Source organism: Pseudophryne corroboree, chromosome 2 (genome assembly GCF_028390025.1).
Source record: "Pseudophryne corroboree isolate aPseCor3 chromosome 2, aPseCor3.hap2, whole genome shotgun sequence".
Taxonomy (NCBI): Eukaryota; Metazoa; Chordata; class Amphibia; order Anura; family Myobatrachidae; genus Pseudophryne; species Pseudophryne corroboree.
The window spans coordinates 543,181,408-543,325,586 of NC_086445.1; positions in this window are offsets into that span (position 1 = coordinate 543,181,408).

Genomic DNA, 144,179 nt, shown 5'->3' on the forward strand with positions numbered 1-144,179 from the left:
CAGGCACTGTAATTATTACTGCTATCATGTCCTCTTGTCTCAGGTGGTATCAAGTGTGGGAAATCAGTGAGGTTTATAGCAAAGATAATGATCTTTTACAAACTTTGATGCCAGTGGTATTCCCAAGGGTTAAACATTTTATATTCTATTACAGTGTACTGTTCAATGTGGCCCCCTCCCATTCCCACCCTTCCCTCCGTCTCTTTTATTTTCCCACCCTTGTGCATACACGCCCCTCCATGTCTATTCCTTTCATTTTCCCTCTCTTACTGTAACTATCCCTCCAATTCTTTTACCACCCCCTCACGTCTCTCTGGCTGGCTTCCCTCTCCTTGCTTCTAGTCACTTCATTATCCCACTATACATTCACATACTTGTCTGGCAGGTACATTGGGTGTCATTCCGAGTTGTTCGCTCGCAAGCTGCTTTTAGCAGCTTTGCACACGCTAAGCCGCCGCCTACTGGGAGTGAATCTTAGCTTATCAAAATTGCGAACGAAAGATTAGCAGAATTGCGAATAGACACTTCTTAGCAGTTTCTGAGTAGCTCCACACTTACTCGACATCTGCGATCAGTTCAGTGCTTGTCGTTCCTGGTTTGACGTCACAAACACACCCAGCGTTCGCCCAGACACTCCTCCGTTTCTCCAGCCACTCCCGCGTTTTTCCCAGAAACTGTAGCGTTTTTTCGCACACACCCATAAAACGGCCTGTTTCCGCCCAGAAACACCCACTTCCTGTCAATCACATTATGATCACCAGAACGAAGAAAAAACCTCGTAATGCCGTGAGTAAAATACCTAACTGCATAGCAAATTTACTTGGCGCAGTCGCACTGCGGACATTGCGCATGCGCATTAGCGACTAATCACGCTGTTGCGAGAAAAAAGTAACGAGCGAACAACTCGGAATGACCCCCATTGCCCTCTGCTAAGCAGTTCTGTCTGGTGAAATGAAAAAGTATTACTTAGCCTAGCTGGTGGCTACAAGCAGAACATATTCTAGGTACCAAAGTATAAATAGCTGAGTTTTGGGACATACTTGTGGCACATTGCCCGCTGCTCTGTTTGCCAGAATGTGAATGCAGCGCCAAAAACCTTCAGATTGATGAGCAATAGATCACAATGAGAGCTGCAATTGAGAGTATACCCAAAGGCATTCATTTGTTTGTATGTTTGCATGAAGAATTATAGAACTTGTTTACAGCCACTGAGAATCCCATCTACTACAGTCACGCACACATTTAAAAGTTATTAGTAATAACATGCAAAAGCTTGTACCCTCTGTGATAACGCATTATGGGGCAGATGTATTAACCTGGAGAAGGCATAAGGAAGTGATAGACCAGTGATAAATTCAAGGTGATAAACGCCCCAGCCAATCAGCTCTAATATGTAAATTAACAGTTAGGAACTGATTGGCTGGTGCATTTATCACCTTGCACTAATCACTGCTTTATCCTGATGCCGTCTCCAGGCTTAATACATCTGCCCCATACTATGTACTGTATACTATGCACTAGGTGGACATATAGACATGTTTATTTATAACCTCTGTAGCCTGATATATTATGGTTATTTTATTACATGACCTCTACTATGTGCTGTACAAAATACAAATGAGGCTACCATACTTCCCAACCATCCCGATTTCAGCGCTTTTCAGGTACTGTCTTGATGGCCCATCCGTGGGCTGCAGTGTCCTGCAGGTGGCAGAGGGAGGTTGGAGGATACTCACTGCCCATCCACACTATGCCAGGAGAGGCTGAGGGCTGCAGCTGCTGAAGTGATGGGCAAGCACCCTGCTTGATGAGACCTGGGGCGAAACATGCCGTTACACCCTCAAAATGTCATGACCCCCTCTCAGTCTGCTAATGTTAGGCGGTATGGACTATAACAAAATGAGTACTAAGAGTCGAACATTATTTAGTGCTCAGAAAATATATTCAGTACTTTCAATAATAACATATCCACGTTTTACCTTTACATATGTTATAGAATTAATTGTGCCATATGAATATGTCAACAAAACACATTTAATGATTTTACTACCAAATAAGTTTTTCTTTTCATAGTTAAAATAGATGAAGACTCTAATGAGAGCAGCCCTAGTTCCTTCCAGTTTATCTGTACCTCGATCACTGGACACCATTTTACATTGTTTACTGTGTTAATGTTATAATCCACAACAATCCTGCCTCTCATTTGGACTGCTTGGGAACAGTACTAGCTGGAAAGTTCTCACCCATGGAGACTACAAGATCTTCCGTCACATAAACACAAACATACACTTTCCCTATTGTCATTGAAATTGATAGATTACAACTGCTAACTGTGCTACGGCTTTGAAGGGATTTGGCCCTTAAGCATATGTGATAAGCACAAGTGACACTGTGATCCAGAGTTTCATGTCCTTCAAACAGTATGTCCAGTCTGGTGAAATGAGAAATAATATTATTCACATACTCTAAGGAGTACATTTACTAAGCAGTGATAAGAGTGGAGAAGTGAGCCAGTGGAGATATTTCCCCATCAACCAATCAGCAGCTCTGTATCATTTTATAGTAAGCAAATTATAAATGTTACTTCAGTGATGATTTGTTGCCATGGTCACTTCTCCACTGACTCACTTCTCCGCTCTTATCACTGCTTAGTAAATGTACCCCTAAGTTACAACTAGAGAAAGGCGGGATATGTCCGACAAAGATAGATAACCAGATAACCAGTAGTTAGAGAAAGATAATTTAAATAGATATGAAAGCGCTTGCTGGTTATGTTATACTAAATGTGAATGAATCAGAAATTACTGTGCATGCCATTCAGAAAGGATTAAATATAACTGAGTAAAAAAAGTTAGTCTGAATGCAAAAAGAATATAAAAACTGTATTGTAGCAGAGCTTTTTGTTGCACAAAGGAGCTCATTTCTAAGTGACAATGTCACAATACCTTATTGTGTACATACAGGCTGGCAAATGGATCCGGAAATTGCCAGAGTTTTCTACCCACAACAAAACTGGTGGAAAACATAAAAAAAAAAAGTTGAAATTAAGAAACAGACAAAAAATCATAATATTATAAGAAGAGACTGCAATATTTTTTTTTGCAAACTAGTTTAAATTTTAGTTTGCTTGTTAATATTTATCTATCTATCTATCTATCTATCTATCTATCTATCTATCTATCTATCTATCTATCTATCTATCTATCTATCTATCTATCTAGCGATGGGCACAGAGGCTGCCAGTGCTGGGACCAGGGAAAGATTCACCAGCATTGGACAAGAAGGAAGAAAGAAGGCACTGGATAAAGCAAGGAGACCCAGTGATAACCAGGAGATGGCCACTGTGAGTAAAGAAGCAGACAGGGTCAAGCCAACACAAAGAGGGGTATTCAATTGTTTGAAAAGTCAGTTGGGGGGGGTCTGTTTTTCCTATATAATAGACAGGAAAAAACAGACACCCAACCAATTTTTCAAACAATTGAATATCCCCCTTTGAGTCATAACAAAAAAGTCAAGAGGATTCGGTGCTTGGAAAGGGGCTCCTTTCTACTTTACTTATACCCATAGACCAGAAGCGTGTTTTCCCCTCATTGTCTGGGTGCTAGGCCCATGAGCATTGTTAGTTTCAACATTAGACTTGGGGTACTATAAGTGAGGCACTAAGTGCCACAACTTACAGTGCACTAGGCCTGTGGGCACTGTAAGTTTGAGCACTAGGATTCCCTGTGAAGTGTGCACACGCACAGAAGACGGCATCTCACGTATGCGAACGCGTCTGCTTGATTGACAGGCAGAGACGTTCATGGGGTGGGGAGGGGGTTGTCGACGCAGCGTTTAAGGGGCATCGTGGCGGCATTCGGGGGGGGGGGGGGGTGCGCAGTCCGGACAACGCAGGTGTGTCTGGACTGTTTGCGGGGTGGGCCCTGGTGGCTGCATGACATCACACGCAGCCATTGCAATCCAAAACATGGCAGGTAGCCACCTGCCTTCGTAGCTAGGCTGCATAAGCAGAGGGCTACCCTATACATGCGAAAGCATCGTCGCCGTGCGATGCTTTCACATGTGTTCGGCGGGGAAGGGGGTGGGGCTGGATCCGGCATGCGGGGCGGAATTGCCCTGTGCAGGGCGTCCCCCCAAATGTCAGAGCACTGGATTGTAGATGTGCGATTTTTCACACATCTACGATCCATGCCTGCTGAATTAGGCCCACTGTAAGTTCATACACTAAGCCTGTGGGACCTGTGGACTTGGCAATAGCTATCAGCCTCTGACATCAGACGTCCCTCCACATACACAGGTTGGTGTGGCTCTGACTACTCACAGTCCCTATGTGCTCCGTTTTCTTATACTTTAGTGCAGGCATTCACAACTTTTTATGTGGAAAATTTGCTATATTATGTATATTACCACCAGTCATTTTCCTACCAAATTTATCAACCATGTCAGAAATCCTATTCAGATATTGGCCCTCATTCTGAGTTGATCGCAGCAGCAAGAAAGTTAGCAATTGGGCAAAACCATGCAGTGCAGCAGGAGGGGTAGATATAACATGTGTAGAGAGAGTTAGATTTGGGTGGGGTGTGTTCAATCTGCAATCTAATTTGCAGTGTAAAAATAAAGCAGCCAGTATTTACCCTGCACAGAAACAAAATAACTCACCCAAATCTAACTCTCTCTGCACATGATATATCTGCTTCCCCTGCAGTGCACATGGTTTTGCCCAATTGCTAACTTTCTTGCTGCTGCGATCAACTCAGAATGAGGGCCATTGTGCTGAACCAGTAACCAGCGCGTAAGTTCCACACATTACAATTTGTACTCAGTAAGGTCTAAAACAACCTAATTATTCACCAAAATTGTAGCATATATGTATACTTTAAATAAGTCTCACTCATTGTAACAGATAGGTGAGATCACTCTGCTGCTTTTTACTACAAGTTCCATCTAGCTAGACAATTTCTGCTACTCATTCTTATAACTTAAATATTTAGGCCGGAAGTTGAAACTGGGAGGTAGCCTCAGTCTTTAACACCTGAGGCTTTTCAATTGGACTTCACCATATAGCCTTGTTAATGTCCATTAAAGTAACGTGTTAATGGGCGTTAACACAGGTTAACGGGCATTAACGCACAGAATCTGTAAAAACGTTACATATTCATGCATTAACAGGGTCGGGGTACCCATTAACCCCAGAGTTATCGGGGATTTCTTCGAATCACTGAGGCAACTGAAAAATAAAATCTCCAATAACTCCTGGCTTTGAAGCTAATTGGATTGCCCCGGGGTATCAATTAACCCACGGTAATCTATCACTGCTAATTGAATCCTGGCCTTAATGTGTTATTTTATATACAGAAAGACATATATACGCCATAGTAATTAAACTGAAGGAATAAAAGCAGACCATTAACACAAATAAAATGACAATGATAAGCAGATAACAAAAACTTGGATTTGATTTTCAAAGGATGGTTACATTTATAACAACCAGTTCACCCTCAACAAAATACAAGGGTTATAGAAAATCAGTGGGTGCATTGTAGAGATCTAGTTTCACTGAGCCCTACCCTGAAACTAATATACATAATGATACTTTTAAGGGTTTGTTTACACTTTCCATTAACCAATGAATGAAAACAGCATTCAAAATTTGTTGGTTTATTATGGACTTCATTGCATTCTAAGGGGGCGATGAATCAAACCTTCTGAATAGAACAAGTTAAGAAGTTGCCCATAGCAACCAATCTATCAGCTTCTTGCTATCATTTATCAAGTGCATTGTATTAAATGATAGCTAGAAGCTGTTTGGCTGATATAAGCAATTTATCCACCTGTCATATGTAGAAGGTTTGACACTGTACATCTCCCCCTAAATGTAAATACTAATTGTAAAATGTTAAATTGTGACACCCACTGCTTCTCATGCATTAACTAGCACTACAATAGATTGAATTTGGATCAGCACAAAGGGTTTAAATCAAATTGACTGAGGTGCTAATTAAGTCATCTAATTAAGTAATCTATGACCGAGCATCGATAAACTTATAACCTGGCCCGTTGTAGTACCCTGAGGAACGTGTTTGAGAACCTCTGCTCTAAGGAGTGCAGATACTGGAGAATGAAGAGCTTTTTAAAAATTAGCTATATGTCCTTGTGGTTGCTATACATCTCCCTAACCTCCAGCATACTGTGTATAAAGACAAAGCTATGTACTGTAAATAAGGGCCTCTATTCTGTAGGAAATTATTATGCCATTAATTAAAACAATTGGTAACATTGGTACAATAATCTTGGCTGTTATGTATTACTTTGCTGAACCGGCTATTTAATAGTATCAAGGTTTAATCATGAAATGTAAAGCTAGAAGTAAACAAACTACTGGGAATTGAAATCAAAAGCTTTGAAGAGTAGAAGGGAGTCTAAAGTGGGGTACACACGGAGACTAGATTTCTTAGAAATTAAGCACAGATCTGTCCGTGTTTATGCCCATAGCGATAGCGATGCGCGGGCCAGCATGTTACTATTGCCGGTTCTAGATTGCATGCAGGCACAATCTAGTCAGGTCGCTCGTGCCCGCCCCCTCCTTGCTCAGCACACATCGTGCTGAGTGCTAAGCAAGGGGAGAGATGTGTGCTGAGCTCTCTGTGATAGATCGCTCAGCAGACATCTCTAGATGTGTACCCCCCATAATATGCAGTGGATTGTAACAAAACGTCCATGACACAAGCAAGGGCAGATTTAGGGGTCAGGGCGCTCCTTGGCACAACAGTAACAGCTGTCCCTCTGCCCAATTTTATTACTTTCATTGTTATTTTTTATCCCTCATTTGATAATTGGCAATTTAATAGAATAATAAAATAAATCCATGAACTACTGTATAACATTTCATTTTATTTTTAATTATGTATACATATTTACTGAGTAGGACAGCTTATAGGGGCAGTATGTTCATGTCCTACGACTTTACACTCAACTCATAATGCCATATAGTACAGTAGAGTAGAAATAATTGGAAGTTACTAGTAAATTTCAGACTGACAGTAACAACACAAGCTTCCAAGTAGCGCCCTCAAACAAGTGCCACCCCTAGGAACTTGCCTAACGTGCCTAATGGGAAATTCCTCACTGGCTCTGGCTCCAGAATTATTAAGTGTATATTTCCAGTTCTACACGTTTGCAGTAATAATAGGAACCAGGGCCGCAGAGCACTGGTCCGGACGTGGGTACTGTTTTGGAGAAAGAACACAGCCTTATCATGGAAGGCTTGGCCATGCCACCTTAGAAAAGAAATATCAAATATTTTTAGTGCCACTGTGCGATGAACAGGGAGGTTCAGTAGATATTGGTCACCAAACCCCACAAAAGGGTTGATGGAGTGCTCCAAAACCAGGAAACAGAGGAGGAAGAGTCAACCTGGAGAGACGCTCTGGGGTGGATGTAAAAAACGGTGAAGAATGGGGGTATATTTACTAAGGTGCAGGTTTTTACAATTGGAGATGTTGTCCATAGCAACCAGTCAGATTCTACTTATCATTTATCTAGCACCTTCTAGAAGATAATGGGGTAGATGTTTTAAGCCTGGAGAAATGATAAAGCAGTGATGAAGTGATAAGTGGAAAGTGATAATGCAACAGCCAATCATTACGGGCTTGAAAAAGACAGTTAGGAGCTGATTGGCTGGTGCGTTATCACTTTCCACTTATCACTTTTTTATCAGTGCTTTATCACTTCTCCAAGCTTAATACATCTGCCTCATAGCTAGAATTTCATTGGTTTAGTATTCGTATTTGTAATCATGACAGATCTGCTATCTAATCTATGTTGTTGGCCAAATCCTCCAAACCGTATAATTTGACCATTTAATCAATGTGTCCCACTTTCCCCCTCCTGGCAGAGTCTTGTGTAATAAAAACCACACTTTAGTTATATACCTCTAGCCTAGTCTGTATCTAGGGGGAAGATCCATGCCTCTGTTGTAAAAGGTTGAAAAAGCAACAGTGTAGCCAATGGGAAGGACTGGAGCAAGACCTTTTTCTGCTGATGCACTACAAGGAGGTAACATCTGGTCTTTGATACTTCCAATACCATACCATCATAAACTAATACAATAATTTGGGGGTACCGGACATGTGGTCATGTAGACAAGATGGCCTCCGTTAATAAATGTATAAATTATTAGTCATAATGTTACTCCTTGAAATCGGTGAGTTTTGATGTCATCACTTCACTAGAAAAGTTATGGTATTGAGAATAATTATTATTTATTATTATTATCCTTTATTTATATGGCGCCACAAGGGTTCCGCAGCGCCCAATTACAGAGTACATAGAGAAATAATCAAACAGGAAAACAGCAACTTACAGTTGATGACAGTATAGGACAAGTACAGGGTAAATAAACATAGTTACATCAGCAGATGACACTGGAATAAGTATCAGGTGGCAGAAGACTGATGGAATTGGTGCAGTTGAAGATTATTAAAGTAAGAAAGGATAAGCACATGAGGGAAGAGGGCCCTGCTCGTGAGAGCTTACATTCGAAAGGGGAGGGGTAGACAGACAGGGGTGACACAGATGGGGTACATAGAGGGCATAGAACAGAGGGTTAGGATGAGATTTGGCTGGGTTTGGTGAATAAGTGGGTCTTGAGAGCCCATTTGAAGTTTTGTGGAGAGGTGGAGAGTCTGAGGGGGAGAGGTAGGGAATTCCAGAGAAGTGGTGCAGCACGTGAAAAATCTTGGAGGTAGGAGTGGGAGGAAGTAATCCGTAGGCAGGAGAGTCAGCGTGCATTAGCAGAGCGAAGAGGATGGGTGGGAGTGTAAAGGGAGACAAACGTCAGAGATGTAGATGGGAGAGGAGTCGGTGAGGGCTTTGTAAGCGAGTGTGAGAAGCTTGAAATGGATTCTGAAAGGGAAGGAGAGCCAGTGAAGGTCTAGTAAGAGAGGAGAGGTGGACGTAGTGGGTTTGGTGAGGAAGATGAGCCGGGCAGCAGCATTGAGGATAGATTGGAGTGGAGAGAGGTATTTGTCAGGAATGCCAGTCAGTAGAAGATTACAGTAGTCCAGTCTGGAGATGACCAGTGAGTGGATAAGAGTCTTAGTAGCATCCTGGGTCAGAAAGGGTCTGATCCTGGAAATATCTTTTAGATGAAAACAGCAGGTTTGTGAGAGGTGCTGAATGTGTATTTTGAAGGAGAGGGAGGAGTTAAGGATTACTCCAAGACAGCGCACTTGGGGGCTAGAGGAGATAGTAGTGCCATCAATAGATAATGAGATTGTAGGAGGTGAGGTTATGCGGGAGGGAGGGAAGATGATCAGCTAGGTCTTAGACATGTTAAGTTTAAGAAAGCGCTGGGACATCCAGGAAGAGGTAGCAGAGAGACAGTTGGAGATACGAGTGAGGAGAGCAGGGGAGAGGTCAGGAGAGGAAAGATAGATTTGGGTGTCATCAGCATAGAGATGATATTGGAAACCAAAAGAACTAATGAGCTTACATAGTGAGGACGTATAGAGAGAGAAGAGAAGAGGACCAAGGACAGAACCTTGGGGTACTCCTACAGTTAGTGGAAGTGAGGGGGAGGTGGAGTCATGAGAGAAGACAGAGAATGAACGGTCAGAAAGGTAGGAGGACAGCCAAGAGAGGGCAGTGTCACGCAGACCAATGGAGTGAAGGATTTGCAGTAGGAGAGGATGGTCCACAGTGTCAAAAGCAGCAGAGAGATCAAGTAGAATAAGTAGAGAGTAGTGTTCCTTAGATTTAGCAGCATGGAGGTCATTGCAAACTTTTGTAAGGGCAGTTTCAGTGGAGTGGAGAGGATGGAAGCCAGACTGGAGTGGGTCAAGCAGTGAGTGTGAGGAAAGAAAGGAAGTAAGGCGATTGTAAACAATACACTCAAGGAGTTTGGAGGCAAAAGGGAGGAGAGAGATGGGTCGGTAGTTGGAGAGTGTTGGATCAAGGGTAGGTTTTTTAAGAATAGGAGAGATGAGTGCATGCTTGAAGGCAGAGGGGACAGTGCCTGATGAAAGGGAGAGATTGAGAAGGTGGGCAAGATGGGAACAAGCAGAAAGAGAGAGGTAGCGGAGGAGGCGGGAGGGGATAGGGTCAAGTGGGGAGGTGGTGAGGGGACAGGAATGAATGAGGGCCATGACTTCCTCTCCAGATGCATGGGAGAAAGATGTCAGAGTAGGTGTGAGGGATGGGGAGGGTTGGTAAGGGATGGGAGAAGGCTAGTTACTGATGGTCTGATGTGATGTGATGTGATGTCCTGACGTATGGAGTCAATTTTGGATGTGAAGTAAGTGGCAAAGTCAAGAGCAGAGAGTGAGGAAGGGAGACGAGGTGGAGGTGGGCAGAGGAGTGAGTTGAGAGTGGCAAAGAGGCGCCGGGGGTTGGAAGACTGGGAGGAGATGAGGTTCTTGAAGTATGACTGTTTAGCAAGAGAAATGGCAGCACTGAAGGATGAGAGCATAAGTTTGAAATGGAGGAAGTCTGCCTTAGAGCGTGATTTCCTCCAGTGTCGCTCAGCAGTACGTGAGCATTTTTGCAGATATCTAGTGCACTTGGTGTGCCAGGGTTGAGGTGTTAATTTGCGAGGGTGAATAGTGGTTGGTGGAGCAACAGAGTCAAGAGCAGAAGTAAGGGATGCATTGTATGTGGAAGTGGCTTGTTCAGGGCATAAGAGAGAGAGAATAGGAGAGAGAAGTGAGTCAAACAGGGAGGAAAGGAAAGTGGTGTCAATAGCTTCAATGTTACGCTTAGTGATGGTAGCCTTAGGAGGGGTAGCATCCCCAATATAATTATAGGCGTGATCAGAACTTGCCCGCAATTGCGCTGTCTTGGAATTATCCTTGACTATTCCCTTTCCTTCAAACCACACATTCAGTACCTTTCACAATCCTGCCATTTCCATCTCAAAACTATCTCCAGGATCAGACCCTTTCTCACCCTGGAGGCATCTAAGACCTCATCCACTCACTGGTCATCTCCTGACTGAACTACTGTAACCTCCTCTTATCTGGTCTCCCTGTCTCCCACCTCTCTTCACTCCAATCTGTCTTTCTTCCCACTGCCTACAATGGCACCTAACCCTTGGGTTCTGCTGCCTGACTGCTTATTTCACTATTATGACCGCTGATGCAGCAATGTTTATAAACCATGTCCATCTCCTGCAATGTTTTGTACACTAAGTCACTCTTTTCTTGTTTTGTTCATGTTGTGGTGCCATATGAAAAAAAGATAATAGCAATAATAATAATTTGGGGCGGCATAAACTCAATTGTCTGTGGTCCTGTGCCTTTGAATAATCATGAAAAACTTCAGTACTACTGGATTTCTTAGACATTATACCCTATATACTGTTCATTAAGCAGTCCAAAAATTAGCATTTACAAAAGTAAATTCAAAATAATTACTTTGTTAATATAAAAGAATATTGCCCAGTCTAATATCTTAAACATTTTTAATTTGTACCTCATTAGGAAAGAAAAATGTGGGGTGTGGAGCCCTTAAATGCCCTGTGCTGGAATCTATTCTGAGAGCCTGTTATTGAGACCACATGGTAATAACACTATGTCTACCTCTTAATCTCTGACAGCTCCCATAATCTCTTTGTGAACAGCCTACCTTAAAGCAGTTACATTCTTTGAGATTTGTTCTTAAATCTCCATCCAGACCCTGTGGGCATCTCTACAGCACCCTTTACTTTTAAAAACCGGAATTATAGCTTGAAGGCTTGATCTTCTTGTACTCTAAACCCACAACCATCCTGTCCGTGACATGTACTATTTCATGCATAGAATCTTAACACTGTCATTGAAAATAGTTTTCTCAGCTGTTGGCAAGATATCTATTTATTTAGTGGTCTACATATTCACTGTCTAATATATGGGAGTGCTAAGGTTTGTGCAGTAGATTTGGGAGGATGGAGGGTCTACAATAGAATATATTAACATGTTAAGAGCATGTGCACCTTCTTCTAACTGCAGCCTGAGGGAACAGACAGGAACCCCAGACTAATTTCACGTATGGGCGGGAGTCATTTATGGCCTTTGCAATTCGCAGACCCCCTGGATACATGCACACTCAGTGGAGCCATGCCTCATTTCAGTTGCACCTCCTGCCACCAATATAGTTTCACACTGACCCTGTATACTGTTTATACATTTACTTATTTTAACTCCTATAGCATGTATTAGCGTCGGTAAAACAATTCCTATTTTACAAAACTAGGACGCGGTACACTTTTCATCAGCCACGATATACATTTCTTTTAATATTCAACAGTATATATTTCTTTTTTTTGCAAGGAAAGTTCATTGAATCCAATGCAAAAAATATATTGGGCTAAATGTAATAGGGTGCGAGAAGCCGGCGGTATGGGAGTTTGTGTAAGAATGCCCATATTTTTAAAGCAGCAATAATTTCCAAGGCAAAACCAAGTTGGTTTTACCTTGTAAATGATTGCCGGTTTAAAATACCGGCATTCTCGCACAAACTCTCGCACCACCGGCTTCTTGCACCCTATTACATTTACCCCATTACTGTATGTCAGTTTCTAGTGGTGTGAAATTACACTTAAAATGGCGCCTCCTAGTTTAGGGTAAACAACCATTTTCAGTGGAGCTTGTTTTGCTTTCTATTTCCCTGTGATTTCTCTGATTACCCTCATCCATAGGGGGTCATTCCGAGTTGATCGTATCTGTGCTAAATTTAGTACAGCTACGATCATTCACACTGACATGTGGGGGGACGCCCAGCACAGGGCTATCCCGCCCCACATGTCAGTGCTGCCCCCCCCCCCCGCAGAAGTGCAAAGGCATCGCACAGCGGCGATGCCTTTGCACTTCAAGAGTAGCTCCCGACCTGCGCAGCTTTAGCGTGCTGGCCGGGGGCTACTCATCACTCCCCGGCCCGCAGCGGCTGTGTGTGATGTCACGCAGCCGCTGCGGACCGCCCCCCCCCCCCCCCCCCTCCCCAACGGTCCGGCCACGCCTGCATTGGCCGGACCGGTCCCCCTAAACGGCGGCTTAATGCCGCCGTCCAGCCCCCTCCCGCCCAGCGACCGCCTCTGCCTCAGAGCCGATCACTAGGCAACGACGGCTGCCATGCACCGGCGCACTGTGGCACCGGCGCATGTGCAGTTCTGACCCGATCGCTGCATCGGGTCGGACCCCCATAGAGAATATAGATTGAGTTAACCCAAAAATTTGAGGCATCATCTGAGTGCTGCAATCCCTGTTTCTGGATTTCTGTGATCAAGGTGATCTCCCTACAGACGGCAAAAAAACACTTTTAACTGTTTTTTTTAACCATTTTGTTACCCCACACTACATCACCAGAAGTGTTGGATGAACCCTAGTGCTTTAGAGGACTTTATTTTTTCTAAGGGTTGCATTTTGTTTAGATTCTATTTCCATTAGGCAATTCAGCCCTGTGATCAGGATGGGGGCCCGTTTACATTTTGGCAGGGGGACCCCACACTGCGGGTTCCCCTGCTACGGACTACTGCTGGCAGGGAATCTTTCGGTAGAGTGTTTTGTCCCAATAGCGGCAGATCTTTCAGTAGAGTGCCTTGTCCCAGTGGAGGAAACAGGTGGGGGTCGATCGTCTCCACCGTAACACTTCCCTAGTGCCCAATAACGCTGTGTCTCGGCTTCAGCAGCACAGCAGGGCAAATAGAGAGCAAAGACTGCTGCTCACCTGCAGTAGTCTTCCTAGACCCTCCCCAGCCGAGCACACAGCAGTTGCTTTGTCCCACAGTTCTTAAATGTATTTACTTATTACTTCTAACTGCAAAGATCTGTGGTGATGATATTCACTATGGATATTTGCGCTAGACCTCAGACACCTGCAAGTGATAAACCCAGAGCCGGCCCTAACCAATATGATGCCCTAGGCAAGATGTTGGCTGGTGCCCCCTAGCACCACCGCTGGTTCTGCATCTGACCTTGCACCTCTTTCCCAGCACCATTACCCCTCACCCATAGCAGTCCTTGTACCCCCTATATTTTAAATAGGAACAGTTCGCACATTTGACGCACAGCCCAAAAAGGGGCATCTTCTTGCTGGGAAGGGACATGGCCACACAATAGTAACCCCAATTCCAATTACGCCACACAGTACTGCAACTTTATTCACATTTTATCTTGCGATAGTGTCCATAATTCATATTACATCCCACAGTAGTATCACTTTACCTTATAAACGTTACTCCTCACAGTAGATCCCCTTATTCACATTACATCACACTGAATTGCTCCTTATTCACATTACACCACACCTTATTGCTCTTTATTCACATTAGACGACACAGTAGTGCCCTTTCTATTTGCAACGCCACATAGTAGAGCACCTTATACACATAATGCCACACATTAGTAAGGCATTTATACACAAATCCACACAGTAATGCCCCTTACACATATGAGACACATTAATGTCCTTATAAACATAATGCACCTTACACATTATGACAACCTTTATTAATGCCCTTTTACACATAATGTCCCTTACACATATACCGCACATTATTAATGCCCTTATACACATAATGACACACATAGTGCCCCCTACACATTTGCTGCACATTATTAGTGCCCCTATACACATAATGACACGCACTACGTCCACCTCTCCTCTCTTACTAGACCTTCACTGGCTCCCCTTCCCTTTCAGAATCCATTTCAAGCTTCTCACACTTGCTTACAAAGCCCTCACCCACTCCTCTCCCATCTACATCTCTGATCTTATCTCGCTTTACACTCCCACCCGTCCTCTTTGCTCTGCTAATGCTCGCCGACTCTCCTGCCTACGGATTACTTCCTCCCACTCCTACCTCCAAGATTTTTCACGTGCTGCACCACTTCTCTGGAATTCCCTACCTCTCCCCCTCAGACTCTCCACCTCTCTACAAAACTTCAAAAAGGCTCTCAAGACCCACTTCTTCACCAAACCCAGCCAAATCTCATCCTAAACCTCTGTTCCACGCTCTCTATGTACCCCATCTGTCTCACCCCTGTCTGTCTACCCCTCCCCTTTAGAATGTAAGCTCTCACGATCAGGGCCCTCTTCCCTCATGTGCTTACCCTTTTCTTACTTTAATAATCTTCAGCTGCACCAAATCCAGCAGTCTTCTGCCACCTGATACTTATTCCAGTGTCATCTGCTGATGTAGCTATGTTTATTTACCCTGTACTTGTCCTATATTGTCGTCAACTGTAAGTTGCTGTTTTCCTGTATGATTATTTGTTTATGTACTCTGTAATTGGGCGCTGCGGAACCCTTGTGGCGCCATATAAATAAAGGATAATAATAATAATAATAATAATAATAATAATAATAATAATAATACAGTAGTACCTTGTTACACATATGCTGCACATTATTAATGCCCTTATACACATAATGACACACATAGTGGCCCTTTACACATATGTTGCACATTATTAATGCATTTTTACATGACACACATAATGCTCCTTACACATATTCTGAACACTACTGCACAACCAACCCACTCACATGCACACAGCACTCACACTTCCATTAACACTGTGACCTCTGCCTCTGCTTGGATACAGATGTGTCCTCACAAATCTTGCATCAATGCTAATGTCGGGCACTTTTTTTTAATGAAAATGCATCTTATTTGCATTGCTATGTGGCTAGGATGCACAAGCAGCTTCTGCTGATTAAACTGATATGCAGCATGCCAAAATACTGTGTGAGACTGTGGCTGTATCTGCATATGAAATGCTACATACAGAATATAGGCATGTTGCATATCATTTTAATCAGCAGAAGCTGATGATGCCCTAGGCATATCAAATGCCCTAGGCAATTGCCTAGTTTGCCTATGCCTATGGCCGGCTCTGGATAAACCTACTAACAGGCATATTTGCAGCATGAACAAAAAAAACTAAAAAATATTGAGCGTGCGCAGTCAGTGTTAAACAGGTGTTGGAAGGCTGCTAACTGGGGGTTTATCCAGTTCCTTTTGTAGGCAAAAAGATGCCTAAGAGAATATAGAAGAAAATTTGGAGCGCCTCCTTCCAACCACTGAAAGAATGTACCAAGATCCAACACACATCTAAAATTAATAGATTTAAAAAGCCCAATAAAAAACCCCATAAAACATTCACAATACAAATCAGAAAATTGGATTATTCACAGCTTTGAATTGTGTCAAAAAGTCCCCTAAAGTTCAATAAAAGTACCCTAGTGATAGGGAAGTTAAAGTCAGCATGTATTTCTGAAAGCCCCAGTGGGTCCGCTGATGGCAATATGAATCTACAGCGCTGGGCCGCTAATTACTCACACTGTGGAGAGATCAGGGTTTTCCTGGTCATATATTCAGATGGTTAAAATCGTAGTTTAAATAGGAACAAATGATATTTGCAGCATGAGCTGCATTTGTGTAGATACGCCATCGCTGTAGGCCGGTTGCCACTCTACAGGTGTAAGGAGGTGTGTGTAAAAAAGAAATAGAACCAGGCGCTAATATATCACCACCACAACCTGGTGGTCGTGTACCAATACTTCAAGATAAATTCAATACGCTGCAGGAGAGTGTTTGACTTGGGGTCAACAAGTCAAAAAAACAAGCACTGGAAACACCAAGTGCCAATAACCAAGAAACTCTAACAGAAGAAACCGCTCCACACTGGAGCCTTACGTGTGGCTTCCACCCGTGTTGATACCGCTGGTGGAAGCCACACGTAAGGCTCCAGTGTGGAGCGGTTTCTTATAACAATATTCATCTTTGCTGAGCGGCAACCTATTGAGGAACTCTAATACAAAGTTTCATTGAATTGAATATATGGACTGAGTTTTACCTGTTTATAATATTACACTTATCTGTGCACAGAGTATGCTTTGATCCACCTCCTTAGGAAGCTTATAATATTATATATGAATATTTATTGTTAGTCATTGACCGGTCAAGTTTTTTATTTATGAAATATATTTCTTTTATATATTAAAATATATAAAATATATGGAATAAAAAATAATAATAAATATATATATATATATATATATATATACAGCAGCAGCCGGCACTCCTCAAGAAAATCAACTTGCTCAGGTGCCAGAACAGTAAATGTGTAGAAATTCAATGCAGAACGGCACTCAGAGACAACAGCAGGTCAAAAGCGTGTATTAGCAGTCTACGATCGTTTCGGAGCACAGAGCTCCGTCGTCAGGACAAATAGCCACAGTGTAATCGATCGTAGACTGCTAATACACGCTTTTGACCTGCTGCTGTCTCTGAGTGCCGTTCCTGCATTGAATTTCTATATATATATATATATATATATATATTGTATATAGGCACACACCAGTGGATGTCTCAAACACTATGAAAGGCCCAGTTATTCAATCACTCACTGTTACATGTACACTGGTGATGGGGCATAGCTTGAGCGTAGTAAGTTTTCATACAGCTCACCAGCCGGTGAGTATATACTGCTAATAGGTAGCCGTGTAGGGTTGCTGGAAGATCTTTAAAGCAGGTATTAATCAGGTCTCTCATAGGACCTAAGCAGGAGACTTCTGTCTCACACCAAGGACAATATGTAAAAGCCTGTGAGATGCGGGCAGTTCTGGTATTTCTTCGAGTCTGACCCTATTTTTAAAGTGGCAATCATTTACAAGTCAAAACCAGGTTGGCTTTGCCTTGTAAATGATTGCCGCTTTAAAAATACAGACAAACTCGCAGAAATTCCTGAACAGCCTGCGTCTCGGAGGCCATTACATATTGCCACATCTCACTGTACACACGGGGTAATTCAGACCTGATCACTAGGGTGCGATTTTGTATCCCTGCGATCAGGTAGTTGCCGCCTACAGGGGAGGGGCAATTTGCTGAGCAGGTGTACGATCGCATGCCCAGGACTGCGATGATCGGGGCTGAAGCTGACGTCATGAATACTCAAAACGCCAGGTCCCTCCTGCGTTTTTCCAGACACTCCCTAGAAACGGTCAGTTGCCACCCACAAACGCCCTCCTCCTGTCCGCTGTGCGAAAACGCACAGCAGCAATCAGGTCTGAATTACCCCCACAGTCTTACACAGTCTCAAAATGGATCCCGCACATGCTCAGTAGAAATATCTAAACAGCAATCTTGGCATAAGGCATGAAGCCTCCCTGAAGGCTTCCAGGTTCGGTGTAATTGTCTGATTGTAATGTATATGCACAGCTAGCACATGCGTCAGAGGGAGATGTTGGTAAGGATCTGGAGCTTGGTAAAATTGACAGCATGGCAGCCCCTATAGAAACCTGCATTGTGGTCCCTCCATCGTAAATCCCTGGGATTCTTGATATTTATGAGTATCCCCTGAAAATGGGTGTTTTGGGAGAAAACCCGCAAATTCTAAATTCTAACAGTCTAAAATAAATGGGGCCTGTATATTAACATTATTTTTACTATGTGAAAAAGGGTGTTTGCACTCCTTTTTCACATTATTTTAGTATCACTTAAATATATTAAAGGGCTTTTGGGGCAGTTTTCATGGGAAACTACTCGAAACCCTTTAATTCACTTTTTTTTTAGTAACCCAGATCGTATTTCCCATACTTATAATGGGAAATGCGATCTGGGCCGAATTTACTGTACTAAAAAAAGTGGGGGAAAAATTGCAGTGAGCCCTGTGATAATTTCACAAGCTCAGGCTGGCGAAATCATAGGGCAGCACTGCGATATGCAGCATTTTGCACAGCTTTCTCTGCCCCTGGCTGAGAAAGCTGTGCAGGGACCGGCAGTGTGATCAGCTCTGTGTGTCCGATTGACACACAAGCTGATCACTGGTAAAAACAAAAACTAAAAAGTAAAAAAAACTCCCAAAAAACATACTTACCTGTCCAGGAGCCAGTGAACAGTGCCTCTGTGCGGGCTGCCGGGCGCAGGGTCCTCCATATACTGCGCTGTGCGATGCAGTAAAGTGATGCTGCAAAACGGCAGCTCACTTTACAGCACAGGGGGGTTACAGCAGCGCACAGGATCCGGCACCCGGCAGCCCTGCAAGAGCAGCGATGACTGACTCCCTGGACTGGTGAGTATATTTACCGTGTGGGGGGTAATTCGCGATGGGGGGGGGGGTCAACCTTGTGAAGGCAGTAGCAGCGATGTCGGCGGTGGCTGCGAATGCGCAGCGGGACATCGGGGTATTTTTCCCAACCCACACACGTGTCTGTCCAGCCCAGCTGGAGAGACATGAGGAGGGATGAGGCTGTGTGGATTGGGGAGCACAGCACAATGGGGAAAGGGAGAACAGTACCACAAGGCTACGCACCTTTCAGAAGTCTTTGCCTATTTTTCATGTGCACATGTGCTGAATGTGCGAAAAAGATCCCACATTGTCACAAGACAAAATTTTGCCTATGGCACAAAATGGTCATGGGCGGCTCTGTTAGCATAGGACACATTATGTAAGAACATAATGCACTTAACCCATGCTTACACGCCCCCTCCAAACTCTGCATTCTTAGAGCAGGGAGCTGTAAAAAAATTGAATATTCAATTTCCTGGAGAAATAGTATATATATATATATATATAAGGTAAGGTGATGGGCGGCACTCCAAAGGATTTTCTATAAATAAAACAGCTCACCAGGCCGATTAGCATCACCTTACCTTGTCTGCTGGGCCTTGCAGTGCCACGGGAAGGCACCCAGGTATTCAATCCTTGCTGTAGGAGTGCCGGTCACAATTGTTTTTTGTTTTTTGTTTTTTATATATATATATATATATATATATATATATAGCCGGATAAACAATACATGATCCCCTAAGGGTCTATTTGCAAATAAAACACCTATAGTATCTGTGTTTTCTATAGTAGATTTGTCTTGCAGCTCTAGTCATCTTTGGGGAAAGAGAGCTCTGCTGAGACACTTGTCTGTAGCCAGACCTTTCTACTATGGGGGTGATTCCAAATTGATCGCAGCAGGAATTTTGGGGGTAATTCCAAGTTGATCGCAGCAGGAAATGTTTTAGCAGTTGGTCAAAACCATGTGCACTGCAGGGGAGGCAGATATAACATTTGCAGAGAGAGTTAGATTTGGGTGGGTTATTTTATTTCTGTGCAGGGTAAATACTGGCTGCTATATTTTTACACTGCAAATTAGATTTCAGATTGAACACACCACACCCAAATCTAACTCTCTCTGCACATGTTAAATCTGCCTTCCCTGCAGTGCACATAGGAGGTCATTCCGAGTCGTTCGCTCGGAAAATTTCTTCGCATCGCAGCGTTTTTCCGCTTAGTGCGCATGCGCAATGTCCGCACTGCGACTGCGCCAAGTAAATTTGCTATGAAGTTTGGATTTTTACTCACCGCTTTTTCTTCGCTCAGGCGATCGTAGTGTGATTGACAGGAAATGGGTGTTACTGGGCGGAAACAGGCCGTTTTATGGGCGTGTGGGAAAAAACGCTACCGTTTCCGGAAAAAACGCGGGAGTGGCTGGAGAAACGGAGGAGTGTCTGGGCGAACGCTGGGTGTGTTTGTGACGTCAAACCAGGAACGATAAGCACTGAACTGATCGCAGATGCCGAGTAAGTCTGAAGCTACTCTGAAACTGCTACGAGATGTGTAATCGCAATATTGTGAATCTTTCGTTCGCAATTTTAAGAAGCTAAGATTCACTCCCAGTAGGCGGCGGCTTAGCGTGTGCAATACTGCTAAAATCGCCTTGCGAGCGAACAACTCGGAATGAGGGCCCATATACACTAGATCCAAAGCTATTGGAACTACTGGAATCCAACGATTTCAGATGGTAATTCAGACCTGATCGCTCCTCTGCAAATTTGCAGAGGTTTGTGATCAGATAGTTGCCACCCAGAGAAAGGGGGTAATTCAGACCTGATTGCTGGGCAGCGATTTTTGTAGAGATGAGCGGGTTCGGTTCCTCGGAATCCGAACCCGCCCGAACTTCATTTTTTTTTACACGGGGCCGAGCGACTCGGATCTTCCCGCCTTGCTCGGTTAACCCGAGCGCGCCCGAACGTCATCATCCCGCTGTCGGATTCTCGCGAGGCTCGGATTCTATCGCGAGACTCGGATTCTATATAAGGATCCGCGCGTCGCCGCCATTTTCACACGTGCATTGAGATTCATAGGGAGAGGACGTGGCTGGCGTCCTCTCCGTTTATAGAGAAGAGAGCGAGACTAGAGTAGAGAGAGACACAGTAGTAATTTTGGGGAGCATTAGGAGGAGTACTACTACTTGCTGAAGTGATAGATAGATAGTGTGACTGTATAATGTATATCTGACTTGTGGGGGAGACACTGACAGTGGGGAGCAGTTAGAGTCTGAGAGCAGGACTCAGGAGTACATATAACGTACAGTGCACACTTTTGCTGCCAGAGTGCCACACTGCCATTGTGACCACACTGACCACCAGTATAATATATATTGTGATTGTCTGCTTAGGAGTACTACTTGCAAGTTGCTGATAGTGTGACCAGTGACCTGACCACCAGTTTAATAATCACCACCAGTTTAATATATATATATATATATATAATTGTATATAATATATATATAATATTGTATACCACCTACCCGTTTTTTTTTCTTTCTTCTTCTTTATACATACTACTATAGTAGCTTACTGTAGCAGTCTGCGGTGCTGCTGAGCTGACAGTGTCCAGCAGGTCCGTCATCAGTCATTACATAATAAATATATATACCTGTCCGGCTGCAGTACTAGTGATATTATATATATATATATTGATTTCATCTCATTATCATCCAGTCTATATTAGCAGCAGACACAGTACGGTAGTCCACGGCTGTAGCTACCTCTGTGTCGGCAGTCGCTCGTCCATCCATAATTGTATACCACCTACCCGTGGTTTTTTTTTTCTTTCTTCTTTATACATACTACTATAGTAGCTTACTGTAGCAGTCTGCGGTGCTGCTGAGCTGACAGTGTCCAGCAGGTCCGTCATCAGTCATTACATAATAAATATATCTACCTGTCCGGCTGCAGTACTAGTGTGATATTATATATATATATATATTGATTTCATCTCATTATCATCAAGTCTATATTAGCAGCAGACACAGTACGGTAGTCCACGGCTGTAGCTACCTCTGTGTCGGCAGTCGCTCGTCCATCCATAATTGTATACCACCTACAGTACCCGTGTTTTTTCTTTTCTTTCTTCTTTATACATACTACTATAGTAGCTTACTGTAGCAGTCTGCGGTGCTGCTGAGCTGACAGTGTCCAGCAGGTCCGTCATCAGTCATTACATAATAAATATATCTACCTGTCCGGCTGCAGTACTAGTGTGATATTATATATATATATATATTGATTTCATCTCATTATCATCCAGTCTATATTAGCAGCAGACACAGTACGGTAGTCCACGGCTGTAGCTACCTCTGTGTCGGCAGTCGCTCGTCCATCCATAATTGTATACCACCTACCCGTGGTTTTTTTTTTTCTTTCTTCTTTATACATACTACTATAGTAGCTTACTGTAGCAGTCTGCGGTGCTACTGAGCTGACAGTGTCCAGCAGGTCCGTCATCAGTCATTACATAATAAATATATATACCTGTCCGGCTGCAGTACTAGTGATATTATATATATATATATTGATTTCATCTCATTATCATCCAGTCTATATTAGCAGCAGACACAGTACGGTAGTCCACGGCTGTAGCTACCTCTGTGTCGGCAGTCGCTCGTCCATCCATAAGTATACTAGTATCCATCCATCTCCATTGTTTACCTGAGGTGCCTTTTAGTTGTGCCTATTAAAATATGGAGAACAAAAATGTTGAGGTTCCAAAATTAGGGAAAGATCAAGACCCACTTCCACCTCGTGCTGAAGCTGCTGCCACTAGTCATGGCCGAGACGATGAAATGCCAGCAACGTCGTCTGCCAAGGCCGATGCCCAATGTCATAGTACAGAGCATGTAAAATCCAAAACACCAAATATCAGTAAAAAAAGGACTCCAAAATCTAAAATAAAATTGTCGGAGGAGAAGCGTAAACTTGCCAATATGCCATTTACCACACGGAGTGGCAAGGAACGGCTGAGCCTGGCCTATGTTCATGGCTAGTGGTTCAGCTTCACATGAGGATGGAAGCACTCAGCCTCTCGCTAGAAAAATGAAAAGACTCAAGCTGGCAAAAGCACCGCAAAGAACTGTGCGTTCTTCGAAATCCCAAATCCACAAGGAGAGTCCAATTGTGTCGGTTGCGATGCCTGACCTTCCCAACACTGGACGTGAAGAGCATGCGCCTTCCACCATTTGCACGCCCCCTGCAAGTGCTGGAAGGAGCACCCGCAGTCCAGTTCCTGATAGTCAGATTGAAGATGTCAGTGTTGAAGTACACCAGGATGAGGAGGATATGGGTGTTGCTGGCGCTGGGGAGGAAATTGACAAGGAGGATTCTGATGGTGAGGTGGTTTGTTTAAGTCAGGCACCCGGGGAGACACCTGTTGTCCGTGGGAGGAATATGGCCGTTGACATGCCTGGTGAAAATACCAAAAAAATCAGCTCTTCGGTGTGGAAGTATTTCAACAGAAATGCGGACAACATTTGTCAAGCCGTGTGTTGCCTTTGTCAAGCTGTAATAAATAGGGGTAAGGACGTTAACCACCTCGGAACATCCTCCCTTATACGTCACCTGCAGCGCATTCATAATAAGTCAGTGACAAGTTCAAAAACTTTGGGCGACAGCGGAAGCAGTCCACTGACCAGTAAATCCCTTCCTCTTGTAACCAAGCTCACGCAAACCACCCCACCAACTCCCTCAGTGTCAATTTCCTCCTTCCCCAGGAATGCCAATAGTCCTGCAGGCCATGTCACTGGCAATTCTGACGATTCCTCTCCTGCCTGGGATTCCTCCGATGCATCCTTGCGTGTAACGCCTACTGCTGCTGGCGCTGCTGTTGTTGCTGCTGGGAGTCGATGGTCATCCCAGAGGGGAAATCGTAAGACCACTTTTACTACTTCCACCAAGCAATTGACTGTCCAACAGTCCTTTGCGAGGAAGATGAAATATCACAGCAGTCATCCTGCTGCAAAGCGGATAACTGAGGCCTTGGCATCCTGGGTGGTGAGAAACGTGGTTCCGGTATCCATCATTACTGCAGAGCCAACTAGAGACTTGTTGGAGGTACTGTGTCCCCGGTACCAAATACCATCTAGGTTCCATTTCTCTAGGCAGGCGATACCAAAAATGTACACAGACCTCAGAAAAAGAGTCACCAGTGTCCTAAAAAATGCAGCTGTACCCAATGTCCACTTAACCACGGACATGTGGACAAGTGGAGCAGGGCAGGGTCAGGACTATATGACTGTGACAGCCCACTGGGTAGATGTATGGACTCCCGCCGCAAGAACAGCAGCGGCGGCACCAGTAGCAGCATCTCGCAAACGCCAACTCTTTCCTAGGCAGGCTACGCTTTGTATCACCGGTTTCCAGAATACGCACACAGCTGAAAACCTCTTACGGCAACTGAGGAAGATCATCGCGGAATGGCTTACCCCAATTGGACTCTCCTGTGGATTTGTGGCATCGGACAACGCCAGCAATATTGTGTGTGCATTAAATCTGGGCAAATTCCAGCACGTCCCATGTTTTGCACATACCTTGAATTTGGTGGTGCAGAATTTTTTTAAAAACGACAGGGGCGTGCAAGAGATGCTGTCGGTGGCCAGAAGAATTGCGGGACACTTTCGGCGTACAGGCACCACGTACAGAAGACTGGAGCAACACCAAAAACGCCTGAACCTGCCCTGCCATCATCTGAAGCAAGAAGTGGTAACGAGGTGGAATTCAACCCTATATATGCTTCAGAGGTTGGAGGAGCAGCAAAAGGCCATTCAAGCCTATACAATTCAGCACGATATAGGAGGTGGAATGCACCTGTCTCAAGCGCAGTGGAGAATGATTTCAACGTTGTGCAAGGTTCTGCTGCCCTTTGAACTTGCCACACGTGAAGTCAGTTCAGACACTGCCAGCCTGAGTCAGGTCATTCCCCTCATCAGGCTTTTGCAGAAGAAGCTGGAGACATTGAAGGAGGAGCTAACACGGAGCGATTCCGCTAGGCATGTGGGACTTGTGGATGGAGCCCTTAATTCGCTTAACAAGGATTCACGGGTGGTCAATCTGTTGAAATCAGAGCACTACATTTTGGCCACCGTGCTCGATCCTAGATTTAAAACCTACCTTGGATCTCTCTTTCCGGCAGACACAAGTCTGCTGGGGTTCAAAGACCTGCTGGTGAGAAAATTGTCAAGTCAAGCGGAACGCGACCTGTCAACATCTCCTCCTTCACATTCTCCCGCAACTGGGGGTGCGAGGAAAAGGCTCAGAATTCCGAGCCCACCCGCTGGCGGTGATGCAGGGCAGTCTGGAGCGACTGCTGATGCTGACATCTGGTCCGGACTGAAGGACCTGTCAACGATTACGGACATGTCGTCTACTGTCACTGCATATGATTCTCTCCCCATTGAAAGAATGGTGGAGGATTATATGAGTGACCGCATCCAAGTAGGCACGTCACACAGTCCGTACTTATACTGGCAGGAAAAAGAGGCAATTTGGAGGCCCTTGCACAAACTGGCTTTATTCTACCTAAGTTGCCCTCCCACAAGTGTGTACTCCGAAAGAGTGTTTAGTGCCGCCGCTCACCTTGTCAGCAATCGGCGTACGAGGTTACTTCCAGAAAATGTGGAGAAGATGATGTTCATTAAAATGAATTATAATCAATTCCTCCGTGGAGACATTGACCAGCAGCAATTGCCTCCACAAAGTACACAGGGAGCTGAGATGGTGGATTCCAGTGGGGACGAATTGATAATCTGTAAAGAGGGGGATGTACACGGTGATATATCGGAGGATGATGATGAGGTGGATATCTTGCCTCTGTAGAGCCAGTTTGTGCAAGGAGAGATTAATTGCTTCTTTTTTGGTGGGGGTCCAAACCAACCCATCATTTCAGTCACAGTCGTGTGGCAGACCCTGTCACTGAAATGATGGGTTGGTTAAAGTGTGCATGTCCTGTTTATACAACATAAGGGTGGGTGGGAGGGCCCAAGGACAATTCCATCTTGCACCTCTTTTTTCTTTAATTTTTCTTTGCGTCATGTGCTGTTTGGGGAGTGTTTTTTGGAAGGGCCATCCTGCGTGACACTGCAGTGCCACTCCTAGATGTGCCAGGTGTTTGTGTCGGCCACTAGGGTCGCTTATCTTACTCACACAGCTACCTCATTGCGCCTCTTTTTTTCTTTGCGTCATGTGCTGTTTGGGGAGTGTTTTTTGGAAGGGCCATCCTGCGTGACACTGCAGTGCCACTCCTAGATGGGCCCGGTGTTTGTGTCGGCCACTAGGGTCGCTTATCTTACTCACACAGCTACCTCATTGCGCCTCTTTTTTTCTTTGCGTCATGTGCTGTTTGGGGAGTGTTTTTTGGAAGGGCCATCCTGCGTGACACTGCAGTGCCACTCCTAGATGGGCCCGGTGTTTGTGTCGGCCACTAGGGTCGCTTATCTTACTCACACAGCTACCTCATTGCGCCTCTTTTTTTCTTTGCGTCATGTGCTGTTTGGGGAGTGTTTTTTGGAAGGGCCATCCTGCGTGACACTACAGTGCCACTCCTAGATGGGCCCGGTGTTTGTGTCGGCCACTAGGGTCGCTTATCTTACTCACACAGCTACCTCATTGCGCCTCTTTTTTTCTTTGCGTCATGTGCTGTTTGGGGAGTGTTTTTTGGAAGGGCCATCCTGCGTGACACTGCAGTGCCACTCCTAGATGGGCCCGGTGTTTGTGTCGGCCACTAGGGTCGCTTATCTTACTCACACAGCTACCTCATTGCGCCTCTTTTTTTCTTTGCGTCATGTGCTGTTTGAGGAGTGTTTTTTGGAAGGGCCATCCTGCGTGACACTGCAGTGCCACTCCTAGATGGGCCAGGTGTTTGTGTCGGCCACTAGGGTCGCTTAGCTTACTCACACAGCTACCTCATTGCGCCTCTTTTTTTCTTTGCGTCATGTGCTGTTTGGGGAGTGTTTTTTGGAAGGGCCATCCTGCGTGACACTGCAGTGCCACTCCTAGATGGGCCCGGTGTTTGTGTCGGCCACTAGAGTCGCTTATCTTACTCACACAGCTACCTCATTGCGCCTCTTTTTTTCTTTGCATCATGTGCTGTTTGGGGAGTGTTTTTTGGAAGGGCCATCCTGCGTGACACTGCAGTGCCACTCCTAGATGGGCCAGGTGTTTGTGTCGGCCACTAGGGTCGCTTAGCTTACTCACACAGCTACCTCATTGCGCCTCTTTTTTTCTTTGCGTCATGTGCTGTTTGGGGAGTGTTTTTTGGAAGGGCCATCCTGCGTGACACTGCAGTGCCACTCCTAGATGGGCCCGGTGTTTGTGTCGGCCACTAGGGTCGCTTATCTTACTCAGACAGCTACCTCATTGCGCCTCTTTTTTTCTTTGCGTCATGTGCTGTTTGGGGAGTGTTTTTTGGATGGGCCATCCTGCGTGACACTGCAGTGCCACTCCTAGATGGGCCCGGTGTTTGTGTCGGCCACTAGGGTCGCTTAGCTTAGTCATCCAGCGACCTCGGTGCAAATTTTAGGACTAAAAATAATATTGTGAGGTGTGAGGTATTCAGAATAGACTGAAAATTAGAGATGAGCGGGTTCGGTTTCTCTGAATCCGAACCCGCCAGAACTTCATGTTTTTTTTCACGGGTCCGAGCGACTCGGATCTTCCCGCCTTGCTCGGTTAACCCGAGCGCGCCCGAACGTCATCATGACGCTGTCGGATTCTCGCGAGGCTCGGATTCTATCGCGAGACTCGGATTCTATATAAGGAGCCGCGCGTCGCCGCCATTTTCACACGTGCATTGAGATTGATAGGGAGAGGACGTGGCTGGCGTCCTCTCCGTTTAGAATAGATTAGAGAGACACTTGATTTACTAATTTTGGGGAGCATTAGGAGTACTCAGTACAGTGCAGAGTTTTGCTGATAGTGACCAGTGACCACCAGTTTTATTTATAATCCGTTCTCTGCCTGAAAAAAGCGATACACAGCACACAGTGACTCAGTCACATACCATATCTGTGTGCACTGCTCAGGCTCAGGCCAGTGTGCTGCATCATCTATTATCTATATATAATATTATATATATCTGTCTGACTGCTCAGCTCACACAGCTTATAATTGTGGGGGAGACTGGGGAGCACTACTGCAGTGCCAGTTATAGGTTATAGCAGGAGCCAGGAGTACATAATATATTATATAGTGAGTGACCACCAGACACACAGTGCAGTTTATTTAATATATCCGTTCTCTGCCTGAAAAAAGCGATACACACAGTGACTCAGTCAGTCACATACCATATCTGTGTGCACTGCTCAGGCTCAGGCCAGTGTGCTGCATCATCTATATATTATATATCTGTCTGACTGCTCAGCTCACACAGCTTATAATTGTGGGGGAGACTGGGGAGCACTACTGCAGTGCCAGTTATAGGTTATAGCAGGAGCCAGGAGTACATAATATTATATTAAAATTAAACAGTGCACACTTTTGCTGCAGGAGTGCCACTGCCAGTGTGACTAGTGACCAGTGACCTGACCACCAGTATATATAATATTAGTAGTATACTATCTCTTTATCAACCAGTCTATATATTAGCAGCAGACACAGTACAGTGCGGTAGTTCACGGCTGTGGCTACCTCTGTGTCGGCACTCGGCAGCCCGTCCATAATTGTATATACCACCTAACCGTGGTTTTTTTTTCTTTCTTTATACATACATACTAGTTACGAGTATACTATCTCTTTATCAACCAGTCTATATTAGCAGCAGACACAGTACAGTGCGGTAGTTCACGGCTGTGGCTACCTCTGTGTCGGCACTCGGCAGCCCGTCCATAATTGTATATACCACCTAACCGTGGTTTTTTTTTCTTTCTTTATACATACATACTAGTTACGAGTATACTATCTCTTTATCAACCAGTCTATATATTAGCAGCAGACACAGTACAGTGCGGTAGTTCACGGCTGTGGCTACCTCTGTGTCGGCACTCGGCAGCCCGTCCATAATTGTATATACCACCTAACCGTGGTTTTTTTTTCTTTCTTTATACATACATACTAGTTACGAGTATACTATCTCTTTATCAACCAGTCTATATTAGCAGCAGACACAGTACAGTGCGGTAGTTCACGGCTGTGGCTACCTCTGTGTCGGCACTCGGCAGCCCGTCCATAATTGTATATACCACCTAACCGTGGTTTTTTTTTCTTTCTTTATACATACATACTAGTTACGAGTATACTATCTCTTTATCAACCAGTCTATATTAGCAGCAGACACAGTACAGTGCGGTAGTTCACGGCTGTGGCTACCTCTGTGTCGGCACTCGGCAGCCCGTCCATAATTGTATATACCACCTAACCGTGGTTTTTTTTTCTTTCTTTATACATACATACTAGTTACGAGTATACTATCTCTTTATCAACCAGTCTATATATTAGCAGCAGACACAGTACAGTGCGGTAGTTCACGGCTGTGGCTACCTCTGTGTCGGCACTCGGCAGCCCGTCCATAATTGTATACTAGTATCCAATCCATCCATCTCCATTGTTTACCTGAGGTGCCTTTTAGTTGTGCCTATTAAAATATGGAGAACAAAAATGTTGAGGTTCCAAAATTAGGGAAAGATCAAGATCCACTTCCACCTCATGCTGAAGCTGCTGCCACTAGTCATGGCCGAGACGATGAAATGCCAGCAACGTCGTCTGCCAAGGCCGATGCCCAATGTCATAGTACAGAGCATGTCAAATCCAAAACACCAAATATCAGTAAAAAGCCTCTTTTTTTCTTTGCGTCATGTGCTGTTTGGGGAGGGTTTTTTGGAAGGGACATCCTGCGTGACACTGCAGTGCCACTCCTAGATGGGCCCGGTGTTTGTGTCGGCCACTAGGGTCACTAATCTTACTCACACAGCTACCTCATTGCGCCTCTTTTTTTCTTTGCGTCATGTGCTGTTTGGGGAGGGTTTTTTGGAAGGGCCATCCTGCGTGACACTGCAGTGCCACTCCTAGATGGGCCCGGTGTTTGTGTCGGCCACTAGGGTCGCTAATCTTACTCACACAGCTACCTCATTGCGCCTCTTTTTTTCTTTGCGTCATGTGCTGTTTGGGGAGGGTTTTTTGGAAGGGACATCCTGCGTGACACTGCAGTGCCACTCCTAGATGGGCCCGGTGTTTGTGTCGGCCACTAGGGTCGCTTATCTTACTCACACAGCGACCTCGGTGCAAATTTTAGGACTAAAAATAATATTGTGAGGTGTGAGGTATTCAGAATAGACTGAAAATGAGTGTAAATTATGGTTTTTGAGGTTAATAATACTTTGGGATCAAAATGACCCCCAAATTCTATGATTTAAGCTGTTTTTTAGTGTTTTTTGAAAAAAACACCCGAATCCAAAACACACCCGAATCCGACAAAAAAAATTCGGTGAGGTTTTGCCAAAACGCGGTCGAACCCAAAACACGGCCGCGGAACCGAACCCAAAACCAAAACACAAAACCCGAAAAATTTCAAGTGCACATCTCTAGATTTTTGTAGCCCTGCGATCGGATAGTCGCCACCTACAGGGGGAGTGTATTTTAGCTGTGCAAGTGTGCGATCACATGTATTGCAGAGCTGCACAAACTGATTTTGTGCAGTCTCTGCGCACATCAGGACTTACTCAGTCGCTGCGATCACTTCAGCCTGTCCGGTACCGGATTTGACGTCAGACACCCTCCCTTCCAACGCTTAGACATGCCTGCGTTTTTCCAGACACTCAGCCTCTTCCTGTCAGTGCGTTCGGAATTTTCGCACCCCGTCGCTGACCGGCGATCCCCGTTGCTGCGGTCCGTCATGACTGCGCATTGCGGTGCATACGCATGCGCTGTTCAGATCAGATCCCAGGCTGTGAGAAAATGCAGCCTTGCGATCAGGTCTGAATCAGCCCCAGAGTAAAAACCGCCCCGTGCAAGTCTGCATACACCTTGCGAAAATAAAATCAGGTCGCAACTCACTCACCATGGAAACATTTTTCCAGTCTGTGTGTAGCCCAGGACCTTCTCCTACAGTGCGATAGAATCAGGCTGATCGGGGCCGGAGCTGTAGTCACACAGACTCCCTGAAAACGATGGGGCATGCTTGTATTTTTCCTGACACTACCAGAAAACGGGCAGTTACCACCCCCAAACGTCGACTTCCTGTCTATCAATTTGCGTATGCCTAGCGATCAAAAAGTTGCTGGATTTTTTTCGCAGTTTGGCCTAGCACGCGAAAATCCATACGCATGCGCATTTGATCAATAATCACCCACCATGCAAATTTACACAACAGTGATCAGGTCTGAATTGGGTCCTCAGATGTGTGAGGCAGCCAGCATAGCTGTTATATTAGCAAAATAGCTAATACCCTTGGGTATATTTTGCACCATTAACACTAGAGATGAGCGGGTTCGGCTCTCCGAGATCCGATCCCCCCCAGACTTCAGGATTTGAGCCCGGATCCGAGTCTGGCTCGGGACTTCCCATCAGGCTCGGATCCTAGAACGAGGCAAAACGTCATCATCCCACTGTTGGATTCTCGCGGGTTTTGGATACCATATAAGTAGCAGCGCGTCACCGCCATTTCACTCCGGACTTGGAGAGTGAGGGAGACAGACCTCTGCCTCTCTGTGGATAGTGTTGTCAGGTGGAGTCAGTGTGTGCTCTTTAGGGGTGCTGTCCTGTGTGCTGTTAGGGGTGCTGTCCTGTCACTGTGGTGTCCTGTGCTGTTAGGGGTGCTGTCCTGTCACTGTGTTGTCCTGTGCTGTTAGGGGTGCTGCAGCTGTACATCGGTGTTGCTGTCCTGTCACTGTGCTGTACAGGGGCACTGTCTTATATGTTGTAAAAATTACAGGGGTGTTGTAAAGGTACACTGGCCCTGTCTTGTATGCTTTAAAATTACAGTGGTGTTGTTAAAATACAGGGGTGCTGGACCTGTCCTGTGTGCTATAAAAATACAGGTGTGAACATAAAGGTACACTGGCGCTGTCTTGTATGCTGTAAAATTACAGGGGTGCTGTGAAAATAAAGGTACACTGGCACTGTCCTGTATGCTGTAAAAATACAGGACTGTTGCTATTAAAATAAAGATACACTGGCCCTGTCCTGTATGCTGTAAAAATACAGGGGTGTTGCTGTTAAAATAAAGGTACACTTTCTTTCTCCTGTATGCTGTAAAAATACAGGGGTGGTGTTGTTAAAATAAAGGTACACTGGCCCTATCCTGTATGCTGTAAAAATACAGGGGTGTTGTTCAAATAAAGGTACACTGGCCCTGTCCTGTATGCTGTTAAAATACATGGGTGCTGGTCCTGTCCTGTATGCTGTAAAAAATACAGGGGTGTTGTCAAAATAAAGATACACTGGCCCTGTCCTGTATGCTGTAATAATAAAGGGGTGCTGTGAAATGGAGAACAAAACTTTTGAGGAAAAAATAATGAAAGATCTGGCAAAACTGCGCATGTGTATGCACTGCAATGCGCAGGCGCATCATACGGGTACAAAGAGGATCGGTGCTGGGCGATGGATTTAGCGAAGATTCCATTCGCACAGCCGAACCCAAGGTGATTGACAGAAAGGGCATTTATGTGTGTCAACTGACCGTTTTCTGGGAGTGTTTGGGACACTTGCAAAGCGAAAATACACTCCCCCGTGGGCAGCGACTATGCGTTTGCATGGCTGCTAAAAGTAGCTAGCGAGCGATCAACTCGGAATGACCCCCCCAGTTCTTAGTGTTGGTGCTGAAGCTGCTGCTGTCACCAGCCATGACATTGACTATGCAATTCCATCAACGTCGTCTGCTAAGGCCGATGCCCAATATCATAGAGGGCATGTAAAATCCAAGAAGCAAAAATTAATAAAAAAAAAAAAAAAAAAGAAATTATCTGAGGAGAAACGTAAAATTGACAATATGCCATACACGACACAAAGTGGCAAGGAAAGGCTAAGGCCTTGCCTATGTTCATGACTGGTGGTTCAGCTTCTCATGAAGATGGAAGCCATCCTCCTTCTCGAAAAATAAAAAAATTAAGCTTGTTAAAGCACAGGAAAAAACAACTGTGCGTTCAGAGAGATCACAAATCCCCAAGGAGACTCCAAGTGTGTCTTAGAGATGTGCACCGGACATTTTTCGGGTTTTGTGTTTTGGTTTTGGATTTGGTTCCGCGGCCGTGTTTTGGATTCGGACGCATTTTGGCAAAACCTCCCTGAAATTTTTTTGTCGGATTTGGGTGTATTTTGGATTTAAAAAAAAACCCCTCAAAAACAACTTAAATCATAGAATTTGGGGGTCATTTTGATCCCATAGTATTATTAACCTCAATAACCATAATTTCCACTCATTTCCAGCCTATTCTGAACACCTCACACCTCACAATATTATGTTTAGTTCTAAAATTTGCACCGAGGTCGCTGGATGACTAAGCTAAGTGACCCAGGTGGCCGGCACAAACACCTGGCCCATCTAGGAGTGGCACTGCTGTCAGACAGGATGGCACTTAAAAAAATTGGCTCCAAACATCACATGATGCAAAGATAAATTAAAGAAAAAAAGAGGTGCAAGATGGAATTGTCCTTGGGCCCTCCCACCCAAGGCTAACAGTTGGGTCACCAAAATGCTGCACTGTAATACTATATATACTGCTCACAAAAATGACACACAGATATGGAATGGATACGTGCAGTGACACAGAGCTGCAAGATACAACAATGGCCTACTGTACACAACTATATACTGTTGGGTCACCAAAATGCTGCACTGTAATACTATATATACTGCTCACAAAAATGCCGCACAGATATGGAATGGATACGTGCAGTGACACAGAGCTGCAAGATACAACAATGGCCTACTGTACACAACTATATACTGTTGGGTCACCAAAATGCTGCACTGTAATACTATATATACTGCTCACAAAAATGCCGCACAGATATGGAATGGATACGTGCAGTGACACAGAGCTGCAAGATACAGCAATGGCCTACTGTACACAACTATATACTGTTGGGTTACCAAAATGCTGCACTGTAATACTATATATGCTGCTCACAAAAATGCCACACAGATATGGAGTGGATACGTGCAGTGACACAGAGCTGCAAGATACAGCAATGGCCTACTGTACACAACTATATACTGTTGGGTCACCAAAATGCTGCACTGTAATACTATATATACTGCTCACAAAAATGCAGCACAGATATGGAATGGATACGTGCAGTGACACAGAGCTGCAAGATACAACAATGGCCTACTGTACACAACTATATACTGTTGGGTCACCAAAATGCTGCACTGTAATACTATATATACTGCTCACAAAAATGCCGCACAGATATGGAATGGATATGTGCAGTGACACAGAGCTGCAAGATACAGCAATGGCCTACTGTACACAACAATATACTGTTGGGTCACCAAAATGCTGCACTGTAATACTATATATACTGCTCACAAAAATGCCGCACAGATATTGAATGGATACGTGCAGTGACACAGAGTTGCAAGATACAGCAATGTCCTACTGTACTGTACTACTATAATTATTATATACTGGTGGTCCCCAGTCCCCACAATGCAGCACACTGATCAGATATTTGAAGCACACTGAGCACAGATATGGAGCGTTTTCAGGCAGAGAACGTAGATATTTTCAGCACACTGAGCACAGATACTTGCAGCACACTGAGCACAGATATTTGCAGCACACTGAGCACAGATTACTGAGCTTTTCAGGGAGAAGACGCAGCCACATCCTCTCCATTCAATCTCCAAAGCACGAGTGAAAATGGCAGCGACGCACGGCTCCTTATATAGAATACGAATCTCGTGAGAATCCGACAGCGGGATGATGACGTTCGGGCGCGTTCTGGTTAACCAAGGAAGATCCGAGGCTGCCTCGGAACCGTGTAAAATGGGTGAAGTTCGGGGGGGTTCAGATCTCGAGGAACCGAACCCGCTCATCTCTAGTGTCCGTGGTTGCGATGTCTAGGCCTTGCCTTCCTAAAACTGTATGGGAAGAAGAGGCTCCTACCACCATTTGTACTCCCTCTGCAAGTGCTGGGAGGAGCACTGCCAGTTGACGATGAGGATTCTGATGGTGATGTGGTTTGTTTGAATAAGGCACCAGTGGAGACAGTTGTTGTCCATTGGATGAAAAAGCCCATTGTCATGCCTGGGCAAAATATAAAAAAAAGCCACCTCTGGAATCATTTCTCCACAAATCCGGACAATAGGTGTCAAGCCGTGTGTTGTCTCTGTCAATTTGTAATAAGTAGGGATAAGGACGTTAACCTCCTAGGAACATCCTCCCTTATACGTCACCTGCAACGCATTTATCATAAGTTATTGTCAAAAATTTGGGTAATAGCGTAAGCAGTCCACTGACTCCTAAATCCCTTTTTCCGGTTGTATCCAAGCACCTGCAGTCCACACCACCAACTCCCTCAACGTCAATTTCCTCCTCAGTCAGGAATGGAAGTAGTCCTGCAGGCCATGTTATTGGTATGACTGAACAGTCCTCTCCTATCCGGGATTCCTCTGGAGGATCCTTGAGTGGTACGCCTACTTCTGCTGCTGTTGTTGCTGGGGGTCGATAGTCATCCCAGAGAGGAAGTCGGACCACTTGTACTGCTTTAACTAAGCAATTGACTGTCTAACAGTCCTTTGCGAGGAAGATGAAATATGACAGCAGTCACCCTGTTACAAAGCGGATTACTGAGGCCATAATAACTATGCTGGTGTTAGACATGCATCCGGTATCCGCAATTAGTGCAGTGGGATTTAGACAGTTGATGGACGTACTGTGTCCCCGGCACCAAATCCCATCTAGATTCCACTTCACTAGGCAAGCGATTCCCGGACTGTACAGCGACATTAAGAAAAGTGTCCTCAGTGTCCTCAAAAATGCGGTGTTAGCCCACTGGGTAGATGTATTACCTTCAGCAGCAACAACAGCAGCGGCACCAGCAGCATCATCTCACAAATGCCAACTCATTCCTAGGCAGGCTACGCTGTGTATCACCGGTTTCCGTAAGAGGTACACCGCTGTCAACCTCTTACAGAAACTGAGGGACATCACCGCACAATGGGCCTAATACTGAGTTGATCGCAGCATCATATTTGTTAGCAGTTGGGCAAAACCATGTGCACTGCAGGAGGGGCAGATAAAACATGTGCAGAGAGAGTTAGATTTGGGTGTGGCGTGTTCAAACTGAAATCTAAATTGCAGTGTAAAAATAAAGCAGCCAGTATTTACCCTGCACAGAAACAAAATTACCCACCAAAATCTAACTCTCTCTGCAAATGTTATATCTGCCCCCCCTGCAGTGCACATGGTTTAGCTCAATTGCTAACAAACTTGCTGCTGCGATCAACTCAGAATTACCCCCAATGGCTTACCCCACTTAGACTCTCCTTGGAATTTGTGCTATCTGACAACGCCTCCAATATTGTGCGTGCGTTACATCTGGGCAAATTCTAGCACATTCCATGTTTTGCACTCACATTTAATTTGGTGGTGCATAATTTTTATAAAAATGACGGGCATGCAGGAGATGCTGTCGGTGGCCCGAAAAATTGCGGGCCACTTTCAACATTCAGTGACTGCATATCAAAGAATGCCATTCAAGCCTATACGTCCACCTATGATATAGGCAAAGGAAGAGGAATGCACCTGACTCAAGCACAGTGGAGAATGATTTCTGTGTTGTGCAAGGTTCTCCAACCCTTCGAACTTGCCACAAGTGAAGTGAGTTCAGACACTGCCATCTTGAGTCAGGTCATTCCTCTCATCAGGCTTTTGAAAAAACAGCTGGAGAAATAGAAGGAGGAGCTAAGATGGAGTGATTCTGCTAAGTGTGTGAGACTTGCGGATGGAGGCCTTCATTTGCTTTGCCAGGATTCAAGGGTGATCAATCTGTTGAAATCAGAGCACTAAATTTTGGCCACCGTTTTCTATTCTAGATTTAAAGCTTACATTGTATCTCTCTTTCTGGCAGACACAAGTCTGCAGAGGTACAAACACCTGCTGGTGAGAAAACTGTCAGCTCAAGCGGAACGTGACCCGTCAACAGCTCCTCCTTCATCTTCTCTTGCAACTAGAGTTGCGAGGAAACAAAGAAAATGTAATAGCCAGCCCGCTGGCGGAGATGCAGGGCAGTCAGGAGCAAGTGTTGACATCTGGTCCGGACTGAAGGAGCTGCCAGCAATTACTGACATGTCTACTGTCACTGCATATGATGCTGTCACCATTGAAAAAATAGTGGAGGATTATATCAGTAACAGCATCCAAGTAGGCATGTCAGACAGTCCGTACGTATACTGGCAGGAAAAAGAGGCAATTTGGAGGCCCTTGCAGAAACTGGCTTTATTTTACCTAAGTTGCCCCCCCTCCAGTGTGTACTCCAAAAGAGTGTTTAGTGCAGCTGCTCACCTTGTCAGCAATCGTGTAGGAGGTTACTTCCAGAAAATGTGTAGAAGATGATGTTCATCAAAATGAATTATAAATTCCTCCAGGAAGACCTTTACCAGCAATTGCCTCCAGAAAGTACACAGGGACCTGTGATGGTGGATTCCAGTGGGAGTGAATTAATACTCTGTGAGGAGGAGGATGTACACACTGAAAGGGGTGAGGAATCTGAGGATGAGGACGATATCTTGCCTCTGTAGTGCCAGTTTGTTCCAGGAGATATTGCTTCTATTTTGGTGAAGCCCAAACAAACCAATCATTTCAGGCACAGTCGTGTGGCAGACCCTGTAACTGAAATGATTGGTTTGTTAAAGTGTGCATATCCGTCCTACAACAAAAGGGTGGGTGGGAGGTCCCAGGGACAATTCCATCTTGCACCTCTTTTTTTTCTTTGCATTATGTGCTCTTTGGGGCCTAGTTTTTAAAAGTTCCATCCGGTCTGCCACTGCAGTGCCACTCCTAGATGGGCCAGGTGTTTGTGCCGCCCCCTTGTGTCGCTTAGCTTAGTCATCCAGCTACCTCGATGCAACCTTTTGGCCTAAAAACAATATTGTCAGGTGTTCAGAATAGACTGGAAATGAGTGGAAATGAATGTTATTGAGGTTAATAATACTGTAGGATAAAAAAACAACAACAAATTCTGTGATTTTTGCTGTTTTTATGGGGTGGTTTTGGCAAAACCAATCTAGATCCAAATCACGAACGGAGATCCAGATCCAAAACCAAAACACAAAACCCGAAAAGTGTTCGGTGCACATTTCTAATAAGGCATCATTTATTGTGATTGCTCTTACCTTAGCTTAACACTATATTTAAACTAGCTTATCAACTAAAATAACGACAGACACCAACTGCTGAGATTTAACAAGGTCACTGTATTTATTAATTGGATGACCCTAAATGTAGGGATGGCAAGGAAAATGCTACAATGGCCAGCTCCAGTTAAATAATCATACAATTTGGGGTGACTGATATGCCCCAAATGTAATGGCGGTGATAAACCCGCCCGACTCTATAAACCTAATCTGCGCTGTGGAGTGACTTACCACCTCTTACTGGCACGGTACGGACCTACTACTGGGAACGCCCATGGTCCCCCCTCAGGGGCAGGACAACACCGGCCGTCCATCAAAGGGGTAAGTGCCCCACAGTGACCACTTATGCTAGCTATAACAGCTGGCCTTAGCGCCTTCCCACCTGCCTGAAATTGAAAAGTAGCAGGTCGAATGAGTAATCAAATTGTAGAATCATGAATAAAACAAAAAGTGGTGAGGGTGGGTGGGCTTCCAAATGACAAAAGGGTTATATTCCCCCAGAGTACTCCCTATAAAGTAGAGATGAGCGGGTTCGGTTTCTCTGAATCCGAACCCGCCGAACTTCAGCTTTTTTTACACGGGGCCGAGCAGGCTCGGATCCTCCCGCCTTGCTCGGTTAACCCGAGCGCGCCCGAACGTCATCATCCCGCTGTCGGATTCTCGCGAGGCTCGGATTCTATCGCGAGACTCGGATTCTATATAAGGAGCTGCGCGTCGCCGCCATTTTTCACACGTGCATTGAGATTGATAGGGAGAGGACGTGGCTGGCGTCCTCTCCGTTTAGAGTGACTAATAGTACTAGAGAGAGAGAGACACAAATTTTGGGGAGCATAATATAGGAGGAGTACTACTTGCTGCTGATAGTGTGACCAGTGGCAGTGACCAGTGCCACCAGTTTAATGAATCCGTTCTCTGCCTGAAAAAAAACGATACACAGTGTGACAGTCACACATACCATATCTGTGCTCAGCCCAGTGTGCTGCATCATATACTGTATATAATTATCTGACTGCTGAGTGCTCACTGCAGTGCTCACACAGCTTAATTGTGGGGGAGACTGGGGAGCAGTTATAGCAGGAGTACATATTTTAAGTACAGTGCACACTTTTGCTGCCAGAGTGCCACTGCCAGTGTGACTGACCAGTGACCACTGACCACCAGTATTGTGATTGTCTGCTGACCACCAATATATTGTGATTGCCTGCCTGAAAAAGTTAAACACTCGTCGTGTGGTGTTTTTATAAACGCATTCTGCAGACAGTGTCCAGCAGGTCCGTCATTACATAATATATACCTGTCCGGCTGCAGTACTAGTGTGATATATATATATATATTTTAATTTTATCTCATTATCATCCAGTCTATATTAGCAGCAGACACAGTACGGTAGTCCACGGCTGTAGCTACCTCTGTGTCGGCAGTCGCTCGTCCATCCATAATTGTATACTACCTACCCGTGGTTTATTTTTTTTTTCTATCTTCTTGATACTGGTAGCTTACTTAAGGAGTCTGCAGTGCTGACAGACAGTGTCCAGCAGGTCCGTCATTACATAATATATACCTGTCCGGCTGCAGTACTAGTGTGATATATATATATATATTTTAATTTTATCTCATTATCATCCAGTCTATATTAGCAGCAGACACAGTACGGTAGTCCACGGCTGTAGCTACCTCTGTGTCGGCAGTCGCTCGTCCATCCATAATTGTATACCACCTACCCGTGGTTTATTTTTTTTTTTCTATCTTCTTGATACTAGTAGCTTACTTTAGGAGTCTGCAGTGCTGACAGACAGTGTCCAGCAGGTCCGTCATCACATAATATATACCTGTCCGGCTGCAGTACTAGTGTGATATATATATATATATATATATATATATATATATATATATATATATATTTTAATTTTATCTCATTATCATCCAGTCTATATTAGCAGCAGACACAGTATGGTAGTCCACGGCTGTAGCTACCTCTGTGCCGGGACTCGGCAGTCGCTCGTCCATCCATAATTGTATACCACCTACCCGTGGTTTATTTTTTTTTTCTATCTTCTTGATACTAGTAGCTTACTTTAGGAGTCTGCAGTGCTGACAGACAGTGTCCAGCAGGTCCGTCATCACATAATATATACCGGTCCGGCTGCAGTACTAGTGTGATATATATATATATATTTTAATTTTATCTCATTATCATCCAGTCTATATTAGCAGCAGACACAGTACGGTAGTCCACGGCTGTAGCTACCTCTGTGTCGGCAGTCGCTCGTCCATCCATAAGTATACTAGTATCCATCCATCTCCATTGTTTACCTGAGGTGCCTTTTAGTTGTGCCTATTAAAATATGGAGAACAAAAATGTTGAGGTTCCAAAATTAGGGAAAGATCAAGATCGACTTCCACCTCGTGCTGAAGCTGCTGCCACTAGTCATGGCCGAGACGATGAAATGCCAGCAACGTCGTCTGCCAAGGCCGATGCCCAATGTCATAGTACAGAGCATGTAAAATCCAAAACACCAAATATCAGTAAAAAAAGGACTCAAAAATCTAAAATAAAATTGTCGGAGGAGAAGCGTAAACTTGCCAATATGCCATTTACCACACGGAGTGGCAAGGAATGGCTGAGGCCCTGGCCTATGTTCATGGCTAGTGGTTCAGCTTCACATGAGGATGGAAGCACTCAGCCTCTCGCTAGAAAAATGAAAAGACTCAAGCTGGCAAAAGCACCGCAAAGAACTGTGCGTTCTTCGAAATCCCAAATCCACAAGGAGAGTCCAATTGTGTCGGTTGCGATGCCTGACCTTCCCAACACTGGACGTGAAGAGCATGCGCCTTCCACCATTTGCACGCCCCCTGCAAGTGCTGGAAGGAGCACCCGCAGTCCAGTTCCTGATAGTCAGATTGAAGATGTCAGTGTTGAAGTACACCAGGATGAGGAGGATATGGGTGTTGCTGGCGCTGGGGAGGAAATTGACAAGGAGGATTCTGATGGTGAGGTGGTTTGTTTAAGTCAGGCACCCGGGGAGACACCTGTTGTCCGTGGGAGGAATATGGCCGTTGACATGCCTGGTGAAAATACCAAAAAAATCAGCTCTTCGGTGTGGAAGTATTTCAACAGAAATGCGGACAACATTTGTCAAGCCGTGTGTTGCCTTTGTCAAGCTGTAATAAGTAGGGGTAAGGACGTTAACCACCTCGGAACATCCTCCCTTATACGTCACCTGCAGCGCATTCATAATAAGTCAGTGACAAGTTCAAAAACTTTGGGTGACAGCGGAAGCAGTCCACTGACCAGTAAATCCCTTCCTCTTGTAACCAAGCTCACGCAAACCACCCCACCAACTCCCTCAGTGTCAATTTCCTCCTTCCCCAGGAATGCCAATAGTCCTGCAGGCCATGTCACTGGCAATTCTGACGAGTCCTCTCCTGCCTGGGATTCCTCCGATGCATCCTTGCGTGTAACGCCTACTGCTGCTGGCGCTGCTGTTGTTGCTGCTGGGAGTCGATGGTCATCCCAGAGGGGAAGTCGTAAGCCCACTTTTACTACTTCCACCAAGCAATTGACTGTCCAACAGTCCTTTGCGAGGAAGATGAAATATCACAGCAGCCATCCTGTTGCAAAGCGGATAACTGAGGCCTTGACAACTATGTTGATGTTAGACGTGCGTCCGGTATCCGCCGTAAGTTCACAGGGAACTAGACAATTTCTTGAGGTAGTGTGCCCCCGTTACCAAATACCATCTAGGTTCCACTTCTCTAGGCAGGCGATACCGAGAATGTACACGGACGTCAGAAAAAGACTCACCAGTGTCCTAAAAAATGCAGTTGTACCCAATGTCCACTTAACCACGGACATGTGGACAAGTGGAGCAGGGCAGGGTCAGGACTATATGACTGTGACAGCCCACTGGGTAGATGTATGGACTCCCGCCGCAAGAACAGCAGCGGCGGCACCAGTAGCAGCATCTCGCAAACGCCAACTCTTTCCTAGGCAGGCTACGCTTTGTATCACCGGTTTCCAGAATACGCACACAGCTGAAAACCTCTTACGGCAACTGAGGAAGATCATCGCAGAATGGCTTACCCCAATTGGACTCTCCTGTGGATTTGTGGCATCGGACAACGCCAGCAATATTGTGTGTGCATTAAATATGGGCAAATTCCAGCACGTCCCATGTTTTGCACATACCTTGAATTTGGTGGTGCAGAATTTTTTTAAAAACGACAGGGGCGTGCAAGAGATGCTGTCGGTGGCCAGAAGAATTGCGGGACACTTTCGGCGTACAGGCACCACGTACAGAAGACTGGAGCAACACCAAAAACGCCTGAACCTGCCCTGCCATCATTTGAATCAAGAAGTGGTAACGAGGTGGAATTCAAGTTCAACCCTATATATGCTTCAGAGGTTGGAGGAGCAGCAAAAGGCCATTCAAGCCTATACAATTCAGCACGATATAGGAGGTGGAATGCACCTGTCTCAAGCGCAGTGGAGAATGATTTCAACGTTGTGCAAGGTTCTGCTGCCCTTTGAACTTGCCACACGTGAAGTCAGTTCAGACACTGCCAGCCTGAGTCAGGTCATTCCCCTCATCAGGCTTTTGCAGAAGAAGCTGGAGACATTGAAGGAGGAGCTAACACGGAGCGATTCCGCTAGGCATGTGGGACTTGTGGATGGAGCCCTTAATTCGCTTAACAAGGATTCACGGGTGGTCAATCTGTTGAAATCAGATCACTACATTTTGGCCACCGTGCTCGATCCTAGATTTAAAACCTACCTTGGATCTCTCTTTCCGGCAGACACAAGTCTGCTGGGGTTCAAAGACCTGCTGGTGAGAAAATTGTCAAGTCAAGCGGAACGCGACCTGTCAACATCTCCTCCTTCACATTCTCCCGCAACTGGGGGTGCGAGGAAAAGGCTCAGAATTCCGAGCCCACCCGCTGACGGTGATGCAGGGCAGTCTGGAGCGACTGCTGATGCTGACATCTGGTCCGGACTGAAGGACCTGACAACGATTACGAACATGTCGTCTACTGTCACTGCATATGATTCTCTCCCCATTGAAAGAATGGTGGAGGATTATATGAGTGACCGCATCCAAGTAGGCACGTCAGATAGTCCGTACTTATACTGGCAGGAAAAAGAGGCAATTTGGAGGCCCTTGCACAAACTGGCTTTATTCTACCAAAGTTGCCCTCCCACAAGTGTGTACTCCGAAAGAGTGTTTAGTGCCGCCGCTCACCTTGTCAGCAATCGGCGTACGAGGTTACTTCCAGAAAATGTGGAGAAGATGATGTTCATTAAAATGAATTATAATCAATTCCTCCGTGGAGACATTGACCAGCAGCAATTGCCTCCAAAAAGTACACAGGGAGCTGAGATGGAGGATTCCAGTGGGGACGAATTGATAATCTGTGAGGAGGGGGATGTACACGGTGATATATCGGAGGATGATGATGAGGTGGACATCTTGCCTCTGTAGAGCCAGTTTGTGCAAGGAGAGATTAATTGCTTCTTTTTTGGTGGGGGTCCAAACCAACCCGTCATTTCAGTCACAGTCGTGTGGCAGACCCTGTCACTGAAATGATGGGTTGGTTAAAGTGTGCATGTCCTGTTTATACAACATAAGGGTGGGTGGGAGGGCCCAAGGACAATTCCATCTTGAACCTCTTTTTTCTTTAATTTTTCTTTGCGTCATGTGCTGTTTGGGGAGTGTTTTTTGGAAGGGCCATCCTGCGTGACACTGCAGTGCCACTCCTAGATGGGCCAGGTGTTTGTGTCGGCCACTAGGGTCGCTTAGCTTACTCACACAGCTACCTCATTGCGCCTCTTTTTTTCTTTGCGTCATGTGCTGTTTGGGGAGTGTTTTTTGGAAGGGCCATCCTGCGTGACACTGCAGTGCCACTCCTAGATGGGCCAGGTGTTTGTGTCGGCCACTAGGGTCGCTTATCTTACTCACACAGCTACCTCATTGCGCCTCTTTTTTTCTTTGCGTCATGTGCTGTTGGGGAGTGTTTATTTGAAGGGCCATCCTGCGTGACACTGCAGTGCCACTCCTAGATGGGCCAGGTGTTTGTGTCGGCCACTAGGGTCGCTTAGCTTACTCACACAGCTACCTCATTGCGCCTCTTTTTTTCTTTGCGTCATGTGCTGTTTGGGGAGTGTTTTTTGGAAGGGCCATCCTGCGTGACACTGCAGTGCCACTCCTAGATGGGCCAGGTGTTTGTGTCGGCCACTAGGGTCGCTTAGCTTACTCACACAGCTACCTCATTGCGCCTCTTTTTTTCTTTGCGTCATGTGCTGTTTGGGGAGTGTTTTTTGGAAGGGCCATCCTGCGTGATACTGCAGTGACACTCCTAGATGGGCCAGGTGTTTGTGTCGGCCACTAGGGTCGCTTAGCTTACTCACACAGCTACCTCATTGCGCCTCTTTTTTTCTTTGCGTCATGTGCTGTTTGGGGAGTGTTTTTTGGAAGGGCCATCCTGCGTGACACTGCAGTGCCACTCCTAGATGGGCCAGGTGTTTGTGTCGGCCACTAGGGTCGCTTATCTTACTCACACAGCTACCTCATTGCGCCTCTTTTTTTCTTTGCGTCATGTGCTGTTGGGGAGTGTTTATTTGAAGGGCCATCCTGCGTGACACTGCAGTGCCACTCCTAGATGGGCCAGGTGTTTGTGTCGGCCACTAGGGTCGCTTAGCTTACTCACACAGCTACCTCATTGCGCCTCTTTTTTTCTTTGCGTCATGTGCTGTTTGGGGAGTGTTTTTTGGAAGGGCCATCCTGCGTGACACTGCAGTGCCACTCCTAGATGGGCCAGGTGTTTGTGTCGGCCACTAGGGTCGCTTAGCTTACTCACACAGCTACCTCATTGCGCCTCTTTTTTTCTTTGCGTCATGTGCTGTTTGGGGAGTGTTTTTTGGAAGGGCCATCCTGCGTGACACTGCAGTGCCACTCCTAGATGGGCCAGGTGTTAGTGTCGGCCACTAGGGTCGCTTAGCTTACTCACACAGCTACCTCATTGCGCCTCTTTTTTTCTTTGCGTCATGTGCTGTTTGGGGAGTGTTTTTTGGAAGGGCCATCCTGCGTGACACTGCAGTACCACTCCTAGATGGGCCAGGTGTTTGTGTCGGCCACTAGGGTCGCTTCGCTTAGTCATCCAGCGACCTCGGTGCAAATTTTAGGACTAAAAATAATATTGTGAGGTGTGAGGTATTCAGAATAGACTGAAAATGAGTGGAAATTATGGTTTTTGAGGTTAATAATACTTTGGGATCAAAATGACCCCCAAATTCTATGATTTAAGCTGTTTTTTAGTGTTTTTTGAAAAAAAACACCCGAATCCAAAACACACCCGAATCCGACAAAAAAAATTCGGTGAGGTTTTGCCAAAACGCGGTTGAACCCAAAACACGGCCGCGGAACCGAACCCAAAACCAAAACACAAAACCCGAAAAATTTCAAGTGCACATCTCTACTATAAAGGCTGCTAAAACCCTCCCATCTTTACCCTACTGATAGGCCCAATCTCAACCAATGATAACACACCATATACCCTTTATCTGCCTAGCAACAAGCCTAAACTAACCAATCACAAAAATCAAAAACCCTTATATGTTTTCGTACCTAATTTTGCTCTCTCTCCTTTTTAACACCTAAAACAACTTCTCAATAGCTGTGTTTTCCTTAATGGTAACTCATATGTATGTATGTAATACAATGTATGCAGTTGGTCTGTAAGCTAATGCATCTGTTCATAGCAACCTTTCAAGTGTTCTTTTTCAGTAACAATTTATTTTATAGGTCTAGACAAGTCCACACATGAGACCTGCAAACATAAAGTTGCCCCATGCTTTGTAATTGCTATTTACCTGAAATTGTTTCTTTAACTACCTGGCCCCTTGGGAGATTTAGGTAATAAAAACAGGTGAAAAAAATAACAGTGATCGAATCTTTTCATGTATTTTAATAGACTAAAGACCAATCAGCATCATTTGCCGTTTTGCTAATCGTTTTGCAATCGCATCGCGGGCCCCACAAAATAAGTGAAGGTACCTGGCTTCGAAGGCAGGCACAGCACAGGCATCTTTTCCAATGCAGAAGCCACGTGTGACGTCACGTGGCTTTGCCGAAAACGTCCCGGACCTGTCCACATTCCTAACTCCCCTCCAACACTGCATCGCCGCTCCGCAAACACCGCATCACTGTGATGTGATCACATTTTCAGGCCCGCGCACATGCAGAATGGGCATGAAAATTGGCAGAACGCGATCGCATAAGCGATGCTCACTGAATGAGGCCCTAAAACCTAAATGTGTAGAGTATATTAGACGGATCTCTTTCATCTCTGCTACATTGCAGTCAGCAACACAAGTCCACTGTTTGGACATGGGCATATTCTCTGCACACACAGCCCTTAGTCAGGTTTTATATATTTGCAAAGGCTTTTTCACACACAGGGGGTAATTCAGACCTGATCACTCGTCTGCAAATTTGCAGAGGTTTGCAACCATATAGCCACCACCCAGACAGAGTGAAAACCCGCCCCGTGCAAGTCTGCGTACGCCTTACAGAAATCTCTGTGAATGCCGGTCAGCTGCAAATCTGTTTGCAACTCATTCACCATTGAATGATTTTTCCAGTCTGTGCAGTCTGTACGTAGCCCAGGACTTACTCCAACAGTTCGATACAAACAGGCTGATCGGGGCCAGAGCTGACGTCACACACCCTCCCTGAAAATGCTTGGGCACTTCTGTGTTTTTAATGACACTCCCAGAAACCGGCCAGTTACCACCCTCAAACACCGGCTTCCTGTTAATCAACTTGCATACGCCTATCAATCAAAAAGGTTGCTGTCTTTTTCCGCAGTTTGTCCTGGTGCGTGCGCACTGCAATCCATATGCATGCGCATTCAATCAATAATCGCCCACCTTGCAAATTCGCACAACAGCGGTCAGGTCTGAATTGGGCCCACAGCTCACCGATTATCGTGAAACTGCACTAGTGCTAGACCCGTTCTGTGCATGATTGCAGGCAGCCCTCCATAATTCTTTGCCTGCAGAGGTGTTCGATGGCGGGGATGGAGAGTGTTACCAGAAACAGGGGCAAGTCGCCTCCTGTTTTCCAGGAGTGGCGAGGCCAAGGTCTGTGTCTAAAAACGCAGATTTCCTGTCCTCGCAAGGCCCCCTATGACGGCCAGTCTGCATAAGCTGAGGCTAACTCAATGCCCTTTTGCGGGGAAACATCGCGACCATCGGTCACGATGTTGATCCCAGGTTACGACGCTAGTCGCAGAGCTGGAATTGTAAGTGCAGCTATGAGGTGTTTAACACCTACTGCATTTGCATTTTTAGTGATTGCATTTGCAAATCTGCCTGCGTGCAGCTTTTGAAATGCGATCACTGCTGAATGAGGGCCACAGTTAATGAGTCATCTATTTAGGTCCTATGTTTAAATACATAATACATGGAATATATGGGTTGGATACTAAATGGTGACAGTTATAATGTTGACTATCATCACATCAACATGAGATTGTCAACATGGTCATAATGTTAATTTTGACTATATAAATACTAGAGATGGGACAATAGATCAAAGGCAACACAAAGGAAAGGCAAACCAAAATGTCCACTGATTCACTGAAGATGGGTCCTCTTCTAAGGACAACTTTTCCTCCAGTGATCAGGGCCGGTTCAAGGGCGCAGAGCGCCCCGGGCAGGAAATGGGGCGTGACCTAATACAGGGGGCGTGGTCAATTACGCCCCCTGTACATTAAAAGCGCCGCTTGAATGCTGAGCGGTGCGCGATGACGTCATCGCGCACCGCACAGCAAAAGGTCCTCTCCACGAAGGGAAACTAGACGCTATGAGTCTAGTTCCCTTCGTAGAGAGGACCTTTGCTGTGCGGTGCGCGATGACGTCATCGCGCACCGCTCAGCAAAGTTACTCTCCAGGAAGGGAAACTAGACGCATAGCGTCTAGTTCCCTTCAGGAGGCGGACGGGGACGGGGATGGGGATCGGGACGGGGACGGCAGCGGAGGCGGACAGGGACACAGCGGGCAGCAGTGGCGGATCTTGCCACGGTGCGGCGCCCTCCGGATGGTGCCAGCGCCCTCCGGAAGGCGGCGCCCCAGGCAAAAGTCCTGCTTGCCCGTGGCAAGATCCGCCACTGCCAGTGATAGATCATGTAAATAAACAAAAACCGAACCCCCCCGAACTTCACCTTTCTTACACGGGTCCGAGGCAGGTTAGAACCTTCCCGCCTTGCTCGGCTAACCCGAGCGCGCCCGAACGTCATCATCCCGCTGTCGGATTCTCGCGAGATTCGGATTCTATATAAGCAGCCGCGCGTCGCCGCCATTTTCACTCGTGCATTGGAGATGATAGGGAGAGGACGTGGCTGGCGTCCTCTCCGTTTATTGTAGAAGTTGATTGGTTTATTGCTTAATTGTGGGGAGGATTGGGGAGCAGCTGTTAGCAGGAGTACAGTGCAGAGTTTTGCTGATAAGTGACCACCAGTTTTTATCCGTTCTCTGCCTGAAAAAAACGCTCCATACCATATCTGTGCTCAGTGTGCTGCATAATATATCTGTGCTGAGTGCTCACACTGCTTAATTGTGGGGACTGGGGAGCAGCTATAGCAGGAGTACAGTGCAGAGTTTTGCTGACAGTGACCACCAGTATACGTTGTCTGCCTGAAGAAAAACACTCCATATCTGTGCTCAGTGTGCTGCTTTATTGTGGGGACTGGGGACCACCAGTATAATATTATATTATATAGGAGGAGTACAGTGCAGAGTGCACTGCTGTACCTACCTCTGTGTCGTCATCCATTAAGTATACTATCCATCTACATTCTATACATGTGGTGCATTTTAGTTTTGCAGTTTGCTGACAGTGTCCACCAGTATACTATATATAGCAGTACGGTAGGCCACTGCTGTACCTACCTCTGTGTCGTCACTCGTCATCCATTAAGTATACTATCCATCTACATTCTATACCTGTGGTGCATTTGAGTTTTGCAGTTTGCTGACACAGTGTCCACCAGTATACTATATATAGCAGTACGGTAGGCCACTGCTGTACCTACCTCTGTGTCGTCACTCGTCATCCATTAAGTATACTATCCATCTACATTCTATACCTGTGGTGCATTTTAGTTTTGCAGTTTGCTGACAGTGTCCACCAGTATACTATATATAGCAGTACGGTAGGCCACTGCTGTACCTACCTCTGTGTCGTCACTCGTCATCCATTAAGTATACTATCCATCTACATTCTATACCTGTGGTGCATTTTAGTTTTGCAGTTTGCTGACACAGTGTCCACCAGTATACTATATATAGCAGTACGGTAGGCCACTGCTGTACCTACCTCTGTGTCGTCACTCGTCATCCATTAAGTATACTATCCATCTACATTCTATACCTGTGGTGCATTTTAGTTTTGCAGTTTGCTGACAGTGTCCACCAGTATACTATATATACTTATAGCAGTACGGTAGGCCACTGCTGTACCTACTTCTGTGTCGTCATCCATTAAGTATACTATCCATCTACATTCTATACCTGTGGTGCATTTTAGTTTTGCAGTTTGCTGTCAGTGTCCACCAGTATACTATATATAGCAGTACGGTAGGCCACTGCTGTACCTACCTCTGTGTCGTCATCCATTAAGTATACTATCCATCTACATTCTATACCTGTGGTGCATTTTAGTTTTGCAGTTTGCTGACAGTGTCCACCAGTATACTATATATAGCAGTACAGTAGGCCACTGCTGTACCTACCTCTGTGTCGTCACTCGTCATCCATTAAGTATACTATCCATCTACATTCTATACCTGTGGTGCATTTTAGTTTTGCAGTTTGCTGACAGTGTCCACCAGTATACTATATATAGCAGTACGGTAGGCCACTGCTGTACCTACCTCTGTGTCGTCACTCGTCATCCATTAAGTATACTATCCATCTACATTCTATACCTGTGGTGCATTTTAGTTTTGCAGTTTGCTGACAGTGTCAACCAGTATACTATATATACTTATAGCAGTACGGTAGGCCACTGCTGTACCAACCTCTGTGTCGTCATCCATTAAGTATACTATCCATCTACATTCTATACCTGTGGTGCATTTTAGTTTTGCAGTTTGCTGACAGTGTCCACCAGTATACTATATATAGCAGTACGGTAGGCCACTGCTGTACCTACCTCTGTGTCGTCACTCGTCATCCATTAAGTATACTATCCATCTACATTCTATACCTGTGGTGCATTTGAGTTTTGCAGTTTGCTGACACAGTGTCCACCAGTATACTATATATAGCAGTACGGTAGGCCACTGCTGTACCTACCTCTGTGTCGTCACTCGTCATCCATTAAGTATACTATCCATCTACATTCTATACCTGTGGTGCATTTTAGTTTTGCAGTTTGCTGACAGTGTCCACCAGTATACTATATATAGCAGTACGGTAGGCCACTGCTGTACCTACCTCTGTGTCGTCACTCGTCATCCATTAAGTATACTATCCATCTACATTCTATACCTGTGGTGCATTTTAGTTTTGCGCAGTAAATATAGTAGTAGGCCATTGCTATTGATACAGGCATATAATTCCACACATTAAAAAATGGAGAACAAAAATGTGGAGGTTAAAATAAGGAAAGATCAAGATCCACTTCCACCTCGTGCTGAAGCTGCTGCCACTAATCATGGCCGAGATGATGAAATGCCATCAACGTCGTCTGCCAAGGCCGATGCCCAATGTCATAGTAGAGAGCATTTAAAATCCAAAACACAAAAGTTCAGTAAAATGACCCAAAAATCAAAATTAAAAGCGTCTGATGAGAAGCGTAAACTTGCCAATATGCCATTTACGACACGGAGTGGCAAGGAACGGCTGAGGCCCTGGCCTATGTTCATGGCTAGTGGTTCAGCTTTACATGAGGATGGAAGCACTCATCCTCTCGCTAGAAAAAAGAAAAGACTTAAGCTGGCAAAAGCACAGCAAAGAACTGTGCGTTCTTCTAAATCACAAATGCCCAAGGAGAGTCCAATTGTGTCGGTTGCGATGCCTGACCTTCCCAACACTGGACGGGAAGAGCTTGTGCCTTCCACCATTTGTACGCCCCCTGCAAGTGCTGGAAGGAGCACCCGCAGTCCAGTTCCTGATAGTCAAATTGAAGATGTCACTGTTGAAGTACACCAGGATGAGGATATGGGTGTTGCTGGCGCTGGGGAGGAAATTGACAGGGAGGATTCTGATGGTGAGGTGGTTTGTTTAAGTCAGGCACCCGGGGAGACACCTGTTGTCCGTGGGAGGAATATGGCCATTGACATGCCTGGCCAAAATACAAAAAAAATCAGCTCTTCGGTGTGGAATTATTTCAACACAAATGCGGACAACAGGTGTCAAGCCGTGTGTTGCCTTTGACAAGCTGTAATAAGTAGGGGTAAGGACGTTAACCACCTCGGAACATCCTCCCTTATACGTCACCTGCAGCGCATTCATCATAAGTCAGTGACAAGTTCAAAAACTTTGGGTGACAGCGGAAGCAGTCCACTGACCACTAAATCCCTTCCTCTTGTAACCAAGCTCCTGCAAACCACACCACCAACTCCCTCAGTGTCAATTTCCTCCTTACCCAGGAAAGCCGATAGTCCTGCAGGCCATGTCACTGTCAAGTCTGACGAGTCCTCTCCTGCCTGGGATTCCTCCGATGCATCCTTGAGTGTAACGCCTACTGCTGCTGGCGCTGCTGTTGTTGCTGCTGGGAGTCGATCGTCATCCAAGAGGGGAAGTCGGAAGACCACTTGTACTACTTCCAGTAAGCAATTGACTGTCCAACAGTCCTTTGCGAGGAAGATGAAATATCACAGCAGTCATCCTGCTGCAAAGCAGATAACTCAGGCCTTGGCAGCCTGGGCGGTGAGAAACGTGGTTCCGGTATCCATCGTTAATTCAGAGGCAACTATAGACTTGATTGAGGTACTGTGTCCCCGGTACCAAATACCATCTAGGTTCCATTTCTCTAGGCAGGCGATACCGAAAATGTACACAGACCTCAGAAAAAGACTCACCAGTGTCCTAAAAAATGCAGTTGTACCCAATGTCCACTTAACCACGGACATGTGGACAAGTGGAGCAGGGCAGACTCAGGACTATATGACTGTGACAGCCCACTGGGTAGATGTATTGCCTCCCGCAGCAAGAACAGCAGCGGCGGCACCAGTAGCAGCATCTCGCAAACGCCAACTCGTTCCTAGGCAGGCTACGCTTTGTATCACCGCTTTCCAGAATAGGCACACTGCTGACAACCTCTTACGGCAACTGAGGAAGATCATCGCAGAATGGCTTACCCCAATTGGACTCTCCTGGGGATTTGTGACATCGGACAACGCCAGCAATATTGTGCGTGCATTACATCTGGGCAAATTCCAGCACGTCCCATGTTTTGCACATACATTGAATTTGGTGGTGCAGAATTATTTAAAAAACGACAGGGGCGTGCAAGAGATGCTGTCGGTGGCCCGAAGAATTGCGGGCCACTTTCGGCATTCAGGCACCGCGTAGAGAAGACTGGAGCACCACCAAACATTCCTGAACCTGCCCTGCCATCATCTGAAGCAAGAGGTGGTAACGAGGTGGAATTCAACCCTCTATATGCTTCAGAGGATGGAGAAGCAGCAAAAGGCCATTCAAGCCTAAACATCTGCCCACGATATAGGCAAAGGAGGGGGAATGCACCTGACTCAAGCGCAGTGGAGAATGATTTCAACGTTGTGCAAGGTTCTGCAACCCTTTGAACTTGCCACACGTGAAGTCAGTTCAGACACTGCCAGCCTGAGTCAGGTCATTCCCCTCATCAGGCTTTTGCAGAAGAAGCTGGAGACATTGAAGGAGGAGCTAAAACAGAGCGATTCCGCTAGACATGTGGGACTTGTGGATGGAGCCCTTAATTCGCTTAACCAGGATTCACGGGTGGTCAATCTGTTGAACTCAGAGCACTACATTTTGGCCACCGTGCTCGATCCTAGATTTAAAACCTACGTTGTATCTCTCTTTCCGGCAGACACAAGTCTGCAGAGGTTCAAAGACCTGCTGGTGAGAAAATTGTCAAGTCAAGCGGAACGTGACCCGTCAACATCTCCTCCTTCACATTCTCCCGCAACTGGGGGTGCGAGGAAAAGGCTAAGAATTCCTAGCCCACCCGCTGGCGGTGATGCAGGGCAGTCTGGAGCGAGTGCTGACATCTGGTCCGGACTGAAGGACCTGCCAATGATTACTGACATGTCGTCTACTGTCACTGCATATGATTCTCTCACCATGGAAAGAATGGTGGAGGATTATATGAGTGACCGCATCCAAGTAGGCACGTCAGACAGTCCGTACGTATACTGGCAGGAAAAAGAGGCAATTTGGAGGCCCTTGCACAAACTAGCTTTATTCTACCTAAGTTGCCCTCCCTCCAGTGTGTACTCCGAAAGAGTGTTTAGTGCAGCCGCTCACCTTGTCAGCAATCGGCGTACGAGGTTACTTCCAGAAAATGTGGAGAAGATGATGTTCATCAAAGTGAATTATAATCAATTCCTCCGTGGAGACATTCACCAGCAGCCAGACCTGGCCCTAACCAATATGATGCCCTAGGCAAGATTTTGGCTGGTGCCCCCTAGCACCACCGCTGGTTCTGCCTCTGACCTTGCACCTCTTTCCCAGCACCATCACCCCTCACCCATAGCAGTCCTTGTACCCCCTATATTTTAAATAGGAACAGTTTGCACATTTGACGCACAGCCCAAAAAGGGGCATCTTCTTGCTGGGAAGGGACATGGCCACACAATAGTAACCCTAATTCCAATTATGCCACACAGTACTGCAACTTTATTCACATTTTATCTTGCGATAGTGTCCATAATTCATATTACATCCCACAGTAGTATCATTTTACCTTATAAACGTTACTCCTCACAGTAGAGCCCCTTATTCACATTACATCAGACTGAATTGCTCCTTATTCACATTACACCACACCTTATTGTTCTTTATTCACATTAGACAACACAGTAGTGCCCTGTCTTATTGCAACGCCACATAGTATAGCACCTTATACACATAATGCCACACATTAGTAATGCATTTATACACAATTCCACACAGTAATGCCCCTTACACATATGAGACACATTAATGTCCTTATAAACATAATGCACCTTACACATTATGACAACCTTTTTACACATAATGTCCCTTACACATATTCCGCACATTATTAATGTCCTTATACACATAATGACACACATAGTGCCCCCTACACATTTGCTGCACATTATTAGTGCCCCTGTACACATAATGACACACATACAGTAGTACCGTTACACATATGCCGCACATTATTAATGCCCTTATACACATAATGACACACATAGTGGCCCTTTACACATATGTTGCACATTATTAATGCATTTTTACATGACACACATAATGCTCCTTACACATATTCTGAACACTCCTGCACAACCAACCCACTCACATGCACACAGCACTCACTCTTCCACTAACACTGTGACCTCTGCCTCTGCTTGGATACAGATGTGTCCTCACAAATCTTGCATCAATGCTAACGTCTGGCACTTTTTTTTTTATTATTATTAAAATGCATCTTATTTGCATTGCTATGTGGCTAGGATGCACAAGCAACTTCTGCTGATTAAACTGATATGCAGCATGCCAATATACTGTGTGAGACTGGCTGTATCTGCATATTAAATGCTACATACAGAATATAGGCATGTTGCATATCATTTTAATCAGCAGAAGCTGATGATGCCCCTAGGCATATCAAATGCCCTAGGCAATTGCCTAGTTTGCCTATGCCTATGGCCGGCTCTGCCAGCAGCAATTGCCTCCAGAAAGTACACGGGGACCTGAGATGGTGGATTCCAGTGGGGACGAATTAATAATCTGTGAGGAGGGGGATGTACACAGTGAAAGGGGTGAGGAATCGGAGGATGATGATGAGGTGGACATCTTGCCTCTGTAGAGCCAGTTTGTGCAAGCAGAGATTGATTGCTTCTTTTTTGGTGGGGGCACAAACCAACCAGTCATTTCAGTCACAGTCGTGTGGCAGACCCTGTCGCTGAAATGATGGGTTCGTTAAAGTGTGCATGTCCTGTTTATACAACATAAGGGTGGGTGGGAGGGCCCAAGGACAATTCCATCTTGCACCTCTTTTTGCTTTCATTTTTCTTTGCATCATGTGCTGTTTGGGGACAATTTTTTGGAAGTGCCATCCTGTCTTGATTGACACTGCAGTTCCACTCCTAGATGGGCCAGGTGTTTGTGTCGGCCACTTGTGTCGCTTAGCTTAGTCACACAGCCACCTTGGTGCGCCTCTTTTTTTCTTTGCATCATGTGCTGTTTGGGGACAATTTTTTGGAAGTGCCATCCTGTCTTGATTGACACTGCAGTGCCACTCCTAGATGGGCCAGGTGTTTGTGTCGGCCACTTGTGTCGCTTAGCTTAGTCAAACAGCCACCTTGGTGCGCCTCTTTTTTTCTTTGCATCATGTGCTGTTTGGGGACTATTTTTTAAATCGGCCATCCTGTCTGACACTGCAGTACCACTCCTAGTAGATGGGCCAGGTGTTTGTGTCGGCCACTTGGGTCGCTTAGCTTAGTCATCCAGGGACCTTGGTGCAAATTGTAGGACTAAAAATAATATTGTGAGGTGTTCAGAATAGACTGGAAATGAGTGGAAATTATGGTAATTGAGGTTAATAATACTATGGGATCAAAATGACCGCGGAACCGAATCCAAAACCAAAACACAAAACCCGAAAAATGTCAGGTGCACATCACTAGTTTAAACTATGGATGCACATCCTCATGCAATAAATGGAATACTGGAAAATAGAGATGAGCGGGATCGGCTCTCAGAGTACCACCCCAACCCCCCCCCCCTCCCCCCTCCCAAATGTCACGCTCTGAGCCAGGCTCTGGACTTCCCACCAGACTCGGAAATCAGAACGTGGCAAAACGTCATCATCCCGCTGTCAGATTCTTACGGTTTTTGGATACCATATAAACAGCCGCGCGTCACCGCCATTTTCACTCCTGACATGGAGAGTGAGGGAGAGAGACTTCTGTCTCTCTCTGTGGGTGGTGGCGTCAGGTGGGGTCAGTGTGTGCTCTCTAGAGGTGCTGTTAGGAGTGCTGTCCAGTCACTGTGATGTTATGGGTGCTGTCCTGGCTTTCACTGGTGTTTCATGTGCTGTTAGGGGTGCTGCAGCTTTACATGGGTGTTTCTGTCACTGTGTTGTACCGGGGGCAGGGGCACTGTCCTCCTGTATGCTGTTAAAATACAAGGATGCAGGCTGCAAAAAATCTGGCTGCACTGAAAATAAATGGATATTGGCCCTGTCTTGTATACTGTAAAAAATCTGGGGAGCAGTGAAAATAAATGTACACTGGCCCTGTCTTGTAAACTGTAAAATATATGGGGAGCAGTGAAAATAAATGTACACTGGCCCTGTCTTGCATGATGTAAAAAAATCTGGGGAGCAGTGAAAATAAAAGTACACTGGCCCTGTCTTGTATGCTGTAAAAATTCAGGGGTGCAGTAAAATAAATGTACACTGGCCCTGTCTTGTATGCTGTAAAAATTCAGGGGTGCAGTAAAATAAATGTACACTGGCCCTGTCTTGCATGCTGTAAAAATTCAGGGATGCAGTAAAATAAATGTACACTGGCCCTGTCTTGTATGCTGTACAAATTCAGGGATGCAGTAAAATAAATGTACACTGGCCCTGTCTTGTATGCTGTAAAAATTCAGGGATGCAGTAAAATAAATGTACACTGGCCCTGTCTTGTATGCTGTAAAAATTCAGGGATGCAGTAAAATAAATGTACACTGGCCCTGTCTTGTATGCTGTACAAATTCTGGAGTGCAGTAAAATAAATGTACACTGGCCCTGTCTTGTATGCTGTAAAAATTCAGGGCTGCAGTAAAATAAATGCCCTGTCTTGTATGCTGTAATAATTCAGGGCGCAGTAAAATAAATGTACACTGGCCCTGTCTTGTATGCTGTAAATATTCTGGGATGCAGTGAAAATCAATGTACACTGGCCCTGTCTTGTATGCTGTAAAATTTCTGGGGTGCAGTAATATAAATGTACACTGGCCCTGTCTTGTATGCTGTAAAAAAAAATCTGGGGTGCAGTAAAATAAATGTAAACTGGCCCTGTCTTGTATGCTGTAAAAATTCTGGGATGCAGTGAAAATCAATGTACACTGGCCCTGTCTTGTATGCTGTAAAATTTCTGGGGTGCAGTAATATAAATGTACACTGGCCCTGTCTTGTATGCTGTAAAAAAAATCTGGGGTGCAGTAAAATAAATGTAAACTGGCCCTGTCTTGTATGCTGTAAATATTCTAGGGTGCAGTGGAAATCAATGTACACTGGCCCTGTATGCTGTAAAAATACAGGGGAGCTGTTGTTAAAATAAAAGTACACGGGTCCGGTATGCTGTAAAAATACAGGGGTGCTGTTGTTAAAATAAAAGTACACTGGTCCTGTATGCTGTAAAAATACAGGGGTTCTGTTGGTAAAATAAAAGTACACGGGTCCTGTATGCTGTAAAAATACAGGGGTGCTGTTGTTAAAATAAAAGTACACTGGCCCTGTATGCTGTAAAAATACAGGGGTGCAGTGAAAATAAATGTACACTAGCCAGGGCCGGATCTAGGGGGGGCGAAGGGGGCGACCGCCCCCCTAACACAGTCATAGCCACGCCCACTTTTGAGCAGAAGAGAGCTCTCCTGGGAGAGCCTGAAGCAGAACGATGTGCTGCAGCTTATACCACAGCAGCACAGATGAGCCAGGAGAGCAAGGGTTACAGAGCATTTGCCCCTCACTTGCTGGTGTGTGGGTACTAGGGCTAATAAATACAATTACCCCATAGCACAGTCACATGTACATAGAACAATCACAAAGCTCTATTTCAGTCTCACTCAAATAGTTCAGTCAGAATTGAGAGAGGAGGAGTTAGGATTGCAGATGGGAGGAGTTGGGACTGTAGAGGGAGGAGTCAAGATTAAACAGTAAACCGTCCCCCTAAAGAAAAGTCTAGATCTGTCCCTGACACTAGCCTTGTCTTGTATGCTGTAAAACTACAGGGGTGTTGTGAAAATACATGGGTGCTGGCACTGTCTGCGGTTGGGATGTCTAGGCCTGACCTTCACAACACTGTTTGGGAAGAGGAGGCTCATGCTACCATTTGCACGCCTTCTGCAAGCGCTGGGAGGAGCATCGCCGGTCCAATTGCTAATATTCAGATTGACGATGTCACTGTAGAAGTATACCAGGATGAGGAGGATATGGGTGTAGCTGGCGCTGCAGAGGAAGTTGACGATGAGGATTCTGATGGTGATGTGGTTTGTCTGTAAAAAGCACCAGTGGAGACAGTTATTGGCCATGGGATGAAAAAGCCCATTGTCATGCCCGGGCAAAATACCAAAAAAAACCACCTCTTTGGTGTGGAATTATTTCTCCACAAATCCGGACAACAGATATCAAGCCATCTGTTGCCTTTGTCAATCCATAATAAGTAGTGGCAAGGACGTTAACCACTGAATAACATCCTCCCTTAAACGTTACCTTCAGCGCATTCATCATAAGTCATTGTCAAGTTCAGAAACTTTGGGTAATAGCATAAGCAGTCCACTGACACCTAAATGATGTGGTTTTGTTTGAATATTATATCTCTGTAGGATGAGGATGTAAACACTGAAGGGGGGGAATCTGAGGATGAGGACGACAACTTGCCACTGTAGAGCCAGTTTGTGCAAGGAGAGATTAGTTGCTTTTTTTTGGTGAAGGCCAAAACAAACCAATCATTTCAGGCACAGTCGTGTTGCAGACCCTGTCGCTGAAATTATTGGTTTGTTAAATTGTGCATGTCCTGTTTATACAACATAATGGTGGGTGGGAGGGCCCAAGGACAATTCCATCTTGCACGTCTTTTCTTTACCACATAATTCCAGGGGTGCTGCCCTATATGGGGTGCTGCCCTCTGCCTTATCAGTTCGGGGTGCTGCTCCACTGCCGTTTAAGTCCAGGGGTGCTGTTGCCTGTCTGCTGTACTGTGTAATTCTCCAGGGGTGCTGCCTATGCTGTCTAAATCCAGGGGTGCTGCCGTATAATTCCAGGGGTGCTGCTGTCCTTGATCCTATGTTTAAATGAAAGCCTAGAGCAGATATGAAATAAGCTTCAACATCACAGATTTGTGAAAACATAACCGCAAAGGTGGAAATGGAAATTGCTATTTTAACAGTGTTTTTAAATAAAGTGAGGAGAGACCACATTTGTGGCCAAAGTCAGTGTGACTCAGAAGAGACTGAATCATAATCCAGCGCAACTGCTGGAGAGGTAAAAGTGATATTTTCTGCTGACGCATTAGAGAGAGGTTCTTCTCAATAATTTCATGTTAGGGACTCACTCAAATAAATGGATCCAATTAGTCAACCTTAATTTTGATTTATTATTGATGTCCCACATTTTGGGATATTTTATTTAGAAGATGTGCATTTGTTGTACAGGGATCTTCTTTTCCTAAGGGCTGAGTAAGGTTATCGCAAGACTGCGGTGTTAGAAGAATAGTTTCAGTCATCTTGCATTGCATCAGCTTTCCATTGCACTGCAGCACTAGATGGGCCAGGAGCTCCTGTGAGGCACAAACAGTTACTGAGTAAGGCCCAGTATTGAGTCACATGGTGGCTTACAGCCAGGAAGATGCCTGGTTTGCCAGGCTGAGGCATGCTGTGGGCACAGAGGTCAGCATTGGTTCTTCCAACAGTCCTACTTATAATATGAAATGAGTTTCGACTATAGACTGGTAAGCTCCACTAAGGCAGAGGCTCAATAACAAAAGAATTCACTGCACAGTCGTGCTTAGTACTTTACTGAACCCACCCAAACTCAACTTGCCCCATACGGGGCTGCTGTGGGGGCTCAGGAGGGGCTGCTAAAACATCTAAGGGGCTGCATTATTTTAAAATAAAATATGAATAAAGTAAACAAGATACACAGGTATGCTCACATGCGTGTAACTAGGACACACAGGTTTGCTCACATGTGTGTAACTGGGAGCTGTGGAAAACAAAAATAAGGCATCTGCCACAAAATATGTAAATAAAAGTGCAATAAAAAAATGGAAAAAAATAAACCCATGAGATTTTCACAAAATAAGTCTCCAGACTCGTGGAGGGGAAAATATCCAATCAGGATCCTGTAGTATACACCAGTTTATTTGCATCCCAGCATTAAATCCAAGATTATCTTAATCCCTTAACATGGAGAAGGGGGTACAAATTAGAGATGAGCGGGTTCGGTTTCTTTGAATCCGAACCCGCACGAACTTCACTTTTTTTTTCACGGGTCCGAGCGACTCGGATCTTCCCGCCTTGCTCGGTTAACCCGAGCGCGCCCGAACGTCATCATGACGCTGTCGGATTCTCGCGAGACTCGGATTCTATATAAGGAGCCGCGCGTCGCCGCCATTTTCACACGTGCATTGAGATTGATAGGGAGAGGACGTGGCTGGCGTCCTCTCCATTTAGATTAGATTTAGAAGAGAGAGAGAGAGAGAGATTGCTGTGATACTGTAGATTAGAAGAGAGTGCAGACAGAGTTTAGTGACTGACGACCACAGTGACCAGTGACCACCAGAGACAGTGCAGTTGTTTGTTTTATTTAATATATCCGTTCTCTGCCTGAAAAAAAACGATACACAGTCACACAGTGACTCAGTCTGTGTGCACTGCTCAGCCCAGTGTGCTGCACATCAATGTATTGTATATAAAGCTTATAATTGTGGGGGAGACTGGGGAGCACTGCAGGTTGTTATAGCAGGAGCCAGGAGTACATGATAAATAATATTATATTAAAATTAAACAGTGCACACTTTTGCTGCAGGAGTGCCACTGCCAGTGTGACTAGTGGTGACCAGTGCCTGACCACCAGTATATTAGTAGTATTGTATACTATCTCTTTATCAACCAGTCTATATTAGCAGCAGACACAGTACAGTGCGGTAGTTCACGGCTGTGGCTACCTCTGTGTCGGCACTCGGCAGGCAGTCCGTCCATCCATAATTGTATTATAATATATACCACCTAACAGTGGTTTTTTTTTCATTCTTTATACCGTCGTCATACTAGTTGTTACGAGTATACTACTATCTCTTTATCAACCAGTGTACAGTGCGGTAGTTCACGGCTGTGGCTACCTCTGTGTCGGCACTCGGCAGGCAGTCCGTCCAACCATAATTGTATTATATACCACCTAACCGTGGTTTTTTTTTCATTCTTTATACCGTCGTCATACTAGTTGTTACGAGTATACTACTATCTCTTTATCAACCAGTGTACAGTGCGATAGTTCACGGCTGTGGCTACCTCTGTGTCGGCACTCGGCAGGCAGTCCGTCCATCCATAATTGTATTATAATATATACCACCTAACCGTGGTTTTTTTTTCATTCTTTATACCGTCGTCATACTAGTTGTTACGAGTATACTACTATCTCTTTATCAACCAGTGTACAGTGCGGTAGTTCACGGCTGTGGCTACCTCTGTGTCGGCACTCGGCAGGCAGTCCGTCCAACCATAATTGTATTATATACCACCTAACCGTGGTTTTTTTTTCATTCTTTATACCGTCGTCATACTAGTTGTTACGAGTATACTACTATCTCTTTATCAACCAGTGTACAGTGCGGTAGTTCACGGCTGTGGCTACCTCTGTGTCGGCACTCGGCAGGCAGTCCGTCCAACCATAATTGTATTATAATATATACCACCTAACCGTGGTTTTTTTTTCATTCTTTATACCGTCGTCATACTAGTTGTTACGAGTATACTACTATCTCTTTATCAACCAGTGTACAGTGCGGTAGTTCACGGCTGTGGCTACCTCTGTGTCGGCACTCGGCAGGCAGTCCGTCCAACCATAATTGTATTATATACCACCTAACCGTGGTTTTTTTTTCATTCTTTATACCGTCGTCATACTAGTTGTTACGAGTATACTACTATCTCTTTATCAACCAGTGTACAGTGCGGTAGTTCACGGCTGTGGCTACCTCTGTGTCGGCACTCGGCAGGCAGTCCGTCCAACCATAATTGTATTATAATATATACCACCTAACCGTGGTTTTTTTTTCATTCTTTATACCGTCGTCATACTAGTTGTTACGAGTATACTACTATCTCTTTATCAACCAGTGTACAGTGCGGTAGTTCACGGCTGTGGCTACCTCTGTGTCGGCACTCGGCAGGCAGTCCGTCCATCCATAATTGTATTATAATATATACCACCTAACCGTGGTTTTTTTTTCATTCTTTATACCGTCGTCATACTAGTTGTTACGAGTATACTACTATCTCTTTATCAACCAGTGTACAGTGCGGTAGTTCACGGCTGTGGCTACCTCTGTGTCGGCACTCGGCAGGCAGTCCGTCCAACCATAATTGTATTATAATATATACCACCTAACCGTGGTTTTTTTTTCATTCTTTATACCGTCGTCATACTAGTTGTTACGAGTATACTACTATCTCTTTATCAACCAGTGTACAGTGCGGTAGTTCACGGCTGTGGCTACCTCTGTGTCGGCACTCGGCAGGCAGTCCGTCCATCCATAATTGTATTATATACCACCTAACCGTGGTTTTTTTATACCACCTAACCATGGCAGTCCGTCCATAATTGTATACTAGTATCCAATCCATCCATCTCCATTGTTTACCTGAGGTGCCTTTTAGTTCTGCCTATAAAATATGGAGAACAAAAAAGTTGAGGTTCCAAAATTAGGGAAAGATCAAGATCCACTTCCACCTCGTGCTGAAGCTGCTGCCACTAGTCATGGCCGAGACGATGAAATGCCAGCAACGTCGTCTGCCAAGGCCGATGCCCAATGTCATAGTACAGAGCATGTCAAATCCAAAACACCAAATATCAGAAAAAAAAGGACTCCAAAACCTAAAATAAAATTGTCGGAGGAGAAGCGTAAACTTGCCAATATGCCATTTACCACACGGAGTGGCAAGGAACGGCTGAGGCCCTGGCCTATGTTCATGGCTAGTGGTTCAGCTTCACATGAGGATGGAAGCACTCAGCCTCTCGCTAGAAAACTGAAAAGACTCAAGCTGGCAAAAGCACCGCAAAGAACTGTGCGTTCTTTGAAATCCCAAATCCACAAGGAGAGTCCAATTGTGTCGGTTGCGATGCCTGACCTTCCCAACACTGGACGTGAAGAGCATGCGCCTTCCACCATTTGCACGCCCCCTGCAAGTGCTGGAAGGAGCACCCGCAGTCCAGTTCCTGATAGTCAGATTGAAGATGTCAGTGTTGAAGTACACCAGGATGAGGAGGATATGGGTGTTGCTGGCGCTGGGGAGGAAATTGACCAGGAGGATTCTGATGGTGAGGTGGTTTGTTTAAGTCAGGCACCCGGGGAGACACCTGTTGTCCGTGGGAGGAATATGGCCGTTGACATGCCAGGTGAAAATACCAAAAAAATCAGCTCTTCGGTGTGGAGGTATTTCACCAGAAATGCGGACAACAGGTGTCAAGCCGTGTGTTCCCTTTGTCAAGCTGTAATAAGTAGGGGTAAGGACGTTAACCACCTCGGAACATCCTCCCTTATACGTCACTTGCAGCGCATTCATAATAAGTCAGTGACAAGTTCAAAAACTTTGGGTGACAGCGGAAGCAGTCCACTGACCAGTAAATCCCTTCCTCTTGTAACCAAGCTCACGCAAACCACCCCACCAACTCCCTCAGTGTCAATTTCCTCCTTCCCCAGGAATGCCAATAGTCCTGCAGGCCATGTCACTGGCAAGTCTGACGAGTCCTCTCCTGCCTGGGATTCCTCCGATGCATCCTTGCGTGTAACGCCTACTGCTGCTGGCGCTGCTGTTGTTGCCGCTGGGAGTCGATGGTCATCCCAGAGGGGAAGTCGTAAGCCCACTTGTACTACTTCCAGTAAGCAATTGACTGTTCAACAGTCCTTTGCGAGGAAGATGAAATATCACAGCAGTCATCCTACTGCAAAGCGGATAACTGAGTCCTTGACAACTATGTTGGTGTTAGACGTGCGTCCGGTATCCGCCGTTAGTTCACAGGGAACTAGACAATTTATTGAGGCAGTGTGCCCCCGTTACCAAATACCATCTAGGTTCCACTTCTCTAGGCAGGCGATACCGAGAATGTACACGGACGTCAGAAAAAGACTCACCAGTGTCCTAAAAAATGCAGTTGTACCCAATGTCCACTTAACCACGGACATGTGGACAAGTGGAGCAGGGCAGGGTCAGGACTATATGACTGTGACAGCCCACTGGGTAGATGTATGGACTCCCGCCGCAAGAACAGCAGCGGCGGCACCAGTAGCAGCATCTCGCAAACGCCAACTCTTTCCTAGGCAGGCTACGCTTTGTATCACCGCTTTCCAGAATACGCACACAGCTGAAAACCTCTTACGGCAACTGAGGAAGATCATCGCGGAATGGCTTACCCCAATTGGACTCTCCTGTGGATTTGTGGCATCGGACAACGCCAGCAATATTGTGTGTGCATTAAATATGGGCAAATTCCAGCACGTCCCATGTTTTGCACATACCTTGAATTTGGTGGTGCAGAATTTTTTAAAAAACGACAGGGGCGTGCAAGAGATGCTGTCGGTGGCCAGAAAAATTGCGGGACACTTTCGGCGTACAGGCACCACGTACAGAAGACTGGAGCACCACCAAAAACTACTGAACCTGCCCTGCCATCATCTGAAGCAAGAAGTGGTAACGAGGTGGAATTCAACCCTCTATATGCTTCAGAGGTTGGAGGAGCAGCAAAAGGCCATTCAAGCCTATACAATTGAGCACGATATAGGAGATGGAATGCACCTGTCTCAAGTGCAGTGGAGAATGATTTCAACGTTGTGCAAGGTTCTGATGCCCTTTGAACTTGCCACACGTGAAGTCAGTTCAGACACTGCCAGCCTGAGTCAGGTCATTCCCCTCATCAGGCTTTTGCAGAAGAAGCTGGAGGCATTGAAGAAGGAGCTAACACGGAGCGATTCCGCTAGGCATGTGGGACTTGTGGATGCAGCCCTTAATTCGCTTAACAAGGATTCACGGGTGGTCAATCTGTTGAAATCAGAGCACTACATTTTGGCCACCGTGCTCGATCCTAGATTTAAAGCCTACCTTGGATCTCTCTTTCCGGCAGACACAGGTCTGCTGGGGTTGAAAGACCTGCTGGTGACAAAATTGTCAAGTCAAGCGGAACGCGACCTGTCAACATCTCCTCCTTCACATTCTCCCGCAACTGGGGGTGCGAGGAAAAGGCTCAGAATTCCGAGCCCACCCGCTGGCGGTGATGCAGGGCAGTCTGGAGCGACTGCTGATGCTGACATCTGGTCCGGACTGAAGGACCTGACAACGATTACGGACATGTCGTCTACTGTCACTGCATATGATTCTCTCAACATTGATAGAATGGTGGAGGATTATATGAGTGACCGCATCCAAGTAGGCACGTCACACAGTCCGTACTTATACTGGCAGGAAAAAGAGGCAATTTGGAGGCCCTTGCACAAACTGGCTTTATTCTACCTAAGTTGCCCTCCCACAAGTGTGTACTCCGAAAGAGTGTTTAGTGCCGCCGCTCACCTTGTCAGCAATCGGCGTACGAGGTTACATCCAGAAAATGTGGAGAAGATGATGTTCATTAAAATGAATTATAATCAATTCCTCCGCGGAGACATTGACCAGCAGCAATTGCCTCCACAAAGTACACAGGGAGCTGAGATGGTGGATTCCAGTGGGGACGAATTGATAATCTGTGAGGAGGGGGATGTACACGGTGATATATCGGAGGGTGAAGATGAGGTGGACATCTTGCCTCTGTAGAGCCAGTTTGTGCAAGGAGAGATTAATTGCTTCTTTTTTGGGGGGGGTCCAAACCAACCCGTCATATCAGTCACAGTCGTGTGGCAGACCCTGTCACTGAAATGATGGGTTGGTTAAAGTGTGCATGTCCTGTTTTGTTTATACAACATAAGGGTGGGTGGGAGGGCCCAAGGATAATTCCATCTTGCACCTCTTTTTTCTTTTCTTTTTCTTTGCATCATGTGCTGATTGGGGAGGGTTTTTTGGAAGGGACATCCTGCGTGACACTGCAGTGCCACTCCTAGATGGGCCCGGTGTTTGTGTCGGCCACTAGGGTCGCTAATCTTACTCACACAGCTACCTCATTGCGCCTCTTTTTTTCTTTGCGTCATGTGCTGTTTGGGGAGGGTTTTTTGGAAGGGACATCCTGCGTGACACTGCAGTGCCACTCCTAGATGTGCCCGGTGTTTGTGTCGGCCACTAGGGTCGCTAATCTTACTCACACAGCTACCTCATTGCGCCTCTTTTTTTCTTTGCGTCATGTGCTGTTTGGGGAGGGTTTTTTGGAAGGGACATCCTGCGTGACACTGCAGTGCCACTCCTAGATGTGCCCGGTGTTTGTGTCGGCCACTAGGGTCGCTAATCTTACTCACACAGTCAGCTACCTCATTGCGCCTCTTTTTTTCTTTGCGTCATGTGCTGTTTGGGGAGGGTTTTTTGGAAGGGCCATCCTGCGTGACACTGCAGTGCCACTCCTAGATGGGCCCGGTGTTTGTGTCGGCCACTAGGGTCGCTAATCTTACTCACACAGCTACCTCATTGCGCCTCTTTTTTTCTTTGCGTCATGTGCTATTTGGGGAGGGTTTTTTGGAAGGGACATCCTGCGTGACACTGCAGTGCCACTCCTAGATGGGCCCGGTGTTTGTGTCGGCCACTAGGGTCGCTTATCTTACTCACACAGCGACCTCGGTGCAAATTTTAGGACTAAAAATAATATTGTGAGGTGTGAGGTATTCAGAATAGACTGAAAATGAGTGTAAATTATGGTTTTTGAGGTTAATAATACTTTGGGATCAAAATGACCCCCAAATTCTATGATTTAAGCTGTTTTTTAGTGTTTTTGGAAAAAAACACCCGAATCCAAAACACACCCGAATCCGACAAAAATAATTCGGTGAGGTTTTGCCAAAACGCGTTCGAACCCAAAACACGGCCGCGGAACCGAACCCAAAACCAAAACACAAAACCCGAAAAATTTCAGGCGCTCATCTCTAGTACAAATTTGGAGGCTTTGGCCCCTAGTTTTTTTAGTTTGTCCAGTAATGTGGTAATTAATAATTACATATTTGCTTGGTTGAAGTCCTTTCTGTTCTACACCAAGATAGGACTGGAGGTGAAAGCCTGTGTGTTGTTCCTGATTGCATGTGCCTCTCTAATTTTTTATCACCTTTTTGACACTGTCTTCATCCTCTTGCCTCTTCTCATAATGTGAAAAGTCATCAAAGAAGGAAGTGGTATGTTTGTAGCTAGCTATGATTCGGAGAAGTTGGCGAGCTTTTTAACGGGGGACCACCTGTCGCTGAAATTATGTTTTTTTTTAAACTGAGCATGTCCTGTTTAAACAACATATGGTTTAGGGTCAGGTTGGGAGGGCCCAAGACAATTCCATCTTGCACCTCTTTTTTTTCTCTGCATTATGTGCTCTTTGGGGCCTAGTTTTTTAAAACTGCCATCCTGTCTGCCACAGCAGTGCCACTCTTAGATGGGCCAGGTGTTTGTGCCGCACACTTGTGTCGCTTAGCTTAGTTATCCAGCGACCACGGTGACCTTCCCTTAGTCATCCAGTGACCTTTTGGCCTAAAAACAATATTGTGAGGTGTGAGGTATTCAGAATAGACTTGAAATGAGTGGAAATAAATGTTATTAAGGTTAATAATACCGTAGGTTTAAAATTACCCCCAAATTCTGTGATTTTAGATGTTTTTATGTTTTTTTCAAAAATCATCCAGATCCAAAACCAAAACCCGAAAGGGTGGTTTTGGCTACACCAATCCAGTTCTAAAACACGAGCAGGGATCCAGAGCCAAAACCAAAACCAAAACACAAAACTCAAAAAGTGTGCGCCGCACATCTATAACAGGTGAAACAGAAAATGATGATTATGGGATGAGTCGTTCTGACAGAGTAGTGCAGTAAGGCTATACCTCTACCTTACATGGGCTGCAGTACTTGCAATTGGCCTTAGGTGTGCTGTGTAGAGATGAGCGCCGGAAATTTTTCGGGTTTTGTGTTTTGGTTTTGGGTTCGGTTCCGCGGCCGTGTTTTGGGTTCGACCGCGTTTTGGCAAAACCTCACCGAATTTTTTTTGTCGGATTCGGGTGTGTTTTGGATTCGGGTGTTTTTTAAAAAAAACCCTAAAAAACAGCTTAAATCATAGAATTTGGGGGTAATTTTGATCCCAAAGTATTATTAACCTCAAAAAACATAATTTACACTCATTTTCAGCCTATTCTGAACACATCACACCTCACAATATTATTTTTAGTCCTAAAATTTGCACCGAGGTCGCTGTGTGAGTAAGATAAGCGACCCTAGTGGCCGACACAAACACCGGGCCCATCTAGGAGTGGCACTGCAGTGTCACGCAGGATGGCCCTTCCAAAAAACCCTCCCCAAACAGCACATGACGCAAAGAAAAAAAGAGGCGCAATGAGGTAGCTGACTGTGTGAGTAAGATTAGCGACCCTAGTGGCCGACACAAACACCGGGCACATCTAGGAGTGGCACTGCAGTGTCACGCAGGATGTCCCTTCCAAAAAACCCTCCCCAAACAGCACATGACGCAAAGAAAAAAAGAGGCGCAATGAGGTAGCTGTGTGAGTAAGATTAGCGACCCTAGTGGCCGACACAAACACCGGGCCCATCTAGGAGTGGCACTGCAGTGTCACGCAGGATGTCCCTTCCAAAAAACCCTCCCCAATCAGCACATGATGCAAAGAAAAAGAAAAGAAAAAAGAGGTGCAAGATGGAATTATCCTTGGGCCCTCCCACCCACCCTTATGTTGTATAAACAAAACAGGACATGCACACTTTAACCAACCCATCATTTCAGTGACAGGGTCTGCCACACGACTGTGACTGATATGACGGGTTGGTTTGGACCCCCCCCAAAAAAGAAGCAATTAATCTCTCCTTGCACAAACTGGCTCTACAGAGGCAAGATGTCCACCTCATCTTCACCCTCCGATATATCACCGTGTACATCCCCCTCCTCACAGATTATCAATTCGTCCCCACTGGAATCCACCATCTCAGCTCCCTGTGTACTTTGTGGAGGCAATTGCTGCTGGTCAATGTCTCCGCGGAGGAATTGATTATAATTCATTTTAATGAACATCATCTTCTCCACATTTTCTGGATGTAACCTCGTACGCCGATTGCTGACAAGGTGAGCGGCGGCACTAAACACTCTTTCGGAGTACACACTTGTGGGAGGGCAACTTAGGTAGAATAAAGCCAGTTTGTGCAAGGGCCTCCAAATTGCCTCTTTTTCCTGCCAGTATAAGTACGGACTGTGTGACGTGCCTACTTGGATGCGGTCACTCATATAATCCTCCACCATTCTATCAATGTTGAGAGAATCATATGCAGTGACAGTAGACGACATGTCCGTAATCGTTGTCAGGTCCTTCAGTCCGGACCAGATGTCAGCATCAGCAGTCGCTCCAGACTGCCCTGCATCACCGCCAGCGGGTGGGCTCGGAATTCTGAGCCTTTTCCTCGCACCCCCAGTTGCGGGAGAATGTGAAGGAGGAGATGTTGACAGGTCGCGTTCCGCTTGACTTGACAATTTTGTCACCAGCAGGTCTTTCAACCCCAGCAGACCTGTGTCTGCCGGAAAGAGAGATCCAAGGTAGGCTTTAAATCTAGGATCGAGCACGGTGGCCAAAATGTAGTGCTCTGATTTCAACAGATTGACCACCCGTGAATCCTTGTTAAGCGAATTAAGGGCTGCATCCACAAGTCCCACATGCCTAGCGGAATCGCTCCGTGTTAGCTCCTTCTTCAATGCCTCCAGCTTCTTCTGCAAAAGCCTGATGAGGGGAATGACCTGACTCAGGCTGGCAGTGTCTGAACTGACTTCACGTGTGGCAAGTTCAAAGGGCATCAGAACCTTGCACAACGTTGAAATCATTCTCCACTGCACTTGAGACAGGTGCATTCCATCTCCTATATCGTGCTCAATTGTATAGGCTTGAATGGCCTTTTGCTGCTCCTCCAACCTCTGAAGCATATAGAGGGTTGAATTCCACCTCGTTACCACTTCTTGCTTCAGATGATGGCAGGGCAGGTTCAGTAGTTTTTGGTGGTGCTCCAGTCTTCTGTACGTGGTGCCTGTACGCCGAAAGTGTCCCGCAATTTTTCTGGCCACCGACAGCATCTCTTGCACGCCCCTGTCGTTTTTTAAAAAATTCTGCACCACCAAATTCAAGGTATGTGCAAAACATGGGACGTGCTGGAATTTGCCCATATTTAATGCACACACAATATTGCTGGCGTTGTCCGATGCCACAAATCCACAGGAGAGTCCAATTGGGGTAAGCCATTCCGCGATGATCTTCCTCAGTTGCCGTAAGAGGTTTTCAGCTGTGTGCGTATTCTGGAAAGCGGTGATACAAAGCGTAGCCTGCCTAGGAAAGAGTTGGCGTTTGCGAGATGCTGCTACTGGTGCCGCCGCTGCTGTTCTTGCGGCGGGAGTCCATACATCTACCCAGTGGGCTGTCACAGTCATATAGTCCTGACCCTGCCCTGCTCCACTTGTCCACATGTCCGTGGTTAAGTGGACATTGGGTACAACTGCATTTTTTAGGAGACTGGTGAGTCTTTTTCTGACGTCCGTGTACATTCTCGGTATCGCCTGCCTAGAGAAGTGGAACCTAGATGGTATTTGGTAACGGGGGCACACTGCCTCAATAAATTGTCTAGTTCCCTGTGAACTAACGGCGGATACCGGACGCACGTCTAACACCAACATAGTTGTCAAGGACTCAGTTATCCGCTTTGCAGTAGGATGACTGCTGTGATATTTCATCTTCCTCGCAAAGGACTGTTGAACAGTCAATTGCTTACTGGAAGTAGTACAAGTGGGCTTACGACTTCCCCTCTGGGATGACCATCGACTCCCAGCGGCAACAACAGCAGCGCCAGCAGCAGTAGGCGTTACACGCAAGGATGCATCGGAGGAATCCCAGGCAGGAGAGGACTCGTCAGACTTGCCAGTGACATGGCCTGCAGGACTATTGGCATTCCTGGGGAAGGAGGAAATTGACACTGAGGGAGTTGGTGGGGTGGTTTGCGTGAGCTTGGTTACAAGAGGAAGGGATTTACTGGTCAGTGGACTGCTTCCGCTGTCACCCAAAGTTTTTGAACTTGTCACTGACTTATTATGAATGCGCTGCAGGTGACGTATAAGGGAGGATGTTCCGAGGTGGTTAACGTCCTTACCCCTACTTATTACAGCTTGACAAAGGGAACACACGGCTTGACACCTGTTGTCCGCATTTCTGGTGAAATACCTCCACACCGAAGAGCTGATTTTTTTGGTATTTTCACCTGGCATGTCAACGGCCATATTCCTCCCACGGACAACAGGTGTCTCCCCGGGTGCCTGACTTAAACAAACCACCTCACCATCAGAATCCTCCTGGTCAATTTCCTCCCCAGCGCCAGCAACACCCATATCCTCCTCATCCTGGTGTACTTCAACACTGACATCTTCAATCTGACTATCAGGAACTGGACTGCGGGTGCTCCTTCCAGCACTTGCAGGGGGCATGCAAATAGTGGAAGGCGCATGCTCTTCACGTCCAGTGTTGGGAAGGTCAGGCATCGCAAACGACACAATTGGACTCTCCTTGTGGATTTGGGATTTCAAAGAACGCACAGTTCTTTGCGGTGCTTTTGCCAGCTTGAGTCTTTTCAGTTTTCTAGCGAGAGGCTGAGTGCTTCCATCCTCATGTGAAGCTGAACCACTAGCCATGAACATAGGCCAGGGCCTCAGCCGTTCCTTGCCACTCCGTGTGGTAAATGGCATATTGGCAAGTTTACGCTTCTCCTCCGACAATTTTATTTTAGGTTTTGGAGTCCTTTTTTTTCTGATATTTGGTGTTTTGGATTTGACATGCTCTGTACTATGACATTGGGCATCGGCCTTGGCAGACGACGTTGCTGGCATTTCATCGTCTCGGCCATGACTAGTGGCAGCAGCTTCAGCACGAGGTGGAAGTGGATCTTGATCTTTCCCTAATTTTGGAACCTCAACTTTTTTGTTCTCCATATTTTATAGGCAGAACTAAAAGGCACCTCAGGTAAACAATGGAGATGGATGGATTGGATACTAGTATACAATTATGGACGGACTGCCACGGTTAGGTGGTATAAAAAAACCACGGTTAGGTGGTATATATTATAATAATAATACAATTATGGATGGACGGACTGCCTGCCGACTGCCGACACAGAGGTAGCCACAGCCGTGAACTACCGCACTGTACACTGGTTGATAAAGAGATAGTAGTATACTCGTAACAACTAGTATGACACTATGACGACGGTATAAAGAATGAAAAAAAAAACACGGTTAGGTGGTATATATTATAATAATAATACAATTATGGATGGACGGACTGCCTGCCGACTGCCGACACAGAGGTAGCCACAGCCGTGAACTACCGCACTGTACACTGGTTGATAAAGAGATAGTAGTATACTCGTAACAACTAGTATGACACTATGACGACGGTATAAAGAATGAAAAAAAAACCACGGTTAGGTGGTATATATTATAATAATAATACAATTATGGATGGACGGACTGCCTGCCGACTGCCGACACAGAGGTAGCCACAGCCGTGAACTACCGCACTGTACACTGGTTGATAAAGAGATAGTAGTATACTCGTAACAACTAGTATGACACTATGACGACGGTATAAAGAATGAAAAAAAAACCACAGTTAGGTGGTATATATTATAATAATAATACAATTATGGATGGACGGACTGCCTGCCGACTGCCGACACAGAGGTAGCCACAGCCGTGAACTACCGCACTGTACACTGGTTGATAAAGAGATAGTAGTATACTCGTAACAACTAGTATGACACTATGACGACGGTATAAAGAATGCAAAAAAAACCACAGTTAGGTGGTATATATTATAATAATAATACAATTATGGATGGACGGACTGCCTGCCGACTGCCGACACAGAGGTAGCCACAGCCGTGAACTACCGCACTGTACACTGGTTGATAAAGAGATAGTAGTATACTCGTAACAACTAGTATGACACTATGACGGTATAAAGAATGAAAAAAAAAACCACGGTTAGGTGGTATATATTATAATAATAATACAATTATGGATGGACGGACTGCCTGCCGACTGCCGACACAGAGGTAGCCACAGCCGTGAACTACCGCACTGTACACTGGTTGATAAAGAGATAGTAGTATACTCGTAACAATTAGGATGACACTATGACGGTATAAAGAATGAAAAAAAAACCACGGTTAGGTGGTAGGTATATAATAATAAATAATACAATTCTGGTCGGACGGACTGCCTGCCGTGTGCCGACACAGAGGTAGCCACAGCCGTGAACTACCGCACTGTACACTGGTTGATAAAGAGATAGTAGTATACTCGTAACAATTAGGATGACACTATGACGGTATAAAGAATGAAAAAAAAACCACGGTTAGGTGGTAGGTATATAATAATAAATAATACAATTCTGGTCGGACGGACTGCCTGCCGTGTGCCGACACAGAGGTAGCCACAGCCGTGAACTACCGCACTGTACACTGGTTGATAAAGAGATAGTAGTATACTCGTAACAATTAGGATGACACTATGACGGTATAAAGAATGAAAAAAAAACCACGGTTAGGTGGTAGGTATATAATAATAAATAATACAATTCTGGTCGGACGGACTGCCTGCCGTGTGCCGACACAGAGGTAGCCACAGCCGTGAACTACCGCACTGTACACTGGTTGATAAAGAGATAGTAGTATACTCGTAACAATTAGGATGACACTATGACGGTATAAAGAATGAAAAAAAAACCACGGTTAGGTGGTAGGTATATAATAATAAATAATACAATTCTGGTCGGACGGACTGCCTGCCGTGTGCCGACACAGAGGTAGCCACAGCCGTGAACTACCGCACTGTACACTGGTTGATAAAGAGATAGTAGTATACTCGTAACAATTAGGATGACACTATGACGGTATAAAGAATGAAAAAAAAACCACGGTTAGGTGGTAGGTATATAATAATAAATAATACAATTCTGGTCGGACGGACTGCCTGCCGTGTGCCGACACAGAGGTAGCCACAGCCGTGAACTACCGCACTGTACTGTGTCTGCTGCTAATATAGACTGGTTGATATTTAAAGAGATATTAGTAGTATACAACAATACTATACTGGTGGTCAGGCACTGGTCACCACTCCTGCAGCAAAAGTGTGCACTGTTAATTAATATAATTGTACTCCTGGCTCCTGCTAACAACCTGCAGTGCTCCCCAGTCTCCCCCACAATTAATTATAAGCTTTTAATTTATACATTGATGACTGTGCAGCACACTGGGCTGAGCTGAGTGCACACAGACTGAGTCACACTGTGTGACTGACTGTGCTGTGTATCGTTTTTTTTTTCAGGCAGAGAACGGATATAGCAGAGAGAAGTGAACGGATATATTATATTAAATAAAAGTTAACTAGCAACTGCACTGGTCACTGACTGTGGTAAACTAACTCTGTCTGCGACTCTGCACAATCTCTCTCTATCTAATCTATCTATCTCTATTCTAATGGAGAGGACGCCAGACACGTCCTCTCCCTATCAATCTCAATGCACGAGTGAAAATGGCGGCGACGCGCGGCTCCTTATATAGAATCCGAGTCTCGCGATAGAATCCGAGCCTCGCGAGAATCCGACAGCGTCATGATGACGTTCGGGCGCGCTCGGGTTAACCGAGCAAGGCGGGAAGATCCGAGTCGCTCGGACCCGTGGAAAAAAAAGTGAAGTTCGTGCGGGTTCGGATTCAAAGAAACCGAACCCGCTCATCTCTAGTGCTGTGGTGCAGTGTTCGGTATCTTTTATTTCTTTATGAACATTTATTTATATAGCAGCAGCCCTGCACTTCTCCCACCAACCTCTGCCTTCTACTTTTGCCCTCTTCACACCTTACCTTTCTCTTCTTCTGGCAAATGTGATAAAGTTCTGCAGGCTAGCACGCAGAAGTAACATGGAGTAATCTGAGTATGGCAGGTAAGTGCAAATTTATGATTTTATGAATGTACCCCTATATCCCTATTTATGACAATACAGTTCATGGTTTTTTTTTGCAGGGAAATATGAAAGATGTTGGGGCCCAAATGAGTAACTTGCACATGGTCCCAAGTAATGGTTACCCTGCATTGAGCAGCAGTCAACTGGTATGACTTGCCCTGAACCACTGGACCTGGATGTCATTTTTTCCTCGGGCCTGGATTTGGACTCTCCATTGACCTCTGGGCTTGATCACCTTTTGTTCCTTTGGTAGCTTGTGCAGGACCCCTGGCAGTGAACATTTTGGCAATGACAGACTCTCTCTGACATATTGGCAGCTATTTACCATAGGCTGGCTATTTTCTCTATAGCTTAGTTTTCTCTGTTAATAGTACAGCTTATTCTGTGGGAATTGCAACTCTAAGTGATGGTTGTCCCTTCTTATCTACCACAATTTCTATGTACAGTGAATTACTTTATGTTGTCTGGCTTTCTTAAGCTTCTTTGCCTTCTGGTCAGGGCCACAGAGAGCAGCGCCGGGCCCCGGTACTGCATGGGGGGATGGGGGCCGAAATAGGGGGAGGCATCTTACTTTACAAGATCAAGGTAAATTCACTCAGGAGGGGGGAGGAATCTCGCCCCCTTTGCTGGGCCACTCCAGAAAGCCCGGGCCTGGGTAATTAATGTCCTCCTCTCAGCGCCACTGCTTCTGGATGCATGGTTCTTCGATCCACCTGCCACTTACCTTCCACTCTCCCACAGTTCTCCTCCTTTTTACCAGTTCTGGTGCCACAATTCCCTCTAATGGGCTCTGACACAATTTTCTGTATCCTCGCTCTTCTGGCCTTATTTATTAATATTTCTATAGATATAGAGATTTGATAACGCTTAACAATTGTGAACAAACACAGTACTAATTTGGACAGAGAGGCAAGGGACCCAGTGGGTTTGAGTATAGAAAGAAAATGCATGTAAGTTTTGTGTGAGCTATGTAGAGTGGTGACAACTGTGTAGAACTGTGAGAAATGTCAGTCACACATAGCTAAAGTGGACACCCCTAGACTCTCCTCAGGAATGTGTAACGGTTCTGAACGCACAGTTTGTTTTTTGACACCTCTTCTGGGGTATATTTACTAAAGCTTCTAAAACAGAGAGTTAGTGATGTTGCCCATAGCAACCAATCAGAAGCTGTCTATCATTTCTCTATTGCCTTTTAGAAAAAGATACACAGCAGCTGATTGGCTGCTATGGGCAACATCACCAATTCTCTGTTTTAGAAGCTTTAATAAAATTACCCCCTAGACCAGGCATTCCCAACCACGGTCCTCAAGGCACACCAACAGTGCAGGTTTTAGTGATATCCAGGCTTCAGCACAGGTGACGTAATTAGTACCTCAGTTATTTTGATTTTACCATCTGTGCTGCAGCCTGGATATCACTAAAACGTGCACTGTTGGTGTGCCTTGAGGACCGTGGTTGGGAATGCCTGCCCTAGACTCTTAGTGAAAAGTACTTGCAATGTCATGAGAGGCAGACGAAGATGCCCCACTGATAGCGGCAGAGCCATCACTTTTAAATAAAGGCCAAGGCCTGAGTCTTTCCTTGTGTGGTGAATGGCATGTTGCTAATTTTCCCTTTATTAGAGGTGTTTTTTTCTTTACAACTGTCAGGCTTGGACTGGCTCACAGGGGTATAGGGGAAACCACCGCTGGGCCCCACTGCCTGGGGGCCCACCTCCTGCTCTAAGGATCAGGTTCCAGACTGTGCACTTCAATTATACATTATACATATGTTACCTTATACTGGACTATTGTATATTTTCTACAGTGCATTGCTATTATTAATCTGTTATTAATCTGGTAAATTATCATGCATGCAGCAGATGAATTTACTGTATATAATGATGAAGGGGTCCAGACGTTGCAATCTCTAATGGTTAGTCAAACCAATGAGGAGGCAGACCACACCCCCTCTGCAGGTAGGCCACACCCCTAAACATGGGCCCCTACCACTGCATTCCCCCGGTGGGCCCTACATGCCCCAGTCCGACACTGACAACTGTATATTGTTTTCTGGATTTTAGATGTCCTGATTTAAACAATCTATGCTCTTGGTCATTGGCTTTAGTAAATGATGTTGAAGGATGAGTATAGTCATGACTGGTGGCAACAGCTGCAACACCAGTATGTGGTTTCTGCTCTTCTCTCAACTAATCGATATCCATATCGACAAACATGAAATAGTACAAACAATAGATCAATATATCTTTTTTTACAATTTTTTTTCTGCAAATGACTGCTCACACTGCGGGGTGTCACAGCACTTATATGTATGCAAACAACAATGCAGTGGGGTAAAGCACACACAATTTGTACAAACATTTGTTATTAAATTTTGAAAACTTTTTTTTTTTAACTTTGTTTGCAAATGACACTTCGAAGACACACTGCTTATGTGAACACAGTGGGCTATGGCCTGCATCATCACAGTACTTGCATTATGGATAAACACTGAGGTACGGGCTGAGGCATCACAGTACTTGTGCTATGGATACACACTGAGGAACGGCCTGAGGCGTAACAGTACTTGCGTTATGGATACACACTGGGATTTGGACTGAGATGTCACAGTACTTTCGTTATGGATACACACTGAGGTACGGCCATAGGTGTCACAGTACTTGCGTTATGGATATACTGGGGTACGGCCTGAGGCATCACAGTACTTGCATGGATACATTGGGGTATGGCCTGCAGCATCACAGTACTAATATGGATACACTGGGGTACAGCCTGCAGCGTCACAGTACTTGTGTGTTAGGGATACACGCTGGGGTATGGCATGCAGCATCACACACTTATATGGATACACTGGGGTATGGCCTGCAGCATCACAGTACTAATATGGATACACTGGGGTATGGCCTGCAGCATCACGGTACTAATATGGATACACTGGGGTATGGCCTGCAGCGTACTTGTGTTTGGGATAGACTGGGTTACAGCACCAAAAAAAAAAAAAATTTTTTTACTTTACTGTTTAACTTATATTTTTTTAACCTTTTTTAAACTTTTCCTGACTTTTCTTAAAAGTGTTGGTTTTTTTTACTTTTTTTCTTACTTTTTTTACTTTATTTAAACTTTTTTTTTTTACTTTTTTTTTAACACTGGAGCAGATGGACACTAGACAGGTGTGTCGGCAACACTGGAGTGAATGGACATCGGACAGGTGCGTCTGCAGCACTGGATCAGATTCCTCCACGTCACCATTTCCACATCATGAATGGTGCTGAAACTGCAGGGAGAAGACTTCAGGTACCTGGTGCTGCTCTGCATGTGGTGACAGCATGCGTCCTGGTGACAGGCTGGGAGGAGGGGATCTGATTATGTACTAATGGGGGTATCCTGCCAGTGACTGTGTATGCTGTGCCTCACCCCTCCACAGTGCAGTGGGAGCAGCTACTGGGACAATCGAATTACAAGGAGCCCTTACTTACTCTGTCCAGTGCACTTACATTGCTTCCAGAGTCAGATTAGCTAGTGACACAGCCAGGCAGCAACATGGAGGAGCTCTATAGCGTGCATACTGCATCAGCTCTCTCATGTTACTTGACCTGGAAAGGAGGTGAGAATCTCCCTGTCTCAGTCTCCATTGTACCGTGCAGTAGCAGATTAGAAAGATTTGCTGGCTGCAGGAGGCGGAGCCATGAGGGATGACTCACAAAGTCTGCAAAGGACCTTGGGAGGAGCTGCCTGTGGATGGGCCTGCTCAGTAGCCCTCCAGCAGCCATCTTACTTCAGGGCACACGGACCTGCCTGCTGGTTGGAGCTAAGCTACGATCGCAGCAGCCGGTCTAGCAAAGGGGTGACTGAGGCCACCCAGGGGACAATAGGACCATCCCAATGGAGACTGTCCCAGTGTTCTCGTGGGCCAATCCTTCCCTGATGTAAGAACACACAGAAATTAATATATTTTTCTAACTATTTGGTCATTTAACTCGTGGGGCCTAATTCAGAGTTGATCGCAGCAGTACATTTGTTAGCAGTTGGGCAAAACCATGTGAACTGCAGGGGGAGGGGGCAGATATAACATGTGTAGAGAGAGTTAGATTTGTGTGGGGTGTGTTCAAACTGAAATCTAAATTGCAGTGTAAAAATAAAGCAGCCAGTATTTACCCTGCACAGAAACATAGCCCGCCCAAATCTAACTCTCTCAGCAAATGTTATATCTGCCACACCAGCAGTGCACATGGTTTTGCCCAACTGCTAACAAATTTGCTACTGCGATCAACTCTGAATAACCCCCCATGTGCAGTGCAGGGGAGGCAGATATAACATGTGCAGAGAGAGTTAGATTTGGGTGGGTTGTGTTCAAAATTAAATCTAATTGCACTGTAAAAATAAAGCAGCCAGTATTTACCCTGCACAGAAACAAAATAACCCACCCAAATCTAACTCTCTCTGCACATGTTATATCTGCCCCCCTCCTCCCCCCCCCCCCCCGCCAAGCAGTGCACATGGGGGGTAATTCCAAGTTGATCGCAGCAGGACATTTTTTAGCAATTGGGCAAAACCATGTGCACTGCAGGGGAGGCAGATATAACATTTGCAGAGAGAGTTAGATTTGGGTGTGGTGTGTTCAATCTGCAATCTAATTTGCAGTGTAAAAATAAGGCAGCCAGTATTTACCCTGAACAGAAACAAAATAACCCACCCAAATCTAACTCTCTCTGCACATGTTATATCTTCCCCCCCTGCAGTGCACATGGTTTTGCCCAACTGCTAAAAAATTTCCTGCTGCGATCAACTTGGAATTACCCCCATGGTTTTGCCCATTATCTAACAAATTTGCAGCTGCGATCAACTCTGAATTACCCCCATTGAGTCTACAGTATGTACAACTATTATTTCCAACTACCACTTATTTTTTCTAATTTCCTAATACAATACGTAAAATTTTTTAAAAGATAGTATATTTGACTGCTGCCTATAAATCAATAATTAACCCTTCCATCGTGAAGTTAGGGTGAAGATATGGAATAATAATATAGCTATTATATTAAACAATAATGTGAAGCAGAACCATATATGGTAGATTATGGCGCAGTGTTGCAGGTTCACTTCTAATGTAATTATTAGTAAGGAACATGGATTTCCATATAATACCTACATATAACATATAGAATAACGATATGCTAATTAAGTGGAAATATCACTGAGTGCAAGGCCATAGCTAAGGATGTGTCAGTGGGGCATCCAACCTGGAGAAATACAGTTGCATATGTATATGTTGGGGAGAGGAGGAGTATTTTAGGTTCATTTGGATACAATTAAGTGCTAGGGGGTGTGAATTTTCTTTATTGCCCAAAGCACTAAAAGTTCTAGTTTCACCTTTCACTGAGCGCCAAGTATAAGGATATAATTGTAATCAATCTACAGATGATGGGACACCCATCTATCTTGGTGTCACCATGTGGAATTTCTTTAATAGTCATGTTATGGATGGAAGGGAAATGTATAATAATCTGTAGCTAATGAATATAGGTCAAATATTCCTCCACCATAAATAAGAATTATTTTCTGTTAACACACAGGACCACATAACATCATGAAAACAGGTGCTGGCCTGAGTAAGTAATGTATAACAGAGATCTTCTTTTGTAAGGAAAACAAAGGTAAAGGCCCATGCACACTGGGCGATTTAGAACTGAAAGCAGCTCACTTATGGTGTTTTGAGCTGCTTTCAGTTCAAAACCACCCAGTGCGTATGCCCCAGCGATGATCGCTGATGTGCGCTCCCGCTTCATTGCCGGCGGCCGCCGATCATCTGCTGGTATCGAGAAGGTGGCTAAGTTGCGCCAGCAGGAGGCTTCACTAATTTCTACGATGAAGTAGCAATTTCTGCTTCATTTCTGCTAATTAGTAGAAATTGCAATCCTTACTGAATTAGGCCCATCATACGGACTGTGATTAGTATATTTTTCTTTTTTAAGTCAAACTCAGTCTGCACTCCATTTTCAGCCTTTAGCCTTCGGGCTCAATCGGGAAAAGTAAACAGCATATATGATGGATTGGTGTTATGGTAGTTACAATAGACAAAACAAACTAGCAGGCATGCACCTGTGCTTCTTCAGGCTTGACCTTCCCAGCCCAGAATATACAGGAGAATGAATAACAAATACAGCCATTATGATGACCATAAACAAATTGTGTTAAGTAATTATACTTCATGGACGCAGAAAGTGACATACCCCAAAATAGAGGAATTATGGAACAATCTAGCAGCATGATTGGAAATAGCTATATTACCAATACATAGGAGAAAATCACCAACTCCCACCAAACAAACCTTAACACACAAATGAACTTGCATTAAGACATATATTAAAAGTGCTTATTGTGAATAGAACTGTTTCTGCTTTGTATTTCCTTTATCATCTACAGTAGATTTTCGGTTCTGTACATTTATTAAATATCTTTAGGTCATAAGCATTAGACTCATGAAATACTGTGCAAAGTGATTGAGGGTGCTTAACCGTCACTGAGCAGCCCCCAGAATGACTTCAGCAATATGCTGGAACGTTCCAATTATCTAGAACATTGGGGAACCAGTCATATAAGCTTTGGTTTCCCAACTAGAACAAAGTAATGCAAGATAAAGAAGGATCAGACTACTATGTAATATCTGCTTCTTTGACAAATTGAACAAATAGCATATTGTACACATGTATTGTTCAGTAGACTTCAGCTACATCACTCATCAGTAATACATAGATTTTAACATATACTGTACTGTATTAATGATCAATAGTGGCTTTACTTGATCAGTAATGGATAAATAGCAGCATAATGAATATATTTTAATCACAATAATTTTATCTACTTATTAGCAACACCATATCCAAAACCAATGGAAAACTAACATCGATACCCTCAAATCAAAAAGAACCAGTGAGCTTGGCCAAGGTTTTGTTTATTTTATAACACAGGCAGTTTACATTCTGGTACAGTAATATACATAAAGGGCAATTTAAAAAAAAAATGTAAATGCACATATATAAGGTAATCACCATTTGCGCTATTGTGCAATCTGAGAGGATTCTGTATTATTAATATTTAGTAGGTTTTCACTTCCAGTTTTGCATCGCAGGGATATCCATCCCAGTTGTGGGTGTGGACATTGACTAATAGGTACCAATATAAATAGCAGCAGTGGGTGGAATGGTGTTTATGGTGCTTTGTGGATGATCCTCTGTTTACCAAGATATGCTGTCTTCATAAAGATCCGGATGGATTGAAACGTCAACCACAGTGACTATGTGAATTTGTGTGTTACATTACATACCTGTTACTTATTTTGCACTATTTTGGCATTGATATATATATATATATATATATATATATATATATGTTATAATGCACCTATTTGTGTCTTAAACATGCCATAAATAAGAGTGCACATCCTTCCTGTTTTCTTGCATGAGACACTTTTGCCAATGTCAATGCTACTGTATTAATATATTGGTTATTTTAGTACAACATCTCATTGATGTATAGCATTTTACAGTAGGAAAAGATTATGCTGCCATCTGTTTCACTGGGAATGCCAACCGAAATGAGCACTGACTAGATCTTAAAGTTAAATTTGTATAGCTTACCCCCCAACAAGAAATCTTAATTTTTGCAGGTGGGCATAATATGTGGGCCATCTTAACATATGGGCATGGTGGGAAGATGCACAGGGCCCCAGGATTCTAGGGTTCGTTGCGCAGGAGTGGACTGGGCCAGAGAACATCTGCCTCCCAGGCTGGTGCCTCCTGATCTTCATGAGACGCAGATTGAGAATGCTGCCTGGCCTATCTAATTGTGAATTACACCAAATTAGTGCTGTCAAGCTGCATTCTCTACCTGCCTCCAAGGCTGCAGCAATACACTGAATAGCTGTCTGCTTACTGATTGGTGGATGACTGGAGCTATCAGCCAATCAGAGTGTAGCATTTTCTATCTGCCTCCAGCCTGCAGCCAGACAGCAAATGGCTGTCATCTTGCTGATTGGTGGATGGTTGGAGCTGTACAGAAATCAGAGTGCTGACAACCATTCACTATATGGAAGCATGTGGAGAGATGGTGCAGGACAGCAGGAGGGGTAAATTATGATTTATTAAAAAAAATGTATTCCTGTGAACTGATGAGTAGGGACCCCACTGCATTGCCTTGCCCAGGACCTTCAAAGCTGTTAAGATGGTCCTGATAGTATGGGGTGTATGTTTGCTGCTAGCTATAAATGCTCTGATCTACACTGCTCTTCCCACCAGAAAGAGAACATTTTTGCACACCCATAATCTTGGTGCCCCAAGCTATGTGCAAATTCATATAAACAGGGTGTCACCGTCCAAACTAGAAGCAAGACATCACAATTTGGACCACTTCTTTTGCAGAATCTCTATATTTTGCTTGGTCATCATGGCTTACATTCAGATCTCCATTAAATCTCTGCAAAAATATTCCAATACAGTGTATAAACACAAATAATGTAGAGTTGTCCACCAACAGGTTACTCTTGGTAACACCTACAGGCCATTGGATATATGTCCCCACTGTAAACACCTGCTCCTTTGTAGAAAGAGGAATCCTGACAGGAGAATCCCCTCATTGTTGGCATGGAAGAAAGAAGTAAATATAAAGAGGATATGGACAAATTTGATCTATTGACCTGTTATTTTGTCAAAAAGTAATTCAACCATGAAATATGGCAGGGGTGATTTATCATCTTTACATGATGTTATTTTATTTAGTAGATGGCGTAAGGGTCAAACAAAAATAAATATAACATTACCTGAAATTAGGATGAGGTGTCAGCTTGTGAGAAGGAAGTGTTCATGTAAATGAGTGATTCATATGGAGAATGCAGGAGTAAAGAGAGATTCAAAGAGAAGCCAATATTATACAAGACTGTGTTAAATAAGATCCTCACCTGTTTTTTAAACATCACACCTTATATGTCACCCCATTGCTGGAAACCGATATGTATATATGTAAGCTTTCCCTTAAAGTTTGTTACTTTGAAGTGCACAAAGCAAAGATGACAATAAAGATACCATACAGGAGAAAAATAATGATGTCATACATAATTCACCCGTCCTCTTCGCTCTGCTAATGCACGCCGACTCTCCTGCCTACGGATTACTTCCTCCCACTCCTACCTCCAAGATTTCTCACGTGCTGCACCACTTCTTTGGAATTCCCTACCTCTCCCCCTCAGACTCTCCACCTCTCTACAAAACTTCAAACGGGCTCTCAAGGCCCACTTCTTCACCAAACCCAGCCAAATCTCATCCTAACCCTCTGTTCTACGCTCTCTATGTACCCCATCTGTGTCAGCCCTGTCTGTCTACCCCTCTCCTTTAGAATGTAAGCTCTCACGAGCAGGGCCCTCTTCCCTCATGTGCTTATCCTTTCTTACTTTAATAATCTTCAACTGCACCAATTCCATCAGTCTTCTGCCACCTGATACTTATTCCAGTGTCATCTGCTGATGTAACTATGTTTATTTACCCTGTACTTGTCCTATACTGTCATCAACTGTAAGTTGCTGTTTTCCTGTTTGATTATTTGTTTATGTACTCTGTAATTGGGCGCTGCGGAACCCTTATGGCGCCATATAAATAAAGGATAATAATAAATAATAATAATAATTGGGTCCCTTGTAAGGATTATCAGAATGCGCAGGGATGCAAAAATGGGAAGTGTGTTTTATTGGTACCAGTGCCTTGTGTTGGAAGACCATGGGGTACATGTACTAAAGCTTCTAAATATAACACATAGCAACCAGTCAGATTCTAAATATCTTTTCTCTATTACATCCTAGAAAATCATAGACAAAATCTGATTAGTTGATTGTTTAGAAACTTCAGTACATCTACTCCCAAGAAGAAGAGTGGTGGAGGAATACTGGTCTTAGGGGTCTATTTACTAAGCCTTGAGTGGAGATATAGTTGGTGGAGAGTAGGGCTAGATGCATCATCGCTTAGAAAGTGATAAAATGGAGAGTGATAAAGTACCAGCCAATCACCTACTAACTTTCATGTCACAGGCTGTGTTTGAAAAATGTCAATTAGGAGCTGATTGGCTGGTACTTTTTCACGTTCCTTTTTATCACTTTCCAAGCGATGATGCACATGGCCCAAAGTACCAGCCAATCGGCTCCTAACTGCCATGCTACAGGCTGTGTTTGAAAAGTGACAGGAGCCGATTGGCTGGTATTTTATCTCCAGTGGCTTTATCGCCATCCAAGGCTTAGTAAATAGACCCATTAGTTTGGGAGCCCATTCTGATTTATCACTTGCAATCAAGTAACATCTGTTCTGCTGCTTTGGGGTTATTATGGACACTGGCAGGATCTGCAGTTTGCCACGCGACTGGAAAAATGCAATCTACTTGATATGTAATGTACACAATAAGAGTAAAAAAAGGAGAGATTATAGCATTCAAATGGACAGACACAGAATAATGTGCAGATGGGCAACTCCTGCATTCCAACAAGCACTATAAAAAGAATACTCGCATTGGCACTTGGGGCATATTTACCAAGCTCTGGTAGCTAACGCCACCTTCAAATGGCGTTAGCCTATGCGCTTCATTCTGCGGGATTCCCTTTACTGTCCACTTGCACACGCATGATGTGATGACAATGCAAGAGCAGTATCGTGCTCAGAGCAAAAGTTACCGCATTATCCGTCACTTTACTTCTTACAAATCGCAGGGACACGCTCTTATCAATAAGTGGCATTAGGAAAATGTAATTACTTGTGACTTATGGACCCCATTCATCAGTGGCCCCGATTGCCAGTGTCACCAGTGCATTTGCAACGAGTCAGTCACAAGCGATCATTAATGTCGATGTCCATCATCGTCATCCTTATCCTATATTTGCAGATGCCCCTGACCATTTGCAAACAATATGACTTTCTTAGGCGTCTGTGTCCCAGTCTCCACCTGATGGCAGTTGTGAAAACACGTCCTTAATGTGCTCAGTCTGCTTTGTACACCCACAGAGAACGATGTTACGCAATATATTCTGCGCACACTGGCATACTTCTCATTCTGCCTCAGCCACTACAGTATGTATGGACAGCTTCGGTACTTGCCTGTAGCATATTCAAATAATTTTTGTAAGGAATGCTGTTATTTCCATTTCTTGAGGCTGGACCTTAAACACTGCAATCAATATACCTTGCGACATTGAGTTATATTTGTACATAGCTTTGCCTTATGACTTAAGATTATTGAATAAAATAAACCATTTCATATAAAGACTGGAATCTGAACTGTTTGATTTTTTTTTCACTTGAATTATTTCTTATTTGCAGCTGTCAGTCTTTAGTTCCACGGTGAGGTAATGTCAACAGAGGACATACTGTCAGAGCAGGAGACATCCCCAATAAAATCGACGGCTAGTGTTCTCAGAGGCGAAGGAGGAACAGTGCCGTAACTAGGCATTTTAGCGCTGTGTGCAAAAACGGCATTGGCGCCCCCCCCCTTATGTAAATTACGGGCAGTGCGCGGCGTTGGCCCGTGCAAAAAAATTAGGGGAGTGGCTTCATGGGGAAGGGGTGTGGCCACAAAATAATACCAATTAATACTACGGTGCACAGTAGTCATTATTCAAATTACGCCACACAGTAGCGCCAGTACACCAGGTAGAGCCCCTTTTACACATTACGGCAGACAGTCCCTCTTTTTACACATTACGGCAGCCAGTACCGATTTTTACACATTACGGCAGACAGCGCCCCCCTTTTTACACATTATGGCAGACAGCGACCCCTTTTTACACATTACGGCAGACAGCGTCCCCCTTTTTACACATTACGGCAGACAGCGTCCCCCTTTTTTCACATTACGGCAGACAGAATAGATAGAGAGATAGATAGATAGAGAGAGATAGACAGACAGATAGAAACTTACCATCTCTCCCCGCTGGCTCAGGCAGTCAGGCTCCTCAGTGCTGGTAGATCCCAGGCAGGGGAGAAGGAGGAGGAGGGAGGGGGACTGGAGCCGCAGCAGCATTATGTAATTAGTAGAGGCGCCGCTGCAGCTGTCCCTCTGCTTCCGCATTGGCTGCCCACCGCCGCTGTGAATGCTGGGATGAGGGAAGCGCATCCCAGCATTCACAGCAGCACCGGCCAGCCAATTCGGAAGGAGAGGGACTGTGCAGCGGCGCTGCTACCAATTACATAGCACTGCTGCGGCTCCAGTGCCCCTCCCTCCTCCTCCGGGTCCTCCCCTGACGCTGCTCCTCTCCTCTTCTCCTACGGCGGCGCACACAGCACAGGCGGCTTGTAATGAGTCCATTTTACTCATTACAAGCCACTGACATAGTTGCTAGCCATGCGCCCTCAGGGCGACTGTGCTGTGTGCCAGGCACACTTGGCACACACGTAGTTACGGCTCTGAGGAGGAACTTCAATGGACATCTGAGAGGGACTCTGCATTTTAAATTAGACATCATTGTTGAATTCTTTATTTCAATTGTATATAGAGGTGGGATGTTTATTATAAACTGCAAATTAGATGGAAAGTAGATGCAAGTTCTACATTTTAAATGAAACATTAAAGGGGTGTCTGAAATGGAAAAAAAAATTCCTTATTCTGTACATCATAGAGTATCAAAAGTAATCTTTGTTACACACAGGGCAAAAGTTTTCCATATTGTATATTTAGGGCTCGATCCAAGGATGCAAGTCTGTGAATGTAAATTTGTTTCATAAAACTCACAGACTTTGTATGAATGCACAATCCGAGACATACAAGATCCATTTATAAATGCCTATTTGTGGTACGGGTGTTCACATATTCTACAAAATGCGACCTGGGTGAAGTGCATGAAAAAGCGGGGAGACCTTCCTGGACCCTAAAAAAGTGACAACTTTGTTAGCAGAATTATATAGAAGACTGGGCATAAGGAAAGGACACTCTTATAAGGTATCAAATCGATGATTTTTGCATTTTTTGAAAGTAGAAATTGATATAAAGCAAATTAATTTTGTTTAATTACAAAGGCATTAGATGAAAAAAAATGAAAAAAGGTGCTTTAGGGGTCATTTGAGGTGACATTGAATTAAAAAAAACATCAAAGCAATTATTTTTCATTGCAAGAAATACTTTAGTTACATTTGGGGTGCATAATAAAATTACATATAATAATTAGAGACGAGCGGGTTCGGGTCACAGAGAACCAAACCCCCCCCCCCCCCTTCCCCGAACATCCCGTTCCAAGCCCGGATTTGAGTATGTCTCGGGACCAGACTCGGAAACCAGAAACAGGTAATACATCATCATCCCGTTGTCGGATTCTTGCGGGTTTTGGATTCCATATAAACAGACGCGCGTTTCCGCCATTTTCACTCCGGACTTGGAGAGTGAGGGAGACAGACTTCTGTCTCTCTGTGGTGGTGGCATCAGGTGGAGTTAGTGTGTGCTCTGTAGGGGTGCTGCTGCAGCCACTATGGTGTACTCGTGCTGTGTTAGGGGGGGATCCGGACTGAAAGTCGACAGTAACTAGGTCGACAATGTCTAGGTCGACCACTATTGGTCGACCACTATTGGTCGACAGACCTTTTGACCTGTCGACCTAGAACATGTCGACCTAAAGACCCTGTCGACCTAGACACCCTGTCGACCTAGTTACTGTTGACCAATAGTGGCCGACCTAGACATTGTCGACCTAGTTACTGTCGACTTTCAATACCACACCCGTTAGGGGTGCTGTGCTGCCTGTCCAGGCTGTCACTGGTGTTTCATGTGCTGTTACGGGTGCTGCAGCTGTACATGGTTGTAGCTGTCCTCCTGGGTGCTGCTGTTAAAATAACATTGCACTGGCCCTGTAAGCTGTAAAAATTCAGGGGTGCAGTTGTTAAAAATTAAAAGCACACTGCTCCTGTCAGGGGCATCTTAAGCGAAGGAGGGGGCCCATGTGCAGACTCCGGGGTGGGCCCCCTTATCTCCATGGTGCTGTAGGCTCCGACACTGCGCCAGAGCCTACTGTGCATGCGCAGGTCTCCGGAAACATGGCGCCCGCCATGTTCCGTAGACAAAATTTAAAGTGCGCATGCGCGGCGACCATTTTGGAGTCAATTTTGTGCTAGACGGAGGTGGCTGCAGTGTCCGACGCTGGACTCCGGAGAGGTGAGTACTAAAATATGGGTGCAATGTGTGCGGTGTGGGGCCCCCCTGGACCCAGGGGACCATGTGCACCGCACACATTGCACCCATTATAGAAACGCCATTGGCTCCTGTATGCTGTAAAATATAGGGGTGCTGCTGTTAAAATAACATTACACTGGTCCTGTATGCTGTAAACATTCAGGGGTGCAGTTAAAAATTAAAAGCACACCGCTCCTGTATGCTGTAAAAATATAGGGTTGCTGCTGTTAAAATAACATTACACTGCCCCTGTACGCTGTAAAAATTCAGGGGTGCAGTTGTTAAAAATTAAAAGCATACTGCTCCTGTATGCTGTAAGAATACAGGGGTGCTGTGAAAATAAAGGGGCACTGTTCTGTGTGCTGTAATAATAAAGTGCTGTCCTGTGAAATGGAGAACAACAATTTGGAGGAAAAAATAGAGGAAGATCAGGAACCACTTCCAGTTCCAAGTACTAGTGCTGAAGCTGCTGCTGGCCCCAGTCATGACATTGACGATACAATTCCATCAACGTAGTCTGCTAAGGCCGATGCCAAATGTCATAGAGGGCATGTAAAATCCAAGAAGCAAAAATTAATAATCAGAGAAAAAAAAAATATGACGAGAATCATAAAATTGTCAATATGCCATTCACGACACGAAGTGGCAAGGAAAGGCTAAGGCCTTGTCCTATGTTCATGACTGGTGGCTCAGCTTATCATGAGGATGGAAGCCCTCCTCCCGCTTAAAAAATGTAAAAAAATTAAGCTTGTTAAAGCACAGGAAAAAACAACTGTGTGTTCAGAGATATCACAAATACCCAAGGCAGGGCCGGATTAAGGCTGTTGGGGGTCCAGGGCAATGTAGGTTGTGGGGGCCCCCAAGCCAACCATCTGCCAGCAGTCAGATCCCCCCTCTCCCAACCGCCGCGCCTCCACCAGCCCCTGCCCCACTCCTTACCCTATTACTCTGGCCTGTCAGCAGGCATTAACTCCGCGGCTGGGGACCATGCTGGTGCTGCTGGCGGCTGGGACGGAGGAGACTCCGGGGCGGAGCGGACAGGCTTACTGCTCAGAGTAAATGTACACGGCAGCTATGACGCAGGAAACCCTGCTGGCGGCAGCTCACCAATGGCTCTGCTCCCATTTTCACTGTGCAGGAGTACCTTGGCGGCCGCTGTTATTATACAGCTTGGCTCCTCCGGTATCAGCTGATAATGTCGATTATCTTTACAGGAATAAAAGCTATACCTCAAACACACCGTCAATACACTTTAAACCTTTAGCCGCTGCGGCCGCTATACTTAGTTCACACTCTACGCACCTTTTACGCTATTTGCAGACAGAGTCCCGTACAGTGTATGGACTTTGCGTACACACGCCGCGCTGACGGGACAAAGTACTCTCAGTGCGTACACACCCAGAGATACACTTAAAACCTTCTACAGCAATGCAATGCGATAATAACAATAATAATACACTTTAAACCTTAGCAGGGCAATGAGCACACGACACCAATTGTGATTAACCGCTGGGTTTCCGACACCACAGTGGATTATTTCTGAAAGGGGGTTTACAAATGATACGCTACAATACAAACAATATATATAACAGAATAATGACTACAGGTCAATGATACATACGTGAGAATATTCGCGTGCGCTTCCTGGTCCAGTCCTCCGTTATCAAATAGATAACATTGTGAGTCTTGTGTCTGGCCGGGCTGCAGCAGGCTTTATTTATACAAGTCTTCCAAAAGCAATACAATGGATACTGTAATCCCTTTGTCCATTGGACACAGGGATGCACTTTTACAGTACAGGTTGATTTGAAAAGGTAGGCGATGTCTTTCTCAACTGCTCTTGTGGGTGGTCTCCTCTGGATTCCCGCCGCATACATAATATACAGTAAATACAGTTTATATCTATATTCTGCTTCTGCACATAACTATCCGCAGGAACATGCGATCTTCCGCAGACCAACACCGGAATGTTTCCCTTAAAATACCCTACAGCTGGATACCAAACACCACCTTATAACCTTAGTCTGTCCCCTCTTATCCTGTAAAGGTGAATCCCTTTGTTCTGCAACCATTTAAACAGCTATAACTTTCTGATGTGGTGCAAGGAGACTGTGTACATTGTGCACTATTTGGATTAAATATGTAATGTGTTTTGATGGCTCTCCATGCGTACACAAACTCTGTCGTAAATACCCATACCACGCGCCGATGCGCAGATCACGCGGGAGCGACCATACGCAAATTGCAGATATGTGCACGCATGGCAGAACGAGTGCACGCGCAGTGGGCATGTGTGTGCAGTTTATACGTGCTGTGTGTTCTTCAATATTTTTCGACTTTGACACAGCCTCCATCCAGTGCTTGATGTCACATGCTCACTGACAGGCATTGCACACATGACCTCATTATTATGGCATATCCGGTTTCTGACACAGTGATATGGCTCTGCACTCGAGTACTATTTAGCCTTGCTTGGGAGTACCCCCTGCCGAAGAACTTTAATTGCAAGCTCTGCTGAGTACATTGAGCAAGAAGGAAACAATAAGATGGTGAAGTTTCATTAGAAGGGGAGAGAAAAAAGGAGACTTCAGCTCTGACTAACTGATATAGAGACAGTCTACATTTTGGACGTTCCATGGGCAGAAGGTTAAATTTTAGGTTTGAGCCTTAGGGTGGAAGCTGTCTTGGAGTAATAACTTGGTTGCTGGTGTAGAGCAGTAATCAGAATGTACTGTAGATAAACTCTGCAACTGGTCTTCTCACCCCATATTAAGTTATTTTATTTGACTATCTCATTCATTGCATCTGAGTCATATCTATGTCTATCTATGTCTTTCACCTCCAATACTCATCAACCATTTCTTGTTTAGTGCAATTGGAGGCATTGGGGAAGCTTACAATTACCAATGACCAATTGAACAATCACCAATGACCAATTAAGGCTCTACTGCTCCAAAATGAAGATGTTTTGCAAGTACAGCTTTAAAACTTTGCAATTAATTTAGTTATTATTAACATTGGGGGTTATTCAGATGTGAAAGCAAACTACAAAAGCAAGCAACTCTACAAAACCATGTTACACTGTAGGAGGGGCAGCTGTAACATGCAGAGATAAATAGATTTGGGTGGGGTGTGTCCAAACTGAAATCTAAATTGCAATGTAAAAATAAAGCTGTCTAACATTTATGGGCTACATGCAAAAGCAGACTGTATTTACTCTGCACAGAAAAAAAATCTAAATGTATTTCTTCCCCTTGCATTGCAACATGGTTTGTTCCAGATACAATCTTAAATGATTTTTCTGGCTTGCTTCCAAATCCCAATCAGGCCCACTGTTATCGAAAAGTGTCATAGATTTAGGCTAGGGCCACTCACAGCGTTTTCACCCGACCCGTTTCACAAGTCCCGTTCAACAGGAAGGAGCATGGATATGGCGGTCTATCTGGCCATCTACACATATGCGGCGGTGCCGCACCCGTCGGTTCCAACCGCAGCATGCTGGGGTTGAGCAGGATGACTGGATTTTAAGTAGAACACATACATTTGAATGTATGTGTTCACACAGTGGGGCTGTGCCGCACTGTGTTCTACTTGAAATACCGTCCGGATCCTGTTCTGCAGCATCCAGCGAAAAACTATGGGGGACAGTTACTAAGCAGTGATAAGTGCGGAGAAGTGAGCCAGTGGAGAAGTTGCCCATGTCAACCAACCAGCACTGAAGTAACATCTATAATTTGCATACTATAAAAAGATACAGAGCTGCTGATTGGTTGATGGGGCTACTTCTCCACTGGCTCACTTCTCCGCTCTTATCACTGCATAGTAAATGTCCCCCTTTGTGTGAATCCACATAGCGTTTTTGCCGGACCCGGGTCCTGAGAAATGGATCCAGCGAAAACACTATGTGTGACCCTAGCCTTATTGTTGGGCAAATCCTTGATCCTGATCAATATGGTTTCTATACATGAAATTGTAAACTGGTCTTAAACATTCTAGAAGTAACACTATGTATTCAGATGGTGGTTATTTCCCTGTAAGATGCAATGGTCAGTTGCTAAAATGTTAGTTTCCATAGCTATCTACTTTCTAGGATTTATTAATTGTACTTAAAAATGGCACATCACCATATGTAGTCCTTATACTATATATGCTACTTTTGTCAAAATATGTTACATGCAAATATGTATACAAATTCAGAACTAATAAAGTTTTAATTGAAATTTTCTTGTCACAGATATTGTTTTATTTTTGTACACACATAGGGGGAGATTCAGTTGTTTGAAAAGTCAGTTGGGTGTCTGTTTTTTCCTATCTCATAGACAGGAAAAAACAGACACCCAACCGACTTTTCAAACATTTGAATTCCCCCCATAGAGTCACAGAGTTTGTCTCCTGTGATATTTGCCACCAAAAAGCAATGACGTGATCACACTGGCTGGGTATTCACAGGTGCACCCCTTACAGACTCATTCACAGTAACATGGCTATCCCTAGAAGAAATCTAAACCATTTCTGTATGGGTCAGTACACATGAAAAGGTGAGCACAAAAGTGTGCGGTGTGCTTAATTGCTTCTCACACAAGCCTTGTGTATGTAATTACAGAGGGCTTAATGTTGGGGGATTAGAAATTACTATTATGTAACACAAAAGAATTATATGTTAACAACAGAAATGCGCCAGATAATCACAGGCAAATGTCAGTTTTTATGGATTAAAATCAATACTGTAAAGTGGATTACAAAATCAAGTTTTTTTCATTTAAAACATATCACACATTTAATGTGCTCCATTAACCATTTGTTTATTTACATTTTTTTCTTATTTAGATATTTTTCCTTAGGCTTTTTACACAATCATGCATATATATATATATATATATATATACGCATCTACCTGTGCGTACGGCCAACCCACCAATTGCGCAATAGGTCGGCCGCAAAAGCCATTGAATATGACGTATATGAGTGGGCATATTAAAATGGGTCTGCTGACAGACAAATCGGATGGACGATTGGTAAGCGTATATGCACAAGATCATTTGTGCATAACCTTACCCAAGGGCATATCTACAGTGCAGCTGCTATGGGGCCTAGAGCTAACAGGGGCCCCATTTTTCTTTGGGGTCTACTGTATATCTAGTTATGCCCCTGGACCAGCTCATTGTAATGTGTTATAAAATGAACTGGAGTGCATTATAATGTTAAATAATATGAACTGGGGCACTGTAATGTTGAACAATATGAAGTGAAGGCACTATAGTGTGGCATAATATGAACCGAGGGCACAGTAAGGTGACAATTATGAACTGGGGACACTGTATGTCATAATTTGCCTTGGGGTACTATGTTGCAATGTGTACTGGCAGCTCTACAATGTCACATAACGTGACTAGGGCACTAGTGTGGTTCAGGAAGAAATAGCAGAGAGACAGTTGGAGATATGAGTGAGGCGAAAGGGGGAGAGGTCAGGGTAGGAAAGGTAGCTATAATTGTCATCAGCATAGAGTTGCTATTGGAGGCCAAAAAGAGCTTGTGAGCTCATCTGCAGAGGATGTATAGAGGAAGAAAAGGAGTGGTCCAACAATAGAACCTTGGAGGCAGGGGTAGATTATGACAGGAGGGGGCCCATGTGCAGTCTCTATCATGGCCCCCTCCTCTCTAGCAAGCTGCGCAGTAGTACTCTGAGCACTAGGGTCACTAGCACTATACTAGAGTCCAGTGCACATGTGCAGATCTCAATGAAAATGGCGCAGTCTTTTTTCACAAAAAAAATTCTACTGCATATATGCAGAACACTGGGAAAATGGCCACCGAAGCATTTTCCCAGTGATTTGTACAGTGCTACTGCCAACACGGGACTCTAGAGGGGTAAGTATTCAAGAAAGGATGCAGCATGTGTGGTGTGGGCCCCCTGGACACCTACTGTTAATGGAAGTGGAGTCATAAGAGTAGTGGTATTTTAGTATCCTGCACCAGACATGAAATATAATTGATACTTTCAATTCGTAAAAAAATAGCCACTAAAAATGAATCCTCTATAATAGGTTTATAGTTTATGGTGCTGGAGGTGCTCCCAACAATCAAAACCTTAACATGTTAATATCTACTTATTGGCAGTTGCCAAAAAAAGAAAGATTGCTTTTTTGGAGCACTCTTTTATATTTGTATATGTGATGATTAAATTGATATGATTGTTAATTTGAAAACGTAACTTTTAATAGTCTTAAGATAATAGGGGTAAGTAATTGTGATTTGTGTGACTTTGTAAATAATTAAATGTATGTCACCCCCTCCTTATTCCAAATATTTATTAATGGACAATATTTGTCTCCGTGATGATTTTTTTGTATGAATGAAATTTTTACTTAAATCCTGAATATGGAGGGCATGTCTTTTCTCTTCTTATGCAGTCGGAATGCATAAATGTATCCATGACTACAGATGGGTCCACGGTTATCTTGACTATTTTTCTGCGCCTAGGCACAACATGATTTATTAGCATAAACCCTTCATCTATTGTTCTCAACTGCAATACAATACAGAGAACAATACAACAGGGGATTAAATCATTACAGCAGGGGATTAAGTCCGACTGGCCAGTCTCATTTAATCCTATTAAAGGTCAAGATAAATGTGGACCCATCTGTATATGGTATCCAGCTGCATTTACTGATTGAATGAAAAGGTGCAGCATAATTAGGAGGTTATACTGTTAAGGGGGGTACACACGGAGAGATCCGTGCTTAAAATCTAAGCAATCTTGCTAGATTGCTTAGATTTTAAGCACGGATCTGCCGTGTGTATGCCCTCCAGCGATAGCGATGCGCGGCCCCGCGCATCGCTATCGCCGATGCTAGATTGAGTTGCATGCAGGCTCAATCTAGCGGGTCGCTCACTTCACCGTTGTGTGAAGTGAGCGGCCCCGCGTCGGCTTTCCCCCTCGCTCAGCACACCGCGCTGTGCTGAGCGGGGTGAGAGATGTGTGCTGAGCGGTCTGTGTTAAGATCGCTCAGCACACATCTCTCCCGTGAGTACCCCCCTTTAGTCTACCTGTGTATCTGGAATGCACAAACTGTATCCGTTATTATGAGGTACCCAGTGAAAGCAGAGCCGGCCCTAGCCAATTTGATCTAAAAAAGCAAGAATAGAGGACTGCGCTCGTGTGCCCCTCCTAATCAACTGAAGCTGCTAAGGAGTATAAATGAGGATAGTGTTAGGGTCTCCTGCCCTGTGCTGCCACGTCGTCATGGCAACCGGGAGACAAGTGCTAGTGGAGTAACCTGAGCGCAGCTGATACTCCGGTTCGGGTCTTTTGCTGTGCAGTGGTTATAGGCTCTGTGCACGGCAGGGGATCCGGTGCTGGTTTTTGTGCTCACAGTCTGTGAGGTCTGAGTGGGGCGTGGACAGCACCTGCTTTATAAGGCCTCTTTTCAGGGTAAGCAGATGCTGCTGAATCTTTGTTGGTTAGTCAGTTCATGAAAGTTAGCCAGTACTGTGTAGCTTTGTATTTGTTTGTTGCTTACTGCAAATAGGCCTGGGGATTTGGTATTACACTCTGCCAATCCAGACCTAGCAGTAAGACTGGAGTCAGTCGTTTAGCTTGCTGGGGTTCTGTTACTACTCTGTGAACTTAGCAAGTTTGCGGCTGTATTCTAAGACTTGCCTGTCTAATCCTGTCTCACTGTGCTAGGTGTCAGGGGTCAGTTTAGTGGCAGTAAGCTAAAACCTGTGCACTGCAAGTGAGAAATAGGATTGTGGAGACTCTCCTTGTGTCTATCATTCCATCTCTGACCAAGGAGTTTACTGCCACACCCGTTGGTAACCCTTTAGGGTTTTGCTGTTGCCCTTAGCAACAGCATTTCGGGTTCTCTATGTATTAAAACACAACATCTTGCTTTTTCCATCTGTGCAGTTCTAATACAAGGGAGATACCCAGTTCCTTAGCCTCTGGGCTTCTCTGTTCACTTTGTGTGTATTTTGTTACCCTATTACCTTCTGTGTACGTTATGTCATATTCCCCAGTTTGTCTGTGAGTCCATTTGTTTTGCATAACAGTTCAAACACCAGTACATTCCTGCAGACACTGGAGTGCATAACAGTTCTGACACCAGTACTTTCCTGCAGGCACTGGTGTGCATAACATATTCAGCAGCCCAATACTCCTGTTGAAATTTTGTGGGAATATGGAGCATACCCCTCAAAATACGTTGCAACAGGTGGTCGATCAGGTGCAGGTCCTGACTCGACAATTTAATGATTTGTCCATTAAAATGCACACCTCCCAGGCTGCTGGTGGAGCTCCCGCAGCAGCAGCACCTGCAGGGGTTAAGGAGCCGAAAGTAAATCTCCCGGATCGTTTTTCTGGAGATCGCTCGCAGTTCTTTTGTTTCAAGGAGAGCTGCAAGCTATACTTCCGGCTTAGGCCTCAGTCTTCTGGGTCGGAGATTCAGCGGGTGGGCATAGTGATTTCCTTGCTACAAGGAGACCCACAGGTCTGGGCATATGGGTTGCAGCCTGACTGTCCGTCGCTTAAAAGTGTTGATGCTTTTTTTACGGCACTGGGCATGTTGTATGATGACCCTGACAAGACGGCCTCAGCCGAGGCTCAGATTTCGATCCTTAAGCAAGGGCGAAGGCCAGTTGAGGTTTACTGTACGGAGTTTCGGAGGTTGGCCCATGATACCCAGTGGAATGACCCAGCCCTGAGACACCAGTACCGAAGAGGTCTTTCTAACCAGATAAAGGACCAACTGGTACAATATCCCTTGCCTGATAGCTTGGATCAGCTCATGCAGTTATCCATCCGGGTGGATAGACGGCTGAGAGAGCGTAGGCTTGAAAGGGAGACTGAGATTTCCTTCCTTCCCAAGGGAACCTCAGACTCTGAGGAATTTTCTGAGGAGCCTATGCAGATTGGGGCTACCCGCCTCTCCTCGCGTGAGAAGACGCGGAGGAGACAGCAGGGGTTGTGTTTGTACTGTGGGAATAAAGGTCATGTGGTAGTATCATGCCCAGAAAAGCCGGAAAACTTCAGGGCCTGAGGGTGATGGGAAATATCCTGTCAGGCCAGAAGTCAGAATTTCCCAAGAAGACTTTTATCATTCCGGTGACCTTGAAGATCCTCGGTCAAACTGTCAAGACTGAGGCCTTTGTGGACAGTGGGGCCGACGGGGTTTTTATGGACCGCCAATTCGCCCTGAAACACTCTGTTCCCTTAGTACCCTTGGCATCGGAAATTGAGATTTGTGGGTTAAACGGGGAACCATTATCCCAAGGTAAAATTACCTCTTGCACTAGCCAGATTTCTTTGTTTATTGGAGCCACACACTCTGAAAAATTGTCCTTTTATGTGACTGTCTGTACTTTTGCCCCATTGGTGTTGGGGTTACCCTGGTTAAGGGCCCACAATCCTCAATTTGACTGGGTCTCTGGGGAGATTCTTAGTTGGGGTACTGATTGTTTCAGGAGTTGCTTGAGCCTTTCAGTCAGGCTCTCGCAGCTAAGTTTGCCAGGATTGCCAGGGTGTTATGCAGATTTTGCGGACGTGTTCTCCAAAAAAGTTGCAGAGGTACTACCTCCCCATCGCCCCTATGACTGTGCCATTGATTTGTTGCCAAATGCTAAGCTTCCCAAGAGCAGGTTGTACTCCCTGTCACGTCCTGAGACTCAGGCTATGGCAGAGTACATTCAGGAGAACTTGGCTAAGGGATTTATCAGACCTTCACAGTCTCCAGTTGGGTCGGGGTTCTTCTTCGTGGGTAAAAAGGACGGTTCGTTGCGACCCTGCATCGACTTCAGGGAATTGAACCGTATCACGATTAAAAACTCATACCCACTGCCTCTCATTTCGGTCTTGTTTGACCAGCTTCGTACTGCCACCATTTTTTCTAAGATTGACCTACGCGGTGCGTACAATCTAATCCGAATAAGAGAGGGGGATGAATGGAAGACTGCCTTTAATACCCACTCAGGGCATTATGAATATTTGGTGATGCCTTTTGGGCTCTGTAATGCCCCGGCAGTCTTCCAGGATTTCATGAATGATGTGCTCAGGGAATATTTGGATAGATTCTTAGTTGTATACTTAGATGACATCCTAATCTTCTCCCATTCCCTGGAGGAACATCGGAAGCATGTACGCTTAGTCCTCCAGAAACTCAGAGACCACCGGCTTGGGGCGAAGCTGGAGAAGTGCGAATTTGAAGTTCAGCAAATCGCATTTCTAGGATATATTATCTCCCCAGAAGGTTTCCAAATGGAGGGTTCCAAGGTACAGGCAGTCCTGGATTGGGTGCAGCCCACTAGTTTGAAGGCGCTTCAGCGTTTCCTGGGCTTTGCGAATTTTTATAGACGATTTATCGCTGGATTTTCGTCTATAGTGGCGCCCTTGGTGGCACTCACTAAGAAAGGGGCGGATGTTGCTCACTGGTCTTGTGAGGCTAAAGCGGCTTTTGCCCGTCTCAAAAGGGCATTTGTTTCGGCCAAGGTGCTGCGACACCCAGATCCAGAGCGTCCTTTTGTGGTGGAGGTGGATGCCTCTGAGATGGGTATTGGGGCAGTGCTTTCTCAGATGGGAGTGTCTGATAATCGCCTTCATCCCTGTGCTTACTTTTCCCGTAAATTTTCGCCTGCCGAGATGAATTATGACGTGGGTAACCGGGAATTGTTGGCTATTAAGGATGCACTCGAGGAGTGGAGACACTGGCTTGAGGGGGCTAAGTTTGTGGTCTCAATTCTCACTGACCATAAGAATCTGGCATATTTAGAGTCAGCGAAGCGTCTCAATGCCAGGCAGGCACGATGGGCTTTGTTTTTTGCTCGCTTTAATTTTTTGATAACATATCGCCCTGGGTCAAAAAACATCAAGGCTGATGCGCTCTCGCGGAGTTTTGCTCCAATCCAGGAGACCACAGAGGAGCCGTTGCCCATTGTTTCCCCATCATGTATTAAAGTGGGCATTACCCAGGACCTCTTATCATTAGTCCTTAGAGCACAGGAGCAGGCTCCTCCAGACCTTCCGGTAGGTCTTTTGTTTGTGCCTCCTAGGTTAAGACAGCGAGTGTTCCTGGAATTCCATGCCAAGAAGTCGGCAGGTCACCCGGGTATTGCCAGAACTCGGGAGTTGCTATCTAGGGCGGTGTGGTGGCCCTCGGTGGCTAAGGATGTGGATCAGTGGGTTCGGGCATGTGACATCTGTGCCCGAAATAAGACTCCTAGAGGGGTTCCTGTTGGCCCATTACATCCACTCTCTATCCCATCTAAGCCATGGACCCACATTTCAATGGATTTTGTGGTGGACTTGCCCAAATCCTCGGGGATGACAGCCATCTGGGTTGTCGTTGACAGGTTTTCGAAGATGGCGCACTTCGTTCCACTGGTTGGGCTGCCATCAGCCAGACGCCTGTCTGAATTATTTATGCTGCATGTTGTGCGTCTCCACGGGTTGCCACTTGATGTGGTCTCTGACCGCGGATCCCAGTTTGTGGCCAAATTCTGGAGGGCATTTTGTTCCGATCTCCAGATTTCTGTCAGCTTGTCGTCAGGCTACCATCCGCAGTCTAATGGGCAGACTGAAAGGGTGAACCAGTCCTTGGAGCAGTTCCTCAGGTGTTATGTCTCCAAGTGTCAGACTGACTGGGTTGCTCATCTGTCCATGGCGGAGTTTGCCTATAACAACGCGGCTCACTCTGCTACAGGGATCTCTCCCTTCCTTTGTGTGTATGGGCATCATCCTAAGGCCAATTCTTTTGACCCCCTGGACTCCACGCCTGGTGGTTCCTCTGTGGTTTCGGTCCTTAGAGGTATTTGGCGGAAAGTGAAGAAAGCCCTTGTGTCTGTGTCATTAGTGACCAAAAGGGTTTTTGATAAGCGGAAAAGACCCTGCAGCTTCAAATTAGGAGACTTCGTCTGGTTGTCTACCAAGAATTTGAAGTTGAGACAGCCATCTCATAAGTTAGGGCCCCGGTTCATCGGCCCTTATAAGATCACCAGGGTTATCAATCTGGTGGCATTTCAGTTAGATCTGCCCCGTTCTTTGGGTATCAATAAAACATTTCATTGTTCCCTTTTAAAACGGGCGATTAGTAATCCTTCTTCCAGTGGAAGACCTTCCCCTCTTCTGATACGTGGCCAGAGGGAGTTTGTTGTTGAAAGGATTCTTGACTCCAAGGTGGTTCGGGGTCGGCTGTCATTTTTGGTGCACTGGAAGGGGTATGGCCCGGAGGAGCGGTCATGGGTGCGCAGTTGTGATCTTCATGCCCCCAGACTGATACGCTCTTTCTTCTCGCAGTTCCCCGATAAACCCGGTGGTAGGGGTTCTTTGACCCCTCGTCAGAGGGGGGGTACTGTTAGGGTCTCCTGCCCTGTGCTGCCACGTCGTCATGGCAACCGGGAGACAAGTGCTAGTGGAGTAACCTGAGCGCAGCTGATACTCCGGTTCGGGTCTTTTGCTGTGCAGTGGTTATAGGCTCTGTGCACGGCAGGGGATCCGGTGCTGGTTTTTGTGCTCACAGTCTGTGAGGTCTGAGTGGGGCGTGGACAGCACCTGCTTTATAAGGCCTCTTTTCAGGGTAAGCAGATGCTGCTGAATCTTTGTTGGTTAGTCAGTTCATGAAAGTTAGCCAGTACTGTGTAGCTTTGTATTTGTTTGTTGCTTACTGCAAATAGGCCTGGGGATTTGGTATTACACTCTGCCAATCCAGACCTAGCAGTAAGACTGGAGTCAGTCGTTTAGCTTGCTGGGGTTCTGTTACTACTCTGTGAACTTAGCAAGTTTGCGGCTGTATTCTAAGACTTGCCTGTCTAATCCTGTCTCACTGTGCTAGGTGTCAGGGGTCAGTTTAGTGGCAGTAAGCTAAAACCTGTGCACTGCAAGTGAGAAATAGGATTGTGGAGACTCTCCTTGTGTCTATCATTCCATCTCTGACCAAGGAGTTTACTGCCACACCCGTTGGTAACCCTTTAGGGTTTTGCTGTTGCCCTTAGCAACAGCATTTCGGGTTCTCTATGTATTAAAACACAACATCTTGCTTTTTCCATCTGTGCAGTTCTAATACAAGGGAGATACCCAGTTCCTTAGCCTCTGGGCTTCTCTGTTCACTTTGTGTGTATTTTGTTACCCTATTACCTTCTGTGTACGTTATGTCATATTCCCCAGTTTGTCTGTGAGTCCATTTGTTTTGCATAACAGTTCAAACACCAGTACATTCCTGCAGACACTGGAGTGCATAACAGTTCTGACACCAGTACTTTCCTGCAGGCACTGGTGTGCATAACAGATAGCCACTATCCTCACAAAAATACTGATAGAAAGAAAAGGATTTCTCCCAGCGCTAATGTTGTTAGATGTATAATGGTTATTTAATGGCAGTGTAGGCTCAAGAGGTTAAAGACATTCATAAAATCAATGTTAGTTAAAATATGTTTTATTTACACATGAAAAACACTTTTCCAAGAATATCTAATTCCCTAAAAGTGATCCTAATACCGGTATACACAAAACAATCACACACAACGATTAACATATAAGCATATCAGTGATACGCTAAAGTAGCGGTTTATTCACTAGATAGGAGTTTATATTCCTCAGGTGAATGCAGGCATATATATGTGGTAGCTATATCACAGTCCCTTATCATATATGGAATAAGTCCAAAAATCTTGATTGATACCAGCTAATCGCTGTAAAGTCCTTCCAGGGTGGAAATCAGCACATTGGGCCAAAATCCTAAACTCCTTAATGGGAAATGTCCAAAGATGTACAAGACACTTACTTCAAACTCACAGGATGGTTACTGGAACGGGTGTCTGCCGGCAGACATATCCAATAGCTCCGCAATCTACTAGTTTCGCCTGGCACCGCAGGCTTCCTCAGGATGGCCGAGCTATACCAAAAACCCCGTTCTTATACCCTATCCAGCGTGTTGGTTGTCATGGTAACTAATTCTTTCCTTTCACGCATGCGTCTGTTGCCGAGGCTCCGTCCGTGTCCTCCGTCCATTGGTCATTCGTTGTTATGGAGACCGGGCGTGCTGACGTGTATCGCTCCGTCTCCGTCTCCTTCCTTTCCATGGTGCGCGTCCGTTGTCAGGGCAACTACGTCTCCGTCCACGTCTTTTGTTTATTTATCGTCATGGAAACCGGACGTTTTTAATGTGTGTTGCTTCACTTCTCCCCTGATCTGTTCTTCATACAGCGGCTCTTTTGTCATGAGAATCAACACTATACTGAGTTTTTGGTTCTCTCCTTTATATCCATGTTCATGTATTGCATAATGGGGTTTGTTTTTTTTATATATATATATTCCATATTAATCTGCCTTGATTTTTGTTGCTCCTATTTAACTAAAGGAGCAATTTCACACAATAAACTCCAAGCGTATGATGTATTATTATACACTAGTTTTTAAAAACACAAAACACAGGACACACATACACGGACAGTGATTTAAACCCCTGAAATTTTAAATAAAATAAAAAATAAAAAATATATGTATAAAAGTTGGTTCTGGCTTCTTCTCTCCTGAATTGGAAACTTTAATACCCAAGGGTCTGAATATAGAATGGAATCTCCTACCCTTCTTAAAAGAATAAATTAGGACCGAAGGGATTAGTCTTATGGGATATAGGGTGATATTAATTATACATATATTTTTTATTTTATTTAAAATTTCAGGGGTTTAAAATAAATCACTGTCCGTGTATGTGTGTCCTGTGTTTTGTGTTTTTAAAAACTAGTGTATAATAATACATCATACGCTTGGAGTTTATTGTGTGAAATTGCTCCTTTAGTTAAATAGGAGCAACAAAAATCAAGGCAGATTAATATGGAATATATATATATAAAAAAACAAACAAACCCCATTATGCAATACATGAACATGGATATAAAGGAGAGAACCAAAAACTCAGTATAGTGTTGATTCTCGTGACAAAAGAGCCGCTGTATGAAGAACAGATCAGGGGAGAAGTGAAGCAACACGCATCAAAAACGTCCGGTTTCCATGACGATAAATAAACAAAAGACGTGGACGGAGATGTAGTTGCCCTGACAACGGACGCGCACCATGGAAAGGAAGGGACGGAGACGGAGCGATACACGTCAGCACGCCCGGTCTCCATAACAACGAATGACCAATGGACGGAGGACACGGACGGAGCCTCGGCAACAGACGCATGCGTGAAAGGAAAGAATTAGTTACCATGACAACCAACACACTGGATAGGGTATAGGAACGGGGTTTTTGGTATAGCTCGGCCATCCTGAGGAAGCCTGCGGTGCCAGGCGAAACTAGTAGATTGCAGAGCTATTGGATATGTCTGCCGGCAGACACCCGTTCCAGTAACCATCCTGTGAGTTTGAAGTAAGTGTCTTGTACATCTTTGGACATTTCCCAATAAGGAGTTTAGGATTTTGGCCCAATGTGCTGATTTCCACCCTGGAAGGACTTTACAGCGATTAGCTGGTATCAATCAAGACTTTTGGACTTATTCCATATATGATAAGGGACTGTGATATAGCTACCACATATATATGCCTGCATTCACCTGAGGAATATAAACTCCTATCTAGTGAATAAACCGCTATTTTAGCGTATCACTGATATGCTTATATGTTAATCGTTGTGTGTGATTGTTTTGTGTATACCGGTATTAGGATCACTTTTAGGGAATTAGATATTCTTGGAAAAGTGTTTTTCATGTGTAAATAAAACATATTTTAACTAACATTGATTTTATGAATGTCTTTAATCTCTTGAGCCTACACTGCCATTAAATAACCATTATATACCTAACAACATTAGCGCTGGGAGAAATCCTTTTCTTTCTAGCCAATTTGGTGCCCTAGGCAAAATTTTGTCTGGTGCCCCCTAGCTCCGCCGCTAGTTCTGCATCTGTACTTGCAACGCTCAGGTAGTGGGGCCCACCGGGGGGTTACCCTGTGGGCCAGTTCAGCTCTGCACAATGCAACACAGTAATGACCATAATACATATAAATCCACACAGTAAAGGAACCTTACACATATGCCCCACATTAGTAATGCCCATAATACACATAATGCCACACAGCAATGCACCTTACACATATGCCCCACATTAGTAATGCCCATAATACACATAATGCCACACAGTAATGCACCTTACACATATGCCCCACATTAGTAATGCCCATAATACACATATACTGCCACAGATACTGCCACACTTGCTGGTTATACAAAAAGACCAGTATCAAACATGTAGAAAGAAACTGTCCATTCTCTTCACTATTCAGTGTGTTTGCTGGTGTCTGTTACTGCATGCCCTTTACTTTATACTGTGGGAGTGATATGCTCTGCCCTCCAGTCTGATGTGTCAGAAAGTCACGCTGCACTGATGTTTCATATAGAAAAGCACAACGCAACTTACTGACCACGTTACAGTGCTGGGTGGCAGGAGAATTTTACGGCATGGACTGACTAGGAAATAAGGTGTGGGGAGAACATTGCCCATGTTATGTCCCTGCAGACACCTGGGAATTGCACAGGGATAAGGGACACAGGATAACAGGGTCCCCCTCCCCTATGTGCACAAGCAGTATAGGTGATGTCAGGTTTCTGTGAAGCAGTCTTCCAAAATACACGTGTTATAGAAGCCATCCAGTAATAACCTTATATAGTCAGTGAAAATGTCACAGGTCCAGGAATTGCATTTACTTGGCTTCTGCTGTCTGTCTGAGGTCTCACAAGTCAGGGGCATTCAAGCATGTCAGAGGAAGTTTAAGGCACAGTCTGCATTTTTTTTACAAATGTAAACAGCAGTGTATACAAGTACTGATTGAATACATTTGGAAAGTAACAGTTAGTTTGCGGACTGTCCCTCCCAGCATGAGATACTGCAGGGACATGCTTGGATGCCCGTAGACATGCTTGGATGCCCTAGGCAAATGCCTAGCCTGCCTATAGCTAAGGCCGGCTCTGAGTGAAAGGAATAATGTATCATGTCAATACTGATTTAGAATCCTAAAGACCATCTGCTGTAAGAAAGTGATATACTCTTTGTTGTGCATAGCAAGGAACCACTGCCTGGGTTATTTACTCAGGGTTCTTATTGATGAATGCCTGATGATTCTATATTGTGAAATTGTATATAGGAATGTGTGTCTATGACAGCTATGTAATATACATTTTACAATTAGGATATATTTACAGGTGTTGATTGGTGAAGGTTTTATGAAATAATTATCAATAAGATTAAAAACTGATTCCTAACCTATAATCTTATATGGAAATGTTTTGTATGATGTAGCGGCCATAACAACAAATCACTACTAAAATAATAGGTGAATAACTATGCCCTAAATTAACTATTTATGATACTTTGATCTAAGCTGTATGACCTAGGCATTGATTATCCATACATTGGATTTAAGTAAAATTTCATTCATACAAAAAAATTACCATGGAGACAAATATTGTCCTTTAATAAATATTTAGAATAAGGAGGGGGTGACATACATTTAATTATTTACAAAGTCACACAAATCACAATTACTTACCCCTATTATCTTAAGTAAGAATATTAAAAGTTACGTTTTAAATTTAACAATCATATCAATTTAATCATCACATATACAAATATAAAATTGTGCTCCAAAAAAACAATCTTTCTTTTTTTGGCAACTGCCAATACAGTAAGTAGATATTAACGAGTCATAAGAGTAGACAAAGAACGGTCAGAGAGGTAGGAGGACAGCTAAGAAAAGGGCAATACCACGTAGACCAAGGGAGTGAAGGATTTACAGGAGGAAGGGGAGGTCAGCAGTATCAAAAGCAGCAGAGAGGTCAAAGAGAAGAGTAGAGAGTAGTGGCCCTTGGAGGTCATTGCTGATTTTTGTGAGGGCAGTTTCAGTAGAGTGGAGAAAACAGAAGCCAGGCTGAAATAGGTCATGAGGGGAGTGGGAGGAAAGAAGGGCTGTAAGGCGGTTATAGACAATGCACTCACAGAGTTTGGAGGCAAATGGGAGAAGAGAGATGGAGCAGTAGGTGGAGAGAGTGTTAGGATCAAGGTAGGGCTGTGTTGAAAAATTAGAGTTTCCTGATGAGCCTATTTTCTTCCTCCTAGACAAGTCAATAGCAGCATCATCTGAATTTCATCATCTGAATCATCATTGGAATTTCATCATTCTTTTTAACCAATACCATAATGCAATATTAGCATTCATGTACACACATGTTATATGTTTACTAGTTTAGCATTTAAACAATGCTACGTTATCTATACTGCAGCGTTGGGAGAAAGGCAAAAAAAGACAAAAATATGTTTCATTGCCACTGGAAAATGTAAAATGAGCATACCAAGTCAGAGCTGGGAAGGCTACATGGTGAAAAAATATATGTGTGCGTGGTAGGGGTATTTCTAGTGCCCTCCACATGACAATGAGCAGATAAGATTATGACACATTACAGTGGCCTCAAGTTCACATTATGGCACATCACAGTGCCCCCTTACCATTACGACATCCACTACACACACCTCTCATTAAAAATGTAATGTCATACAATTCAGGCTGGGCAATGGATCAGGCCCAACTGCTTAGCAGGCAACTTTGGGAAATTGGTATGCAACTTTATAACCTGGGACCAGGCCCACCTAAGCCTCTGGGCCCCATAGCAATGGCACCCCTTGCATCCACTATAGTTACAGCCATGTCCCCAGGTGATGATAGCTTCTACATAGGGAAGCATATTAAAGAAGGATTGTTGAATTCCCCTATTGCTATTGGGGGTAATTCAGACCTGATCGCTAGGGTGCGTTTTTTGCATCCCTGCGATCAGGTAGTCGCCGCCTACAGGGGGAGAGTATTGTGTGTGTGCAGGTATGCAATCGCTTGTGCTGGAGAGCTGCACAAACAGCAGTTTGTGCAGTCTCTGCACAGCCCAGGACTTACACAGCCGCTGCAATGGTCGGGGCCGGAGCTGACGTCAGTAATCCTCCCACAAAACGCCGGTCCCTCCTGCGTTTTTCTGGACACTCCCTAGAAATGGTCAGTTGCCACCCACAAACGCCCTCTTCCTGTCAATCTCCTTGCAATCGGCTGTGCGAATGGATTATTCGTTAAATCCATCGCACAGCAACGATACGCTTTGTACCCGTACGACGCGCCTGCGCATTGCGGTGCATACGCATGCGCAGTAGTGACCTGATCGCTGCGCTGAGAAAAATGGAAGCGTGCGATCAGGTTGCTGACCAGCAATCCCCGTTACTGAAGTCCGCCGCGCCTGTGCATTGCAGTGCATACGCATGCGCAGTGCAGACCTGATCGCAGCCTGTGAGAAAACGCACAGCAGTGATCAAGTCTGAATCGGCCCCATTGTCATCTCAGAGTGGTGATATCAGGGGCAGCCTACAGAATAAAATGTAATATTGATTTAAAGTAAGCACTGAAAAAAACAACTAACTACTCGTTGATTTTTTTTTCTATTTTTTTTTAACATTTTGCTTTTTATTAAAGTTTTTTTCTGTAACAAATGTGGAACTACAAGCTCACGCTCAGCTAAGCTGGTTCCCATATGCATCCTGGCAATATGATAAGTTCTGTTTTACCGCTGCCAGCAAGCAGAGCTGGCCCTAACCTATACGATGCCCTAGGCAAGATATTGGCTGGTGCCCCCTTGCACAGACGCTAGTTCTGCCTCTGACCCTGTACCTCTTTCCCAGCACCATCACCCCTCACCCATAGCATTCCTTATTTTGGTGCGCCTACCCCCTATATTTTAAATAGGAACAGTGTGCACATTCGGTACACAGCCCAAAATGGTGCATGTTCTTGCTGGGAAGGGGCATGGCCACACAATAATACACCCAGTTGAAATTACGCCACACACTACTGCAACTTTATTCACATTATATCATGCAATAGTGTTTCTTATTCACATTACATCACACTGTAGTACCATATTACTCTTCACAGTAGTGACCCTTATTCACATTACACCACATCATATTGCTCTTTATTCCCATTAGATCACACAGTAGTGCCCTTTCTATACGTTATGCCACAAAGTACTTGTAGTACACCTTATACACATAATGCCGCACATTAGTAATGCATTTCGTATGCAGATAGAGCCGCAGTCACACACAGAATATAGGCATGCTGCATATCATTTTAATCAGCAGAAGCTGCTTGTGCCCCTAGGCATTCCAAATGCCCTAGGCATTTGTCTAGTTTGCCTATGCCTAGGGCTGGCTCTGCCAGCAAATATTATAAAAGAGTGCAGTATTATTTAGCTGGCCCAGCAAACTTTTTATTAGTAAAGTGCAGTGATAACTGCTAATCTGTTGTTTTGACTGATAGAAAAGTTTGCCTTTTTGCTGCAGGTTAGTAAGTAGAAACCATTGTAAGATAAAATGTGAGAAGTAAAAATGGTAAAGGAAAGCTGCACACTATAAAAATTATTTATGTTTGTACACAATGGGAGATTATCACCCAACGGGCGTTTATCAGCAGGAACACATGTGCTGCGTTTTCAATGCGCATGAGCGAAGGTGCCACTGTGATTCTGCTCGCAATGAGGATTTTCAGGAAGTGTCCGTTTGGAGGTGTTATGGAGAGTAGTCGGGAAAACGCGTGGCCATTTTCGGGGAGTGTACCTGATGACGGCTGCAAGCTCATGCATGCTGAAACATGGCGCCTGAGTCGCTACTGCTGTGTCCTGTCCGCATAGCCATAGACCAACCCTTAGCTCCGATGTTCCTTGTTTTTGCGTATAGAATACAAATATATACGCAGTTGTGAATGAGTTTGCGATAGCCCCGGTAGGGCGTCTCTTTTCATTTCTGGGCGGCAGCTTCACTTGCTAACATTAGCTGTTCCGTAGCCTAGACAATCGCACTTGCTAATGCACTAGCGTACAAACATAAATTAGGCCCTTTGTCATTGTTATACAGCTTGGTCTAAGTACTCTGCAACAATTCCCATGTCAATTTGTTCTCTGATTCTTTCTCCACTCCCTGTTTTTCCCCACATAACCAAGATTCGTTTTTATTGATAAAACATTTCTATAGAGTAAAAAGCACAAAACTAGATTTACAATAAGATAACATAAACAAACATTTCACTGTAACATGAATGGCTTAGTCTATGTCATTGCACAAGGCTTTTAAATCTATAGTTTATGCTCCATTGCCAACTGTCAGTTTTGGTTTTTCTTTTAGGAAAGAAAAGAGCTTTACAATCTGTAAATCAGACACCAAGGGCATGCAGCATAATTCTACATCTTTATTCCCCTCTGATAATATGCAGCCCATGTTTTACAGTTAATATAACGTTTATAGAAATGGTTTGATGTAATAAACACTAAACAGCAGTTTCAAAAGAGATGAAATGTACCAAAAAATATTTTAAGTAGTGATGAGCGGGTTCGGTTCCCCGGAAACCGAACCCCCCCGAACTTCACCCATTTTACACGGGTCCGAGGCATACTCGGATTCTCCCGTATGGCTCGGTTAACCTGAGCGCGCCCGAACGTCATCATCCCGCTGTCGGATTCTCGCGAGATTCGGATTCTATATAAGCAGCCGCGCGTCGCCGCCATTTTCACTCGTGCATTGGAAATGTTAGGGAAAGGACGTGGCTGGCGTCCTCTCCGTTTATTCATTGTTGAGTTGATGCAAATATTTGTGCTTGCTTATATCATTGAGGGGACTGGGGAGCAGCTTTATATTAATATAGGAGGAGTACAGTGCAGAGTTTTGCTGACCAGTGACCACCAGTTTTATCCGTTCTCTGCCTGAAAAAAACACTCCATATCTGTGCTCAGTGTGCTGCATATATCTGTGCTCACACTGCTTAATTGTGGGGACTGGGGAGCAGCTGTATTATATAGGAGGAGTACAGTGCAGAGTTTTGCTGACAGTGACCACCAGCAGGGGCGTATCTACCTATTGGCCAGGATGGCACTCGCCAGGGGCGCCAGCCGAGGAGGGGCGCCGCCCAGCAGTGCCACCTGCGGCCAGTAGGTAGATTTAATATTACGCAGCTGTCCACTCCCGCCCCCCAAGGTGCGCCTCCCCCCCGCCCCGGTAGTTCGTCACCCCGAACTGACACCTGCTGCACTGAAGACCATAGCAGGCAGCCGCAGCAGCGTCAGTCACTGTAATTGGCCGCGGCGCCGGGGTCCGACACAGCGATACAATCAGGAAACTACATAAACTACAGCTCCCAGCAGCCTTTGCTGCCGGGAGGTCACTGCAGCAAGGGCCGCAGGTAAGGTGTAGTTTCTTGATTGTAGCGCGGTGTCGGACTCCGGCGCCAATTACTGTGACAGCGGCTGCCTGCTATGGTCGAACCTGAGCGTCAGTGTGGGTGAGGGACTAACGGTGGAGGGGGGGGGGAGTGATCGGGGGTACAAATATATAAAAAATGTATATATACGTATGTGTGTATATGTATATATATATATATATATATATATGTATGTGTATATACACACACACATATATATATATATATATATATATATATATATGTGTGTGTGTGTGTATGTATGTATGTATATATATATATATATATATATATATATTCGCAGGGTGGTGGCGGCACTCATCAGACTTGCACAGGGTCCTTAAGGCAGTGTCCGTTAATTGACCATTAGGCCGTCATGTTTCGGGGATATACCACGGACACTGTGCAAGTCTGAAGAGTGCTGCCACCACCCTGCAATTATTTAGTGGCACTCAGTGACTCGAAAATAGTGAAATGTCCCAAGAGGGTGCTTTTATTAATTATGTTTCGGGAGTGATTTCCCCTTCTTCAGGACCGGAAAGGAAGACCATCCCCGAAATGTAGATTAATGAAACCACCCTGTTGGGATATTTTACTATTTAGGAGGCTCCGAGTTCTGCCTGTTCATTCCTGCCTGCATATTTTGGGGCACATACCCCCTAGGAGTGCCCTGGAACACGTTACCCTAAGGGGATCCTGGAGTGCTAGGGAATATTGTGTGTGTATGTATATGTGTGTGTGTGTATATATATATATATATATATATAATGCCCAAAGTGGGCCGGTATACACTGGAATAGATTTAAAAACGGTGACGCCAGCCATCTCCACACAACCGCTGCCCTGGGCTTCCTCCTCTTCCCCGCTGCCACCCATGTCCTCCGCCGCTGCCGCCCATGTCATCCTCCGCTACGCCACCCAGGGCCTTCTCCTGGTCACCACCACTGCCCAGGGCCTTCTCACTGCCGCTGACTTCAGCCTCTGCACCGCCGCCGACCACAACCCCATCAGCTGCTCAGGTACTGTCCCTCTGTCACTCTTTCTGTCCCTCTGTCACTGCTGTCACTCTCCCTGTCACTGCTGTCACTCTCTCTGTCACTGTCCCTGCTGTCTCTCTGTCACTGTCCCTGCTGTCACTCTCCCTGTAACTATGTCCCTGCTGTCACTCTCCCTGTCCCTGAATTTTGGATCATACTGTGTGGGGTAATGTGAATTTTGAATCATACTGTGTGGGGTAATGTGAATTTTGAATCATACTGTGTGGGGTGATGTGAATTTTGGATCATACTGTGTGTGGAAATGTGAATTTTGGGGGGTAATGTGGGTGGGGTAATGTGAATTTTGTCTCATACTGTGTGGGGTGATGTGAATTTTGGCTCATACCGTGTGGGGTAATGTGAATTTTGAATAATACTGTGTGGGGTGATGTGAATTTTGGATCATACTGTGTGTGGAAATGTGAATTTTGGGGGGTAATGTGGGTGGGGTAATGTGAATTTTGGCTCATACTGTGTGGGGTGATGTGAATTTTGGATCATACTGTGTGGGGTAATGTGAATTTTGAATCATACTGTGTGGGGTGATGTGAATTTTGGATCATACTGTGTGTGGAAATGTGAATTTTGGGGGGTAATGTGGGTGGGGTAATGTGAATTTTGGCTCATACTGTGTGGGGTGATGTGAATTTTGGATCATACTGTGTGGGGTAATGTAAATTTTGGCTCATTCCGTGTTGCATAATGTGAATTTTGGCTCATGCAGTGTGGCATAATGTGTAAGGGGCACTAGTACTAGATGGTATAAGGGGTCCTACTATTGTGGTGCATAATGTGTATGTTATGCACACCAGTGCCTGCAGGAATGTACTGGTGTCTGAACGGAGAGGGATGCAAAACAAATTAACTCACAGACAGACTGAGGAATATGACATTACATAGAAGGTGATAGGGTAACAAAATAAACACAAAGTGAACAGAGAAGCCCAAAGGCTAAGAAACTGGGTGTCTCCCTAGTATTAGGAATGCTCAGATGGAAAGAAGCGAGATGTTGTGATTTAATACGTAGAGAACCCGAAATGCTGTTGCTAAGGGCAACAGCAAAACCCTAAAGGGTTACCAACGGGTGTGGCAGTAAACTCCTTGGTCAGAGATGGAATAATAGACACAAGGAGAGTCTCCACAATCCTAGTCCTCACTTGCAGTGCACTGGTTCAGCTTACTGCCACTAAACTGACACCTGAACACCTTGCACAGTGAGAAAGGATTTTGGCAGGCAAGTCTGAGAATACAGCCGCAAACTTGCTAGGTTCACAGAGTAGCAAAAGAACCCCAGCAGGTTAAACGACTGACTCCAGTCTTACTGCTAGATCTGGATTGGCAGAGTGTAATACCAAATCCCAAGGCCTATTTGCAGTAAGCAACAAACAAATACAAAGTTTACACAGTACTAGCTAGCTTTCAGGAACTGACTAACCAACAAAGATTCAGCAGCATCTGCCTAACCTGAGAAGAGGGTTTATATAGCAGGTGCTGTCCACGCCCCACTCAGACCTCACAGACTGTGAGCACAAAAACCAGCACCGGATCCCCTGCCGTGCACAGAGCCTGTAACCACTGCACAGCAAAAGACCCGAACCGGAGTATCAGCTACGCTCAGGTTACTCCGCTAGCACTTGTCTCCCGGTTGCCATGACGACGTGGCAGCACAGAGCAGGAGACCCTAACAGTGTATAAGGGGTATATGATGTGGTACACTACACTTAAGGACATGCCCCCTTTTGAGTGGCCACGCCTCATTTTCCCTGAGTGCACGCGCCTTCGGTGCGCACATAATTACAACCTTCACTTTTCCATACCCCCACTTCACAATTTCCACTATGACCACTATATATAATATATGTGTGTGTGTGTGTGTGTGTGTGTGTGTGTGTGTGTGTGTGTGTGTGTGTGTCTTCTACTGGTGGGATGTCTTGAGAAAGGTTACGTTAAGTTTCTCTAACGTCCTAAGTGGATGCTGGGGACTCCGTCAGGACCATGGGGTTTAGCGGCTCCGCAGGAGACAGGGCACAATAATAAAAGCTTTAGGATCAGGTGGTGTGCACTGGCTCCTCCCCCTATGACCCTCCTCCAAGCCTCAGTTAGATCTTTGTGCCCGGCCGAGAAGGGTGCAATCTAGGTGGCTCTCCTGAGCTGCTTAGAATAAAAGTTTAAGTTAGGTTTTTTATTTTCAGTGAGTCCTGCTGGCAACAGGCTCACTGCTACGAGGGACTTAGGGGAGAGAAGTAAACTCACCTGCGTGCAGGATGGATTTGCTTCTTAGGCTACTGGACACCATTAGCTCCAGAGGGAGTCGGAACACAGGTCTCACCCTGGGGTTCGTCCCGGAGCCGTGCCGCCGACCCCCCTTGCAGATGCCGAAGTTGAAGAGGTCCAGAGGTCCGGAAACAGGCGGCAGAAGACTTTCAGTCTTCATAAGGTAGCGCACAGCACTGCAGCTGTGCGCCATTGTTGCCAGCACACTTCATACCAGCGGTCACTGAGGGTGCAGGGCGCTGGGGGGGGCGCCCTGGGCAGCAATGTATTATACCTTTTTTATGGCTAAAATACATCACATATAGCCCTTGAGGCTATATGGATGTATTTAACCCCTGCCAGATCTCACAAACTCCGGGAGAAGAGCCCACCGTTTTAGGGGGCGGGGCCTATTCTCCTCAGCACACTGCGCCATTTTCCTGCTCAGCTCTGCTGTGAGGAAGGCTCCCAGGCTCTCCCCTGCACTGCACTACAGAAACAGGGTTAAAACAGAGAGGGGGGGCACTTATTTGGCGATATGATTACATATGTGAAAATGCTATAAGGGAAAACACTTGTATAAGGGGTTGTCCCTGTATAATTATAGCGTTTTTGGTGTGTGCTGGCAAACTCTCCCTCTGTCTCCCCAAAGGGCTAGTGGGGTCCTGTCCTCTATCAGAGCATTCCCTGTGTGTGTGCTGTGTGTCGGTACGTGTGTGTCGACATGTAGGAGGACGATGTTGGTGAGGAGGCGGAGCAAATTGCCTGTATTGGTGATGTCACTCTCTAGGGAGTCGACACCGGAATGGATGGCTTATTTAGGAATTACGTGATAATGTCAACACGATGCAAGGTCGGTTGACGACATGAGACGGCCGGCAAACAAATTAGTACCTGTCCAGGCGTCTCAGACACCGTCAGGGGCTTGTAAAAACGCCCATTTACCTGACACGGACACTGACTTCAGTGTCGACGATGAAGAAACAAACGTATTTTCCTTTAGGGCCACACGTTACATGTTAAGGGCAATGAAGGAGGTGTTACATATTTCTGATACTACAAGTACCACAAATAAGGGTATTATGTAGGGTGGGAATAATCTACTTGTAGTTTTTCCTGAATCAGATAAATTAAAGTGTGTGATGATACGTGGGTTTCCTCCGATAGAAAATTATTGGAGGTATACCTTTTCCCGCCAGAAGTGAGGGCGAGTTGGGAAACACACCTTAGGGTGGATAAGGCGCTCACACGCTTATAAAAACAAGTGGCGTTACCGTCTCCAGATACGGCCGCCCTCAAAGAGCCAGCTGATAGGATGCTGAAAAATATCCTAAAAAGTATATACACACATACTGTTGTTATACTACGACCAGCAATCGCCTCAGCCTGGATGTGCAGCGCTGGGGGGGCTTGGTCGGATTTCCTGACTGAAAATATTGATACCCTTGACAGGAACAATATATTATTGACTATAGAGCATTTTAAGGATGCATTTCTATATATGCGAGATGCGCAGAGGGATATTTGCATTCTGGCATCAAGAGTAGATGTGATGTCCATATCTGCCAGACGATGTTTATAGACACGACAGTGGTCAGGTGATGCAGATTCCAGACGGCACATGGAAATATTGCCGTATAAAGGGGCGGTCCATCGGACCTGGTGGCCATGGCAACAGCTGGAAAATCCACTTTTGTTACCCCAAGTCACATCTCAGCAGAAAAGGACACAGTCTTTTCAGTCTCAGTCCTTTCGTACCCATAAAGGCAGGCGGGCAAAAGGCCAGTCATATCTGCCCAGGGTTAGAGGAAAGGGAAGAAGACTGCAGCAGGCAGCCCATTCCCAGGAACAGAAGTCCTCCACAGCTTCTGCCAAGTCCGCAGCATGACGCTGGGGCCATACAAGCGGACTCAGGTGCGGTGGGGGGTCATCTCAAGAGTTTCAGCACGCAGTGGGCTCACTCGCAAGTGGACTCCTGGATCCTACACGTAGTATCCCAGGTGTACATTGGAAATTCGAGACGTCTTCCCCTCACAAGTTCCTGAAGTCTGCTTTACCAACGGCTCCCTCCGACAGGGAGGCAGTATTGGAAAAAAATTCACAGGCTGTATTCCCAGCAGGTGATAATCAAAGTACCCCTCCTACAACAAGGGAAGGGGTATTATTCCACACTATATTGTGGTACTGAAGCCAAACGGCTCGGTGAGATCTAAAAGATTTGAACAATTACATACAAGGGTTCAAATCAAGATGGAGTCACTCAGAGCAGTGATAGCGAACCAGGACGATATGGTGTCACTGGACATCAGGGACGCTTACCTACATGTCCAAATTTTGCCCTTCTCACCAAGGGTATCTCAGGTTCGTGGTACAGAACTGTCACTATCAGTTCAGACGCTGCCGTTTGGATTGCCCACGGCACCCCGGGTCTTTACCATGGCAATGGCCGAAATGATGATTCTTCCTAAAAGAAATATGGACGCTTTCCTGATAAGGGCAAGGTCCAGAGAACAGTTGGCGGTCGGAGTAGCACTATCTCAAGTAGTTCTACGACAGCACGAGTGGATTCTAAATATTCCAAAATCGCAGCTTTTTCCGACGACACGTCTAAGGTTCCTAGGAATGATTCTGGACACAGTCCAGAAAAGGATGTTTTTCTCCCGGAGAAGAAGACCAGGGAGTTATCCGAGCTAGTCAGGAACCTCCTAAAACCAGGAAAAGTATCAGTGCATCATTGCACAAGGGTCCTGTGAAAAATGGTGGTTTCTTACAAAGCGATCCCATTCGGTAGATTTCACGCAAGAACCTTTCAGTGGAATCTGCTGGGAAAATGGTCCGGATCGCATCTTCAGATGCATCAGCGGACAACCCTGTCTCCAAGGACAAGGGTGTTTTCTTCTGCGGTGGCTGCAGAGTGCTCATCTATGAACGGGCCGCAGATTCGACATTCAGGACTGGGTCCTGGTGACCACGGATGCCAGCCTGAGTGGCTGGGGAGCAGTCACACAAGGAAAAATTTTTTTCCAGGGAGTGTGATCAAGTCTGGAGACTTCTCTCCACATAAATATACTGGAGCTAAGGGCAATTTACAAGGCTCTCAGCTTAGCAAGACCTCTGCTTCAAGGTCAGCCGGTATTGATCCAGTGGGACAACATCACGGCAGTCGCCCACGTAAACAGACAGGGCGGCACATGAAGCAGGAGGGAAATGGCAGAAACTGCAAGGATTCTTCGCTGGGCGAAAAATCATGTGATAACACTCTCAGCAGTGTTAATTCCGGGAGTGGAAAACTGGGAAGCAGACTTCCTCAGCAGGCATAACCTCCACCCGGGAGAGTGGGGACTTCAGCGGGAAGTCTTCCACATGATTGTAAACCGTTGGGAAAAACCAAAGGTGGACATGATGGCGTCCCGCCTGAACAAAAAACTAGACAGATATTGCGCCAGGTCAAGGGACCCTCAGGCAATAGCGGTGGACGCTCTGGTAACACTGTGGGTGTACCAGTCAGGGTATGTGTTCCCTCCTATGCATCTCATACCAAAAGTACTGAGAATCATAAGAAGGAGATGAGTAAGAACGATACTCGTGGTTCCGGATGGGTCAAGAAGGACTTGGTACCCGGAACTTCAAGAGATGATCACGGAAGAACCGTGGCCTCTACCTTTAAGAGAGGACCTGCTCCAGCAGGGGCCTTGTCTTTTCCAAGACTTACCGCGGCTGCGTTTGACGGCATGGCAGTTGAACGCCGGATCCTGAAAGGGCATTCCAGATGAAGTCATCCCTACCCTGGTCGAAGCCAGGAAGGATGTAACCGCAAAACATTTTCACCGCATTTGGCGAAAATATGTTGCGTGGTGTGAGGCCAAGAAGGTCCTTACAGAGGAATTCCAACTGGGTCGTTTCCTACATTTCCTGAAAACAGGACTGTCTATGGGCCTAAAATTAGGGTCCATTAAGGTTCAAATTTCGACCCTGTCGAATTTCTTCCAAAAAGAACTGGCTTCAGTGCCTGAAGTTCAGACGTTTGTAAAAGGGGTACTGCATATACAGCCTCCTTTTGTGCCCCCAGTGGCACCTTGGGATCTCAATGTTGTTTTGAGTTTCCTAAAGTCACATTGGTTTGATCCACTCACCACTGTGGAATTAAAATATTTCACATGGAAGGTGAAGATTCTATTAACCCTGGCTTCAGCCAGGCGTGTGTCAGAATGGGCGGCTTTATCATATAAAAGCCCTTACTTAATTTTTCATTCTGACAGGGCAGAATTGAGGACTCGTCCTCAATTTCTCCTTAAGGTGTTTTCTGTTTTTCACATGAACCAACCTATTGTGGTACCTGCGGCTACTAGGGACTTGGAGGACTCCAAGTTACTTGACGTTGTCGGGGCCCTGAAAATATATGTTTCCAGGACGACTGGAGTCAGAAAATCTGACTCGCTGTTTAGCCTGTATGCACCCAACAAGATGGGTGTTCCTGATTCTAAGCAGACGATTGCTCGCTGGATTTGTAGTACAATTCAGCTTGCACATTCTGTGGCAGGCTTCCACAGCCAAAATCAGTAAAAGCCCATTCCACAAGGAAGTGGGCTCATCTTGGGCGGCTGCCCGAGGGGTCTCGGCTTTACAACTTTGCCGAGCTGCTACTTGGTCAGGGGCACACCCTGACTGAGGAGGACCTGGAGTTCTCTCATTCGGTGCTGCAGAGTCATCCGCACTCTCCCGCCCGTTTGGGAGCTTTGGTATAATCCCCATGGTCCTGACGGAGTCCCCAGCATCCACTTAGGACGTTAGAGAAAATAAGAATTTACTTACCGATAATTCTATTTCTCGTAGTCCGTAGTGGATGCTGGGCGCCCATCCCAAGTGCGGATTGTCTGCAATACTTGTACATAGTTATTGTTACAAAAATCGGGTTATTCTTGTTGTGAGCCGTCTTTTCAGAGGCTCCTTCGTTGTTATCATACTGTTAACTGGGTTCAGATCACAGGTTGTACGGTGTGATTGGTGTGGCTGGTATGAGTCTTACCCGGGATTCAATATCCTTCCTTATTATGCACGCTCGTCCGGGCACAGTATCCTAACTGAGGCTTGGAGGAGGGTCATAGGGGGAGGAGCCAGTGCACACCACCTGATCCTAAAGCTTTTATTATTGTGCCCTGTCTCCTGCGGAGCCGCTAAACCCCATGGTCCTGACGGAGTCCCCAGCATCCACTACGGACTACGAGAAATAGAATTATCGGTAAGTAAATTCTTATTTTTTGTCTACATTGGTGATGTGAGTAAATAAAACCTGCTGAAAAGTCCCTGGTGAGTGCACCTCTTCTTATTGGAATGGATATATATTATGATATAATGGGTTAGCATTTTTTGGAGATATATATATATATATATTATAGGCCCTACTGTATGGCATAATGTGTATAAGCGGTGCTACTGTGTAGCGTAATGTGAAACAACGGACATAACTGTTAGAGATGAGCGGGTTCGGTTTCTCTGAATCCGAACCCGCCCGAACTTCATGGTTTTTTTCACGGGTCAGAGCAGACTCGGATCCTCCCGCCTTGCTCGGTTAACCCGAGCGCGCCCGAACGTCATCATGACGCTGTCGGATTCTCGCGAGACTCGGATTCTATATAAGGAGCCGCGCGTCACCGCCATTTTCACACGTGCATTGAGATTGATAGGGAGAGGACGTGGCTGGCGTCCTCTCCATTTAGATTATAAGAGAGAGAGATTTACTGGAGCTTAGGACTAGGAGGAGTACTGTAGAAGTGTAGAGAGTGCAGAGAGTTTACTAGTGAGTGACCACCAGACAGTGCAGTTTATTTAATATATCCGTTCTCTGCCTGAAAAAAGCGATACACACAGTGACTCAGTCACATACCATATCTGTGTGCACTGCTCAGGCTCAGCCCAGTGTGCTGCATCATCTATATATATTATATATCTGTCTGACTGCTCAGCTCACACAGCTTATAATTGTGGGGGAGACTGGGGAGCACTGCAGTGCCAGTTATAGGTTATAGCAGGAGCCAGGAGTACATAATATTATATAGTGAGTGACCACCAGACAGTGCAGTTTATTTAATATATCCGTTCTCTGCCTGAAAAAAGCGATACACACAGTGACTCAGTCACATACCATATCTGTGTGCACTGCTCAGGCTCAGCCCAGTGTGCTGCATCATCTATATATATTATATATCTGTCTGACTGCTCAGCTCACACAGCTTATAATTGTGGGGGAGACTGGGGAGCACTGCAGTGCCAGTTATAGGTTATAGCTGGAGCCAGGAGTACATAATATTATATTAAAATTAAACAGTGCACACTTTTGCTGCAGGAGTGCCACTGCCAGTGTGACTGACCAGTGACCTGACCAGTGACCTGACCACACTGACCACCAGTATAGTTAGTAGTATACTTATATTGTGATTGCCTGAAAAAGTTAAACACTCGTCGTGTGACTTCACTTGTGTGTTGTTTTTTTTTTTATTCTATAAAAATAAAACTCATTCTGCTGACAGACCGTGTCCAGCAGGTCCGTCATTATATAATATATAATATATACCTGTCCGGCTGCAGTAGTGATATATATATATTTTTTATATCATTTATCATCCAGTCGCAGCAGACACAGTACGGTAGTTCACGGCTGTGGCTACCTCTGTGTCTGCACTCGGCAGGCAGTCCGTCCATAATTGTATACCACCTAACCGTGGTTTTTTTTTCTTCTTTATACATACATACTACTACGACATCTCTTTATCAACCAGTCTATATTAGCAGCAGACACAGTACAGTACGGTAGTTCACGGCTGTGGCTACCTCTGTGTCTGCACTCGGCAGGCAGTCCGTCCATAATTGTATACCACCTAACCGTGGTTTTTTTTTTCTTTCTTCTTTATACATACATAGTTACATAGACATCTCTTTATCAACCAGTCTATATTAGCAGCAGACACAGTACAGTACGGTAGTTCACGGCTGTGGCTACCTCTGTGTCTGCACTCGGCAGGCAGTCCGTCCATAATTGTATACCACCTAACCGTGGTTTTTTTTTCTTTCTTCTTTATACATACATAGTTACATAGACATCTCTTTATCAACCAGTCTATATTAGCAGCAGACACAGTACAGTACGGTAGTTCACGGCTGTGGCTACCTCTGTGTCTGCACTCGGCAGGCAGTCCGTCCATAATTGTATACCACCTAACCGTGGTTTTTTTTTCTTTCTTCTTTATACATACATAGTTACATAGACATCTCTTTATCAACCAGTCTATATTAGCAGCAGACACAGTACAGTACGGTAGTTCACGGCTGTGGCTACCTCTGTGTCTGCACTCGGCAGGCAGTCCGTCCATAATTGTATACCACCTAACCGTGGTTTTTTTTTCTTTCTTCTTTATACATACATAGTTACATAGACATCTCTTTATCAACCAGTCTATATTAGCAGCAGACACAGTACAGTACGGTAGTTCACGGCTGTGGCTACCTCTGTGTCTGCACTCGGCAGGCAGTCCGTCCATAATTGTATACCACCTAACCGTGGTTTTTTTTTCTTTCTTCTTTATACATACATACTACTACGACATCTCTTTATCAACCAGTCTATATTATTAGCAGCAGACACAGTACAGTACGGTAGTTCACGGCTGTGGCTACCTCTGTGTCTGCACTCGGCAGGCAGTCCGTCCATAATTGTATACCACCTAACCGTGGTTTTTTTTTCTTTCTTCTTTATACATACATAGTTACATAGACATCTCTTTATCAACCAGTCTATATTAGCAGCAGACACAGTACAGTACGGTAGTTCACGGCTGTGGCTACCTCTGTGTCTGCACTCGGCAGGCAGTCCATAATTGTATACTAGTATCCATCTCCATTGTTTACCTGAGGTGCCTTTTAGTTGTGCCTATTAAAATATGGAGAACAAAAATGTTGAGGTTCCAAAATTAGGGAAAGATCAAGATCCACTTCCACCTCGTGCTGAAGCTGCTGCCACTAGTCATGGCCGAGACGATGAAATGCCAGCAACGTCGTCTGCCAAGGCCGATGCCCAATGTCATAGTACAGAGCATGTCAAATCCAAAACACCAAATATCAGAAAAAAAAGGACTCCAAAACGTAAAATAAAATTGTCGGAGGAGAAGCGTAAACTTGCCAATATGCCATTTACGACACGGAGTGGCAAGGAACGGCTGAGGCCCTGGCCTATGTTCATGGTTAGTGGTTCAGCTTCACATGAGGATGGAAGCACTCAGCCTCTCGCTAGAAAAATGAAAAGACTCAAGCTGGCAAAAGCAGCACAGCAAAGAACTGTGCATTCTTCGAAATCCCAAATCCACAAGGAGAGTCCAATTGTGTCGGTTGCGATGCCTGACCTTCCCAACACTGGACGTGAAGAGCATGCGCCTTCCACCATTTGCACGCCCCCTGCAAGTGCTGGAAGGAGCACCCGCAGTCCAGTTCCTGATAGTCAGATTGAAGATGTCAGTGTTGAAGTACACCAGGATGAGGAGGATATGGGTGTTGCTGGCGCTGGGGAGGAAATTGACCAGGAGGATTCTGATGGTGAGGTGGTTTGTTTAAGTCAGGCACCCGGGGAGACACCTGTTGTCCGTGGGAGGAATATGGCCGTTGACATGCCAGGTGAAAATACCAAAAAAATCAGCTCTTCGGTGTGGAGGTATTTCAACAGAAATGCGGACAACAGGTGTCAAGCCGTGTGTTCCCTTTGTCAAGCTGTAATAAGTAGGGGTAAGGACGTTAACCACCTCGGAACATCCTCCCTTATACGTCACCTGCAGCGCATTCATAATAAGTCAGTGACAAGTTCAAAAACTTTGGGTGACAGCGGAAGCAGTCCACTGACCAGTAAATCCCTTCCTCTTGTAACCAAGCTCACGCAAACCACCCCACCAACTCCCTCAGTGTCAATTTCCTCCTTCCCCAGGAATGCCAATAGTCCTGCAGGCCATGTCACTGGCAATTCTGACGATTCCTCTCCTGCCTGGGATTCCTCCGATGCATCCTTGCGTGTAACGCCTACTGCTGCTGGCGCTGCTGTTGTTGCTGCTGGGAGTCGATGGTCATCCCAGAGGGGAAGTCGTAAGCCCACTTGTACTACTTCCAGTAAGCAATTGACTGTTCAACAGTCCTTTGCGAGGAAGATGAAATATCACAGCAGTCATCCTGCTGCAAAGCGGATAACTGAGGCCTTGACAACTATGTTGGTGTTAGACGTGCGTCCGGTATCCGCCGTTAGTTCACAGGGAACTAGACAATTTATTGAGGCAGTGTGCCCCCGTTACCAAATACCATCTAGGTTCCACTTCTCTAGGCAGGCGATACCGAGAATGTACACGGACGTCAGAAAAAGACTCACCAGTGTCCTAAAAAATGCAGTTGTACCCAATGTCCACTTAACCACGGACATGTGGACAAGTGGAGCAGGGCAGGGTCAGGACTATATGACTGTGACAGCCCACTGGGTAGATGTATGGACTCCCGCCGCAAGAACAGCAGCGGCGGCACCAGTAGCAGCATCTCGCAAACGCCAACTCTTTCCTAGGCAGGCTACGCTTTGTATCACCGCTTTCCAGAATACGCACACAGCTGAAAACCTCTTACGGCAACTGAGGAAGATCATCGCGGAATGGCTTACCCCAATTGGACTCTCCTGTGGATTTGTGGCATCGGACAACGCCAGCAATATTGTGTGTGCATTAAATATGGGCAAATTCCAGCACGTCCCATGTTTTGCACATACCTTGAATTTGGTGGTGCAGAATTTTTTAAAAAACGACAGGGGCGTGCAAGAGATGCTGTCGGTGGCCAGAAGAATTGCGGGACACTTTCGGCGTACAGGCACCACGTACAGAAGACTGGAGCACCACCAAAAACTACTGAACCTGCCCTGCCATCATCTGAAGCAAGAAGTGGTAACGAGGTGGAATTCAACCCTCTATATGCTTCAGAGGTTGGAGGAGCAGCAAAAGGCCATTCAAGCCTATACAATTGAGCACGATATAGTAGGTGGAATGCACCTGTCTCAAGCGCAGTGGAGAATGATTTCAACGTTGTGCAAGGTTCTGATGCCCTTTGAACTTGCCACACGTGAAGTCAGTTCAGACACTGCCAGCCTGAGTCAGGTCATTCCCCTCATCAGGCTTTTGCAGAAGAAGCTGGAGACATTGAAGGAGGAGCTAACACGGAGCGATTCCGCTAGGCATGTGGGACTTGTGGATGGAGCCCTTAATTCGCTTAACAAGGATTCACGGGTGGTCAATCTGTTGAAATCAGAGCACTACATTTTGGCCACCGTGCTCGATCCTAGATTTAAAGCCTACCTTGGATCTCTCTTTCCGGCAGACACAAGTCTGCTGGGGTTGAAAGACCTGCTGGTGACAAAATTGTCAAGTCAAGCGGAACGCGACCTGTCAACATCTCCTCCTTCACATTCTCCCGCAACTGGGGGTGCGAGGAAAAGGCTCAGAATTCCGAGCCCACCCGCTGGCGGTGATGCAGGGCAGTCTGGAGCGACTGCTGATGCTGACATCTGGTCCGGACTGAAGGACCTGACAACGATTACGGACATGTCGTCTACTGTCACTGCATATGATTCTCTCAACATTGATAGAATGGTGGAGGATTATATGAGTGACCGCATCCAAGTAGGCACGTCACACAGTCCGTACTTATACTGGCAGGAAAAAGAGGCAATTTGGAGGCCCTTGCACAAACTGGCTTTATTCTACCTAAGTTGCCCTCCCACAAGTGTGTACTCCGAAAGAGTGTTTAGTGCCGCCGCTCACCTTGTCAGCAATCGGCGTACGAGGTTACATCCAGAAAATGTGGAGAAGATGATGTTCATTAAAATGAATTATAATCAATTCCTCCGCGGAGACATTGACCAGCAGCAATTGCCTCCACAAAGTACACAGGGAGCTGAGATGGTGGATTCCAGTGGGGACGAATTGATAATCTGTGAGGAGGGGGATGTACACGGTGATATATCGGAGGGTGATGATGAGGTGGACATCTTGCCTCTGTAGAGCCAGTTTGTGCAAGGAGAGATTAATTGCTTCTTTTTTGGGGGGGGTCCAAACCAACCCGTCATATCAGTCACAGTCGTGTGGCAGACCCTGTCACTGAAATGATGGGTTGGTTAAAGTGTGCATGTCCTGTTTTGTTTACTTTATACTAGAGATGAGCGCCTGAAATTTTTCGGGTTTTGTGTTTTGGTTTTGTGTTCGGTTCCGCGGCCGTGTTTTGGGTTCGAACGCGTTTTGGCAAAACCTCACCGAATTTTTTTTGTCGGATTCGGGTGTGTTTTGGATTCGGGTGTTTTTTTCAAAAAACACTAAAAAACAGCTTAAATCATAGAATTTGGGGGTCATTTTGATCCCAAAGTATTATTAACCTCAAAAACCATAATTTACACTCATTTTCAGTCTATTCTGAATACCTCACACCTCACAATATTATTTTTAGTCCTAAAATTTGCACCGAGGTCGCTGTGTGAGTAAGATAAGCGACCCTAGTGGCCGACACAAACACCGGGCCCATCTAGGAGTGGCACTGCAGTGTCACGCAGGATGTCCCTTCCAAAAAACCCTCCCCAAACAGCACATGACGCAAAGAAAAAAAGAGGCGCAATGAGGTAGCTGTGTGAGTAAGATTAGCGACCCTAGTGGCCGACACAAACACCGGGCCCATCTAGGAGTGGCACTGCAGTGTCACGCAGGATGGCCCTTCCAAAAAACCCTCCCCAAACAGCACATGACGCAAAGAAAAAAAGAGGCGCAATGAGGTAGCTGTGTGAGTAAGATTAGCGACCCTAGTGGCCGACACAAACACCGGGCCCATCTAGGAGTGGCACTGCAGTGTCACGCAGGATGTCCCTTCCAAAAAACCCTCCCCAAACAGCACATGACGCAAAGAAAAAAAGAGGCGCAATGAGGTAGCTGACTGTGTGAGTAAGATTAGCGACCCTAGTGGCCGACACAAACACCGGGCCCATCTAGGAGTGGCACTGCAGTGTCACGCAGGATGTCCCTTCCAAAAAACCCTCCCCAATCAGCACATGATGCAAAGAAAAAGAAAAGAAAAAAGAGGTGCAAGATGGAATTGTCCTTGGGCCCTCCCACCCACCCTTATGTTGTATAAACAAAACAGGACATGCACACTTTAACCAACCCATCATTTCAGTGACAGGGTCTGCCACACGACTGTGACTGATATGACGGGTTGGTTTGGACCCCCCCCAAAAAAGAAGCAATTAATCTCTCCTTGCACAAACTGGCTCTACAGAGGCAAGATGTCCACCTCATCTTCACCCTCCGATATATCACCGTGTACATCCCCCTCCTCACAGATTATCAATTCGTCCCCACTGGAATCCACCATCTCAGCTCCCTGTGTACTTTGTGGAGGCAATTGCTGCTGGTCAATGTCTCCGCTAAGGAATTGATTATAATTAATTTTAATGAACATCATCTTCTCCACATTTTCTGGATGTAACCTCGTACGCCGATTGCTGACAAGGTGAGCGGCGGCACTAAACACTCTTTCGGAGTACACACTTGTGGGAGGGCAACTTAGGTAGAATAAAGCCAGTTTGTGCAAGGGCCTCCAAATTGCCTCTTTTTCCTGCCAGTATAAGTACGGACTGTGTGACGTGCCTACTTGGATGCGGTCACTCATATAATCCTCCACCATTCTATCAATGTTGAGAGAATCATATGCAGTGACAGTAGACGACATGTCCGTAATCGTTGTCAGGTCCTTCAGTCCGGACCAGATGTCAGCATCAGCAGTCGCTCCAGACTGCCCTGCATCACCGCCAGCGGGTGGGCTCGGAATTCTGAGCCTTTTCCTCGCACCCCCAGTTGCGGGAGAATGTGAAGGAGGAGATGTTGACAGGTCGCGTTCCGCTTGACTTGACAATTTTGTCACCAGCAGGTCTTTCAACCCCAGCAGACTTGTGTCTGCCGGAAAGAGAGATCCAAGGTAGGCTTTAAATCTAGGATCGAGCACGGTGGCCAAAATGTAGTGCTCTGATTTCAACAGATTGACCACCCGTGAATCCTTGTTAAGCGAATTAAGGGCTGCATCCACAAGTCCCACATGCCTAGCGGAATCGCTCCCTTTTAGCTCCTTCTTCAATGCCTCCAGCTTCTTCTGCAAAAGCCTGATGAGGGGAATGACCTGACTCAGGCTGGCAGTGTCTGAACTGACTTCACGTGTGGCAAGTTCAAAGGGCATCAGAACCTTGCACAACGTTGAAATCATTCTCCACTGCACTTGAGACAGGTGCATTCCACCTCCTATATCGTGCTCAATTGTATAGGCTTGAATGGCCTTTTGCTGCTCCTCCAACCTCTGAAGCATATAGAGGGTTGAATTCCACCTCGTTACCACTTCTTGCTTCAGATGATGGCAGGGCAGGTTCAGTAGTTTTTGGTGGTGCTCCAGTCTTCTGTACGTGGTGCCTGTACGCCGAAAGTGTCCCGCAATTTTTCTGGCCACCGACAGCATCTCTTGCACGCCCCTGTCGTTTTTTAAAAAATTCTGCACCACCAAATTCAAGGTATGTGCAAAACATGGGACGTGCTGGAATTTGCCCATATTTAATGCACACACAATATTGCTGGCGTTGTCCGATGCCACAAATCCACAGGAGAGTCCAATTGGGGTAAGCCATTCCGCGATGATCTTCCTCAGTTGCCGTAAGAGGTTTTCAGCTGTGTGCGTATTCTGGAAACCGGTGATACAAAGCGTAGCCTGCCTAGGAAAGAGTTGGCGTTTGCGAGATGCTGCTACTGGTGCCGCCGCTGCTGTTCTTGCGGCGGGAGTCCATACATCTACCCAGTGGGCTGTCACAGTCATATAGTCCTGACCCTGCCCTGCTCCACTTGTCCACATGTCCGTGGTTAAGTGGACATTGGGTACAGCTGCATTTTTTAGGACACTGGTGACTCTTTTTCTGAGGTCTGTGTACATTTTCGGTATCGCCTGCCTAGAGAAATGGAACCTAGATGGTATTTGGTACCGGGGACACAGTACCTCCAACAAGTCTCTAGTTGGCTCTGCAGTAATGATGGATACCGGAACCACGTTTCTCACCACCCAGGATGCCAAGGCCTCAGTTATCCGCTTTGCAGTAGGATGACTGCTGTGATATTTCATCTTCCTCGCAAAGGACTGTTGAACAGTCAATTGCTTACTGGAAGTAGTACAAGTGGGCTTACGACTTCCCCTCTGGGATGACCATCGACTCCCAGCGGCAACAACAGCAGCGCCAGCAGCAGTAGGCGTTACACGCAAGGATGCATCGGAGGAATCCCAGGCAGGAGAGGACTCGTCAGAATTGCCAGTGACATGGCCTGCAGGACTATTGGCATTCCTGGGGAAGGAGGAAATTGACACTGAGGGAGTTGGTGGGGTGGTTTGCGTGAGCTTGGTTACAAGAGGAAGGGATTTACTGGTCAGTGGACTGCTTCCGCTGTCACCCAAAGTTTTTGAACTTGTCACTGACTTATTATGAATGCGCTGCAGGTGACGTATAAGGGAGGATGTTCCGAGGTGGTTAACGTCCTTACCCCTACTTATTACAGCTTGACAAAGGGAACACACGGCTTGACACCTGTTGTCCGCATTTCTGGTGAAATACCTCCACACCGAAGAGCTGATTTTTTTGGTATTTTCACCCGGCATGTCAACGGCCATATTCCTCCCACGGACAACAGGTGTCTCCCCGGGTGCCTGACTTAAACAAACCACCTCACCATCAGAATCCTCCTGGTCAATTTCCTCCCCAGCGCCAGCAACACCCATATCCTCCTCATCCTGGTGTACTTCAACACTGACATCTTCAATCTGACTATCAGGAACTGGACTGCGGGTGCTCCTTCCAGCACTTGCAGGGGGCGTGCAAATGGTGGAAGGCGCATGCTCTTCACGTCCAGTGTTGGGAAGGTCAGGCATCGCAACCGACACAATTGGACTCTCCTTGTGGATTTGGGATTTCGAAGAATGCACAGTTCTTTGCTGTGCTGCTTTTGCCAGCTTGAGTCTTTTCATTTTTCTAGCGAGAGGCTGAGTGCTTCCATCCTCATGTGAAGCTGAACCACTAGCCATGAACATAGGCCAGGGCCTCAGCCGTTCCTTGCCACTCCGTGTGGTAAATGGCATATTGGCAAGTTTACGCTTCTCCTCCGACAATTTTATTTTAGGTTTTGGAGTCCTTTTTTTTCTGATATTTGGTGTTTTGGATTTGACATGCTCTGTACTATGACATTGGGCATCGGCCTTGGCAGACGACGTTGCTGGCATTTCATCGTCTCGGCCATGACTAGTGGCAGCAGCTTCAGCACGAGGTGGAAGTGGATCTTGATCTTTCCCTAATTTTGGAACCTCAACATTTTTGTTCTCCATATTTTAATAGGCACAACTAAAAGGCACCTCAGGTAAACAATGGAGATGGATACTAGTATACAATTATGGACTGCCTGCCGACTGCAGACACAGAGGTAGCCACAGCCGTGAACTACCGTACTGTACTGTGTCTGCAGCTAATATAGACTGGTTGATAAAGAGAAGATGTCTATGTAACTATGTATGTATAAAGAAGACTGAAAAAAATCCACGGTTAGGTGGTATACAATTATGGACGGACTGCCTGCCGAGTGCAGACACAGAGGTAGCCACAGCCGTGAACTACCGTACTGTACTGTGTCTGCAGCTAATATAGACTGGTTGATAAAGAGAAGATGTCTATGTAACTATGTATGTATAAAGAAGAATGAAAAAAAACCACGGTTAGGTGGTATACAATTATGGACGGACTGCCTGCCGAGTGCAGACACAGAGGTAGCCACAGCCGTGAACTACCGTACTGTACTGTGTCTGCAGCTAATATAGACTGGTTGATAAAGAGAAGATGTCTATGTAACTATGTATGTATAAAGAAGAATGAAAAAAATCCACGGTTAGGTGGTATTACAATTATGGACGGACTGCCTGCCGAGTGCAGAGACACAGAGGTAGCCACAGCCGTGAACTACCGTACTGTGTCTGCTGCGACTGGATGATAAATGATATAAAAAATATATATATATCACTACTGCAGCCGGACAGGTATATATTATATATTATATAATGACGGACCTGCTGGACACTGTCTGTCAGCAGAATGAGTTTTATTTTTATAGAATAAAAAAAAAAAAACACACAAGTGAAGTCACACGACGAGTGTTTAACTTTTTCAGGCAATCACAATATAAGTATACTACTAACTATACTGGTGGTCAGTGTGGTCAGGTCACTGGTCAGTCACACTGGCAGTGGCACTCCTGCAGCAAAAGTGTGCACTGTTTAATTTTAATATAATATGTACTCCTGGCTCCTGCTATAACCTATAACTGGCACTGCAGTAGTGCTCCCCAGTCTCCCCCACAATTATAAGCTGTGTGAGCTGAGCAGTCAGACAGATATATAATATATATAGATGATGCAGCACACTGGCCTGAGCCTGAGCAGTGCACACAGATATGGTATGTGACTGACTGAGTCACTGTGTGTATCGCTTTTTTCAGGCAGAGAACGGATATATTAAATAAACTGCACTGTGTGTCTGGTGGTCACTCACTATATAATATATTATGTACTCCTGGCTCCTGCTATAACCTATAACTGGCACTGCAGTAGTGCTCCCCAGTCTCCCCCACAATTATAAGCTGTGTGAGCTGAGCAGTCAGACAGATATATATAATATTATATATAGATAATAGATGATGCAGCACACTGGCCTGAGCCTGAGCAGTGCACACAGATATGGTATGTGACTGACTGAGTCACTGTGTGTATCACTTTTTTCAGGCAGAGAACGGATATATTAAATAAACTGCACTGTGTGTCTGGTGGTCACTCACTATATAATATATTATGTACTCCTGGCTCCTGCTATAACCTATAACTGGCACTGCAGTAGTGCTCCCCAGTCTCCCCCACAATTATAAGCTGTGTGAGCTGAGCAGTCAGACAGATATATATAATATTATATATAGATAATAGATGATGCAGCACACTGGCCTGAGCCTGAGCAGTGCACACAGATATGGTATGTGACTGACTGAGTCACTGTGTGTATCGCTTTTTTCAGGCAGAGAACGGATATATTAAATAAACTGCACTGTGTGTCTGGTGGTCACTCACTATATAATATATTATGTACTCCTGGCTCCTGCTATAACCTATAACTGGCACTGCAGTAGTGCTCCCCAGTCTCCCCCACAAATATAAGCTGTGTGAGCTGAGCAGTCAGACAGATATATATAATATTATATATAGATAATAGTAGAGATGAGCGGGTTCGGTTTCTCTGAATCCGAACCCGCCAGAACTTCATGTTTTTTTTCACGGGTCCGAGCGACTCGGATCTTCCCGCCTTGCTCGGTTAACCCGAGCGCGCCCGAACGTCATCATGACGCTGTCGGATTCTCGCGAGGCTCGGATTCTATCGCGAGACTCGGATTCTATATAAGGAGCCGCGCGTCGCCGCCATTTTCACACGTGCATTGAGATTGATAGGGAGAGGACGTGGCTGGCGTCCTCTCCGTTTAGACACTTGATTTACTAATTTTGGGGAGCATTAGGAGTACTCAGTAGTGTACAGTGCAGAGTTTTGCTGATAGTGACCAGTGACCACCACTTTTATTTATAATCCGTTCTCTGCCTGAAAAAAGCGATACACAGCACACAGTGACTCAGTCACATACCATATCTGTGTGCACTGCTCAGGCTCAGGCCAGTGTGCTGCATCATCTATTATCTATATATAATATTATATATCTGTCTGACTGCTCAGCTCACACAGCTTATAATTGTGGGGGAGACTGGGGAGCACTACTGCAGTGCCAGTTATAGGTTATAGCAGGAGCCAGGAGTACATAATATATTATATAGTGAGTGACCACCAGACACACAGTGCAGTTTATTTAATATATCCGTTCTCTGCCTGAAAAAAGCGATACACACAGTGACTCAGTCAGTCACATACCATATCTGTGTGCACTGCTCAGGCTCAGGCCAGTGTGCTGCATCATCTATATATATTATATATCTGTCTGACTGCTCAGCTCACACAGCTTATAATTGTGGGGGAGACTGGGGAGCACTACTGCAGTGCCAGTTATAGGTTATAGCAGGAGCCAGGAGTACATAATATTATATTAAAATTAAACAGTGCACACTTTTGCTGCAGGAGTGCCACTGCCAGTGTGACTAGTGACCAGTGACCTGACCACCAGTATATAATATTAGTAGTATACTATCTCTTTATCAACCAGTCTATATTAGCAGCAGACACAGTACAGTGCGGTAGTTCACGGCTGTGGCTACCTCTGTGTCGGCACTCGGCAGCCCGTCCATAATTGTATATACCACCTAACCGTGGTTTTTTTTTCTTTCTTTATACATACATACTAGTTACGAGTATACTATCTCTTTATCAACCAGTCTATATATTAGCAGCAGACACAGTACAGTGCGGTAGTTCACGGCTGTGGCTACCTCTGTGTCGGCACTCGGCAGCCCGTCCATAATTGTATATACCACCTAACCGTGGTTTTTTTTTCTTTCTTTATACATACATACTAGTTACGAGTATACTATCTCTTTATCAACCAGTCTATATTAGCAGCAGACACAGTACAGTGCGGTAGTTCACGGCTGTGGCTACCTCTGTGTCGGCACTCGGCAGCCCGTCCATAATTGTATATACCACCTAACCGTGGTTTTTTTTTCTTTCTTTATACATACATACTAGTTACGAGTATACTATCTCTTTATCAACCAGTCTATATATTAGCAGCAGACACAGTACAGTGCGGTAGTTCACGGCTGTGGCTACCTCTGTGTCGGCACTCGGCAGCCCGTCCATAATTGTATATACCACCTAACCGTGGTTTTTTTTTCTTTCTTTATACATACATACTAGTTACGAGTATACTATCTCTTTATCAACCAATCTATATATTAGCAGCAGACACAGTACAGTGCGGTAGTTCACGGCTGTGGCTACCTCTGTGTCGGCACTCGGCAGCCCGTCCATAATTGTATATACCACCTAACCGTGGTTTTTTTTTCTTTCTTTATACATACATACTAGTTACGAGTATACTATCTCTTTATCAACCAGTCTATATATTAGCAGCAGACACAGTACAGTGCGGTAGTTCACGGCTGTGGCTACCTCTGTGTCGGCACTCGGCAGCCCGTCCATAATTGTATATACCACCTAACCGTGGTTTTTTTTTCTTTCTTTATACATACATACTAGTTACGAGTATACTATCTCTTTATCAACCAGTCTATATATTAGCAGCAGACACAGTACAGTGCGGTAGTTCACGGCTGTGGCTACCTCTGTGTCGGCACTCGGCAGCCCGTCCATAATTGTATATACCACCTAACCGTGGTTTTTTTTTCTTTCTTTATACATACATACTAGTTACGAGTATACTATCTCTTTATCAACCAGTCTATATATTAGCAGCAGACACAGTACAGTGCGGTAGTTCACGGCTGTGGCTACCTCTGTGTCGGCACTCGGCAGCCCGTCCATAATTGTATATACCACCTAACCGTGGTTTTTTTTTCTTTCTTTATACATACATACTAGTTACGAGTATACTATCTCTTTATCAACCAGTCTATATATTAGCAGCAGACACAGTACAGTGCGGTAGTTCACGGCTGTGGCTACCTCTGTGTCGGCACTCGGCAGCCCGTCCATAATTGTATATACCACCTAACCGTGGTTTTTTTTCTTTCTTTATACATACATACTAGTTACGAGTATACTATCTCTTTATCAACCAGTCTATATATTAGCAGCAGACACAGTACAGTGCGGTAGTTCACGGCTGTGGCTACCTCTGTGTCGGCACTCGGCAGCCCGTCCATAATTGTATATACCACCTAACCGTGGTTTTTTTTTCTTTCTTTATACATACATACTAGTTACGAGTATACTATCTCTTTATCAACCAGTCTATATATTAGCAGCAGACACAGTACAGTGCGGTAGTTCACGGCTGTGGCTACCTCTGTGTCGGCACTCGGCAGCCCGTCCATAATTGTATACTAGTATCCAATCCATCCATCTCCATTGTTTACCTGAGGTGCCTTTTAGTTGTGCCTATTAAAATATGGAGAACAAAAATGTTGAGGTTCCAAAATTAGGGAAAGATCAAGATCCACTTCCACCTCGTGCTGAAGCTGCTGCCACTAGTCATGGCCGAGACGATGAAATGCCAGCAACGTCGTCTGCCAAGGCCGATGCCCAATGGCATAGTACAGAGCATGTCAAAACCAAAACACCAAATATCAGTAAAAAAAGGACTCCAAAACCTAAAATAAAATTGTCGGAGGAGAAGCGTAAACTTGCCAATATGCCATTTACCACACGGAGTGGCAAGGAACGGCTGAGGCCCTGGCCTATGTTCATGGCTAGTGGTTCAGCTTCACATGAGGATGGAAGCACTCAACCTCTCGCTAGAAAACTGAAAAGACTCAAGCTGGCAAAAGCACCGCAAAGAACTGTGCGTTCTTTGAAATCCCAAATCCACAAGGAGAGTCCAATTGTGTCGGTTGCGATGCCTGACCTTCCCAACACTGGACGTGAAGAGCATGCGCCTTCCACCATTTGCACGCCCCCTGCAAGTGCTGGAAGGAGCACCCGCAGTCCAGTTCCTGATAGTCAGATTGAAGATGTCAGTGTTGAAGTACACCAGGATGAGGAGGATATGGGTGTTGCTGGCGCTGGGGAGGAAATTGACCAGGAGGATTCTGATGGTGAGGTGGTTTGTTTAAGTCAGGCACCCGGGGAGACACCTGTTGTCCGTGGGAGGAATATGGCCGTTGACATGCCAGGTGAAAATACCAAAAAAATCAGCTCTTCGGTGTGGAGGTATTTCACCAGAAATGCGGACAACAGGTGTCAAGCCGTGTGTTCCCTTTGTCAAGCTGTAATAAGTAGGGGTAAGGACGTTAACCACCTCGGAACATCCTCCCTTATACGTCACCTGCAGCGCATTCATAATAAGTCAGTGACAAGTTCAAAAACTTTGGGTGACAGCGGAAGCAGTCCACTGACCAGTAAATCCCTTCCTCTTGTAACCAAGCTCACGCAAACCACCCCACCAACTCCCTCAGTGTCAATTTCCTCCTTCCCCAGGAATGCCAATAGTCCTGCAGGCCATGTCACTGGCAAGTCTGACGAGTCCTCTCCTGCCTGGGATTCCTCCGATGCATCCTTGCGTGTAACGCCTACTGCTGCTGGCGCTGCTGTTGTTGCCGCTGGGAGTCGATGGTCATCCCAGAGGGGAAGTCGTAAGCCCACTTGTACTACTTCCAGTAAGCAATTGACTGTTCAACAGTCCTTTGCGAGGAAGATGAAATATCACAGCAGTCATCCTACTGCAAAGCGGATAACTGAGTCCTTGACAACTATGTTGGTGTTAGACGTGCGTCCGGTATCCGCCGTTAGTTCACAGGGAACTAGACAATTTATTGAGGCAGTGTGCCCCCGTTACCAAATACCATCTAGGTTCCACTTCTCTAGGCAGGCGATACCGAGAATGTACACGGACGTCAGAAAAAGACTCACCAGTCTCCTAAAAAATGCAGTTGTACCCAATGTCAACTTAACCACGGACATGTGGACAAGTGGAGCAGGGCAGGGTCAGGACTATATGACTGTGACAGCCCACTGGGTAGATGTATGGACTCCCGCCGCAAGAACAGCAGCGGCGGCACCAGTAGCAGCATCTCGCAAACGCCAACTCTTTCCTAGGCAGGCTACGCTTTGTATCACCGCTTTCCAGAATACGCACACAGCTGAAAACCTCTTACGGCAACTGAGGAAGATCATCGCGGAATGGCTTACCCCAATTGGACTCTCCTGTGGATTTGTGGCATCGGACAACGCCAGCAATATTGTGTGTGCATTAAATATGGGCAAATTCCAGCACGTCCCATGTTTTGCACATACCTTGAATTTGGTGGTGCAGAATTTTTAAAAAAACGACAGGGGCGTGCAAGAGATGCTGTCGGTGGCCAGAAAAATTGCGGGACACTTTCGGCGTACAGGCACCACGTACAGAAGACTGGAGCACCACCAAAAACTACTGAACCTGCCCTGCCATCATCTGAAGCAAGAAGTGGTAACGAGGTGGAATTCAACCCTCTATATGCTTCAGAGGTTGGAGGAGCAGCAAAAGGCCATTCAAGCCTATACAATTGAGCACGATATAGGAGATGGAATGCACCTGTCTCAAGTGCAGTGGAGAATGATTTCAACGTTGTGCAAGGTTCTGATGCCCTTTGAACTTGCCACACGTGAAGTCAGTTCAGACACTGCCAGCCTGAGTCAGGTCATTCCCCTCATCAGGCTTTTGCAGAAGAAGCTGGAGGCATTGAAGAAGGAGCTAAAAGGGAGCGATTCCGCTAGGCATGTGGGACTTGTGGATGCAGCCCTTAATTCGCTTAACAAGGATTCACGGGTGGTCAATCTGTTGAAATCAGAGCACTACATTTTGGCCACCGTGCTCGATCCTAGATTTAAAGCCTACCTTGGATCTCTCTTTCCGGCAGACACAGGTCTGCTGGGGTTGAAAGACCTGCTGGTGACAAAATTGTCAAGTCAAGCGGAACGCGACCTGTCAACATCTCCTTCACATTCTCCCGCAACTGGGGGTGCGAGGAAAAGGCTCAGAATTCCGAGCCCACCCGCTGGCGGTGATGCAGGGCAGTCTGGAGCGACTGCTGATGCTGACATCTGGTCCGGACTGAAGGACCTGACAACGATTACGGACATGTCGTCTACTGTCACTGCATATGATTCTCTCAACATTGATAGAATGGTGGAGGATTATATGAGTGACCGCATCCAAGTAGGCACGTCACACAGTCCGTACTTATACTGGCAGGAAAAAGAGGCAATTTGGAGGCCCTTGCACAAACTGGCTTTATTCTACCTAAGTTGCCCTCCCACAAGTGTGTACTCCGAAAGAGTGTTTAGTGCCGCCGCTCACCTTGTCAGCAATCGGCGTACGAGGTTACATCCAGAAAATGTGGAGAAGATGATGTTCATTAAAATGAATTATAATCAATTCCTCCGCGGAGACATTGACCAGCAGCAATTGCCTCCACAAAGTACACAGGGAGCTGAGATGGTGGATTCCAGTGGGGACGAATTGATAATCTGTGAGGAGGGGGATGTACACGGTGATATATCGGAGGGTGAAGATGAGGTGGACATCTTGCCTCTGTAGAGCCAGTTTGTGCAAGGAGAGATTAATTGCTTCTTTTTTGGGGGGGGTCCAAACCAACCCGTCATATCAGTCACAGTCGTGTGGCAGACCCTGTCACTGAAATGATGGGTTGGTTAAAGTGTGCATGTCCTGTTTTGTTTATACAACATAAGGGTGGGTGGGAGGGCCCAAGGACAATTCCATCTTGCACCTCTTTTTTCTTTTCTTTTTCTTTGCATCATGTGCTGATTGGGGAGGGTTTTTTTGGAAGGGACATCCTGCGTGACACTGCAGTGCCACTCCTAGATGGGCCCGGTGTTTGTGTCGGCCACTAGGGTCGCTAATCTTACTCACACAGCTACCTCATTGCGCCTCTTTTTTTCTTTGCGTCATGTGCTGTTTGGGGAGGGTTTTTTGGAAGGGCCATCCTGCGTGACACTGCAGTGCCACTCCTAGATGGGCCCGGTGTTTGTGTCGGCCACTAGGGTCGCTAATCTTACTCACACAGCTACCTCATTGCGCCTCTTTTTTTCTTTGCGTCATGTGCTGTTTGGGGAGGGTTTTTTGGAAGGGACATCCTGCGTGACACTGCAGTGCCACTCCTAGATGGGCCCGGTGTTTGTGTCGGCCACTAGGGTCGCTAATCTTACTCACACAGCTACCTCATTGCGCCTCTTTTTTTCTTTGCGTCATGTGCTGTTTGGGGAGGTGTTTGGGGAGGGTTTTTTGGAAGGGACATCCTGCGTGACACTGCAGTGCCACTCCTAGATGGGCCCGGTGTTTGTGTCGGCCACTAGGGTCGCTTATCTTACTCACACAGCGACCTCGGTGCAAATTTTAGGACTAAAAATAATATTGTGAGGTGTGAGGTATTCAGAATAGACTGAAAATGAGTGTAAATTATGGTTTTTGAGGTTAATAATACTTTGGGATCAAAATGACCCCCAAATTCTATGATTTAAGCTGTTTTTTAGTGTTTTTTGAAAAAAACACCTGAATCCAAAACACACCCGAATCCGACAAAAAAAATTCGGTGAGGTTTTGCCAAAACGCGTTCGAACCCAAAACACGGCCGCGGAACCGAACCCAAAACCAAAACACAAAACCCGAAAAATTTCAGGCGCTCATCTCTAGATAATAGATGATGCAGCACACTGGCCTGAGCCTGAGCAGTGCACACAGATATGGTATGTGACTGAGTCACTGTGTGCTGTGTATCGCTTTTTTCAGGCAGAGAACGGATTATAAAGTAAACTGCACTGTCCTCACTAGTAAACTCTCTCCACTCAGTCTCTACACTTCTACAGTAACAGTACTCCTCCTAGTCAGCTCCAGTAAATCTCTCTCAGTCTCTTATAATCTAAATGGAGAGGACGCCAGCCACGTCCTCTCCCTATCAATCTCAATGCACGTGTGAAATGGCGGCGACGCGCGGCTCCTTATATAGAATCCGAGTCTCGCGATAGAATCCGAGCCTCGCGAGAATCCGACAGCGTCATGATGACGTTCGGGCGCGCTCGGGTTAACCGAGCAAGGCGGGAAGATCCGAGTCGCTCGGACCCGTGAAAAAAAACATGAAGTTCTGGCGGGTTCGGATTCAGAGAAACCGAACCCGCTCATCTCTACTTTATACAACATAAGGGTGGGTGGGAGGGCCCAAGGACAATTCCATCTTGCACCTCTTTTTTCTTTTCTTTTTCTTTGCATCATGTGCTGATTGGGGAGGGTTTTTTGGAAGGGACATCCTGCGTGACACTGCAGTGCCACTCCTAAATGGGCCCGGTGTTTGTGTCGGCCACTAGGGTCGCTAATCTTACTCACACAGTCAGCTACCTCATTGCGCCTCTTTTTTTCTTTGCGTCATGTGCTGTTTGGGGAGGGTTTTTTGGAAGGGACATCCTGCGTGACACTGCAGTGCCACTCCTAGATGGGCCCGATGTTTGTGTCGGCCACTAGGGTCGCTAATCTTACTCACACAGCTACCTCATTGCGCCTCTTTTTTTCTTTGCGTCATGTGCTGTTTGGGGAGGGTTTTTTGGAAGGGACATCCTGCGTGACACTGCAGTGCCACTCCTAGATGGGCCCGGTGTTTGTGTCGGCCACTAGGGTCGCTAATCTTACTCACACAGCTACCTCATTGCGCCTCTTTTTTTCTTTGCGTCATGTGCTGTTTGGGGAGGGTTTTTTGGAAGGGACATCCTGCGTGACACTGCAGTGCCACTCCTAGATGGGCCCGGTGTTTGTGTCGGCAACTAGGGTCGCTTATCTTACTCACACAGCGACCTCGGTGCAAATTTTAGGACTAAAAATAATATTGTGAGGTGTGAGGTATTCAGAATAGACTGAAAATGAGTGTAAATTATGGTTTTTGAGGTTAATAATACTTTGGGATCAAAATGACCCCCAAATTCTATGATTTAAGCTGTTTTTTAGTGTTTTTTGAAAAAAAACACCCGAATCCGACAAAAAAAATTCGGTGAGGTTTTGCCAAAACGCGTTCGAACCCAAAACACGGCCGCGGAACCGAACCCAAAACCAAAACACAAAACCCGAAAAATTTCAGGCGCTCATCTCTAATAACTGTGCTATGTAATGTTAGTAAGGAATGCTACTGAGTGGTGTAATTTGTATTTGAGTACTATTGAGTGGCCATGCCCCCTTTTTGGCACATGCGCTTTCGATATTTCAAATATGGGCGGGTGTGGGGCGCCAGTCCATTACTTTGCCAGTGGCGCTCAGACCCCTAGATACACCCCTGACCACCAGTATACGTTGTCTGCCTGAAAAACACTCCATATCTGTGCTCAGTGTGCTGCATATATCTGTGCTCACACTGCTTTATTGTGGGGACTGGGGACCACCAGTATAATATTATATAGGAGGAGTACAGTGCAGAGTTTTGCTGACCAGTGACCACCAGTATACGTTGTCTGCCTTAAAAACACTCCATATCTGTGCTGCATTGTGTAGTATATAGTAGTACAGTGCATAATTTTGCTGACCACCAGTATATAATATATAGGAGTACGGTACAGAAGGCCACTGCTGTACCTACCTCTGTGTTGTCAAGTATACTATCCATCCATACCTGTGGTGCATTTCAGTTTTGCACAGTTTGCTGACCACCAGTATATAATATATAGCATTACGGTACAGTAGGCCACTGCTGTACCTACCTCTGTGTCGTCAAGTATACTGTCCATCCATACCTGTGGTGCATTTCAGTTTTGCACAGTTTGCTGACCACCAGTATATAATATATAGCATTACGGTACAGTAGGCCACTGCTGTACCTACCTCTGTGTCGTCAAGTATACTATCCATCTACATTCTATACCTGTGGTGCATTTCAGTTGTGCAGTTTGCTGACACAGTGACCACCAGTATATATAGCAGTACGGTACGGAAGGCCACTGCTGTACCTACCTCTGTGTCGTCAAGTATACTATCCATCTAGATTCTATACCTGTGGTGAATTTTAGTTTTGCCATTTGCTGACAGTGACCACCAGTATATATAGCAGTACGGTACGGTAGGCCACTGCTGTACCTACCTCTGTGTCGTCAAGTATACTATCCATCTAGATTCTATACCTCTGGTGCATTTCAGTTGTGCAGTTTGCTGACACAGTGACCACCAGTATATATAGCAGTATGGTACGGAAGGCCACTGCTGTACCTACCTCTGTGTCGTCAAGTATACTATCCATCTATATTCTATACCTGTTGTGCATTTTAGTTTTGCAGTTTGCTGACAGTGACCACCAGTATATATAGCAGTACGGTACGGAAGGCCACTGCTGTACCTACCTCTGTGTCATCAAGTATACTATCCATCTACATTCTATACCTGTGGTGCATTTTAGTTTTGCAGTTTGCTGACAGTGACCACCAGTATATATAGCAGTACGGTACGGAAGGCCACTGCTGTACCTACCTCTGTGTTGTCAAGTATACTATCCATCTACATTCTATACCTGTGGTGCATTTCAGTTGTGCAGTTTGCTGACACAGTGACCACCAGTATATATAGCAGTACGGTACAGAAGGCCACTGCTGTACCTACCTCTGTGTCGTCAAGTATACTATCCATCTACATTCTATACCTGTGGTGCATTTTAGTTTTGCAGTTTGCTGACAGTTACCACCAGTATATATAGCAGTACGGTACGGAAGGCCACTGCTGTACCTACCTCTGTGTTGTCAAGTATACTATCCATCTACATTCTATACCTGTGGTGCATTTCAGTTGTGCAGTTTGCTGACACAGTGACCACCAGTATATATAGCAGTACGGTACAGAAGGCCACTGCTGTACCTACCTCTGTGTCGTCAAGTATACTATCCATCTACATTCTATACCTGTGGTGCATTTTAGTTTTGCAGTTTGCTGACAGTTACCACCAGTATATATAGCAGTACGGTACGGAAGGCCACTGCTGTACCTACCTCTGTGTCGTCAAGTATACTATCCATCTACATTCTATACCTGTGGTGCATTTTAGTTTTGCAGTTTGCTGACAATGACCACCAGTATATATAGCAGTACGGTACGGAAGGCCACTGCTGTACCTACCTCTGTGTCATCAAGTATACTATCCATCTAGATTCTATACCTGTGGTGCATTTCAGTTGTGCAGTTTGCTGACACAGTGACCACCAGTATTTATAGCAGTACGGTACAGAAGGCCACTGCTGTACCTACCTCTATGTCGTCAAGTATACTATCCATCTACATTCTATACCTGTGGTGCATTTTAGTTTTGCAGTTTGCTGACAGTGACCACCAGTATATATAGCAGTACGGTACGGAAGGCCACTGCTGTACCTACCTCTGTGTCGTCAAGTATACTATCCATCTAGATTCTATACCTGTGGTGCATTTCAGTTGTGCAGTTTGCTGACACAGTGACCACCAGTATATATAGCAGTACGGTACGGAAGGCCACTGCTGTACCTACCTCTGTGTCGTCAAGTATACTATCCATCTAGATTCTATACCTGTGGTGCATTTCAGTTGTGCAGTTTGCTGACACAGTGACCACCAGTATATATAGCAGTACGGTACGGAAGGCCACTGCTGTACCTACCTCTGTGTCGTCAAGTATACTATCCATCTACATTCTATACCTGTGGTGCATTTTAGTTTTGCAGTTTGCTGACAGTGACCCCCAGTATATATAGCAGTACGGTACGGAAGGCCACTGCTGTACCTACCTCTGTGTCGTCAAGTATAACACCCGAATCCAAAACACACCCGAATCCGACAAAAAAAATTCGGTGAGGTTTTGCCAAAACGCGTTCGAACCCAAAACACGGCCGCGGAACCGAACCCAAAACCAAAACACAAAACCCGAAAAATTTCAGGCGCTCATCTCTAATAACTGTGCTATGTAATGTTAGTAAGGAATGC